The sequence below is a fragment of the Hakea prostrata genome, chromosome 2 (genome assembly GCF_041222555.1).
Source record: "Hakea prostrata isolate BN-2017 chromosome 2, UWA_Hpros_2, whole genome shotgun sequence".
In the NCBI taxonomy this organism is placed as follows: domain Eukaryota; kingdom Viridiplantae; phylum Streptophyta; class Magnoliopsida; order Proteales; family Proteaceae; genus Hakea; species Hakea prostrata.
The window spans coordinates 6,969,648-7,113,826 of NC_142601.1; the positions used below are offsets into that span (position 1 = coordinate 6,969,648).

General features: G+C 37.8%; 7 protein-coding genes and 1 pseudogene across 12 annotated transcripts; 1 reads left to right on the forward strand and 7 right to left on the reverse strand.

Annotated features, from left to right (window-relative positions):
- Positions 1 to 622: 622 nt before the first annotated feature.
- LOC149023517 (uncharacterized) lies at positions 623 to 5,563 on the reverse strand. 2 transcript variants are annotated; one of them, XM_089144063.1, is made up of 4 exons: positions 5,202 to 5,563; positions 4,475 to 4,650; positions 2,981 to 3,319; positions 623 to 2,188 (listed from the first exon to the last, which is right to left on the reverse strand). In XM_089144063.1, the coding sequence occupies exons 3-4, from the start codon at positions 3,293 to 3,295 to the stop codon at positions 1,298 to 1,300; spliced, it is 1,206 nt and encodes a 401-aa protein (XP_089000189.1). In that variant the 5' UTR covers positions 3,296 to 3,319; positions 4,475 to 4,650; positions 5,202 to 5,563; the 3' UTR covers positions 623 to 1,297. The 2 variants fall into 2 exon arrangements, with proteins under 2 accessions (XP_089000189.1, XP_089000188.1); XM_089144062.1 differs by having other exon boundaries at positions 5,041 to 5,563.
- Positions 5,564 to 15,745: 10,182 nt separating this feature from the next.
- TPST (tyrosylprotein sulfotransferase) lies at positions 15,746 to 35,919 on the reverse strand. Of its 4 annotated transcripts, none has more exons than XM_089144064.1 (13): positions 35,538 to 35,919; positions 34,668 to 34,729; positions 34,033 to 34,210; positions 33,865 to 33,936; positions 33,163 to 33,451; positions 24,994 to 25,137; positions 23,876 to 23,980; positions 23,576 to 23,723; positions 21,225 to 21,274; positions 21,040 to 21,108; positions 20,781 to 20,900; positions 17,672 to 17,806; positions 15,746 to 16,457 (listed from the first exon to the last, which is right to left on the reverse strand). In XM_089144064.1, exons 2-13 carry the CDS (start codon positions 34,714 to 34,716, stop codon positions 16,314 to 16,316), a joined length of 1,503 nt encoding a protein of 500 aa, XP_089000190.1. In that variant the 5' UTR covers positions 34,717 to 34,729; positions 35,538 to 35,919; the 3' UTR covers positions 15,746 to 16,313. The 4 variants fall into 4 exon arrangements, with proteins under 4 accessions (XP_089000190.1, XP_089000191.1, XP_089000193.1 ...); XM_089144065.1 differs by lacking the exon at positions 35,538 to 35,919 and adding an exon at positions 35,142 to 35,529; XM_089144066.1 differs by having other exon boundaries at positions 15,748 to 16,462; positions 35,538 to 35,918.
- Positions 35,920 to 39,651: 3,732 nt separating this feature from the next.
- On the reverse strand, positions 39,652 to 65,723 carry LOC149023519 (protein ENHANCED DISEASE RESISTANCE 2-like). Its single transcript, XM_089144068.1, has 21 exons — positions 65,263 to 65,723; positions 64,365 to 64,439; positions 64,196 to 64,254; positions 64,048 to 64,114; positions 63,885 to 63,937; positions 61,391 to 61,518; positions 61,244 to 61,290; positions 61,065 to 61,165; positions 56,317 to 56,412; positions 56,144 to 56,208; positions 55,986 to 56,057; positions 53,759 to 53,905; positions 53,314 to 53,636; positions 52,095 to 52,158; positions 51,796 to 51,971; positions 42,620 to 42,721; positions 42,435 to 42,485; positions 42,167 to 42,310; positions 41,420 to 41,515; positions 41,036 to 41,137; positions 39,652 to 40,394 (listed from the first exon to the last, which is right to left on the reverse strand). The coding sequence occupies exons 1-21, from the start codon at positions 65,413 to 65,415 to the stop codon at positions 40,290 to 40,292; spliced, it is 2,226 nt and encodes a 741-aa protein (XP_089000194.1). The 5' UTR covers positions 65,416 to 65,723; the 3' UTR covers positions 39,652 to 40,289.
- Positions 65,724 to 72,420: 6,697 nt separating this feature from the next.
- On the reverse strand, positions 72,421 to 85,472 carry LOC149023520 (Ribophorin I). Its single transcript, XM_089144069.1, has 9 exons — positions 85,247 to 85,472; positions 84,352 to 84,396; positions 82,205 to 82,836; positions 79,668 to 79,815; positions 78,101 to 78,280; positions 77,878 to 77,946; positions 76,525 to 76,614; positions 73,177 to 73,330; positions 72,421 to 73,084 (listed from the first exon to the last, which is right to left on the reverse strand). Exons 1-8 carry the CDS (start codon positions 85,367 to 85,369, stop codon positions 73,205 to 73,207), a joined length of 1,413 nt encoding a protein of 470 aa, XP_089000195.1. The 5' UTR covers positions 85,370 to 85,472; the 3' UTR covers positions 72,421 to 73,084; positions 73,177 to 73,204.
- Positions 85,473 to 103,154: 17,682 nt separating this feature from the next.
- On the reverse strand, positions 103,155 to 107,803 carry LOC149023521 (UDP-xylose transporter 1-like). Its single transcript, XM_089144070.1, is given in 10 exon segments — positions 103,155 to 103,595; positions 103,680 to 103,952; positions 104,095 to 104,256; positions 104,701 to 104,833; positions 104,954 to 105,021; positions 105,099 to 105,164; positions 105,166 to 105,284; positions 105,859 to 105,990; positions 107,413 to 107,439; positions 107,540 to 107,803. Coding segments are annotated over 8 exon segments (1,047 nt in total). The 5' UTR covers positions 105,980 to 105,990; positions 107,413 to 107,439; positions 107,540 to 107,803; the 3' UTR covers positions 103,155 to 103,490.
- A 1,656-nt stretch (positions 107,804 to 109,459) lies between these two features.
- Positions 109,460 to 124,521, reverse strand: LOC149023522 (uncharacterized). The gene is made up of 15 exons (XM_089144074.1): positions 124,300 to 124,521; positions 123,273 to 123,440; positions 122,970 to 123,081; positions 122,767 to 122,886; positions 118,888 to 118,992; positions 118,549 to 118,632; positions 118,348 to 118,463; positions 118,138 to 118,239; positions 117,920 to 118,033; positions 117,775 to 117,831; positions 115,178 to 115,244; positions 114,992 to 115,045; positions 114,389 to 114,463; positions 110,448 to 110,483; positions 109,460 to 109,865 (listed from the first exon to the last, which is right to left on the reverse strand). The coding sequence occupies exons 2-15, from the start codon at positions 123,290 to 123,292 to the stop codon at positions 109,773 to 109,775; spliced, it is 1,155 nt and encodes a 384-aa protein (XP_089000200.1). The 5' UTR covers positions 123,293 to 123,440; positions 124,300 to 124,521; the 3' UTR covers positions 109,460 to 109,772.
- A 45-nt stretch (positions 124,522 to 124,566) lies between these two features.
- LOC149023523 (uncharacterized) lies at positions 124,567 to 129,906 on the reverse strand. Of its 2 annotated transcripts, none has more exons than XM_089144073.1 (4): positions 129,285 to 129,371; positions 128,032 to 129,164; positions 126,889 to 127,559; positions 124,567 to 126,018 (listed from the first exon to the last, which is right to left on the reverse strand). In XM_089144073.1, the coding sequence occupies exons 2-4, from the start codon at positions 129,132 to 129,134 to the stop codon at positions 124,997 to 124,999; spliced, it is 2,796 nt and encodes a 931-aa protein (XP_089000199.1). In that variant the 5' UTR covers positions 129,135 to 129,164; positions 129,285 to 129,371; the 3' UTR covers positions 124,567 to 124,996. The 2 variants fall into 2 exon arrangements, with proteins under 2 accessions (XP_089000199.1, XP_089000197.1); XM_089144071.1 differs by having other exon boundaries at positions 124,569 to 126,018; positions 129,366 to 129,906.
- Positions 129,907 to 135,372: 5,466 nt separating this feature from the next.
- On the forward strand, positions 135,373 to 136,220 carry LOC149023524 (large ribosomal subunit protein uL11 pseudogene; annotated as a pseudogene).
- The last annotated feature ends 7,959 nt before the right edge of the window (positions 136,221 to 144,179 follow it).

Consider the following 144,179-nt stretch of genomic DNA (forward strand, 5'->3'; position numbering starts at 1 on the left):
ACACCACACTTGGTGAAAATTCTACTTGAAGCAAACTATGCTTTGTTTTGTAACTTTAAATCCCCCACCCTCCTACAAACTCTAGCTACGGACATATATATAGTAATAGTCTAGTATCTATCTCCACAAATCTTGGCTATGTTTCTAACCGGATGCCAAACTGCAACCTCTCAAATTATCCTCAAGTACTGCATTTTTCTTTACGATAAAAAGAACTTGCTTTATGTGATTGGAATGATTAGATGGTGTTGAGCAAGACTAGGCACATCTATGGAATGCTGACTTAACAATCTCTACAAAACCCTCAAAACTAACTGTGAGTATAAATGCCTAAGACGAAGCAATGGTACACACATCAAACCTTTGAAAGGCTCTCATTGCTTACTTGTGATTGTATTTTCCAATGTTGTTCAAACTTTACCATTAGAGGTGGCTAGGATTTTTATCAAGTCCGACCATCCATTTCCCTTTAGATGAAGGACACTTATCCATCAGTCACATCCAAAAGTTGATATAAGATTTAAAAAATAAAAAAATTTTAATTTTAATTAAGTCTGAATTTTTTGATGTAACTGATGGACATGAATCATTCATCAATGTAAAAATAGATGGTCCATTACGGACAGATAAAATTCCCATGGCTTACTCATTATCCTATCAGTGCAAACTGAACATTCTTTGTCATCTTTGCAGACTATAGATTAATTTCAAGTTCAATCCAACCTCAGATCACTGGACTCCAATCAACCCAAGAGTTTGACCAGCAATCCAATCACACCGATCAGAGGGAGAAAGAACAAAGAAACTTGCTAAGTATCAAAAAGTGCAGCGGCATATGGATGAGAAAATTTTTGTGTTCCTAATGGATAAAATCAAATGCCAGAAGACAAAGAATTCCCAAAATAAAAGGGACAAAGTAACACAAATTTCAGTACCGAAGAAGCATATCCCTACACCTAAGTCTCCCTGATCCTAACCCCTATTCTCCCAAACTCTCCCGGGTACTAAGGGCATTGCATTATGCAGCCGCACGGACACACGCCCTGCCCAAACGCTGAGGATCTGCATGCAACTCCCCGTCTGTCTACATCTCTGTCTCTCTGAGTAGTGTCATCTTCCTCATTTCTCCTCCTTCTTCCCTCTTTAACTCTACCAGCTACAAATATGCTCATCTATGTCCTCCTATCCAGTATTTCATTCATCCAACTCCCTTCCCTCCCATTATATATACAAAAAACGAAAGAACAAACAAATGGACACTACTCAACTAGGAAAATTTCTTCTGCTCCTACGTCTCTCAGACGTAGCGAAGCATGGGGTTGTCATTGGGGATCAGTTCTGGCGTAGAGATGAGCGGAGACATTTCATCACTCTGCTTGCTTCTCATTTCCACTACCTTCTTGTGTGAGTTGGAGTGCAATGACGCCACGAAAGTTGGGCTGGCAGCGGGTCTATACTCTGGGAAGAGCCGGCCAGACTTGTATCTCACACCACACGCATTGCAAAGTGTTTTGGGTCCCAAAGGTCCAGCTCTCCACTGTGGAGTTTTAGTAATCTCACAATGCAGGCATTTCCTAACACCCGCTGCTGCTGTTCCTGTTCCTGCTGGTTGACTGAAATGTTGATCCATTGCTGACGATGGTTGGGCTGGCAGCTTCTTTTTCTTCTTCTTCTTCTTCAGCTGCAGCTGCTGTGCATCTGTGGCAGCACTAAGGGATTTAATATGTATCTTCTTTATAGTATGGGAATCCGCATAATTCTCGACTTCGGATGCTGACTCTGTGCTGGAAAATGGATTTGGATCGATGACAGAGGAGGTGGGTGAGACAATTGAGATGTGCGGACGAGGATTAAACGTAGCAGGACGTGGGCGTTTGCTACGAGCACGTCCAGGCACGAATGTCTCAGGACTGAGCGGCATGGTTCTGTATCCACCACCACTACTACTTCCACTTCCACCTGAGCAGGAGCTGCTGCTCTCCAAGACAGACACTGGGCTCGAAGTCTGGAACTGCTGGTGGTGCGTGTCCTTGTTGGTCATCTCCTCCTCTTTCTTGATGTTGCTATTGTTATCATTGACAACGTTCATGTTCCCGCAGCACTCGTTTTCCATGGTGATGATGCTTCCAGATAATGAGTCTTCCACGAAGTTGGACAACCATTCCAGTTGATCAATGTCTTCTTCATGCTGATCATCAACACATTACTACATACAGTCAGAGAAATTCTAAATACCAAAACAAGGTCCATTACATGTTCACCCCTCATTAGTTGCCGTTTATTCACACAGAACACAATGAGTTTTCTAACCCCATTAATTTTGACAGAAAGGGGTGGTGTGGGCTAGAGAGTTGGGCCAACGGGTTAAACAAGTGACCCGGATTCGGATTTTATTTGGAGTGAAAGGCCCACAGACTCACTCATCATTGCTGTGGGCTGCCCAATTACTAAAGTGATTATAACTTTTAAAGACATCAAAAACAAACCTCAAAAATCCATTCCTAGAGACGTGTTTGTATGGGGACTGACGACCATCAATCACGCAACCGGGAGGTCCACAGAGTCATCATGGGAGTAGCCGAGGAAGGCAGGCCCACGGAAAATCCCCTTGTAAGTTGTACCCTTGTAACCATATTTTAATCGTCAAATCAAATGAATGTGATGCCACTCAATATCCTCCAGCTGGTCCAATCTGGACCGTAGGATGAGGAAGACACCTTTACAGACATCGTATACCGTGATGGCAAAAGCTATGATTCACGAATTGCCTCAGTAAAGTCAATTCGGTGTGACCGTTTTCACATTTCACAGGCGGAAAAGCTCTCTTTTCCTTTTTACTTTTTTCCTTCCTCGTTATGCCTTTTGTGTTTAATTAGAGAATGAAATGATCCTCTATCACCCAAATCCGCAAGGAATGTCTAAATTCAAAAAATTACATGAATTCTACTATAATAATTTAAAAAATAAATAAATAACTCACCGGAACGGAAAGCTCCGAAGGAAGCTCCACGGTGGCGGTGTTATCTTCATTTTTCACGGGGAAAGCAGTGGTGCTATCGCCATTCTTGACGGGGCAAGGGAATGCGGTGGAGATAGAACCTGCAAAAGCATCCGTGGGTGGCGGAGGCAGCCAAGCACCTTGGAAAGCATCGCATTCCCCTCCACCACCACCACAACCATCACCATTACCACCCTCGACGTCCTCTATCGGGAAATCCAACAAATCGTCGATTTGGTCAAAGAAACCACCGCATAGATCAATGTCGAGGTCGTCCATGAATCCCGGTCCGATCATCTTTTTTTCTCTTTAATGTAGAAACTATAAGCACAAGATCAAAGAGCTTGTTAGGGCGAAAGAAATATTCGGAATGGCACAAATACAGAATAACCCCCTTCACACAGATTCACAAAAAGGATTGAGTGGACGAAAGTTGTATCTTTCTCAAATCACATCTCCTCCCCAAATTAAAAAAAAAATGGTGGAGCGAATCTTAATTGGACAGCTTACCACGTTAGTTAAAGGAAGGTAAAATTTACGCTTTTTAGCAGACAAACCAGCGCAAAATCCAAAAATCTAACCCAACCACTGGTTAATACCAAATGTGAGACACTAGGACAAAGGTGGACCCACATTCAGAGGGGGCCACCAACCAACCATGCCGCGTCATCGTCCTTCCTCATTAGCGCTAGGTCTGTTTCTTGCTCAGCCAGCAGCCCGCGTGGCTCATGTCAGCAATTATGATTTTCTAGCTGTTAAAGAAACTAATATTTATTTATTTTTCCTTCTTAAAAAAGCTCTTTGGTTTTGAAAATTGAAATCCTATGGCACGGAAAAAGATGCTGCACCAGATTATTCCAAGTATAACAACCTATAAAACTTGTCATACAGATCCCCATAATCTGCCCCGTTGATCAGCATCAAGATAAGGATTTCTTGGTGGATGGTCACTACGGGTTCAATTGGGGCCCAGTGGGTCCAGCGTAGTTAAAGATGTGATAAGAGTAACTAAGTGGGGCCAGGCAAAAGTAAATTGCAAGCAATTACGTGGCCACCGACATAAACCCCAAATCATTGTTGACATAAGTGGGCCAACCCAACCCAAACCAAACCAAACACTGAACCAACCATACATACGATGGAGGACTGGAGAACCACTTATCTTTTCTGTACGATTTAAGCCTTGGGGAAGAACACAAGAAGTCTTTCTAGGGAAGGGAAACACGAAAATTCATTTCTGCAGAAGCAAGGAATTTTTCCAAATTTAATTTTGGCCGACGGATTTGAATTGACCATTAAACCTTGGAAACTGGTGAAAGAATCAAATTCAAACAAAATATTACTGTCTACACACGGCAAGACTGGAAATGGCGTACATAGTCCGGAGAAGAACAGAAATTCGCAAATGAAATTCCAAAAACTGGAAATTAGACATGGAAACTGTGGAATTAATACTGAGTTTCTCAGCAAACAAACCTGAAAAATCAAAATGGTCAACCAAGAAGGATGCTTTCCGGAACGATAGGCTACAACCCCAAACTTCTTCCTGAAAAGCCTTGTGTGAATTTTCGAATTAACCAGTAACTTCTTCCAGACAGTAAAGAAAATTTGAATTACACTAGAACGAACGCCAGTGAAACCTTCTTAAACTCCTGAAAAACAGAGAGAAACGTGTTAATGAGAGACAGAGAAACTCAAAGCACAGATATTTTTATCAACAGATGTTTCACAAGAAATGCATTCAAAGCCCTCCCTCCTAATGCAGCAAACTCAAAAATTAAAAGCACAGATAGGAGCATTAGCAAGGAAAGCCCCTGCTGAGCCGAATTTCACAAGGAAAATTCTTCAAAATGCGAGAAAAAAGGAGAGAGGGTGAGAGAATTAGGCATATATACTTGGACGAACCGGTTTTCTAAACTGCAAACTCCCGCCTAAAACTCCACCAGAAAACCGTAGGAAAAAACTAATATTCAGAAACAACGACCCCCTAATATGAACTCTGCAAAGAAAAAGTAGAGGAGAAAGAAAACCCGAAAACTTACACTCAAACTCCTAAACTTCCTGGCTGCAAAGAACAGTGACCGTACGTTGAAGAAGGAAGACGATGTTTGAAAGAAAAAGGGAAGGGGAGAAACAAACCCTAGAAAAAGGGGGTGGGAAATGTGTGAGAGAAAACGAGAAGGAAGAGAGAAACGATGAATACAGGCTATAGTTCTGGTAGGTGAGCCTCCCTCTTCATTGCTAGCTGTCCTTTACGATCCTTCGTTCACTGTCGTGACGTTGAAGTCTTCAATAGCTTTTCTTTCTTTTCCACCTTCTCTTATGTGACTGTGGCCATACACGGGTCCCACTCTTCACCGCTCCCTTTTATTAAATTTTTTTTCTCCTTTCTTTTTCTTTTCTCTTTTCTTTCTTTTTTTCCCGAGTTTTGCAGGTTTTGAGATTTCAACTTGAAAAGATTTGCACAGAAGCGAAGACGACGACGACGCAGACGAAGAAGCGAGGAACCCAGAGACTCTCTCTCTGTTTTGGATTTGAATCTTCCAACTTCAACTTGAAGGTTTCCTTCTTGGTTCAACGGATTTATAGGCCAAGGATGGTTTCAGGACACATGTTTGACTTTCACTGCCGCTGTTTACGAGGTTTTACTTTTACCGTCCATCAGTTACCACTTACCACCCTCAACTTTCGATGTGAAAAGATTAATAACTTCATCATGTCTTCCACAGTACTTCATTGATCATACCCTTTAGTGGCAGAAAGACCAAAATGCCCATCAATGTGAAATCGTTTTTTTTTTTTTAATTCTTTTCTAATTTAAGTTCAGATTTGGGTTGAAGAATGCCGAACCCACTGGCTGCCGTGGATGGTGCAAGGCTTGATTAATTAGGAGAATTTGGGATTAGTCAAGTCAGTGTGAAATCAATTTGAATTGCTAACAGGTGTTTAATGTAAAATTAGTCTAATTTTAGGCCCCATCCACGTCATACTAAACCTTCCATTGTGTGTATTTTTGTCAAATGTTAGTGGTATCGCTAAAATCCCATACACGGTCGTTGAAAGTCTTGTTCCACGGGATAAAACCAGACCGGACTGAACCGGTAAGATTTTTTTTGGTAGTAAGGTTCAATTTGTCATAGAATACACGGAATTTACTCTTTCGGATTCTATCACGACCTTGCTGTAAAGCACGTGCTTGCGTCAATCATTGCTTGAGGAGAGTTTATGGTCAATAGTCAACTCATTCAGATTCCACTTCGACGACGGAAAATGATTTAATGATAAAATCTTGATAAATCCACATTTACCTTGGAAAATGATAAGCTAAGACACTTTTTTTTCTTTTCCCTAATAAGCATTCTAAGTCATACCCACCCACTGCACATCTGCACATGCGAAGGTGGTGCGCAGTGGATTCTCGCACTAACGAGTGATGACTTGGCAGTGGCTTCCCTTGTAGGTAGTGTTGTTGTTTCTGTAGCCATCAATCGTATTCGGATTACTAGGGGCCCACCACATGAGATACTCTGCAACGCCTCCATCTATGCACCTTTTCTAGGGACACATGTTAAACCATGCGGGCCCAGTAAGGAGCTAGAGATGCTTTTCCTTTTGACCTGGTTGGTCTGTATCACCTGAGCCACTCGTCTTTGGTGTACTATTGTCTTAACGTCAAAGTTAATTATCCCGTGTCTCTCGGAAGGGCAAGCTTTTAAACTCTGAAAAGAAAAAAAAAGACGGTAGTATCGTTTCAGTATCAGGTACTACCCCTCTCCTCGTGGTGTTTTGGTAATTTTAAAATATGTAATATTCTAATTTCTACGGCATTATCATGTGGGTTAGGGATAAGAGTGAATCATGATTACCGGAGACGTGGGTGGGACTTAGATGGTGAGCATTAATATTTTGACCATCACCGTTTACCCAATCGTCCAGTTGCACATAAACCTAACGAACCCCCCTAATAAAAACCTTATCTCATTCTGGTGCTCCACCACTCCCATTTCAAAATCCCAACGGCTTTATTCCAAATGCCATTAAAAATTTCAAAATTACAGATTCCCTTTTTAAGGAGGAAAAAAAAAAAAAAAAAACCTTTTACTGAGGAGAGAGAGAGAGAGAAAATGTTAAAGTGAAGAGACAACGCAAACATCACGACGTTGCTTTGAGTTGGGACTTGGGACCAAATGGGAATTGATGAAAACCACGCACATACCCCAACCCATCCACCTCTCTCTCTCTCTCTCTCTCTAGCCCCAGTTCTTCATTCCCACCATTTTTCTTTTTAGCAAACTTAAGTTACACTCTTGCAGCGATGCCTTCTAACAGATTCTCACTCTCTCTCTCTCTTTCTCTGAAAATATATTTTCTCAGGGTCATTCATTAAGTCCTTCGTTCGTGTTGTTAAGAATTTAAGATTCATGCCTTCTTTTTCTTTTAGTTTACTTGGATTACACTCTTTGCATAAGTTCCTTCAAAAATACTCGATCTTCTCTTTAATTGATAACAAATTGCAGACTTAAAGAAGCTTCACTATGTGTGGTGGTTAAGGGACTTTTGGCCCTCGATTATGTAACAATAAGGTACCCTACTGAGAGGATAAAATAACACTAAATCGGATTCAACAACAGTTGACAAACAGGTTCAACCATCGATCAGTAAGGTAAGGGCAAAGGAACTTTAACGGTTATAAGAAACGTGATTCTATAAAATTCGAGATCTACGATCGGACCACAAAAAGTAACTACCACTAACTTCGAAAGAAAGGTTAAAACCCTAGAATCGAAATGACTACGAAAGAAGGATCATAAGTGAATCCAATGATCAAGAACAAGAGATACACCCTGTATAAACTAAAGGTTCACGCACAACTAAGATATCTGAATTGTTTTCTTCCGTTGTTGTTTTCAATTAAAGCTCTGTAATTAGCTAGCGCTCTGTGATGATCCATTTCTGACTTAGCCTTTGAAGATAGCCACAACATCTCAGATGATTTGGATTAACTAGTTCAAATTTACTTTATTCTTAGTAAAAAAAAAAATGTCCCGTACGAGGTATAATATCATCCATGTCACATTGGCCTTGGTAAAAAGCAAAAAACTAAAAATGTTACTCAATTTTGTCATTTTGTGTGCTCTTTTTCTTATTGGTGTTGAAGCTGAATCTCCAGTATTGTAGGTGATGTGTTTAAAAATGGTTCAACTTTCAGATTTCTGCAAAACAGATGTCAGATGTGACCCGACTGCACAGTCATTAGTGTATGTACTTAGTGAAGTAGAATGCTTCATTATTTGTCACTTGCCAATGCATGTGCTCATTCATGTGATTGGTGACCTCGCAAAAATCCTAACTTATTTCTCCACCTAAAATCAAAGAAAATGAGACATTTATTACCTTGACATTTAACAATATTAAGGTACGATTGTAGAAGACCCAACATACCTTTGAATATATTGCGTTAGGTTGTCATTATTTAATAGAACAAATTCTTATTTGGTAAATAGTGACAAAAAAAAATCTTAATTATTTTTATTATTTGATTCTAGAGATAATTAGTTGGCTATAAAATATCAAGTAGTTGATGCCAAAAATCTTGCTAATATTAATTTATTATGTTATCATCAACACTTCAAATCAAGTAGATTTCGTTAAGATTCCTCTAAAGAAATTTTATAATGATATGTTGAATGGCTATAAACTACTTAATTTGGCTTGATTAATTTTTGAGTTATTAATTTTATCCTTAATTTGCATCTCTACAATGCAATGAAGGGATCAAGAGTCAAGACCCGATCTTTTTTTCGTGCTAATTTAATGCTCTACCACTTTTGAGTCCGAACATTTCACATGGAGTAATGGGTCCCTTATACATTATATAAGAGATACTGGTGTAGACTATGATCTTCAAAAAATGTTGTTTTATAAGTTCTTAAGCTAAAAAATAAGAAGCTAAGTGTCTCTTTGCATCAGCTATGTCGGCTACAAGGGTTGGGTAGTGCACATGACACTGCACCCCTACTAGTAGTCATGTGTGTCATTTAAAATCCTAATTACACATAAATCATTAACATTAACTCTTGTTTAGGTACTAAGCATTAAACAATAAATGGAATAGTATCAATAAGGAGTATCACAGAAGACAGCATGGACTAGATTTTGACTCCCAAATCAGAATTAAGCATGTACATATGCTTTCACAAGAGACAATTAAGGTATTTGAAATTTGATTCCTTAACTTAAATAAAATGGTATTGGGTCAAGCTTCTCATTCAATTAAGCATCTGATTAGTGTAACATATCACATGAACTGGTTGGTGTTTCATTGTCTTTTCCATTTCTTAGTTGTTGTTCATTGTCAGCACCTTACCTGTAGTTTGAGTAGTCTGGAGGTTATTTATCTTTTCTGGGAAAGAAGAAAAAAAGAAGAGGAGTCACGAGGTTGATGAGTGAAAGCCCCATACAACCAACTAGCCTTGTTTTGGGCCACCCAGCTTTCTTCTTTCTTCTTCTTCTCATCAACATTTTATCAATGGTAGTTCTGGATTTGACAATATGACAAACACATGGTGGGCATTCTAGCCTTTTTCAGGTATTCAATCTAAGATAAGCAAATTGAGGATAATTGCATGTGGAGATCGAGTAGAGGAAAATTCCATGTCATCAAATTGCCACGTGGTGTATGGGGAGAAAGGGCGGAGAAGCCTGCGGAGGAGGGGCTTTGTTGGAAATGGCATATATATAAAAATAAAAAAAAAAAAAAAGCCCATAAACGGTTAAAACACGGCGTGAGGGCCATGTTCTTCATGGGCCAGACGCGGCGGGCCCATGGCACGTTGCGATGGATATGTAAGAAAGTTGCAAGCACGTTGCAACACGCGGCAGTCGGTGATTTAAGAGAAAGGAACGCGGCGGAGCCCACGCAGCCAGCTGGCCAGAAACAAAAGCCTTTAAAAGTCTCCATAGTCTGGAGTCAACAAAATCTCATGGCCACGTGACATATAAAATATGTCTTCTCCCCCTCTCACATAAACTTTTGTCCGATTATAGTTTTCATAAAGAAAGAAAGAAAGAATAATTGATTAAATTAAATTAAAAAAAAATTGACTAGTCAATTCTTCCCTTGATATTTTCATTGTATCCATTCTAATGAGGTTTTTGAAATTTTGGATTAAAAGTAAACTTAAACACAAATCATTAATATTTATTTAATTTTAAATTTAATTAGATTTGAACCAACGGTTGAGATTTAGATTAGATGAGACCACTACTTTAACTAACTTCATTTAATGACTTTATAAGGGATGACTTTTCAATGGTTCAATCCTATTTTATTCCATTTGGGCTAATGCTGCATTGGTTCGCTATTGAGAGGTAGTTTATCGATGATGTCATATTTAGTGGAACGTTGGGAGTCATAATAAGTCCAACTAACGTCACTTGAAAATGACCCAATTACCCATCCACCATTCAAGTAATACCCATGAAAATTGTCATAGTGCGGGTGTAGTAAGTATAACACCATAACGGTAAAGTTTCTCCTTAATAGTAGGCATTGAAAATGCAGGAGAAAAATGAAAGCACGTCGAATTATAATTTTGGAAAACAAAAATCTCATTAAAGCTCTGCACGTTAATATTTTGTGCTCTCCCATCTCTCATTCATTCACGAAGCATTGCATAAAGAAGCATTATATATCTTTATGTATTTTTTTTTCTTTTTCTCTTTCCTCTAGTAAACTAAAATAAAATATAAATATTGGCAATTCATGCATTCATATATATACGTAGTAGAATGACCGACATGCACCTCATCTTTATGAAATTCTCTAGGGACACAGCGGTCATTGCGTTTTTTGTCCAGGCATTCCTTCTTTATTCCATAAATAAATAAATAAAAATAAAAATAAAATAAAGAAATGGTTTTGAGGTGTCGGTGCCGACAGTAATGGCACCGACAGCGTTACCGGAGAATGTGAGGATTTCACGGTGCATCGGCATCTTTGAGTCCCACGAACGAAACCCCACCTCCTCGACTGCTCGACATGTGCAGCTAGCTGATGAGTAATGATGAACCCCAGAAGAATGTGCAGCAAATCAACAATCCTATGCCGTTCTACACGATCATCCTCACAAACCGTCGGTGCACGTTCTGTTTCTATTCTCTTCTTCTATTTACTTTTTTTTTTTTTTTGGGTTAATAAAAATTTATATATAAAAAAGAAAAGAAAAAAAAGCAGAATATTGTTATTAAATGGAAACAGGTGGTGGCATGTGACACTAGGTGGTTGGGTGCAGAAGATAAAAATTGTTTTCATTTTTTCTTTTTTTTCTTGTGGTGCATGTTATGGTGATTGCTAGCCACACAGGTGTCACGTGTCCTCGTCATATCAGATTCATACAATCATCCTCTTATGTATTCATAGAAATTCCTTTTTCTTAATAGTAATTATTAGTGTAATTAAAACTAATTAAATAGCCACTAGTACCTTAATCAATATATGTATGGTCGTTTATATATGGAAGAGATCTATATATACATCACGAAAATGAAAATATCTTCCAAGTCGTGACAACCGTCATCGTCGCCGTGAATGCTGAACTGAAAACGAAATTTGCATGTGAATTATTTCGTATTAATATTAACTACCATCGTGTTGGAATGTTGAATTTAGATAGATAGAGAGAGAGAGAGAGAGAGAGAGAGAGATTTTAATGCTTAAAGAGGTACCTTAGGAGTATATCCATCCTTTTTCACAGTCCATCGTCTCTAAAAATATTGAAAAGTCCAAACGATGACTAACACTTTTTGTCTATTTATTTCTTTCTCTCTCTCTCTGTATTGGGTGTGGACTGTGGATGAGATGAGAATATGAATATAATATAATTTCTTCTTACCAAAAAAAAAGAGAGAAAATAATATAATATAAATTAAAGAAGAGAAAAATGAGAATGGGAGTAGTGGTCTGGATCCTATCACGATTTCCTTCTAAGGGTGTTGGATGTGAAGAGTGATTGAGGAGGAGGAGGAGGAGGACTACTCCACTTGTATATTTATTTGTTTGTTTGTTTGTTGAAAAGTATTATGTAGGTACATACAATCGTGATACGTACGGGTTGTGATCACCATGTAATATATATGTTTAAGCTTTTCAACTTTTCTTTAAATTAAAGGCAGCTGCAGCTGGCTACTAAGAGTATATACATACCTATATATGTAGATTATTGGATTATGTATACAGTTGCATATTAAGCTTACCTAACTCTTTTGACCTTGTTGAAAAATGTTTAAAAATAATATATTTTTCGGGCGATGTATAATAAGGACCTATGTAATATATCTTTTGGACTAAGGATCGCGCTTACATAGTATAGTGCAAACCCATGTCCGACACGAAACTAAGCCTAAACCCTAGTGTGACCCAACCATGGTTATGTAGCTATATGTTAATTAAAATTATGGATAATTACTATTGGCCCCCTTTACTTTGATATTATTCTCTACTGTATCCCTTTTACTTTTTAAAATTACTAATCCAACCTTAAACTTTGTCTATAATTACTATTGCCCCCTTACTATTAAGTTCCATTAGTTTACTGATGATGTGGCATCTTTATATTTTCTCAAAAACCCCAAAATACACTTATATTTATCTCTTTACTTATTTACCCTTTTGTCAAGTTACAATAGTACCATTAATTAACTGTGGAGAAAAAGTAATTATAATGCGTTTTATTCTATAAAAAAAATCACCAAATAAAGAAAGAATAATTGAATAAAATTCAACTAGAAACCGAAGAGGAAGAAAAATCAAATTCAACTCAAATTGGAAACTGAATATCACCTAATATATTTTCAAAATAAATAAAGTTTAGTGAAAGTGGGAAACCAAATTGGATTTGGATTTTGTTCATTTCTTTAATTCAAAATAAATGAAGTTTGGTGAAGGTGGGAAACCAAATCGGATTTGGATTTTTCCCATTTCTGTAATTCAAAATAAATGAAGCTTAGTGAAAGCGGGAAACCAAATCGGATTTGGATTTTGCCCATTTCATTAATTCAAAATAAATGAAGTTTAGGGCAAAATAGACATTAAATATTCAAACTTAACAGCTATTTAACACCGTTATAAAGAAGGGGGGCAACAGTAATTTCGTAAGAACAGAGGTTTTATTAGTAATAAAATCAAACTATAGGGGGCAACAGTAATTATCCCTTAAAATTAATATTTCTATATGACTTGGGACTTGATCCAAAAAGCCCACTGCTGGGTGGAAGTGTAGAGATGCCAATAAATAGGCATTTTTCTTTAGGGAGGTCAGCTGAATATGTATTTTCCTGTAGAGAGTTGAGTTGAATAGGTACCCTCAAAAAGGGAGGTGACCTTACCTTTTCACCCACAACCTTACAGATTATTTAGCTCATTTTCTACAATGAATTCTCCCTGTTGTCTTTCTGTTAAGCAGTGCAAACCACTAGATTACATCTAAAATAACCTTTTCGGGGTGCAACCTTAAAGGTTTGAGCTAACTGATCTTGGGGGTGAAGACACATTTGGTACCCGTATTGCACAAATGGGGATTTCTAAATACCTCAAAGAAAGTATCTCGAGTATGTTTTAGCTCTAACCAAGTTCGTGATTACAACAACATTTCAAGTGTTCGTGTAGATTCATCAAGAAATTCTCAATAGACCTTTCTTTTTTTGGGTACATAAACAGTCAAAGACCTAGAGCAAAGAGAAAACTAAATAGAGACAAAGTATGGATGATCCACCTAAAGGATTTTCTCTAACTCAAATGAGGGATCTAGAAAGATTGTGAAGGGGTTCCACATTCCCAATGGTATTTCAACATCCAACTCACGGTCTGAGTTTGCATCTCTAAAGATGTGTGGGATCTCTCTACAACCCTTTGACCTCATCAACGACGATTTGATATTGTAAATAATTCTAGTAGGTCTTCCATGCAACACCCTACCAATGGGGGAGGTATAAGACAACCTCTAGCAAATCAACCTCCACATGTAAAGGTCTAAGGTCCTTTTTCGTCCATCAGCAAACTCCTCATTGATAGCAAGTAATTCTGCTTTGATGATCGAGCAAACATCTATCCTCTATGTAAAACCTCATCTCATACAACCCAAATGGTTCCTAAACACCCCTCCTAACTGTGTGATGTCATTATGTTCATTAACTGCAACATCCACATTGAGCTTTAAGAAACCATCCAGGGAAAATCTCCTAGCAGACGCACCAAGCTTCCTCCTAGGCTAGGCCACCACAGCCATGTATGATACCAAGCTCGACAATGCATTATTAGTATTATTTTTCTTTTAGATAAATACTACTATATCAATTCACATTGATATTGTATTCAATTTTTTTTTGGGTAAACAAATATTATTTTCTATTCAATAACTTGTAATTTTTGGAATACCTTACAAAATATTCAAAATTTTGCTTAAATTTTACACTACTAGTGTCCATATCCTTTGGGTTTATACACTAGAATAAATTTAAATAAAACAAAATAGTATTATAAGTAATGAAAATTTTCAACACATTATATAATCATGTTATAGGGTAATAATACATGGATGCAACTGAGATGTAAGCCATGATCTATAGATATAGAGCTCAAAGAGACCAAACTCATTTTAGACCCAGTTGCTGCAAAGAGATGTAAATGGATCAAGGCACAAATATGGAACCAGACCCATGCAAATAACTCGAATGTCTATGGTTCTAGATTATTCGAATTTGGATCCGGACATGGATATTACCTAAACGGTCACAGTTGCAAATTGAAACCTCCCTAGTAGCAAATTTGTTTTGAACAGAGCCTAGTAGCAATTAATGTCACATGAACATTGACAGAAAGTATTAATGTGAGGTATCAGCACCACTGGCACTAGGATAACAATCTCACAAGAAACGAAGATTATAATAAACAACTGAAATTTTGTGAAATTTCAAATCCAACCTAACATATCTGAATTCTATATGGTGGTTAAAAGCCTAACTGTTCGGTCATTTAATTATTGTACTTGTCAATTGAAAATACCAAACTTGAAAACGTAAGTAAATAAATGCAGAAATCAATTGGTCTATTGGTCTATAGAACTATTTTAGGGTGAACAATTTGACGCCTAATAATGCCTTCTTATTTGGGAATTACAAAATAATGATTTTTTTTTGGGTAAAGATAAAATAATGACTTCTTGATGTTTGTGACTATGCACAAGTCAAGATTTTCAAGATAGTTTGGCAGCCAGCCCTAAGGACTTTTCAACCAAGCAAAGATCTTAAAGCTACAAGGAACAGGTAAGGAACAACAATTATGAGTCATGATTGCACCGGAAGTTATGTAGATCAGAGTTTAAAAAATAAAAATGAAATTTAGGAAACATGTTTTAGCAGCTCAGTACTGTGTTTATTTCGCCAGAAACAGGAATTATGAGTCAAGCTCTACTATTGAGGTGTCTCTCATGGGTGTTCATTGGAAAACTAAGTGGAATTAAAAGAAGAAAACAATTATCAATGAGTTGTGGTTCAAGAAATAATTTCCAAAAATCTCAAAATAAGAGTGATCCACTTTTATGTTTCCAAAGCAGCCATTCATCCATAAAGAGGTAATTGGAGTTAAACCTGTGACAATAAAATAATATTCTGACACCCCCCCCCCCAACCCCCAAAACCAAAAAAAAAAAAAAAACCACAATAAATGTTTAACCATTTCTATATTTTAAAAACATAATATAAATCAAGTTGGGAATTTGAAATGCATCACCAACCCATACTCTACTTTCAGAACACGTAAAACAACTCTGAGGAATAAAAGCCCAGATGCAAGTACTTCAAAGCAAGGTTTAAAGTATCCCACGATACCATATGATACTAGCCGATACGTATCCATATTTGACCCAACCGATACAATACATTTCGATACATCTCTCAATTGAATTACACTTAAATACATTAGCCAGAGTGATACAATACTCTATACAAAACAATACGTTTCTTAAAATCACCTGACCGATAAGATACTCAATACTGATACTTTAAACCTTGCTTCAAAGACCACTTGAAACCTCTTATTTTCAATAACTTTAATTTACTCCAAAAGGCACAAAATTCCACCCGGTAAATTGATATAAACACAACAGGTGACTTGAGATGGTCATATTTACAAGAATTGGTGAAAGTTGATTTGGCCCAGAGTTTTGGGCAAATGGACATGGGCTTCAATACTGGAAAGCAACCAGTCCACATCTCTTGCAAAATTACTTTCTATGTTCCCGCAGAGTTTGTATTTAGATCACATATTCATACTTTGATTTTCAATGTTTTTCTTCTTGAATTTACAAGTAGCAGCAGCCCTAGGAGTAAGAGAACTGTCATGCCTATCGATAAAACCTTCCATAGATCGATCACGTATGAACTGCTGAGAGTGATCAATTGCCTGTCCTGCAAATATTGTTATTTCATATGAATCAAAATTGCCTATCCTGTTCTCTACTGAAAAAAAGAATTGCCTATTTTGCATTGTTTAAATACAAAATAAATCAAAATGTAGGTGGACAAAAGGAGGATAATAATCCACTCTTATTATTATTATTATTATAATCCTTCACAATTCAACTTTGTAAATAGAAATTATCTAAAGCACGGATGGGGTTAATAAGAAAATGAGACTCCCACCCCTCATCTGTGAGATTATTTGGAGGAACAATCGCCATGTATAGTGCAATAAATACCAACTGAATAATGGGATTAGAAATGCCAGTGCATTCTGCGAATTACATGAAGGCCTAGTTTTGTATCCAGACAGCAAAAGAGAACTCTAATAGTTCGAAATTAGAACACAACCTTGTATTTAGAGAAAATCGATTTGATTTCCTTCAGTAATGGACAAGCTCAGAAGACAAATTTAAGATGAAGTTCATGGAGTTCATTTTTGCCGATGGTGTACATTGAATGGAGATGGGCATATTAGCATCAATAACAAGGGAAAATAACAGAAGGAGGAGATATTAAAGAAACTGTTGGCCCTTAAATTGGATAAGGATGAATTAAACAAGAGGTTCAGGATTATTGTCATGATCGATAGAAAACGATGTTGGGATGAATGAAGGACAAAACTAGAAAAGACAGAATATGAACCAAACACATTCAACATAATCTAGGAACGATTCTGATAGGTGATAGATTGGAGAAAAGTTGTTTGAGATGGTTGGGCCATATAAAGAAGACCATTAAGTATAACAGAGAAGAGAAAGATACAGTACAGACTAAAGGAGCCAATAACAAGGGGTAGGCCTAAAAATCACTAATGAATAGTAAGAAAATATACATATGGCTTTGAGTTACCAAACAACTGAGTGCGGAAAACTATGTCGGCATAGCCAATCTTGTTTAGCTGGAATAAAGGTCAGCTTAGTAGATTCACCAGCTGCTACAATAACAAAAGGTATTTCAAAAGGGTAAGGAGAATGAAGAATAAAAATCCATTCTCTCTAGACTAAGTTCACATCTTATAAGAACAATGCCATTTCTTAGGAATTTTAACCATAACTAAATCTACAAATCATAAAGCTGAATAATAAAAGACAAGGACGGGAATCCAAGCAACAACATCCACAAAATATAGTCCTAAAGTAGAAAATGTGAACTAACCACTTTTACAAACTTCTGTGTAACACGCTTCCTTTGTTGGGCAAATATGTCCTGTGCATGATTGTATAGCCTCACATCCAGATTGTTAAGTGACACTATCTGCTGGAGGACCACTTCAGGAATCTGAATGCGTGCCTGTAAGTTTCAAAAAGGGTAAATGCATCAAGAATTCCAGTTCGGCTGAGTTCCCAAAATTTCAATAGAAGTGCATCACACGTCAATCAAAGTTGCATTTGCAATGCGAACAGGTATTTCATCCAGATAAATCAGAGAAAATGGGTCTCTATATAGTAGAGACAAGCTCTGGGTTCTGCTAAAATATTTGTAGGAGGCAAGCATGCAATGTTTATTAGTTAGTTAGATTACAGGGTCTATTTAGGGTTATGTTTCCACTATTAGTGTTTTAATGAAGCTGGGGCTAGATTAGGTTATTATAAATCCAGTCTATTTCAGCTCCTTTATTATCTTCTAGAATCCTCTAATCAGTTGAGGCCACCAACAAAGCTACTGGCTGGAGGAGTTTTAGACTTTGATTCATTTTGAAATTTTACTTTAAGATACGAAAGGACTATGCCCTACCAATGAGTTTGAGAAATATAGAAGCTTTGGTTTTGTCAGTGTGAATTAACACTGGCATCCGCCAGATTCAAGTGTGTTGACTCTTGATGATTTGAGAATGTTTAGACACTTGGAGATTCAATAATGAACCATGGTGGAATTCTGGCACTTTCAAGTGGGTCCCTGATGATATCTTCCTCTCTTTCTGCTCTTCTTTTCCATTTGTTATACTGGTCAAATCTTCCCCATGCATGCATATTTCCTTTTATTTTCAAATTCCTGATTGCTATTATTAAGTATTATTCTGATAGCTGTTATACTGCCTACTTTTTTAGTTTTTGCTCCAGAAATGGTCTGAGGTTCTGGCTTCAAGTTCTGCTTCAAAATTCCTTGTAGTCGAATAGTAAACTTCTCCAAAAAATCAGATTCTTCTTTTCTTCTTTTAAATCTAGTTTCTTATTCTGAGTTCAACTACTGTTAGATTTCTATTATGAATAGTTGGTGTTGTCTTTCTTTTGAATGATTAAGTCCTAACCATTCATTTAGGAAACCCACTTTTAGTCTCCTTTCTAATAATCTAAGTTTCTGAATCCAAGTTGCTACTCGATTTTCTGCAATTGGTTTATTCAACTTTTTAAAGCTCTTAATTGAAGTCTGATTAGAACAACAATTCATCCAGCAATACTGCAGTGCTGGAGTCTCAGTAGGATTCTCTCATAGCATGAGATCTGTCCACTGGATCCAGGACATACTTTACAGATCTGTTCTCCATTTAAACCAAGCAATCAAACTCAGTTTTAGATCCACCTGAATAATTCTATTCCAGTTGTTCTATACTTCTATTCCCTCTTTTTGGATAAACACTTGACTGAGATGCTTTAGTAGTGGATGCTACAAGACTAGTCAAATAATCTGGGTGCAAGATACTGCATAAGAATTTTAACAACTTTTTGCCCTTGATTGTTGCATTTGCAGTCTACTTCCATTCTCACTAGCCAAGGACTCAAGAGAATGGTTTTAGATTCCACAATGTAAAGGGTTTCATCTAATTCTTAAGATTGTTTGGAAATGCAAGGCCTCTTCTCAAGTTTTATATATATATATATATATATATAAAGGAGACACACGGTACCCAGTGCACAAGGCTCCTGCATTAAGCCATTACAGACCCTTAAACCTAGTGAAACTTGGAAACTTGCAACTGCAGATTTCATGTCAATACCTAGTCAGGGTAAGCCCTCCTTATGGAACACAGCCCCTACAGGTCCCTCCACCGGTTCCAAGCTACAGCCCTAGAATCCCCTTCTAGCCCCTTTGACCTAAGATCCCTATTTTTACTCAATGAACCCCTAAAATGTAGGAATCCTAAGAAATACTTGAAACTTACATCAGTGACATAGCTAGGGCCAGCACATCATACCACTTCCCCATCTGAGCCTTAAAAACCAGAAGACAGTCACTACTCTAAGAATCGAATTCCCTTGTGTTTGCTTTTGGTTTTATTAAGATCCTGCAACTTTTGGCCCTTGGTTGAACCTTCAATCAAAGGCTATATCATCAACCTTATGGTGAAGACAAATTTCACCGTGTAAAATGTTCCGAAGCCTGTTTTGGGGCATAAACGAGCCCGGATGGCCATTTTTCGATGGTGGCAATTGTCGGGTAGCAAACCTAGGTGCTTCACCTACCTCGTCCCTGTTCTCCATTTCCCTCCATTTTTTGTTTTAAACAGTTATCTCCATTTCCCTTCTTTTCCATCTGTGATCAAGAACCTTCATATCTCATAAACCAGCCACCCAAATCCACCCAGTCTCCACCATTGATCCCCATTGCAGCCCTATACTACTGGTGGCCCAACCCTAGATACACGCTTTCTTGGATTTAACCCCCTTGTCCATCCAAAACCAAGATTTATCATAACTTCTGTTTTCACCCCATTCCAGTGTCTTTATGTTCTAAAATCCTAATACAAGAACTCTGTTCCATTCCACATCCATAATCCATTACAACCTATCTGTCAGAAGCAGAGGCTTAGTGGTTACTGGTTCAGACCCAATTGGGTCCACAACCCATAGGCCATACAAATATCACCCTAACTTGTTATTTTAGGCCTGGAGTTAAACTTGACCTATAGGCCTTGGCAGCTTGGCCTTCATTTCATGGAAGCTTTCACGTTGGGGTTCAGTGCTTCCCCATTTAGGTTTATAACTCATTGTTTCGTGTAAAGGTTCCATGATTTAAGCTTAAGTTGACAATTTGAGAATTTAAGAGTATATGTTACCTGGCCTGACTCTGTTGTCTGGCAATTCTATCAATGGAAAAAACGATTCAAAGCTGCAAAATGTATGGACTAGATGAAAGGAATCCAGGACCTAAGGTGGGCTGTGAATTCCTAGTATCCCAACTGATGTATGCAATGAAATGCACACATAGGTCCAAAAGTGTGGAATGAGTAAAACAACCAGTATCACCAAGCACAACATTAAACAAAAACACAAGATATATCTTCGACTCCCTCCTAAAAAAGGCTTATATCTGATGTGAGTCTTACCTCCTTTGTGAAGTTTGCCGGAGAAATGTTTTTCAAAGAAATGTTCCGTCTACGAGATTGGGCCTTTCGTAAAGTAGAAATGCACTTTTCATAAGCTTCCATCAGTTTTCCCACTGCCGTCTGATATTGCCAATGCCACAGAATAATTAAGCCGGGGGGGGGGGGGGAAGGCATGTGTAGCCAACCAAGAGAAGATGAGATAAGTCTGAGCTTGAGAAAGATATGAATTTATTTTTCAATACTTTGGAAGTGATCTTACATTTTCGTTTGATGATCCTGCACTTTCAATAATAGAAATATCCACTGCCTTCATGTCCTTGGTGCTATTCTGACATTCAGACAAAATTTGTTGGTGATGTTGGTAGCATAATTTAACATTTCAAGCATTTAATATCTGAATTTTCACAGATTTCATTGTCTTCTCTACAAACAATCAGCACTCACCAGAAGGTAGTTACTGTCGGGCTGGTAATTTTGCAAGGATGCATTCATTTCTGTGGCAAAAGTAGCAAGACTTATGAGTACTCATAGGTTTCTGAATAACGAAATCATCTATTCACTAAGAGAGCAATATGACCACCATCTCTCCAGTTGGTGCATCATTTTGAGCCATCCTTTGCTTCTATTTCACCCTATTCATTCAAAAATGCAACTACAGTGTCCAAAATCATCACACTGTCATCACCACTATGGCCATAACCTTTACCAAATGAGTTAGACAACTTCTCTAGTATATTGTTTCTTACATTTTACTTGCCCCTCGCCCCTTTTTCCCGATAATACCCTTCCCAAAATGAGATTTTCTCTGAATTTATTTTTTGTGCTTATTGTGATAGATAAAATAATTTGAAATGTTAGGATAATTATAATAATTAAGACCTTGATCTAATGCATAGGCTCCATTTGTTTGAATACAAAATTTTGTCAAATCCGTGTTGTACTGCACCCTAATAGACCATATTACTTCAATGATTAGATCTAAAGACCATATATAAGACTTTCATTACAAAAACTGGATTCACTAGTTTTAGAAAGATTAAATAATTCATCTGGTTTTCACTTCAAAAAGACCAATTATTGGTTGATGAATGTTTCCTGCCTTCTAAAAATGGGTACATATTAAATGCTTTTGGTGGCTGGACACCTGGATTTTAGAAAACTGAAAAAGGATAAAAAGATGTGTTTTGGAATTACATAAAAGAAATGTATGTTCAAAAGAAGAAAAAAAAACTCCTTAGTTATCAGCTGTAAGGCCAATGACGGGAACAGAAACCAATTAAGAAGCACCAAAATCTGATGCTTATTAAGAAAAAGAAAGGAAAAATATTAAAATAAAAAGAAGGGTTCATGAACACCTCTGCAGCATAGTAGAAACTAGCTGACAAACTGGGGTATACTTTAAAACCAAACACAACAATTGCTAGACTGCTATAATCAAGGTCCTACAGTTATTTCTTTTTGAATGCCAGAGCCAAAAAACAAGGTTAAGTTTTAGCTCCATGCTCAACTAGAACTAATGAACTATATGCATAATCAACAGTGAGTTTAACCATCTCTACTCTTCCTTCTGATCTCAAACCCCAAGTTTGGAAGCTGTGGGTAGAACAACTTGCTGGCTTCTGGTGTACGAAAAGGAAACCAGGGTCTGAATGTTATAAATGATACCAATGATGTTGTCATCTCTACTCTTTGCATTACTGGAGGACGATCTACTGTTAATGAAGGAGGATGGGTCAAAATAACTTAAAGAGGTTCTCCAGATGAGAACAGATTTAATGCAATTGGGAAGCCAATTTTAAGCTCTTGTTCTTTGTTTGAACTTGAAAACAGCTTGGTTGCTTGGTGTATGAAATGGAGCCAGAGTGCTGAATGTTCTGAATGAGACCAAAGCAATGAATGGAAAATTTTTGGATGAAACTAATAACTGTATTATCAGGGTAGAGAATTTGCTACTCTATAGATTACTGAGAATGTAATCAACTGTAATTCAAAGATGAAGGGTTAAATAATTTTGAATCGAACAAATTTAAGGCCATTGGGACAGCAACATAGGGAAGTGCGTTTTGCTTCTCTTCACATGCAATGTCTGAAAGATGATGATTTAAAATAAGTTTGACCAGCTCTCCAGGTTAGAGCTGATCAAAGCAACTATGAAGGCAACTTCATTGGCTCGTTATTTCATTGGGCAAGCTCAAACATAGAAAGGAAATGGAAAGCATTTAATGAACTTTCCGTACCACATAAGCATTACAGAAGCACGACGTGATCCAATGACGATGATGACTTCCTCAAATAGCAATAGCATTAACTTCTAAATCTGAACTATTTGCTCCCCCTCAGTTACACCTAGAAAGGGCAAACCTGGTGCTGAAGGTTTTCTCCCAAGCAGAGTCCCGGGTTGGAGGGGGGCAATTTTCTTATGCAGCCTTACCCCAGCAATATTTTCTGGGAGGCTGTTTTCCCTCAGTTACACCTATTATGCTTAAATAAATTGGTTAAAGCAGTTGCACTTTTCAAGAGGTGCACATGACAAGAAATTGAGGGTTTGAAAACTTTAGCCGCAAAATCGATGCTTTGCAAACTCTAACCCTTATACAGTTAGATAGAGCTAGCATTCCTCTTTTCAGCTTCTCTTAGCATATGGGTATTCTTTGAACTTAGTGAGGAGGGAATGTTTGAGTGGTGATGATGACAGTGATGATATTCAAACTGACAGAAATATCCCCCCCCCCCCCCCCCCAAAAACAGAAAAAGAAAAAGAGAAATGACAATAAAAGCAGGACCAGTAGCATTACCTGATGTGTTTTTTTCTGCCTGCTCCATACTAGAGCTAAATGCTTGCAATTGGTTAATCACCTGAAGCCCAACCACATTTGCAAACATTGTGGCAGATTCCTTGTGATCCTCAGTAAGTCCAACATATAACATATTGTCCAACCTCTTCTGCAATAATTTATGATAGCTTACCATAATACCCTTTCCAAAGTGGAAGTTTTCAAAAGAACCAACTCATGGCACAACATTATGTATTGCTTACAGAAAAATCACCCCATGGCACAACATTATCTATTTCTTAAACTCCCATTTGACAATACCTTAGCAACTTCAAGCACATATTCGCCAAGCGCCTGATACTTCCTTACACAGTGTCGCACTTCATGTGATTCCAAAAAATAAGAATTGTTTGTAAGTCCCGCAACCTGTTAAAAAATTTGATTTGGGCAATAAAAGAAGAGGTGGAGCCTCAAATTATCAACAGAATCTGAAAAAGAGAAGTAGAGAACCCATAAAGAACGAAAAAAATAAGAGAATCCAACCAGTCATTTAGATCCAAACATGGAGGTACCTAGCTATTTTCTGTAAGTTTAAGGGACATTTTTAACCCATACAGCATGCTCATTTGCTGACTCAAGCTTGACCAAAATGAGATGGCTGAAATGTCAACCAGCAGCTTCTTTGAACTTGCAAAGTTCACCAACCATTGGTGACATTATCAACTCCCTTTTTATGCTTAAAAAAAATCATCAATCATTACATAATAATAAATCGCTAAAAAAGGTTTTGAGTACTTCTAGAATTCTAATACCTACAAATCTATATGTTAAGATTCCAGAACATTCATTCAGTATTTATAAATCATTATATAGGGGTAATCTATAAAAGGATATAAAAATCAATCACTGACTAAGGATCTCACATCCTCACCAGATAAGAATTATATCATTCTATGGTGTCCATTTTCAAGTTTGGCCTTTCTGGGTATCCTACCCTGTAGCAAGGGCATGAAGGCAGTAACAAAAACAAAGGGTCCTTTTCTCACTGCCACCCCAGGTCCCCAGTAATAACTGGTCTAACCACCTAATTTCGTATCTCCTTTTACAAGGAAGTATGTGTCGTCGTCATGCAGTCCCAGTTTTATAAGGGACACTCCCACTTCTCTCAGTGTCTAAACTGAAAGCCAGAACAGATTTCTTACAATAAGAAATGAGTAGCAAGGAAACATTTGCAACAGAATCAGTACTAGTGCATAACCATTCAACCAGAAGGCAGTTAGCCATCAGCTACTTAACCACTATCCAGCTCGTTAGACACTGGCACAAAAAGAGAAAAACTGAGGCACCATTACTAATGAATGAAAATCTAGAGAAAATATCATAAATTAATAATGACATGACTGGTTACATAGTTATCATGAGTGTAGAAGCTAAGATACCTGGTAAGTGGCTCCATTATGAATGATGTCATGAGCTACAGGATCGTTGATGAATTCACGTAGAGGCATAACAACATCTTCCATGTCATATGGATCATTGCTTTCTCCGATAGAACTGAATTCACCACGTTTTCTGGCATCTCTCTGTCCATTGAATGAAATGATAAATACTCTAACAGGCATCACTTGTCAGCAAAATTTCTCACTAAAGTGCAAATTTGAGACAAAAAAAAGTAGACAATCCCATGCAGGCCTTGAATAAGTCTGCAATTGTGGGCTGTAAGAAGTGGAAATACAGACAACAGAGGGAAATCTCACAAACGAAAAACTCAGATTATCTCTATTCAATTTGAAAATTGTATCCTAATATGATCTATTTAAAGGAAATAAAGCGAGATCCTAGTTGAAATATAAAACTCAAAACAAAATCCAAACCAAAGTCTAACTCCTCTTACGTAGGAATAATAAAACAAATAAAAAGACTAAAATTAAAACTGAAAACACAAATAATTAATTAAGTCCAATTCTTGTTGGCCAAACCACATTAGACCGGTTCATTTGGGGTTGAACTGGAACTGATTGAGCAGATTCATCAATACTACATCAACTCTCCCCTCTGAGAAGAACTCGACTCCAGCAAGTTTGGATGAGATCCAAAAATGCCATGTGAGTCAACCCATTGCATGTACCAGCAGTCTCCTAAAGCTTGACAGATGGAAGATCTTCCACATAGAGGAATTTTATCTCAAGTCCACCATGCTGGAAGAAATATGTGTTCTCAAAACCATAAAGTCTGGCTTGCTTGTCATGCAACCATGGGCATCCTAAGTGCTTGATTACTTAATTCCATCGATGCTTACAATGACTTCGATTTCAAATCCATGGAACCAGAATTCAAAAGACCTAGTTCACCAAAGTTAACTATTTGGTTACCTTGATCTATGAACTGATTCATCTTGAAACTTACCATGACTATGATGACTACGTAAGGCCTCTCTTCTTCTTCTTCTTTTTCCCATTTTTCGGGGGTCTATTTGGAGGAATCCATGGATTTAACCTCTAATCATGAAAGCCAACTAGTTCCATTTTTCAGGTAAAAATCATAATTCCATTTGATTCTTGATTCTGATGCAAATCATTTAACCAAAGTAACCAAGCCGTTGTCAAGAATCGGATTCATGATTCAATGGATTGAAATTTGTGGAATCACATAACCACGCGCACTATTAAGAAAAAAGAGCAGACTTTTAAAGGAAAAACATCACACTGCACCTAAGCAATCAGTCGACCAATAAAATACACAAGCAAACACATATCATTCACTTAAAGGTTGGAGTTGTTCACCCATAAAACCTTGTAAGGGTTTGGATGCTGTTTCATCTTCAAGCCCAACTTTCCTACAGTATCTGCAGTGACAGAATTAGTGCAAGTACCTAGGTCGATTGCCATATCACATTGGGTGTCACTGCATCAGACTCTGGATTAGAAAATATTATTCTGACACCAAACTAAATCTTCCTCATCAGGAACATTACATGTAGCCAAGAAGGGCTGAATAACATAGCAGTATCATTGCTTATCATCACTCTCATCATTAACATTATAAGGCTCTGGATCACTTTCAGCCACCAAACTGATTCCTATCAGCGGTTGCTTCTTTGGCACAGAAGGTATCAAGGTTTGAAATCTCAGCTATGAGGCCAGTTTTGGCCAGCCTCAAAACCAAGATATGGCCAAAACTTGGTACTTGTGCCAGAAAATTTCAAGGGCCGATTTCGGCCCTATCTTGATGGGTTTTCTACTTAGAAAAAAAAAAAAAAACAATAGTAGAAAATAGAAGAAGAGGAGGGCCCCCCCCCCAAAAAAACGCGGGCCGAGGGAGGGAGGGGGGAGGAAGGGGGGGGAGGGGGGAAAAAGAGAAAAAAGGGGAGGAAGGGGGGAAAGGAAGCGGGGGGGCGGGCGGGGCGGGAAAAGCCACACCCCATAGAAAAAGGGGGAAAAAGGGGAAAAAGGGGGAAGGGAGGGGGGGGTTGTGTCCCTTTGGTTTGAAATTCGACCAGGAGGAACGGGGGTTTGGAACTTTTTTTCTATTGGTGAATTTCAACTGCATTTTGCAAGGTCCAAAATTTCTGAGAAATTCCACTGAAATTTTGGGAAGATATGAACCATGGAAAGTATGTTGTCATTGTCAATGTATGACACCAGTCGATTAGGGCGCTGAGAACCCTTGTGCCCATACCCTTTACACATGAAGCACTGCATGCAAAAGGGTGTAGGAAACCACGTTGAGTTGGCAAATGTGATCCATTAGGCGTGGTGAGGGTGCTATTGTTGAGCCAGATGCTTGGGATTTGTTGAACAGCCTCCTTTGTGAAGCATGTTATGGCTGATTGTAACCACTACCCCTGGGAGAGGTATCTGAAAAGGTCCTCCAAGTGTATAATCATCTGAGACTCTCTTTGACCTAATATGCAACCTGTATGGCGTCTTCCATTATAAGTAGTCAACTGGAAGCAAGTGCAAACTAATCTGTTATGCAATCTGTTACAAAACTGTGCCAGCAATAGTTTTCATCCCAATCAAAAGCAGACTGAGTAGCATAAAATAGATTTGTCAAACATACTCTTCAATGGTTAGGTTGTCTTGTTTCAACCGTCTGAACTTGAGGTGTGCCTTTTGCTTGTAATCAGTAGGCAAGAACCCTTCTGGTCATAAGCTCATGCATTTCAGCCCAACCAGTTATTAAACCAATGCCTCAGGTTCAATTTTGTTTTTGTTGCTTGATCCACCATACTCGAGCTGTGCCTTTTAATTTAGCTTCTGCAAATAATATTTTCTGCCCTCAGTTAACCCATACCATCTGAAAAAGCTCTCCAAAATATGAATCCAGTCAAGGTGTTGTTCTGAATTATTATCCCCATAAAATTCGGGAACATCCAACCTTGCCACTCTATCAGCTCCACAGCAATCATAACAACCAACTCCTTGGCTGGTGGTGGTGGTGCTAGTGGAAGGGTTGGTGACCAGATGATGCAGGCCTTGAATAGGTTTACAATAATGGACTGTAACGGAAGGCGAATCAGGAGAATAGGAAGGGAAAGAAGGGGAAGTAAAAATAGGGGAGGGAAATCTCACAAACAAATAAAGTCAGCTTTATCTGAAAATTTTATCCTAATACAACCCATTTAAAGGAAATAGAGTTAAATCCTAGTTGAAATATAAAACTCAAAACAGAATTCAAAACAAAGTCCTACGCCTCTTACGTAGGAATACTAAAACAAAGGTTTTACACATGCACTCCCTCCAATTCAAAGCAAAACTCATGAGACCCCTTTCACAAAGAAAACCTTACAAATAGACTCCCAACCTTCACACACTATCAATGACCGTTTACACTTGAACGTTGAAACTCAAGTTAAATTTTAAATATGACCACAATGCCCCTTAAGTTAAGTCCTATTTTCCGACAAACCATACACGTAGAGGTGGGTGAAGGGATTACCCATCACCCATCTTCTTCGTTCCTTCTACCACCAAACAAAAACTCCCCAGCTCTTACAAACACCAGATCCCAAAAATCCTTCCTTCTCTGAATACACCTCCCTTAAATCTCCCTGCAATTCCCGCCGTAATAGTTATCGCGTTCGAAATTGATGAAATTTTTTGCTTTAAGGAAGGAGAATTATTTCTTTGGTCACTCACAGTTCCCTTCCAAAAATTTTCATCAGCTTATGCAACTCATGCAAGAACATAAACTTCAACTTTAACTTCTTTTTATTTCAGTTTTTGACATGGTTGTCAAAGTGTCCGCCTAGGCGGCAAAGCGGTTTTTGAACCGCTTAATTGGCACTCAATCTACAAAGGAACTTCAAGGCCCAAAGTGACATAGAACCTATTTTTTGAATAAGCCCAAAGTGACGTAGAGCGGGTCCCCGTGCCTGTTGGCAACAAAATGTGAAGCATAAGCCATACTCAACATCAAGAATCAATGAATCAATAAATGCCTAAGTGGACGCTTTGACAACCATGGTTTAATGAGATGAACTTATGTTTGTGTTCTTTTTTTTAATAATTTTTCATAGTTATGATTCTTGAATGCTTTTATTATTATTATTATTTTATTTTTTTTTAATGAATGTGACTATTGAATATTTGTTTAGCTTACTATAGAAAGTAATTGTATTGAAAAGTAGTTTAAAAGTAGTTGTATTGAAAATTTTTGACCTAACCAATTTGGTCACCTTATTACCGCCTAGGCGAAGCCCCAATCTTTTTGGTTGCCTTGACAACCATGGTTTCTAATCAGATCTTTGGAAGTTTTAATCTGTAGGTTCTTCTATATTTTGTGATAATTTAAGTGTTTATGATATAAAGGGATATCCAATGATGTACATGAGATTTGGTCGCTGAACATGGAGAGAAAAAACCAAATTCAGAATTCCGAGTTTTGATGCTGAAATCTGCCGGAGATTTGGAGATATCTCGTCATCGCTAGTTTTCTATTACCTCCCCTCTAATCTATCAATATCGAGTTTTTATTTTATTTTTCTTAGTTCTAATCAGGTTCAGTAAAGGAGATACAAGGGGAACAAGACGGGTGCTGCCTCAAAATGACAGGAGGTTCATGGTGGCGGGAGATAGAGCTCACGGCTCCAAGGTTGGTACTCATGACAGTGGTGGGTGGTTAGCGCCTTAGAAGTTACAAGTGATGGAGGTGGAGCGATGGGCTTGTGTGGTACAAAGGAAGCAATTGGATTAGGTTTAGGGTAGAATAGAAAATTCATTAATGTTTTTTTTATTCATTTATTAACTGAGGGTAAAATGGTAATCTTGCTTAAACCATTAAAATGCAACTAACTAAGTAGAGGATGGGGGGCCTATTTGTAAGGTATGCTTGTTGGAGGGAGTCTAACGAGTTTAGGCTGGAATCGGACGAGGTGCATGCAAAAACTTAAAAGACTAAGATAACAACTAAAATAAAATATATAACTAAGTCCAACTCTTGTTGGCCTAAACCCCATCGGACCGATTCCTTTGGGGTTGGACCAAGACCAATTGAATTGGTAAATTGATAATGCATCACAATCTATTAGGAAAACAATATGCACATTTGAAGAAAAGGGCCACACCAAGTGTATAAAGCTCACATGTTTAACCTGAAGCTGTTTGCAAAGTCTATTTTGACTTGGAACTCTTTCCCCCTGTTTCTAGGACTTGAACCCCACAAAGTGATTACATGGCTTTTAGATCAAGAACCTCAGTGGTTCCAACTAATACAAATCAGTCACAGACTAATTGGAATCAAGATTGTATTACCCCATCCACTGATAGATCACAAGAGTACTATGGATCACTCCAATCTAGCCAAAGAATTATATGTCCCCGTATATATTCTTTTACATCAGTTCAATTGAGCAAGTTTCTACATGAATTGCAATTGTTTGATCCTCGAATTTGGTTGACCAATGAAAACAAATTTCTCACAAGCAACCATGAGAGCTTACGAGAATATAACATGATCCTCAGGTGTTTAGTATCACCCCATCATGTGTGCATGATCATGGTTCAAATCTCCCTAAAATTTTGGCAAAATTTTTGCCGAAACTTCAGTATCCTGCAAAATTGAGACAAAATTCACCAATAGAGGAAAGCACCAAATCTTAGCGACTAAGATGGACTATATCAACCATTTCACTCATTCCGGACCATCTTAAGTCTCACTTGTATACCTTGTTTCACGAGATCTGCACTTTTCGTAGATCTTGTCCCAATACTGTCTAGCAGATTTTGACCATTTCGACAAGATTTTCCATTTTTTGGCTTCAAATCCTTATTTCTCCCTCAAATCCCTACACTGCTTTGTCAACATCTTCTCTGGATTCTGGGGACTAAATACACCTTGAAATAGGTATGTGTATTCATCCCAAATTTTTTATTTCTCGATGGTTGATGCATCAAACCATGTTTGTTTCATTTCAAATCAATATATGATTAGTTTTGGAGCATGATCTATGAACAATGTTGTTAAATTTTTTAAGCAGTTCTATTAAAAAAAAAACTAATTTCCATATAATGTGTTTTGAAAAAAATAGTATTTGTACACGATAGCTAACATTGAATCTAATACATGTGAGACACCATCACCTAGCATGTGTATGTTAAGTGGAGATCTTGGATTATCCACACAAATTTCTTTTTGCTTATTTATCTTTTGGTGATCATGTTGTTTAACATTCCATTTGGTTGTATTAAATGTTTACTCCAATTACAATTTAAAAACTCTTTATATTTGTTGGAACAGACACAAATATCTCTCACTTAGTAGAAATCTGAATGAGTACTTTCATTATTTTTTTGCGCAGAATACCTCTTTCATTGTATTGATTATGCTTTAAATAAGATGTATGCAAAAATGCAAGTAAAGAAACCCATCCAAATTAGAGCCGAAGTTGGCCACCAAAACTTCCTGGAGAATAGTATCAGGTTTGGGCCGAGATGGCTGAAATTTTGGCAATATTTCAATTTTGAGGCTGGCCGAGACCAGCCTTAGGACCATGATTTCAAACCTTGTGCATGATTCAACTAGTGTCACTAGCCTCCCACCCCCATAAAGGAGAAGGGTGTTAAGAGAACCTATCCCCAAAACCTGGTGGGTTTGTGGTGATGTAGATCCAGCATTGAATTGCACTATTATCCTTTAAGATTGACTAAGGGTTGATAGATATGGAAGTTAGGTGTTTGTTCCACAGATTTAAGTGGTCATAGGCCTATTCTATGGACCTAAAAGTTAAATGTCCAGGCCAAGTACGAAAATAGTTTACTTAAATGGTATAATTATGTACATCGTCTCTTCTAATTTAAGTTATAAGGGTGGAATAGTCTTCTCGTGTGTTTTTTCAGTTTATAGTGTCCATATCATATAGTCTAGAAGGAGTCCTAGGTCTAACAGGATTTTAAGTTTCCATTTCTCTTAGGAGTTTATTTCCTATTACTATTATGAATTGTGAGGATATTTAGCTCTATTTATAACCCTTAGAGGGAAGAATAAAGACAGTTCAGATTACTTGATAACTTCCTACAAGCCTTAACTGCTTTTATGTGTGCGTTGCTGCTACAACTACTAGTTAAATTCAACTTTGGTCAGAGAATGTCCAAGAGTTGAGTACTTCCTAAGATTCTGGGTGAAATCAAGCCAAGATCCTTCCTGTGCCTGTGGCTTAATTGGCAGCCTCCACAAGACATTCCACTCAATCCACAGCTTGCTCCCCCGTCCGTGCATCTGGCAGCCTAAACCCCAACCCAACTCCCTTCTCTAGTCTTCTTCTTCTTTTTTTTTTTTTTTTTTTTTTTTTTATTTTTTTATTTTTTTTTTTATTTTTTTATTTTAGTACTTTAGGATACAACCAGAAATCAAGTTCAGATCTACAACAATCTAACCATTTTCTGTGCTGAAGTTTACGCGCATTGTCTCCCAACCTTAGTGACCTTAAATCCAAATTTGACTCCACTCTAACCATCCAATTTCAAGATATAATTATTTTCTTGAATTTTCATACTCCATAAACCCCAATATACAATAAATTACTCCACATCTTCCAATTTAGTCATCTAAATCCAACTAAACTTAAGAGGACCATATCCCTATTACGTATACTCCTCTAAGTTTCAGCATGTTAGACACCTGCAAACCGTAGTTGCTGAACTCACAGGACTTATTTCATACCTTCCATGGGCTAAGTATCCTTAAAACCCTTTGAGACCTAACCCTTTTCCCCTAAAACATACCTGACAAACCTAACTACCCCATATGAGATAAATGGGAGTCTTTCACATAGACCAACTATAACCGTTACCTCTAATGTCATACTATTACATCCCATGTCACCAAAAACCCCCCACAGCACTCTTAGAAGATCTTGGTTAACTCACGACTGGCCCTCATTCATACAGGGCAACATCATGTGGTTCCCAACAATTAATCTTTAGAAGATTGAAACCAATTGAAAGGGTGGTCAAGCTAACTTGTCCTAAATTTCTTTCAGCAATGGAAGTTTAATTCCAAGGGCCATTTTTAGAGCATTATGATACAAAAGAAGTGAATTGATGAGCTTTAAGAAATCAGATGACACTTGTAGACCAGCACAAACTAGATTATCAAATGGGACATACCCGGAAAAAGAGGTCCTCCCTCATCCAAGGAACCAAATACTTCCATGGCCATATATCCAACGTGCTTACTTCCTTGCTCTTTGAGCGTATACGTTTTGTCATTTGTGTCGCAGAAGTTAAGTTAGGATGCACCAAAAATCTAGCAGCAACCTCCACTGAAAATTCGTACGTGCTAAAGACACGATCAACAGGATTTCTTAGTATTGTAACTACAGAAGTTCTCTCCTTTGGAAGCTTGGAAACCACACTATAGTCATCATGAGTAACCATCAACCTGCAATTTGGTTGGCTGCATAAAAAGCCAAAGAAACCTTTTACAACAGGTCAGCACCTTACAGAAGCCATATTAAAGGTTCTAAAGCAGTTGATCATTGGAACAGGAAGACTTGAGTTAGAATAAGAAACTGATATATACCACAATAGTCATCAAAATGCTTTTAACCTTTTTCCTGACAACACCAGCGGCTTTGAAATTTTTGCACATGTAGTCATGAAAGCAACATATTACAGCAATACCTCCCATTTTAGATTCTATGTTTGAGAAAACACTATAGTTTTTTTTTATCCATGAGATATGAAATACTTCAAAGAGATTAAATAATAAATAAATAAAATCTAATGGGGAGTACATTTATCTGCCACATCCATTAATATAGAAATCAAACGGTTGTAACGAACAAAGAGATGAATGGGGAGAAATACCTCGGATCAAACCGCAGCTTATCATAAGATCTTGGGCATTCAAGATAACTAGTATATAATTTTTTCAAAAAGCTGTAACACAAAAAGAAGGCCATAAGTGAGGAACACTAATGTCTCGAAATCAAGGAATTAAAAGTTCTCTTAAAAGTAATTTGTATAAGAACATGCCAATGGAAATATGTGCGCCCGCCTGTTCTGGGGATATGTAGAAAAAACAGAAGATCTCGCAATGTATGTCTGTCTTCTTTAAGCTCTGCATCAAGAGAAGACGCCGCCCACTTCTTGACAGTACTTTCACAGTGCCCAAAATCTTTCTCAGTAGAATAGACATTTATTGGTGTATTCACTGGAAAAAGAACAGCAAATCCAGCATTATATTTGCCAAAAAGGCATATGGAATACCAAAAGAGAGAAAGAAAAAGAAATAATTTGCAAGATATTAAACCAATTACAGAGATAAATGACCACAAAAGTCTGCAGGAGTAACTTGTCAGCTAACACAGAAAGATTCCAGGTTCTAGCAAGCAAGTAACAAATGTGCTTGAGTAAGCCAAGGAATGTAAGAAACTTGGTGACAAACAGAACTTGCTTTCATATTGAACAAGTGGCTCAAAAGAAAGTAGGAGAGTGTGGGTTGAATGTAGTAAAATAGAAAATACAAGCAGGGGATGCAACAAATACATCCACAATCAGTGCATAACATATGGCTAAACAAAACAAAATTTTTGGTAGAGCAAGTAAGCATAAAATTACCTATCAATCAATACTGACAAAAGATAAAACGGGGAAAGACATATACATACCCAAGGTAAAAACCATCAAAAGCATCATGAATTTTTTATCAGGAGCCATATCCGCCTGCCTCCTAACCAATCAGTTTCAACCGGAAAAAAAAAGTGAACAGAACCCAAATCAGAGCAAGACAAAGAGGAAGAAGAAATAAATGGAATAAAAGGGTACCCCAGTCATCAGCATGTAGAAGCGAGAACGGGAAAAGGCATAAAATTTACAACCAAATACCTAACAATAATCAAAATCGTCCCAAGTGCAATAGGAAAAATGTGAAACAGTATAGTTCAGACATTGGAAGAAATAATTAACGAACAAAAAGATCAAGTACAATGCCCGGGGAGGGGGAGGGGGAGGGGGGGGGTGGGGGAGGGAAGAAAAGCAAACAGAACTCCTAAAATATGAAAATGGCAGAACTCAATCCACATAGGGGAAGCAAAACCCAACATGTAGCATGAGAACAGGATTCAAATATCAGAAGCACCAACCTGTAACCAAACAAAACAACGAAGGCCAAGAGAAGGGAATGGACTAACAATTATCGTTCCCGGACAGAAAACGTTGTACCAAAATTATATCAGCAGAGCTGATTCTCCAGAGATTAGGAAGTGACAAATATTTTTTCTAGTTTCAAAATCATCGACATTCGAGCGTCAGAAAAGAAGAATGAGTATTTCACCCAAAATCCAAGAAATAAAAAATAAAAACGGAAAAAGAAAAAACAATGAAACGGTGAAAAAAATCACCAGAACTAGAAGAACCCTAAATAAACCCAAGACAAAGTACACAACAGCAGCAGTGAAAATTCAAGCATTTGAACATTGACAAATAGACAAAGCATATAAGCCATGAAAACAACGAAATTCAATAAGGGTCAGCCCTACCTGTCTCGAATTCGGGGATCTCGTGCTCACAAATCAAGAAGCTATGTTGGATTTCTAGCAGACAACCCCACGATCAAGAATGGGTCCGCCAATACAAAATTAGAACCTTCCTTCTACAGGAGCAGCTGAAGTTCTCACACAGAAGAAGGAGAAGAACTAGAACGACACACACTAATTCAATCAAAATTCAAAATTTTCCCATTTTTCTTCTCCCCCTTCTGATCTGCAAAGTGTTCACCTCGCACTTCGTTTGTAGAATCTCCAACTCTCGGTGTCTGGTGTCCGTAGACACCGACCTGACGAGACTCGAAACGTTACAGGAAATCCAAAGTGGCGGAATTTAAGCGATTTATGCTTCTCTTTTCCGGAAAAAGGGGGAAAAACTGTCGAGAGAAAGAGAAAATCAGAAAATTGAAATAAGAGTAAAAGACATGTGAGTCCCCACAGGCCTAGAGTGCAAAAATGTAAATGAACATATAAAAAAGGCCAAGTGGCCAACCAACCTTTACTTTGCGAAATTCGAGATTCCATTCAGTTCATTTTCCAACAGCACGGTTGTCGCGACTGAGGTGAGGGCGTTGAAACCAACTTCGGGAAAGCATTGAATGACTAAAATGTCCTTTTCATACAGTGTAAGCTTTGACTTTAATTTTTTTTTTTTCTTGTACTTTTTATTTTCCTTTGTTTTGGGGGGAGTGAGAGTGAGGGACATCTTCTTTTGTACCTTCTGACGACTGACACCGCGAACATGCCGTATATTATTTTATAAAAAAATAACACCTTTTTAAAATATTTTCGCATTTTCAAAGTGGTGGGCCCCACAAAACATATCTACAGCAGTGGATGAGGAGTCCGGATCCTCATCACGGCGTCCTGACCACACAACCATGTGGGGCCCACATGTAAAAAACACTTTTTGAAAAAAATAAGAAAACATTAAATTTTCACCTGCGGGGCCCAAATGATTGTGTGGTTGAGAAGCCGTCGGGGAGCACTCTGTGCTACCCCGACAGGGTGAGGATCTGGATTCGTGGATGAGTGGCTTTTCTTTTTCTTTTCTGGGTATACCTGTAAAAGATGAGTGGTTCGGATAAACCATTTATGCGCAAAGTAAAGAATAGGGATGTAAACCGACCGGATTCGGATTGGATCGAACAATTTTATCGCACGAATAATAATTGGTAAGAAAGGGGTATATCATTTCCGCATCTTATTAGTAATCGGACAGATTCGGATACCCCTAAAAGGATGCGGATGCAAATTCAGAAATAGATTTTGGTTATCCATTTACACCCGTAGTAAAGAGCAACGAATGAGTGAGGGTAGGCGGGGAACTGTTTCATTCGGGTTCAACCTTTTCAGGAATTCTATTTACATTATGAAATACTTTTTAGTAGAATTTAAATTATGTAATTTGATTTCATATACCTTACACCTGATAGTAGGTCTTACTATAGTACACTAATGTTCTTATTTTGATGCTGGTAGTTTTTATTTCAAGATTTCAAGATTTTTTTGGTAAAATGGGTGCTTTATATAGTATTAGATAATAATTTAGTAAAATTTACAACCTATAATAGTTATGACCATTTTTATCGTTCTATAAAATATCACAGAGATGATTAGGTAAAGCATCAACATGAAAAAACAATTTCAAAATCACTGGAAATATATCCGGCTAAGAAGTCCACAGTAGCATTCACTTCCATCAAATGGTGTATAAAAACACAGCTAGAGAAACCATCCTGAAAGTTCCAAATCTCTTCCAGAAGGTCAAGAACATGCCAAAGGGCTAATCTTGGATGAAGAATTTGTAAGATTGCTTGCGTCGAATCACTCCAAATTTCAACATTTGGGAGGCTGAATTTCAACATTTGGGAAGCCTCGAATAAGAGCGGCATGTAGTCCGGTATGGATTGTTAAAAGCTCCATTTGAATGATATTTGATGATGAACATATGCCCGCCACCGCGAAAAGCACTTTGCCAATGGAGTCACGACCAATGGTGCCATACCCATCACGTTCCCCATTTACAGATCCATCACAATTGACAGCAATCACAGGCTCAAGAGGTCGTAACCAAGAGATAGTCGAATTTCATGAGGGTGGATAAAAATTTCAAGATTTTGGTCAATCATAATGATAAATACCTTTCTTTTTTTCTTTTCTTTTTCACATATAAGATAGATACCCCGGCAAGGAGTAATCTTTGATGAAAATTTTTGTTTAGCCTAATTTTTTATCTCTATTTTAATGAGATACTTTAATGAACATTTATTTTGTTTCAAGATTGATCAATGATAATGATTAGACTTGTAGATGGATATTCAAAATCTACCTATGGATTTGCACTCGTTTTCATTTAAGGGTGTTCGAATCTATAATTTTTCTTATCGAAAGAATATGTGTATCACTTTGGTAATTAATTGGAAAATATGCATGTTTGTTCAATAAATAGCTGGATTTGATTTCATAAAATTCCTTATCAAATTTTATAATATTCAAATAAAAGATAGGTAGGGTAAAGTATTAAACTTTTTTTTTTTCTAAAAAATGATTGATAATTGGATTAAAAAACGAGTAATCAATAACTTGAAAATAAAAAATGAAAAATTATCCAGTTAGAGTAAATTATTAAACATTTTTCCCTCTAAAAATGGCTAATAACTTGATTCAAGATTACTAGCTAGTGATCGATAACCAGAAAAATCATAAATAAAAAAGAATGACAATCAGCAATCAATAATCGGATAGTTCATCGGATTGAATCATTATCGAATATCCGATAAAGTTCTAGATTCGAATTAGGATACTTTTTGTAGATTTTCACCAGATAATAGGATTTGAGTAGTGGTTTTGCTTATTGAATTCGGATTTGGATAGCGGTGTGTTCAAGCCAATTCCGATCCGTTTACAAGTCTAGATATGATAGATAACTTGGCAAGAAGGAGTAATCTTTGATCAAAAAACATTGATTAGCTTAATTTTTATCCCTATTTCAATAAGATGTATTAATGAACATTTATTTCGTTTCAAGATTGGTCAATGATATGATAGATACCTTGGCAAGGAGTAACCTTTGATAGAAAACACTGCTTAGCCTAATGATGGTGGGTAAGTTTCAGCCAGGTGTAGGAAGAAGATGGGTGAAGAAGCAATCTCTTCACCCACCTAAGGATGAAATATAAAGTTAGCTAGAAATTTAACATTGTAAATGTATTTTGGTCATTTCATATTGGAGTTAACCAGCACTAATTGAGACTGTTAAGTTGTGGGTTACACATAATTTTAGACCTCTTAAGGGAGCAACATGAGTTTTGGCCCAACTTAAGTTGGGTACACGTAAAAAACTCTACTCTTTCGTAAGATGTCTATATATATTCTCATAGAAACACCTTTTGTTAAACATTTTCTTAAGGTTTGTCTCATAAGAACCGTTAAAATAGAATGAGTTCAAATCATCAAGATAAATTCAAATGGGTTCAAATGTAGAAATCAAATTTAACCCCTAGATAGCATAGAACAACCATCCATAATATGTGTTCTAAACACATTTTGACTTGCTAATGCTGCACTGTCTCGAGCATCAATTCCTACTGTAGTAGGACACCAAAAACCTATAATGGATTAAGCAATAGCAATGAGAAATTGGATTTGCCAAAGTGTTGACTGATTAATTGCCATATGTATCCATACCTAAACTTACTAACTGTGATCCAATATCTTAAGATGCCTTTCACAAACTCACTTACATGGTTCTACTCTGTTGATACTTCGGCCTTGGCATTTTTCACACTACATCATGGTTCGGCGAAGGATGCATCGTCTGGCAATAGTCAGTGCTTTTGGTGAAACATGGTTAGGACATACTCATTGCTCAGTTGGAAAACCAATGATCTACTGATTCCAGGGTCTAGTGTTCAAATACTTTTGCAGCCAAGAACAATCCACCTCATTTTCTGTGAAATCCTCCTCTCATAACTGTAGTCATCCATGAAGAAATCTCCAAGTTTTGCTGGAAGCTTCATGACAAGTCTCCTTAAGTTGCCAATTCTATTACATTCTACCATTGCCATATCACAACTTGAGGGCAAGACTATGAAACTAATGAATATTTACTGCATCTTATGTCTCTATTTAATCAAAAGACAAGTAACCTCTGAATGCCTTTCATCTGCATCTCACCCTTCGATCATTTTCCGGCGTTCAAACCATATAACTGAAGTATAAAGCATTTTTCCTTGTTTTGTCCATCCTCTTCAGCCATCACAGCCTAAAGAGTTCCTTGTTGCATTTGCTATCAAGTACAATTCAGATATCAAGGGGTAATGAATTAATCATGGCCAGAGCAGTTGAACAATCTCCAAGAATTAAATCTCCAATAAATTCTTGTTATCATAACAACCTTCATTTGCACCCCAAATAGCAAGAAAGTTACTGCCAACACTTAAAAGAGTGAACACAATTTGCCACACCATGTATTGAAGAATGAGCACTAAATAGGAGGCGCATCTATACAAACATTGAGCACTTCAACTAAGAAAAGGATGACAACATACATCTTTGGGCAATTCAGATTTAATTGAATAAAAGAATTATATAAGGAATTGTTTCCAAACATTCACACAGCTGCTTCCAATAGACTCAATTGTGGCCTCAGTGTCTCAACCTTCTAGTCCTTTCATTTCTTCTTGTTATGCCCGGGGCGGGGGTGTTGGGGAGGCATTCGTGATAGGAGCTTGCAATATGGAACTATCTACGGTCAAAATCCGTCACAACAACTGCTTTGGATGCATCCAGATGATTTAAACGACATGTTCCAAGCAAGAATTCTGGCAACTCCTCTTGTGTATTACCCTGCATTGAATAACAAAAGAAGTTAATATGCCAAAAGTCCAAGAGAAAAGCAAACTAAAAAAAAAACATGCATGAATAAAAACAATAGGATGTTCAGATAAACAGTCATATACATCCTTTCAAACACTACTTAATTGTAATGATTTATGAGGCCTGATAACTGGTTGATGCAGAGTGTCTATCTAATAGGCAATTCTTTGGATTGTGCCAGGAAACTTTCTGTGTAACCCCAGCCACAGATTAGAGCTCGTTTTTATTTGTTCACTTGGCAAGAGAAGATATACGGAAACTACCGTTCCATATCACAACTGCTTATGGAGGAATGAGTTGAAAGACAGGGAGAAACTTTGGTTTTCATACGCAAGATTCTTGATCCTTGATAATCCATTGGCAAACAACTTATATTGAAAACTTTAGCCTTCACCATTGATTACCCCTTTTAGGCCTAGATAGTTTTCATATCTGAACTTTAAAAAGCATCCCACAGCTTCATGAAGAAATTCAGACTTGAGCCTTTCTGTGTCCTGGAGGTTTTAGGGTGTGATATTGCTGGTGATTTGGTTAACAACAAGAGAATTTCAATGCATGAAAAATACTAAATTGGATTACCAGATGACAGCATGAAGGCACAGTTGTCTCACCTGTATAAGAAATGCCATTTCAATTACAAGATTGTTTAGGTACCCGAGAACAAGACTAACCACACCTCTCGCAACGGTGGATGAACCGATGTCAATTCCAAGCTGAGAAAATTTGTTCCACGTGCAAAATTAGTATAGAATACTTAGAAGTATAAAATAAAGTATGGTTTTGGCATAACATGCCCAAGATGTGTTGGTGCTCGGGTGAGTACACACACACAGCACCAGCACACACACACATTCCCTCTCTCTCTCTCTTCTTGTCAATAGGCCCAAATTTTAACACCAAAACTATTGAAAATTTGCAAGGCATGTATAACAATAAGTGAAAACTATACCAAAAAAACAGGGCATACACAACTGCAGAGATTGGTGTGATTATACCTCCAAGTAATTCTTCCCCCGAAAGTAGTTTATTTCAAGAGCTTGACCCAAAAGGCATGCTTTCTTACCAACACTCTGCTTTACTATCCACGATCCCTAGGAGATGGGAGAAACCATAATTAGCACAGACAACCTTTGTTGTTTTTGTAAGCTTTGTTTGTCCTATGTAAAGTAGAGAAAATATTATCAAGAATTCACAAATTCAGCAACATATTACATGGGTTTCGTTTTTATAAAATTTTATACAGAATGGAAACTTTATTCAACAAACTCAATAATTTTAACAACTATAAATTTTTTACCTGTTATTAACAAACTCATTTTCAACAAAACGTTTGCAATATTCTACATGAAAACAAATGGAGACAAATGAAATTCTGCCTCCCATTTTATCATCTGGGTTTGTATGTTAGGAAGTGGAAGTACAAATTTTTATCAACCCATGCTAGTATCAGTTAAAATATATTATTAACCAACCTTACAACTCTCTCTACGACAATTCTGTGTGTATGTGCAAATGCATGCAAGCATTTCTCTTACAACATTCCTTTTGTGGGTGTGTGGTTGTGAGGGTGGGGATTGGGAGCAGACTACATAGTGTCTTCTTTCACGTGCCTCTTGAACATATAAAGTGAACATTATTCCAGCAATAAAATGGGAGAAGCATATGTTTTCAGGTAAAAGTAGTTCCATTCAACAATATTTGTTTGTCACAAATTGGGATCCTGAATTACTCCTTGTACTAACCTTGGAAATATATGGTATGAGCTTAAACCTTGAATTCCTATATGAATCATCTCCATTGATAAAGCTCTCAAGTAAGGGACTGTCCTCCACAGGAGTGGTCATCATGTAGTATAATGCAAGACTGTAAGTAGTTGCACCAGGGACCTGGTTCATGGAACTGACAGTGGTAAATATTCCAATAATGCTGAACTTGAAAACCCAAAAAAAAAGGGGGGGGGGGGGGAGGTTTGAAGGAGATAAATATAGAAACAGAATAGGTCAAATTCACCTGTATGTTTATAATGAAGAAGAATTCTGGTCCACCTTTCATGGCATATTTCTACACAGAAACTTCACATGTAAGAGTATATTTTATCTCTTAGTTTGAGTTTGTATGCTCATGCAAATGTTATGTATATGCGCACACAAATGAAATGATTTTCAAAAGAGTATTAGCTCATAAAATAGATCAACCTGCACAATGCCCCCGGGACGGCCACCAAGATCGTCTTCTCGCTTTTCAGATCTGAGCCAATCCGCTGCAACCATTTGCATTAAGGTTCCTGTTGACTTGATCTAGAAAGAAAGAATGAAAATCAATGAAGAGTGAGATCAAACCACAAAGAACAACTATTCACAACAGAAGTCTCACTTATGAAATTGGAATTATTCATTTATGTACTGAGGGTCTTTCTTGTTTATGGCCTATAGAAAAGCCTCATTAAAAAAAAAATCAGTTTTGGTAAAAATAACAATAACAACTGTTAAGTAGCTACTAGGCATAAAAGAACATAGAATGAGAATTGTTTGGCCGCAAGAAATATAGTTTTAAAGTGAATGGATTTTCTTCTTTCCCAATTTCATTTCTCTATCCATCCATTGATCCAAACCCTACCAGATTACTCTGTTAAAACTACTGCTAATATGATATAGCTTTAAGTCAGGAAAGAAGAATGAACATCACAATGCCTTCTGCAACTCTCTCCCCCATCTGTAACTGTTTCTCACATTCCCCTCCTGTCAAAGAGAGGAAATCTTTGTCCCTGAACCTAGTCCTGCTCCTTATTGATGCTCTTCATCCCTCCAGTTCTGGCTTCTCAGCTGAGCAACCCATTCATCGTTACAATTCTTTCTTTAGCAGTGCTATACCACTCCCTGATGGGGATCCATCAACAAACTGGGCTTCTTTCTAAGGATTAATTCTAGAGTCAGGTTCTATCCATGTTGGACCTTTACTGCATGGTTTGAGAATTCCCCCCCCCCCCCCCCCACCAAAAAAATAAACCGAGTTGAGATGGGAAGTGAAACCTGGAAATTCAAATATCTTGACTGAGTTGAGATCATGGTCAAGTCGAGATCTCGGTTCAGCTAGACCGAAATCTTGGTCCGTGGTCTTGCGAGATATCTCGGTTTCTCCAAAAGCTGAGACAAGATGGGAAGTGAAACCTGGAAACCAATATCTCGGCCGAGTTCAGATCTCAGATCGAGATCTTAGTTTGACCAAAATCTTGCCCCAACCCCTGTTCTGAAAACACCAATCCCAGCCAAGTTGAGATATCTCAACTTGATCTTGGCGTTCTTGCTTCCCCCATTTGCTGCCTTGCTGAAAAGTTTTGGTCGTACCACCTCCTAGACTTCATCAACAACCTTCTTAGTTCTTACAACATCTACAACAAAGAATGAAGCGGTTCTCAACCAAATCTTGAGGAAAGGTGAGGTTTCATCCCAAATTAGATTTTTTCTTGGGGGGAAATTTTCAGCGTTATCCCCAAAGTTATCGCCTAAAATTAATGCCACACCCTAAGGTATGCAATTTATCAGTCAGACCCCCTATTACTAACATTGTTAGTCTCATTTAGTTTTTTTTTTTATTCATTTCCAATATTACCCCTACATTCTAAGGGAAGAAGATGGAGAAAGAGAGGAAAAAGAAGAAAAAAAATCGTTGGAGAATAGAAATCATGAGATGCAAAAGAGAAATGGTTGCAAACGGTGGAGGAAGACAAAGATGAGTTGAGCATAATTTTTTTTGTTCAAGGGTATTATTGTGTCTAAAAAAAAATAATAATAAATAAATAAAATAAAAACTAAACTATGCCAGTGTTTGTAGTCCCAAGCCTAGGCAAAGGAGGAAGGTTGGTGCGTCCAAAACAAATCCAGCCAAACCTTTTTCATGGATTCAACCTTATATGATAAATGCTATGCTAGGGCGTTCCTCGACAAAAGAAGCAACGCGCTGCCTGGGTGTAGTGATAAAGTGGGTAAGAGTTATCTAGGGCGTCCCTTGTAGGGGATTAGATTGGCAGGTCTGTCCCCTAGACAAGTATCGGCAAAAAAGCCAGTCTAGAAACGTAGGATTAGATTGGCATCTTGGAATATAAGGTCTTTAACAGGTAATAGCTTAGAATTGATAGATTTACAAGGAAAAGAAGGATTAATATAATTTGCATTCAAGAGACTACATAGAAGGGTAAAAAAGCTAAAGAGTTGGATGATTTTAAACATTGGTATACTTGGAATAAAACTAATAAAAGTGGAGTAGCTATAATAGTGGATAAAGAGTTTAAGAACGATGTGGTCGATGTTAAAAGAGTAGGTCATAGGATTATTGCTATCAACCTTGTAATGGAGAAAGAGATCATAAATATAACTAGTGCATATGCACCTCAAGTAGGATCGGTTTAAAGACTAAAATTAGAATTTTGGGAAAATATGAATGGATTAATGCAAGGAATTCATCAAGGAGAAAAGGTTATCTATCGTTATCGTAGGGGGTGATTTAAATGGACATATTGGGAAATATCAAAGAGGCTATGAGAGTGTACATGGAGGATATCGGTTTGGACACAAGAATGAGGAAGTGATCTCAATTTTAGATTTTGTTGTCGCTTTTGATCTATCTATTGTAAATACTTAATTCAAAAAGAGAGAGTAGCATTTAATTACCTTCAAAAGTGAACATCATAGAAACCAAATAGATTTCTTCTTAACTAGAAGGCATGATAGATTGTCATGCAAGAATTGTAAGGTGATACTAGGGGCAAGCTTGACCGCACAACATAGACTAGTGGTCTTGGCTATGTGTCTAACTCTAAAAACTCATAAAAGGTACAAGGTTAACTACCCTAGGATAAGATGGTGGATCTTTAAAGGAGAGTGGTTGAAATCCTTCGCTAATGAAGTAGTCAAACAATAAAAGTAGGTTTTTGAGGGGAACACTAATGCGATGTGGAATGATGGCTATGTGTATCAAGAAGGTGGCTAAAAATGTCATAGGGGAATCAAAAGGAAAGCTCCATTCTTATAGAGGACTTGGTGCTGGGATAGTGAGGTTCAAGCAGTGATTAATAATAAGAAAACTAGTTTTGAAACATGGCAAAGGGCTAAGGATGTTGTGGATCTTCAAAGGTATTGGATGGCTAGAAATGAAGCTAAGAAAATTGCAGGAAAGCAAGGGAGAAGAAGTATGAAGAGTTATATAATAAGTTGGGCACGAAGGAAAGGGAAAAATCTATTTATAAGATAGCTAAAATAAGGGATTGGAAGAGTCGAGATCTTGACAATGTTAGATGTATTAAAAGTGAAGAAGGTAAAGTATTAGTACATGATGAAGACGTTAAGAAGAAATGGGAAATCTATTTCTCTAGTTTACCAAATGAGCATACTTTAGGCATTTGTAATTCGGACGATTACACTATTCACCAAGGCACCAATTTTCAAACATATATATGGAAAATTTTAACATCCTAAGAAAAGATGAAAACCACTGAGGATGGAAATAGGCAAGACACAAGTTCCTGATGAAATCCCAATAGAAGTATAGAGTAGCTTAGGAATCTATTGGCTGGCTTGGTTGCCTTAAGTTGTTTAATAAGATAATAAGCATAGGGAAAATGCCAAATGAATGGAGAATAAACATCGTAGTACTAGTTATAAAAAATAAAGATGTTTAAAGCTGTAAAAACTATAAAGGCATTAAACTAATGAGTCGCACCATGAAATTATAGGAGAGAGAGTAATTGAAATCTATTTGAGACACTTAACCACAATAACAGAGAATCATTTGGGTTTATATTGGGAAGATCTACAAACGAAGGCTATTTACCTAATTAGGAGACTTATGGAAAGGTATAGAGAGTGTAAGAAAGACCTTCATATGGTATTTATTGACCTACAAAAAACTTATGATAGAGTTCCTAGAGCAATAATTTGGCAAATACTAGAGAAAAGAAGTGTTGCAAGTAAATACGTGAACATAGTTAAGGATATGTATGCTGGTTCAGTGATACGTGTAAGAATAGTGGGGGGGGGCAAAGTAATGAATTTCCAATTACAGTTGGGCTACATCACATATCAGCTTTAAGCCCATATTTATTTGCATTTATAATGGATGAATTAACAAATGACATTCAAGACAAGGCTCCTTGGTGTGTGCTTTTTGCTGATGATATTTTTTTTATGGATGAGACTCAAATAGGGATCAATACCAAATTAGAATCATGGAGAGCAGGTAATGTAATCCCATGCTTGGGGTTAATCTTCTCGGATCTTCTAGAATGGACCAACACTCAACTAGGGTTTCTGGAGGCTTTGGCAAAGGGTTTTAGGGTTTATAAGGCTGTTGGGTTTGGTGAAACAGGTCTGAATTTTTCTGAATTCCAAAATTCAAATCTGAATTTGAATTTAGGGGCAAATTTAGGGTTTCAATTGGGAAGGGGATAGGAGTAATTCAGAATTAGTAATACCACTAGTCTGTAAGTTAAAAACTATTTTAGAGAAAGGGGATTAAGTTTGGAAGGGTTAGGGTTTTCTTGGAAACTTCAAAAATTCTGCAACTCTTCTTCTCAAGGAAGAGGATGAAGTGCAGAAATTCTGAACACCAGAATTAGGGCTGCTTTGGAGGTTTTAAGACTAGGACTAGGTTCTATAGGCTTAGGCGATCCTATAGAAGGTATAAAGGTGCGTTTTGGGGCTGGGGATGAGGGAATCCTAGTGGAGTTAGGACTGAATACGTGGGGAAGAAGAAGAGGGGGAAAGGAACTACTGTGGTTAGGGTTTGGGTTGGGGAATGGCTGCAGCGGTAGGGGATGGGGTGAGGTGTCTTAGCTTACTTGAATTGAGGTAAGCTTGCTGGAATTCTGCAGATGAGCTTGAAGATGACGATGAAGGAATCTCAAAACTTGAAACAAGAGCATTATATCCTAGCCACAGGGTTCCAAGGGAAATTCCACAACTTTCCCAAAGCCAAATTCTCAAACTCAAATCAATTCATTAGTCAACACTGAAGTTTACATTATTGAACTAGGCTATTTATAGCCTCTACAACTGACTTGGACTCAAATAAGGAAAACTTGGTTGCAAAGCAACCCACACTCAATAGACTAACACACTTTCTTAATTTAAAACACCCAAAAATAGAACTCCCTATTAGGAAATAACTCTTTCCTAATTTAGAACAACTCAAAGACTCTTACTAAATAGAAACTTTAAACCAAAAAGGAAACAACACTTTCTTAATCACTAAGACTCCAATTCAGAAAATAAAACCAAAATAAAAAATCAGAAATAATTCTGAACTAGTCCTATTAAATAGACTCGATCCCAGGGGGGAAATGACCATTTCGCCCCTTGGTCAGATTCGGCCCCCTTTGTTTCGGCCCTATTCCGGATGGGCTTGGGCCCCTTCTAGGCTCTTTTGGGGTTGCCTAGGGCTTGGATACATCAGTAGCTTTGGAATCAAAAGGTTTTAAATTAAGTAGAACGAAAACAAAATATTTAGTTTGTAACTTTGGTTATAATCAGACAAACGATGAGGTGGTGAAACTTGATGAAAAGGAGATTTCCTCAGAGCTATTGTTTTAGGTACTTTGGTTCAATCATAAATTAAAAAAGTGTACAGAGGATGATGTTATCCATAGAATTAAAATAGGATGGATGAAGTGGAGAGGTGTGTCCAGGGTCTTGTGTGATCAACGTATTCCTTTAAAAGAAAATTTCTATAGAACCGTCATTCGACCAACAATGATGTATGGTGCAGAGTGTTGGGCTATTAAAAAGTATCATATAAATAAACTCAATGTAATAGAAATGAGGATACTAAAATGGATCAGTGGCAAAACTAGGAAGGATAAGATAAGGAATGATCATATAAGAGTTGGGTTGGGAGTAGCTTTGATAACGAGAAATTTGTTTGAGGTGGCACGACCACATTCAAGGGAGGCTTGTAAATGCTCTTGTATGGAGAAGTGATGGGCAAACCTAAGATAACCTTAAGAGAAGCGGTGAGAAAGGATAAGTATAGCTCATGCCTTGTATATAGTATGGCCTCAAACAGAGCTAACTAAAAGGCACAAATTCATGTAGCCAACCCCATTTAGTTGGGACAAGGCTTTTTGTTGTTGTTATTGTTGGTATTCTTGTCTTTTTTGAAAAGTTTAACTTGCTTACATCAGTGCTTAACCGTGAGTTACTAATGGTAGGGGGTGTCACTGATATATTTTTTCCCTATAAGGGGTCTGATTGATAAATTGGATAACTCAAGGGGTGGCATTAATATTAGGGGGTAACTCAGGGGGTGGCATTAATATTAGGGCGTAATTCTTTCTTCTGCATAGTTAGAAACGATCAAGGCCCCAACCCCAAATTCCAATTGTTAACCCTAAAAGTTCACCTCATTCACTTTTTCAAACTAAAACCTAACAGTTAGTTACTGAAACTTCAAATTTAGCATTATTCCTTCGTTGACAAAAGCTCAAGCCTTCACTAATAGGTCTCCCTATGTTCAATTGACATAGCCCCACCATCAAACCCCAAGTCTAACCTAAACCTAACCTAGTTTTGATTTGTTTAAATCTTCTTCTTCATTGAAGATCTTGTCTATCAAATCCTGGTTGATTAAATATATGTTGAACAACTAGGTCTAATCTACACTTTCATGGAAACAAAATTGTTTTCCTTATAACTACGCCGATCTTGTCATGTGAACATGTTTCATGTAGAATATATCATAATTATTGAGTTTAAACCTTAATATGTGTGTGTGTGTGTTAAGTCATGGTTGTGTACTTCTATGTTTTACAAGTCAGCATCTTCACTTCCTCGTTGTAGCGGTTTCAAACTTTCAGTCAAATTGGAGTTCATATTTACAGTTGTTTTCTCATAAATCTAAGGCCAGCATTGTGTTTAAAAGGCCTAAAATAGGCTGGATACCAAGTTCCAGCCCCCCCCAAAAAAACCCTAAAGCCTACCATGATGGGCCACTGAGCTGGGCCGAGCTGGGAGGAATTTTTCCCCCAACTCGATGAGATCTCAGTTTTTAGGCCCACAGCGATGGTCATTGAGATTGGGGTCTTGAACCTCACTTTGATCCAATGGGTTTTCTATGTAATAGACCAATTTTATAAACCTAAACTATGTAAGTATGTAATTAGGATGCATACGAAATTAGGTATTTTTGTTTCCAACTTTCTGTTTTATATTTTAATAGAACTGCTTAAGCTAGTCTCAACCAGTAGTTCAACTTAATTTTTCCCAATATTCTCTTTTTGGCTAAAGGGAATATTTCCCGTAAGTTACCTAGTAGGTTAAAGATTGGGTTAGGCCTGTCCTTATTAGTGGAGTCCACTTTTAAGTCATGTATATAAGGCTGTAAGCTGGGCAAGTATTGAAAATGAGTTGATGAATAATAGTTTTTATTTTTGAGCATCGCTTAGCCTTATAAGAGCCATTCAGTTGCTCCTTCCCCTTCATCACATATTCATCTCTCCCCAAGCTTCTAATTTCGATCTCCTTTGAGACATTCTTCAAGTTGCTGAGATGTTTGCAAGTACAAGGACATCTTTGAATGCACAACCTGCTGTTCAAGAGATTCTTCAATAAATAGTAAGTTAAATCCCATAAACCACTATTCTTTTTCTAATCCTCAATGAACCCAAACCTAACTTCCCGTTTGTTGCATTTACTTCAACAAGATCTACATTCCCTACAGCCCATTCCGACACCATCAGAATCAACCCAGATTTTAACCATATGTCAAGATTCCCTGCCCATTAGGTGAACTCAGTCACCTTTGCAGCCAATTCCATTCATCAAAACCCAAACAAACCTTGTCTCAGGTTGTCTTGGGAAAACCTAATTTTTACCTAAATCAACAATCATTCTCGCCCCAAATTTGGGTTGATTCTTTCATCCCCGTAGTTAGAAAAATTGATCAAAGCCCCAACCCCGAATTCCAATTGTAAACCCTAAATTTTGCCTCATTCACCTTTTCAAACTAAAACCTAATGGTGAGTTGCTGAAACTTCAAATTTAGCATTGTTCCTTCATTGACGAAACCTTAAGCCTTCACTAATAGGTTCTCTATGTTTAATTGATGTAGCACCACCATCAAACCCCAAGTCTAACCTAACCCTAACCCAGTTTTGGTTTGTTTAAATCTGCTTGTTCATTGAAGATCCTGTCTATCGAATCGTGGTTGATCTCCTTCCAGTCTAAGACTACATCACTCTGTCTCTGGCTAACAGCTGCAATATACCGATGTTTAGCCCATTATCTCCCATACCTGATGATGCAAGATGCAACCCCATACACAACCCCCTGGGCCAAAAAAAGAAAAAAGAACACCTTCCTCTTGCCCACATAATCTCCCTCTACCTCTGTGCCCCCATTGCAGCCTGCCCTCAAATTCCTGCTTTCTGTGTGGACTCTGACTAATTAGTTTGTGTCACTGATAAAGCATACAAAATGGTGGGCAACCAAGCCAATATTGATAAAGCCTGAAGTTCCTACACAACAAAGATAAGAACAGTAAGTTGGAGGATCTCTGGTTTAGGATTCTTGTATCAGTTTCACTGGACTCACTGCAAGGAGAGGACTTAGAAAAATTGCAGCAAAGGAAAAGCAATTCTCTCTTGGGTTCTCACTACAGCAACCAAATAATTTTCATTCTGATCAAAATCTTGAGGTCGAATTTGCCTTATCCGAGTAAAACATAAGGCTTGGAATAACTCCCAGCAGAACCAAATTGTGTGAGGTGGAAACCTAAAAGAGTATTCTACACACCAACAAAAACATGATCAAAATACACAGAAATGGAGATCAAGCTCCAGCCTAGTCCTAGCAGCCTCTTAGGATTAAATGACTCAAGTCACACCAAGAACTGTGAACCCATTTCCTTTCTTCTATGGTATTGAATTGGTCAACAGGATAAAAAAATGGTGGTACGGATTGGGCTTTGTGTAGAGGATGGGAAATAGTTGAGAACAGTGCAAATAGTTATGATGCCATTGAGAGATGAAATGCATCAAAAGAGGGTTGAAATTCCTATAACTAACCAAAAGAGAAATAACATTTTCACCTTCAACTTCTGGATATCTGAGTGTGTACCCAATAAAGTTGTCAGCAAAAATGACCAAAACTTGGTCATAATACATAACAGACTAATCATCTTTGTGGCTTTTTTATTTATTTAAATGAAAACAAGTTATAAAAAATGCTACCAAACAATGCTAAAATAAAAAGATTGCCAGGAGAACAGAATAAATTTGACACCAAAAAGACCCCAAGACTATATTTGTTTACTCTTTTTAAAATAATCCAGTCAAATAAGTCGATGATTATTTCCATTTACAATGACATAGGAAAGAAGGTACCTTGTGGCGGTCTTGTAAATAACTTTCTCCACGAATAAGAAATGTAGAAGGATCAGTTGTTGTCCAACTGCAAGGCATTCTACAACTTGGGTCACTTGGGAGAGTGAATCCATAGCAGCATGGTATACCCTCTTCCCATGGAAAGTCTTGCAAATCTACATAACCCCGCTTCTGAACTGCAGCATATAGAAGCATCAAGTCATTTTATAAATTGTAAAAAGAAATCCAATGAAAAAAAGTAAACACACGCCACCCCTCAATCTCCTAAGTTGACATTGGATAAGCCCATTAAGACTCACTTGCTAGATCATGCAATTTTCTCACAAAACATGTAGCTGCTGATTGTCTGGGAAAGCATAGATCCTGCAAGTCAGGTCCAAAGTCAAAATACCCAGTGTCAAACAAAAGGGCAAAGAAAACAGCATCTCCCAAAGCAATCAATTAGTGGTTTAAAAAAAGAAAGGAACTCAACAATTATGAAGAAACAGAAGGTGAAGACATCTTGGGAAGCAAGTTAAAGCAGTAGAGAAGCAAAACCACCGTCAGCTTTTGCATACAAGATGAATGCATCAGTTGGAATGGACTGTTGGTGAACATGAGGTTGGGATCCATGTTTCAGCATGAAGCAACTGATGACCACAGCCAACAACTTGTACCCTTTTCTAAACCAGTGGTTACACGTAAAGTGAACACCTAAAAGAATGCTCCAAAGAAGCAAGAAAATGGCTTCCACAAATCCTCCCATCTGACTCATCTATAACTTCCACAATCATCAGCCATTCTTGAATAAATTTTTTCTCCATAATATATCTACACTTAGGAATTTATAGTAAGAAATTTATGAGGCTTCAGATCTAAGAATATCAACAATCAAGTCAGGGCCCAATGCAAAATTACCGAAAGCGATTGAATAAATCAATTGAAGCTGCCTTAGATGAGGCAATTTAATCATAGCTGCTCCTTAAGTACACGTTCTGAACTTCCATTACCTTTAGAGAGAAAATGGACTACACAGCCCAAAATTGCAAAAGGCAATTGAATAGATTAAAGTCTTAGATGAGGCAATTTAGTTGTAGTTGCTCCTTAACTACCAATTCTGAATATCCATTACCTTTAGAGAGCAGTGAACCACATTGATTCCAAATTTAAAAATGCCATCAAAGTAACTGGCATGATGCTCTCTCATGGGGACAGCTGTTAGGTAACTTGTAGCTGACTCTGGTGAGAAGGGGCAAACTGAGGGAGGTCAAGCAAGAGGGTTTATGTAAGCACCATGTAAGGGCTTTCAGGATAGTGTTTGGAGTCTTCTCAGTATTCTTCATGTTCAATTAAAGAAGGTCTTAACCAGGCAGCTTCAAAATTTCCAGTCTGTATTTAGCATTACTCTTATCATCCATAAAATCTTGATCTTTATTGATAAAATAAATGGCAGAGTTCAGTCCAGATTTTTAAACCAACAACTTCTACAAATTAAAAGATCAATTTATTAAAGCATCACGGTTTGTGAAAATTAAGCACCTGAGTATGCATTTCTGGGCTTGAGTCAGACGGCCAGCAACTCTCTGATTCATCATTATCAGAGGGCTCAGGAACATCGAAGAACTCATCAGATGTATCGTTCAATCCCAAGAGGCTAGCAGATCTGGAAATCGGATTCTCCACCTCCCTTTCTGAGCCATCATCTTCATCACTCCTTTGATTTTGTGCCTGGTTCTTAACCTCAACCTTAATATCCTCTCTTTCACTTTGGGGTAGCCTAATATCTCTTACGATCTCCCCTGATGAAAAATCAGAGGCTGGGTGGTAATTTCCTATTCGGGCTGTGAACAGTTCTCTTAGTGCTGCAAAAGACATTCGCAATAATATCCAGATAAATAAACAAATTTTCATGCTGAAGAGATTCCGCAAGATGATACAGAGAATAAAATGGACTTGCATACAGTTAGTTAGAGAAGAGATATACCAGCAAGTTTTGCTATCATTCGGATAGTTATAGATCTTGCAGATGATGCACGTACGTAGGACTTCCAGAATTTCCAGTCAATAGCAAGCATGTGTTTTACAACTGATTGTTTTCCTTGGTTAATCGGAGATATTACATACCCTCCACCTAAAATTTAATAAAAGAACATTATGTAAAAACAGTACCCAAACTTTGCAGGTATTTCAAATATCAGAACATCAGTATTGAAGAGGAATGAAAATGTGTGCTGTGACTTGGATAATTTAATGTAAGCTCTTTGTCGAAAATGATATAAAAGACAAATATTTAAGTCAAAGTGGATGGAAGAATCCAATCAATCAGCCTGATGAATGCTAACTCTGCAACTATATGGCACCCATTACTTGATGAACCCTACCTCAGATGGCCAGTGACTAAAACCTAAGAGTCGCCCTTATAGGACAAGTCACAAATAAATATGCACTCTGCTGGACAATATTTTCAAACAGGATTTGCTAATTTCATCACGCAGGTAAAACTTTTAACTAGAAGGTAGCAATGTAGTTCAGGAAAAAAAGAAAGCCAGCAACAAATCAGACCATAGAACTGGATCAAGAATCAATAAATATGTGTAATTTTGATTGTCCAAAGAGTTCTACAGGTCATGGTGCATTTACTTTTGTAAATGGGCCAATTCTACAAAATCCCAACTATTGTAGACTTCAAGTCCTACAGGGAATCAAGCGTCTGTTTCGCTTTTATGCTGCTTAGCCATTATGAATGTTAGCTTTATTCAGTGTCTATTTTGAGATTTATTTTGTTGCTATTTCTGTAAATTTCTCCATCAGCCAAGGGCAAAGGAGAGTTTCGGTTTATTATCAGAAGGCAGCATATAATTCTTGCTATTCCACAGCAAAGTCATCCAAGTGCTGAAGGCAAGCCCTTCACGGCGGAACAGGGACATGGTGTAGAAGTAGTGGAAAAGAGATAGAGGTCAGTAACGGAATCAAACCATACCTCATCTCGCGGAGACGAACGACAGGGGATGAAAGCACTCAATGGGATAGCCCTTGTTCAGTTCGAGACTGACGATAAACGAGGAGGCAGTCCCTAGCCTCACACGATTTTTGCGGTCAATATATATGTGCTTTGAGTATGTGGGAAACCTGTCTTGTGAGAGACAACAAACCCTGGTGAGATGTGGAGATTGTGAGAGAGATCATATTCTAGTTGGCGGGCTCTGCTTCCACTCAATCCTTCAATTCTTATCACTCTTTTCTGAAACTATGTGAGCCTTACTTCTGAAGTTGTGTTCTCTGATCTATTGAAGAGCTTACTGTTTCCAGTTTCTCATCTCTATCTTCTATTGATTCATAACCGATCATTCTGTATGTTGTCTTTGAACAGTCTTCAATACTGATCTGGGCTGGTGCTACAGTTCTTTATATCAACAGTTGCGTTTCCAGCCACCTTGCCAACTAGAAACTTATATTTTCTTTGCTTTCTAATTTGGTTAATGGGATTTCTTTAAATGACTCAAATACTGCTATTACCTTGGTTACCATTGTCAGCAGGTTCTCTGTTTTACGGTTTACCTATGACTTTCTAATTCTGGTTTTGGTAGTTACTAACTACGTCAGTGGCATGACTTCACTCAAACCGGTGGACAGACCATTAGAAATTTCAGCATCTTAGTAGGTAACTTCGATCGGCATTCAGCCCTATCTGAAAAGCCTGACAAGAGTGATAGAACAGTCCTTGTTCCTGGTTTGATTTCGGCCCCACCTTTCTGCTTACTCTAGGCTTTACTCATCACTAGCAATAGGTGATTAGGGTACCATCAGGTTACCTTGGGTAAAACACCAAATTTTAGCATTCCAAACACCACTGAAATATGTTTTGCTACAGTACAGGAGGCAAGATAGCTTCTTCTGATCTTGTGGATCTGTTTTGACTGTTAATCCAAAACAGAATTATATATACTTTTTTAAAATGAAGTTATACAAATTGATATCAACTACCAAGTCTAAAACATAATTACAATGCAGAACATGAGAATGATAGAGATCATATAGCATTCAGCCTGCCCGGAGCTATAGCACATTTAATAAAGCAGGAATCATATGTAAGGTAATTATTCCTAGACAATCTTAAGCTATGAAACACTATAGACAAAAAAAACAGAAAAAGAAAGGGAGCATAAAAGTCAAAGAACATTTGCAATATCCAAACTCAAAGCATACATTACTTTTAAGGCAGGCCCTGACATAGCCTTTCTGGGGTGGACATTTTTTGTGATACACTGAATGATAAAGAATAACTGTCACAGAATACAACAGAAGGATTAGTTTCTCACAGAAGATTACAACAGCAATGAAAATTTATAATTTATGTACAAGCCAGTACCATACGTTCCATCATCCTCCCGTCTCCAGTACCTCTGCAGCAGCAAATCTCTCCTTTCCATCCCCCTGTAATATGATCATGCTCTATTAACAGCGGGACAAATTACAACTGGTTTGTAAATTGCCTTGATATAAAAAGAAAATAATAATTACAAAACTGGGTCTAGAACTGACCAAGGCATCCAGTCACTTTTTAATTGCTTGTGGATAATATCTGTATGACCATCAAGAGGTTCAACCACACTGCCTCGGTGGATGCAAAAGTCCCATCTGCAAGTACGTTGGCAGATTTTATTGGGACAAAAGTACTACATCATCAAGAAAAAAGACAGAGCTGGATGCACACTTGTCCAGGCATAAACAAATTAATAAAATAGTAAATTTCAGCCACTTATTCTTAACATCCAATCTATTGACTTTACAAATGCATGAAACCTGTATGCAAATATATGCTTTCGCAGATTGATATTTTTATCATGTGAGTGTTGAAACCATCTCAAGAGCAAAGGTTTAACTAATTGGTGCCTCAGAATAGTGGACAAGTTCGTATAAGCTTATCTGGATGGACCCCTGTAAATAAAATATTGCTCCATCATAAAAAACTGTGTTAGGATTACGGTTCTTTGCACTCAACATTTAAAACAAAGAATGCAACGAATCATCATAATGATAACGGACTCTCCAACCATAATGGTACACGTTGTTGAGTCATAGTGTTCTTAGAGTATATAAATAATCTTTGAGTTCTTTTACCCTTGGTCGTGATTGATGCACTAGTCAAGTGCTCACTTGCTGAAGTGAATGCTTGGTCATGGGTTCTAGTGTTGGAAACAGCTCCAGTGAAACAGGCATAAGGCTGCATACATTTGATCCTCTCCAGACCCTGCGAAATGCAGGAGCCTAGGGGTTTAGTGTATTGGGTACACCTTTTTCTTTTCACATTCTTTACCAACAAATCACTAACACCCTAATTACCCTCCTTTTTTACATTTTGATTTCCAGGAATGGGAAGCAATGATTCAGAATGTCTTTATTGGCTAGTCATGTTTGAAATTGATAGGCATGGGAATTTAACAGGCCACAACCATAGAAAGGGCATATTCCAGACCTCACCCAAATTCTGAATCAGGCTAGTCTCTGCACTTGTTATGTTCCTAACTTGGTCAGTCAAAATGTCTGATATGGGCCAGGATCTGCCAAGTTGGTAAATGTTTTTCAGTTGAATTGAAGCCAGGTTTCTGGAGGAAGCATATGATTACATCAAAATAACAAGATCTTAGAGAGAAACCAAGATATCTTAGAATTAACTCTAATTCCAGCACGTCCTCATAATCCCAAAAGAAAGAAATACCAAGATTTCAGCAATTTCTTGACCTATGGTCTTACATTACAATGAATAAATATTATTCCAAAGTTTTCTGTTATGATTCTTTGTTTTTTTTAGGGGGAAGGGGGACTAGTTGACAAAATAGATGTGTCATCCTTGGGGTAGTGGTAAGGTCTCCAGCTGTAAACAGCATAGAGCTGGGATTAAGTCCCACCTCATGTGGGAGTTGGATTTGTGGTGGTTTGTTATGGTCCTATGGAGTGGGTAATTATTATCATACCCAACAAAAGCCTGATTGCTATGGTTAACATATTACTATAATAGATCTTGTTATGGGAAAAATATCGGTTTGAACTGGAACTAAGAGATCACAGCCAGATGGCACGTATCCGACAGACATACAAAAGGATTAATACCAACCATCGGATTAGAACAAAAGGATCAAACAGCAACCAAGGGGTTGAAACATAAACAATGACAGGTATAAATAAAAAGAGCGGGAACCAAGGTGAGGGGGATTGATATTTTTTCTGTCACTCTTTCGTCTAGAGAGTGAGAGCTTTTTTTCTGCAACTTCAGATCCACAAACCCTATGAACTAATTTGACCGTCAGAGACAGATCGCCGATCGCAGTGATTGGCTCTGTGTGTAACAACCGTTTCCAGTGATTGCGGGATCTCTATTTCACAGGTTTTCAGTAGATCCAGCTGGTTCACACAACTTCGATTCGAGTCAGATTGATCTGCTCAAGTGTTGGAGTTGAACGGTTTGATAACCTGCTAAATTCTTCACCAACAGATCTCAATATGCACAGAGAAATACACATACATACATATATATATATATATATATATATATATATATATATATATATAAATACGCAGTATAACCCATTTAAAAATATAATAATATGATTTGTTAATACATTGAGCATGGCTCAACCCCAATGAAACACAAGACAGGTTTACTAGGCTGCACTTTGCATACAGAAAATTAGTCAAGGGCCAGTGGATATTTACGTATATTGGGTCACAGTTATTCATGAGATAACCATAAGCTAAACTTGGCTCCTTGACTGGTTCAAATTCTAAGTGCACCTAATGTGCTCTAAATAAGTAGGGTAACCAAAATATTCATACTACCAGCGGCTATCATGTAGTCTTGCAACAAAAAGTTAGATTACATTTTCAAAGTAAAAATATTGAAGAAAGATTTTATCAATGACAAAAAGACATTTGGGGCAGGAAGACTTTGATCAAATCCAATGTTTCTACTTCATAGTTTACCACATATACTTCTTCAAGGTCCTTGACAAAATATGAAAAAAATTCTGAAGAATCCTAATGAAATTTCACCAAAAGCATAGGAATCCTAAAAACACACCTAATAAACTGAGAAGAATTCATGAAATTAAGGAGAGTTAAGGGTTATATCTGGGTTATCCTTTCTTCAAGAAAGGAATGATCCTTTGCTTCAGAAGTGCATGTTTTCCTTAACAAGCATCAGAGCTTATGCTTTATGGTGCCCTTATATAGAATAATAAACACTAAACGGAAAATATGGAGGCACAAAAGGCCAGAATACCATCATGGCCTAAAGGAGAGATGCTTGTAATCCAAACATCATTGGATCTTGATTTGGTAGTCCATCTACGGAAATCTCACTCCATCCATATGTGCAAAATGTAGGCGCCAAGAAGAGTTTCCCTATGGCATCAGCGGTTGAGAAGCCCCAAGAGTGGATGTGAACCAGCAGCACTCTATGTTGAAAGGCTATGGGCATCTTGATCTAGGCCATAGGGAGACTAGGGCTAGAAGCGAGATAGGTCTAGAGAAGGGGCAGGCAAAGAAGAGGTGAGGACGATCTCATTATCGATGCAAAAGATGCAGTAAGGGTTGGTTTTGATGCTGCGGTGGATAAGGAGGGCTTGGATGGGAAGGCAATGGGAAAAGGTTCTCTAGACTGTGAAGGTTTGAAGGGGGTGTGGCCTTTAAACCAAGTGAGCTTAGCCCAACCAACCCAAGGGGGAGGGGGTGTGGATATGGTTTCAAGCAAAAGCGGTGGAGAAAGAGGTGTTTCAGTAGGGAGCCAAAGGCCCAAAGCAGCTGATCCCCCGCCGGGGGGGGGAGGAGAGAGAAGGGGGGGGGGAAGAAGGGGCCAAATGGAATCTAACTCCAGTCCAGAGGGAAAGGGGGAGGTAGGGGTACTGTGGAGAAAGAGGTGTTTATTGGAAGGGAGCCAAAGGAGTCGATCATGATGGGGAAAAGAAGAGAGAAGGGGCCAAATGGAATCTAACTTTGGAGGAAAGGGGGACGAAGGGGTCCTAGATTTGGAATATTAAAAAAAAGTAGGAAAGAGGCTAGAGTTTGGGTTCCCCCAAGGTGTAAACCACCTTGTCTCCAAGCACATCATATAGGATATAGACAGGGTGTAAGGATCATGCCAGAAGGAGGTGCTAAGCTGTCTACTATTCTAAAAGACATAGCAGAGAGAGCAAGGGGGCAAAGGGACATCCAAGAGGAATTTGAGGGGATGGTGGCGAAGCATGAGTCATTCTTGAGGAGGTAAGAATAAACCCAATTAATCAAAATGAATTTATCTTTGGAACAGATTCTCCAATTGAGTTTGAACTTTGAAGAGATAGACAATATTGAAGTCTCTGATTCTGTGGATCCCCATCCCAACTGCAACTTTGGGCTTGCAAGCATTTGACCAACTAATTGGGTGGAGGAATCCAGATATTTCTTGACCTTTTCAAAGAAAGCTGCAGAAGAGGGATTCTTGACCCCTGAGATATATTTTATGATTTTGAAAGTGCTTTTTGGGCATATAAACTAGTTTGCAAGGTATGCCCATTTATCTTATTATTTGTGAATGCCAAGCTATTATTGAACTCTCCTTCCCTCCAGGTTGTTGAGCTCTCGGTACTCCCAGCCCCTCCCCACCCCCACCCCACCCCCCTATTTCTGTTTCTGTTCACTAAAACTCCACCAAACTAAACTTTAAAAGACTTATCCAAGGCCCTCTGACATTTTAGGAATTTCAAAAGCAAGGAATGTGATTCAGTGTGGCAAGTTTGGCCACAGTAGGGACCAAGATGCTTCAATCTAGTCCTATTGAAACCACTCTCACTTGACACACCCCCCCCCCCCCCCCCAAAAAAAAAAAAAAAAAAAGAGAAAAAAAAATAAAAATTGGGTGGAGACTAGTCACAAGGTCATCATCCACTACTGAAAACCTCTCTCTCATGATTTCATCATCCAAAGTGAAGGGGATCAAGATATTTCTCAAAGGCATCTCTCTTCAAGAAACAACTTGCTTGGAGACTTCTCCCACTTGATAAGAAAGCTCACCTTATGGTATCTTAAAATTATATCCCAGTTATTTGGTCACCTAGTTATAGTAACTTCCTCAGAGATTGGTAAGCTAAGCAAAGGCTATGAAGAATATATGTGTTTTAGTCCTTATTAAATGTTCAGTCTGATCATTTCATCATATCACTTTATCATGTTAGCATTTAATATTTCTTTATCAGGTCTTGAAGATAACCCTTTTTCTTTTTTTAATGGAACATTAGTGGAAAAGAAAATCTTACTCTGATCTTGAGGGCCCAAGGGACATAACTGTCTGGAAAATAGCTTCTGAAGTTCCGTCAATCACACCAACTGCCATTATTGCTGGATGGTCGTCCCAATACTGAAGATACAAGAACATTCAGCAACCGAAACAAAATATTATAGTCAATAAAAGGTACATTCAGAATAAAATACCCACAGGCCTATGGAAATCCCTTTCTTTGGCCTCCTTAAATAACCGCAACCCTGCATAATTTATTTAAGAAATTAAAAACTCTTGAGAGATTATAATAAACGGAGGGGGGGGGGGGGGGGAGGAAGTGAGGGACTCTAGTTGAATGCTTGCCATTTTGACAGCCAAAGATTGTCCATGGGGAGGGTGCGATAACATCATGTCTCATTGGATCTTTCCGCAGGGAGGAACAAAGAGTCCAGTCTAGGGAGTTTCTACAGTCTCTTTTGGAACCATTTAAGCTGTCACAGCTCACAATGAAAGACTGTAAGTATAAAAGGCACTATTTAAGTAAATTTTATATTTCTGGAATGCAAGGTTTACAAATAGACATGACACACAATTGAATGGCTGTTCCCTGATGGGGAACAAATAAAGATGAATGGTCACCATCCATCAAGCAGAGTTCAAACTTAAATGTGACAATCTCAATATGTGAGCATGATTTCAAAGAAAATCCACTAATAATCATAAGTACAAGATGTTGGCTGTACAAACAGGGAGCTGATTTCCAGAGAGCAAAAGGCTTTTCTACCATAGGATCCCAATTCAATGTAAAGCCCAATGTGCATAGATTCATAGAACATCATTAGTACCTTCCTTTCTTCAATTGTTATCTGACATGAAGTACCCTACTTGGTCAATTGCATACATGTATGGAGACAGGTGGTGTAATCCCTGCCTTGACCCTAATTCTTAAGTATCCCTTTTCTTGTTTGAAATCTATGGACTTGGTTTGTAGGAGGCCAAGGTGGACCCCCTACATGAGTTATAATCGAACAATTAAATGGGACAATGACACTCATGCCATCGCAATCCATGGACCGCTATTGCAGTCCTGTTTTTATAATTTTTTTTCCTTCCTCTGGAGGGCTTGTTGGTTGTTGATGCCAGAAGTTTGTCAATAAGACACAAGAAATTCTGGATTTTGAGACATGACACACATAAAGAGACAATTTAGAAGTTCTAAGCTGATGGTGTGAGGGTGGAAAGTCAAACACTCCTTGGGATGAGAGATTTAGTTTACCGGTAATTCATAAAATGTTATGTTGCCTCACAGTTGAGGAACTGAAAGTCTGAAAATTTCTACATGAGTTTTGCAGGCAAGGAACTGGCAGCCTTTCTTTCTTTTCTATTTTTATGTTAGTTTTTGTAAAGTTTTCTATAGGAAGAAAATAATTACTTAAGGGCAAATATTTCATTATTCAGTGGATCATGTTAGATTTTCTTGATACCAAAATGAACTGAAACCACACTAATTGGAGCCAACCAACAGTCATGGGTATCCAATGACATCTTTCCTCTGTGGACCATTACAGATGAAAAAAAGGAAGAGACGTACAAACAAACTCGCCGAAGTTATTTTATTTAGAATATATAGGAGGATATCTTTTATTGTCTCTTTTCAATAGTAAGAGTAGTTTTTGAAGCTCATACATGACTAATTGCTAGTTCTATTTGTAATCAAATATTTAATCGACTAGAGTCAGATTTTGTGGCTCAAAAGTCAGAGGTAAAAGAGAGATGAGGTTTAGATGCAATATATGCTTTGGGCTGGAAGAAGTAGTTTTATTTAGCAGACTGCTGATGTTTTGCACTCAATGGTGAGCATGTTTTGCGCAATTCGAAGCACATTCTGTCCACTTGGATGAGCAACTATTTTTCATGCTTCTTGCTTCTTCTAATATTTTGTTAACTACTTGTTGAGCAAGTAAGCAAGAAAATTTGAATTAGATGAATTTTCCATACATCAGGTGAGTGAGGTGTGTCTTTCTCGGTGCTTCTAAGGCAGATTAAATAGAAAATATGTAAGTATAAAAGTTGAACAAAGACGGATTATTTAATGCAAAACTCCCATTATGCTAGGAAGAATAATGAAATGGTTGAGACGGACATTCAACATAGTTATTATAGGTATCCGAGCTCGTTTTTTTTTCAAGGTGACATGGATAGGATGGATGAAGAGGAGAGGGGTATATGAAGTGCTGCGTGAACAACATATTCCTTTAAAACCCAAAATTTTATATGATAGTAATATGACCGACTGTGATGCATGGTCTCCAATATTGGGTGGTAAAAGAGCATCACGTAGATAAACAAAGTATACCAAAGAAGGATGTGTGGAAAAACTAGATAAAGTAAGTAATGATCATATAATAGCTGATATGGGAGTGGCTCTCATACATGATAAGCTATGAGAAAGTTGTCTAAGATGGCATGAGCATGTGCAACCAAGGAGTGATTTGATTTAAATTGAAGGAACTAAAAGAGCCAGTATAGAGCTAAGATGACTCTTGGTGAAGTGTTATTTATGTAAACATGCATAGTTTGGGCCTTATATCAAGTATGACCTCAAATAGAGCTGATTGGAGAATGAGGTTCCATGTGACTAGACTCATTTAAATAGGGCTAAATTGTAGTTGAAAAAGAAAATAAACTAGCATAAATATTACAAATGGAATCACTTGTTTCCCTTCCTATTAGTTCCATATATTTGATCTTCTAAAACAGAATATTCTTACTAAATTGAATTAATACAGCAGGGAAAAATAACATAAATTGCATTATTTTTTATGAAATGAACATGATGGTATACAAAATAAGTCACCTGAAGGCCTCCCACTTTCTCTTGGGACCATTCTCTCCAGGAATGGTACACTCCTACAAACATGTAGAAAACAGTTAGTCCTTAATCTTGAGCAGAAGGAAAACAAAGAATGGGAAAAACATGAAAATGTGAAAAATCCTTAATTAGTGAGAGATGTGGGAACCTGCAGAGCAGCTTCCTGGAATGAGCGAATCCACCTTGCAGCTTCCTCTGGACTGGTTGCTCCGAAGCTGTGAAATGCAATGCACCCATTATTCATAGATGGATAGAAGTAGCAATAAAAACCCTCAGTTTTGTCCATTGAAGTTTACCATACCTTAAGCCGATCGTTGTGATTAGCAGTATTATAAAGGGTAAAAATGAACAACACCTGCAAGTAGCAAAAAACTATCATTCCGTAGCTTTAACAGGAGCTAATGCATTGCTACTACATATTCTCCAAGAAGGAGTCAAGATGTGGCAATGGCAACATGGCCATACCTTCCTATTAATCTTCTCTCTCCCCTCGTCCATGACTCGAATGCAAGAATCTATTGTTGCACTTTTTACAGGATCCTAATAAAAAACAAGGAGTCAGTTTTTTTTAGTTAGATCACCTGGTTAGCCGAGCAACAAAAAACCAGCATAGTAGTATACATTAAATACTCAAACTGAAACGAAAAAATGAGAAATATGAACACAAGCAGCAAAAGTCATCCATCCATACAAAATTATAAAAATTCTTCATATTACGTTGGACTATTAGGTAACAGAAGCCTAGTACAAATAGCAGACCCAACTGAGACGAATGGATTGTGCACATTAACTGCTGCAAATTAATAATTAAAAACATCTTTTGGATTTCGCGTGGATTTTTCTTATAAAAACCTTCACTCAGATCTTTCTTTTCCTTTCCGGCATTACTACACATCAAAACAGACCGTCCCGGAAAAAAAGGGGAGATGAAGGCCAACAGGCAACATTTACTGTTGGAAAACGTTAGTGGTTATCAAATGGATAAATTTGGTGAAAACCTGTTACCCATCCAAGCATCAAATATTTCTTATAATCTTCAGCCCTTCAACCACCGGTGCAATCCCAATACCTCTCTTTCCTTCATATGTAACTAAAATTCAAACTAAAAAAACATAAAGCTCTTCATTAAAAGGGCTTGAAGCAGCCAATACTCTTAAGAGGGTCTAAATTTCACCATCATCATTACACCATCAAACCAATGAAAAACGAGAAAGCAAAAAAAAAAACCAATAGAAATCCTTCTGCGACGGGTGATTTGATATCAGAAAGAACCTAAACAGAGCATCTCTAAAACTTCACAGATTATCATAATGGGAAAAAAGTGGAACTAGAAAAGGATTAACCAAACAAATAAGTTAAGAACCTCATTCTTTGATATTGGCATGGACTTGAAGCTTCTAAGACATTGATCCTGAAGGATGAAATATCGCTTCTGGGCATACTGCAATCCAATCCTCCGGGAACGAATGAGATAAAGCCAACCTTCCATTCTTCCTTCATTCAGTGAGATCCCCATAACCAAAAACCCACAACCCTCCACCCTCTTTATTCCTTTCTTATGTTTCTTCAAAGGAAATTCAAGAAGACAGAAATTTGAATATTCTGCATATTTTGATCAGTAGAAAGCAGCTATGACGTATGCATATATGTACCCATGTTGAATTCAAACCTGACACACAAGATGATCCTCTGATCCCACTTAGGGAATCAGAGAATCATTTCAGACAATATCTCCTGCTAGTAGTTTTTCAGGTAAACCTCTTTTCCCCTCTCCCTTTCTCTCTCCTCTCTCTCTCTATCTTCTCGTCTCTTCTCTCTTTCTCTGCAAACCTCTTTTCTTTTCGTGTTAAAAGTAACTGCCCGTTGCATATAATGAGACAAAGATTGACAGATAAAATTACAACATTACCCTTAAGCCAAATAAGAAATGACATAAAAAAAGTAGATGGAATCTTTTTTTCCCTTTTATAACTCTGAGTTAGAATTCTGTTAAAGAGAATCTCAGGTGTGGAACAACGGGGGGCATTTCTGTAAAAACTAATATTAAATTCTGAAAAGGCCCGTGATAGCAGGAATTCTAAATTATTGAAGCAAAGTATATAAGAATTTTGAAAACTCAATTGGTTTTCCTAATTTTAAAAAGTGTTTTTCTCTTTAAAATAAGAAATACTTTTTATCTTATGTGAGAGGGAGGACGCAAGAAACCATCCTTTGGAAAAGCTGGTCCATGAGGACAAAAGGTCTAATGATTGATGTGGAAAGATAGGTGAAATTGAGTCTGCATGCATGAATGATAAGGGCCTGTTTGTTTGTTCGTGTTTCTCTATTTTTTTGCTTTAAATGGGATTTTCAACTGGTGAAGGCATTGATGGGTGGTTTTCAATCAATCTGGTTTGAAATTTTTGTTGCCCTAATTGTCATGGAGTCTATTCAAACAAGTCACTGCCATGCTGGCTGACTTTCTCAAGCCTCACCTTTACAAAGACTCTTCTCTCCCTCTATCTCCCTCTCTACTTCTCTCCTTAGACTAAGAGATTTCCTCAGGCATAGAGTCACAAATGGCTGCAAGCAGCTGAAGGTGATTAACATCTGGATCTTCAGGATAGAGATCTGTGTTTCTCTTATATTTTCTTCTTCATAAATTAGGAAGAGTGTCCACCTCTAAATTCTGATAAGTAAATCCAAGATAGAATCCCTAACCGACCTTACATGAGTTCTTTCTCAATATGTGATAGAAAAGTATGAAGAAAACACTGAACTCTGTCCTGACAGATAGATGATCCGAACTCTGGTAAACAACTCTCATTACTATCTCTACCATTAATTGATACTCAAAAGTAAGGTGAAAAGATTTATGTATAAATGCATTGCACTTATTATCACATGCATCTTACTTACTGGTTTCCATTGGTGGATTTAATTATCACATGGTTTGAAATTATTGGAAAATTAATGTTGGTGTATCTAATTATCATCATGAAGCTCACTATCAGTTCCATTTCCATTAAGATGTTTCCATGCGATTGATTGCCTTTAAAGTTAGTAATAGTAGCATGCATTTTTCCTTATTATTACCCTCATGATCATATCATTCAAGAAAATTAATTATTTCTTTTCATGTATTTGCTTATTCTCTAAGACTCTAACCCATAATTTGAAAATTTTCATACATTACCAAACATGGTTTTCATTCAAAAAAAGCTGCATAAAATAGAAGTTGGTAGTGCACAAGTCGACTCTATTACAACGACAACATGTTGACGTTCGTGAAGGTTAGTTTTGCCAAGTTAGAGTGTTTTAATCCATTTTAAAACAACAAATACCACCGCCAATAAAGAAAAATTGCTATGTAAATTTAAAGGAAATTTATAGTCTAAAACAAGCTACAAGGAAATGAAACTTGAAATTTGACAAGTTTAATTAAGCAAAATATGAAGGCTGTTGGATGTTAATCTGTCCATTGTGTTTATTTTTAGAAAATTGAAAACTTCAGCGGTAGTCTTTTGTATAATTAAATATAAGGTGGAGCTTCGCCCTTGACTCTGAGAGAATTCAAACTCTTGACCTCATGTTATGAGACACTGATCTATTATTTGTTTTGCAAACAATCCGATTAGAAGCAATGCGAGGTTCTATAAATTTAACCCTCCTTAATCACTCATAGAATGAGTGTGTTATGCACTAAATATAGACTCATTGTTTCTTCACCAAGTTATAAGTATCTTGACTAAATCAACCTAAATCATGATTTTAAATTAAACACATTAGTTTCCAGCTTTTCTCAACTTACATTTCTAAAAGAAAATGAAAAGAGGAATATTCTTTTACAAAAGAATAATAAAAGGTACCTTGATTTGTTCCTTAATTTAAGACATCAGCAGATTCTACTTTTAATTGTTATAATAATTATAATATAAAGGGTGTCTTGTCATTTAATACAAACCCTCAACAGCTATACCTAATTAGTATTGTTAGTTCAATAGTTTGCCCTAAAATTCAAACTTTTCAATCACAAGGCTATATTTCTTAATTAGTTGCTTAGATAAGCTTAACCCTACTTAGTAATAGTAACCCATTTGGATTCATGTTTAGAGTTCTTATTCAAGTTTTTTCAATAGGACCCATTACATAAATACCTACTACATACAGTCCAATGAGAAAGAAACTAATTACTTCTACTCACCTAACCCTACCTAGCTAGTCCCTTATTATATTTCTCATTTTTCCATGCTTCTTCACATGCCTAGGTTTATAATTATCTTAGTTGGTAAACTCATGAAGCAACTTAATTATTAATTAAACATAGGTAATTATGAAACCAATGCAACCTTACCCACCAGAAAGAGACAGAAGGTCCCATATATTATGCACTAAGACACAATCATCTACCTGAAATAATAAATAAAAAAACACTCAATCATGGCATATAAACAAATAGGTGAGTATGAGATGGGCTGTGGCTAAAATTTTAATTTATAATAAAAAGGAGAATTAAATAAGATGGGTTATTTTAGTTTGTTTAATTTGAGTATCACAAAGACCAATTAGGTTATGTATAACATCAGTCAACAGTGCTTTTTATAAGGTCAGCCATGCTAAATTACTAGTAGAAATTGGTCAGGTTGGCCAATTAAAAAAAAATATGGTATGACAAGTGGGTGAAGGTCTAAATGGGGGAATTTGCAAATGTGTATGTATTTATTTATTTGATAAGATTGAATGAATTAATTAAGGAATCTATTTTAAGTAATGTGTGGTTTTCATTAAATTAATGAGACACTTAAGTCACCAATTTAGTAAATCATGTATGCATGAGCACAGCCAATAGCATGTATAGCACCCTCAGCCTTAGCTTTGTTTCTCTTGTTGTGTGGGTATGGCTTCTTATATTCAATTGTTTTCTATTAGTGAGTTTATTTCAAACGTTTTCTTTTAATATTTTATATTTTTTAGAAAAATGAGACTTTCATTATTAGAAGACTTCTTCTAAAAAAGTTACAGGGTCACATTCTGAAATACCAACAACCACACTGCTCCTCTTGAATGAGATTTGCAAGTTAGTCCGGCAAAACTTGAGGATCAAGAAAGACCTTGGAAGCCATAGTTGGCAACCTAGCCAAATAATTTGTAGAGTCTCCTAACCCCATGATAAAATGTACAATCTATAAATTGATTCCTCAACTCAAGAATTTCCCCAATTTCCCCTAGCAAGTTGAGGATCTTCCATGAAACATGGAGGGTACTCAAGATAACACACCAATAGCCACCTGCGAATTAAACTGTACAACAACCTTGTTGCATCCAATGACCCATACCCTTTTCAAACCATAGAGAATAGCATGCATTTCCGTCTGCAAAATGTTAATGCCAAGAGCCCGCCAATACAAGCAAAAATAACATCACCCCGACAGTCCCTAGTAATGGTACCGTAAACACTGTAGTTGTCACGAAAGGACCCATTGCAATTAATCAAAATCCAACCCCAAGGAGGGGGACACCAATGGGGAATTGTCGGCCATTTAACTGAGAAGGAAACATCGATACTCCATGAACTAAAAAATTGTCTGTTCCGAGGAATATCAAGGACAACCTTCTTCAATTGAGAAAAACTAAGCTGAGTGAGATGTGTTATGTATCGAAACACCTCCATAGGCTGCCTGCGTTTATCACCAAAAATCCTACAATTCATTTCCTGCCAAACTTCATATATTGTTAAATTTAAGGAGAACCTGCAGACATCGATAAGAGTGTCATCGCCCTTGAAGTGATCGAGATACCACCCCATAACTTCTTGCCAAGACATCGGGTTAATCCGACTATACCCATGCAGACTAATCACATTACACTAGATCTGGTGAAAGTAAGCACATTCACAGAAGAGGTGTTGAAGAGTTTCCCGTTGCAAACCACATAACGAGCAAATTGGATCAACCACTCTTCCCCAAGAAAGAAGCTTATCTTTTGTAGGCAATCCATGAAGACAAACAAACCAAGCAATAAAAAAATGCCATTTTTGTGCAGCCGAAAACCAAATGAAGCGGTGCCATTCAACTTTTTCAGGGCTCTGCCTGACTACGTTATATGTTTGATTGCATGGTGAACTTGTCCGTTGAAGTGGCTGTCCATATAGGAGTATCAATAGCAAACCGACGGTAAGGAGTGGCTGTAATCTCATCTCAACAACTCAAGAAAATGGGACCAGTGGACCCATCAACCCAACGCCCATCCACATCAAGAAAATCGCTAACCCGAGAGAAGGGATCATTTTTCATTACTGAGGTTTGTCTTAGTTAGTTGATGCCCATTTTGATTATATTCAAAAAAAATAAAAAATAAAAAAATAGTATCAATTTTGCCTTATGGGTAAGGAACCACTTGATTAATCGCTTTAGTTATAATTTAGAAGTCACTGGAACTCTCAAGATTTATCTTGACCCAAAACGTTTTCTTGCCAAACCCATTCCCAACTTCTAAATCTTATCTTTCGTTAGTTTTCTTGCCAAACTCATTGACTTGGGAAGAGAACTTCAAATGTAAATCTGTGGTGGCACTGGTGTGTTTCTCGTGAATATGTCTCTTCTTATAATGACCCTTTGGGCAGAGAACTCACCAAATCCGTCAATCATGGGGTAAGTCAATCCGGCACGTGTTTCTTCCTTGTTTGGTTGTTTCGTGAATATGTCTCTTTCTTATAATGACACTCCAACTGTTAGTCAAGCAAATCGACCAAATCAAGCGTCAACTACATGGTTTACAGAAATTCAATCCCACACGGCAACGTTTTCTTCCTTGTTTTGGTATGTAATTGATTTATTGAAACAACAAAGTCCAGAAAACAATATTACAAAGAGACCGTAATCAACAAGAGGAAATAGACCAAACACGGGGTCCCGCTCCTCGGTGAGACCCGGGAGGCCGCCCGGCGGGGTGACTCAGCCCGAGAGGCCTATGTCACTTTAGCAAATATAGGTGATCAGCAACACCCTATCACAGATTTTTGGGCGTCGCATTTTTCTTGTAAAGTCATCGCGGGGTCGTGTGCTGGGGGCGGGCATATCAGCAACACCCTTTGATCTCCCTTTCCTTGAAAGGGTTGTCTCGATGCCCTAGGATTTAATTGCATAAAATATTCGAATTTGAAGGTTAAGATAAATTCAAATGTTTTAGAATTAAAATACTGCACGTGGCTGAATTCCCACCCATCCGACAACCCATCATTTCTTCATCTGAAAGTTATAACTTTCACTAAATGCAATGGAAAAGCTCACAATTATTTCTCTGCTTTTTCCTGCTTCGCTCATTATACATCTTTTGTCATCTTATGGGTTACTGTAAAATCTGTAAACTGCTAAAACAGAGCACAACCTCTCCTGCTGCAGAGTAACAGAACATACATTTGCGAGTTCAACTTCAGTGCTATGCATTAAAGTGCTACAGAGTACATAATCATGATTGAGCCGAGTGATTGAGGTCCAAATCTCGACCACTCATTTAAATTTGCTATCCGGCCTAACAACTCTCACCTTTTTCAATTAACTTATTCAAATTGAGTACTAAAATATTAATTACTATCTTGTGACACTAATCAGACTCTAACCTAGATTCTAAATTATGTGACAGCTTCCAACCATTTATATCCATATCAACTTCAATTATATTATTGAGATAGCACTTTGTATTAATTATACTTTTGCACCATAGTTTGGTTCTTATCATTGACTTTCTAACCAACATTTCATCAATATTCCTACCCAAAAAAAAAATCATCAATATGAATCAGCTAAACGAATATTGACCTTGCTTCAGTCAGGTGCTTTAAATGCGCAGGACGGTCATGCTTTTCATATCGGCCATCGTATCAAGATTTCGACCAGATCCCGATCCAACGGCCGGTAGTACCTTCTTGTGCCATAATGGCACAGGTCTGAGGCATTTTCGAACGAATATCCTTAAAAGGCGGAGTTTGCTGCCTGGTTATGAGGCTACATCAATCATGAGGTCCAATAAGAAGGGGAATCCAATAGAAAAGGTGAAGTGGTCATTTCTGCACCTTATTTTTGGGGTGCAGCTTTCACATTTCAATTTCCTTAACAGAGTCCTTTTTTAGATTATGTCACCATAGATTCCTTTCTGATGCTTTTGATGAGAATAAGAGCAGAACAGGACATGCCCCAGTGGTTCTTGAAGATGACAGCTTGGACAGAAAGGTCGCTATCCAATCGTGACATTTGCAACTTCACCACCGTGACAGGTTTGTCAGAAGACATTTGCATAAAACCTAACAGAATTTGGGTTTGGTAGAGGCTCCCAGTCCCAAGTGAAGTTCCCCAGAAAATCATCAGGAGATGAAACTTTCTGCTTTAGCACCCGGTGATAAGCTTGCCCAATAGTTAAATTTTCTGGTCATGAATCTTGTCCCAATTAAATGGAGTTGACTTACATCTTGCCTCCAATCAGCTCTATTGTTATGGATGTAATATGCACCAATAAGTCCAGATCCTTTCAAGTGGTTGATAATGAATTGCTCATGCTCCTTAAGAGAGTAACCAGTATTCTTAGGCAGGGTTTTGGTGCACTATATCAGGGTGAACAGTAACTGCTGCTGGTACTGATGCCAACATGAATTGGCCATCCCTGTTTTAATGCTAATACCATATCAGGAAATATCAGCTAATCTTGTCCCCAATACCTAAAACCATAGTTTGGGAATGGAGTGTTTCAATCACAATTTGAATGAAGTTGCTCAGTAAGCATGACAAACAACCAAAAAAATGCATAAAACATGCATATACTGCCTAAAACCTTCCTTTCCTTCTGCTGGAACTAGAACTGAAGTGTCCAATTTTCACTGAGCTTGACCATACGTAATTTCCGCCAGTTTTTAGTAAAGTCAGATCCTCCAGTTTCTTCAAATAAGACAGCTACCACAGATTCACCAACAGGGTGAAAAAAGTGAATGCGGGAGAGTACATATTACTGAAAAAACCGCTGTGTACAACTCAATTTCCATACAAGAAGATGTTGGAACTCAGAAGACAAGTTTTCTTTCTAATGCTAATTAAAGTACTATAGATTCTAGAGCTCTGATCTTAAGAAAAAGTCAATTATGCTCGATGGGAAACTGTCCTAGGTGCAATGCAGGTCACCAACCTAGGCAATGGGTTTCCATGATGCACCAGGTCTATCTACAGGGAAAAAGAAATACATCTGGATTAGGATACAACCATATCATACAAGAATTTCATCAGCAGAATTCCAGCAACTTCCAAAAACAAACCTTTTAACCATCGCAATGGTGTCTGACATCATGATTTACGGATGGAAAGATCAATGTGTAGGTAGGCTACACAAGCTAAGAAAAATAGAAAAAATGCAGACGTCAACATCAGTGGCTCCGCTAGCATGAAAATAGGGTTGAAGTCGTAGTAAACCTGCAAAATGAACCCCAACTAAATTGAAGAAGAGACACTCATAAATGCAAAGATGAATCTGAATGCTTCTGCAAAACACAGGTCTACCTATTGAACTGAAGCCCATACAAGATCATCCAAAAAGAAAAAAAACTCTATTTGTATCCGTATAACATACAGATATATGTACTGAACTGATGCACATGCAAACCATCTTATGTAAATAAATCTAGTGTAGCAGAAAATGCATAATGCTCATGCCAGCATTGCTTACCCTTATAACTGTTTACCTTAATGGAACCGCTGGATTTTTTTTTGGCCAAAACAGAACCGCTGGATTTATTTCTAAACCAAAATGTTACCCTACAGACCAAAAATAGATGTCAATGCAACCAAAGGTGGTGGAGGGACCACTTTATTAGGCCCATAAATAGGGTAAGACCTAGGACTTTGAGATTAGTCAAGTAAAATCAAAGTCATTTTTCAAGTCAGAAGTTGTAATTTTATTTTTTCGCATCAAACTTGAAGAACTATTTAGCCAATGAGACCATAAACCAAGATTATAAGAGACTGCCCCACGAGTAATATATCATAGTAGCCTCACTGGACTGTACATCTTTATAGGTATTTCCAGATGTTAGGTAAGAGCATAAACCAAAACCTTCTGGAGCTACAAAGATGGTGCACTACCTCAGACATATTCAAACTCAATCAGGAACCCAAATGGATATGAACCAGGTCCAATTTTAGTTTTTGGATCCAATAGGATTTTAGGATCTATGTTATTAGGGGAAAAGAGAGCAGGCCTTGGTGCAATGGTAGAAATCGTATGGGTTCAGTATGGAAACAGACTCTCAGTAAAACCGGGTAAGACGGCGTAAATTTTGGCCCTCCCATAGCCTGCAGTGGCAGGAACCCCGTGTACTAGGTACGCCCTTTACACTAATGGGTAAAATAACGTCTTTTTTTTACTTTATTTTTATTTGTTAGTAGTGTAGGATAATTGGTTTCCAGATTCTCAGTTTTCTAATCTGAATGGTGTACTAGTCGCAGAGTTAGCCATATTTTTAGGAGTCTATTTCTCACTACCTATGATGTAATTCCCCAGCACCGAAGATAGATTTGAAGTATGGAATGGTGAAGTGTTTCTGAGTGCCAGTGTGCGAAACTGATTGTGCAATCTCTCTTCCCCCCCCCCCCACTCCATTCACATGCAATTTTCCGTCCCCTACAACTTGGATATCTCCTTATCAGATTTTCCCGTCTCCTAACTGCCCGATCACCTACTTGGTTAAATCCGAAGGATCAGTCTACTCCTCTCTTTCTCATCCCACTCTCCTTCCCTATAATCCCTTCCTATTTGAGTCCATTCTCCTTCCCTATTTTGCCTTCCTATAACAATTCATCCGATACCAGCAAACCAAAGAAAAAATTACTCTATGTATCACCCATCATCTTCACCCTCATCTTGGACCCCCGTGTAATCCCTCTCATGTTACCCCTTTCTCTTAAAGTCCTCTACTAGATGGTTATTCAATTGTCAGCACCAATAGGATTTCTGAACTTTATGATAGATTCTTGAGAAGTCAGGACCTGCTGCCTGAAATCCCGATGGCACTAGGAGTGCTGAAACAACCTATCCTATTACCAAGATCAGTTGAGATTCTGCAGATCAGTTCTACTGGCAGAAACTACCAATTGAGTACAATTTGGGATCATTCTGATTTGTCTTACCTGAAGCAACTAATTTTTATTTATTTTTATTTCAATGTTGATTTGTTTCCCCTGTTCGGTAATCCTGTCAAGTACTAGTCCTTCACTTGAACTTATTGGTCAGGATTAGGTTCAAGAAAAATCTATAGCGAATGAATAGGAACCTGAATAAGGTAGTAAGGTACTTAGTTCCAGCCAATAAAAGGATACAACCTGCTGCTCTGCTGCCCATCATTCAGATGGTCCCATGTGTTCAAAAACACAATCTAACAATCAATGGAAAATTGACCTGCAAACCCATGTGCAAATGATTAATTGTTGGATTTTTTTTTGACACATGGCACCATCTGAACAACAGGCAGCATAGTAGCAGAGGATCAACTGATCAAGATCCTCACTAAATATGCTGCACTACTGTTTGTTTGAACAACTTTGAACAACCCCTTATGTATTTTAAAGACTTCTCTCCTTCACATATCTTCAATTAATTTCAGGAAATTTTCCCACTGACACCAGATACCACACTTCAGAGTCTCTCTCATCCCTGACAACCCCCTACTGGAGAAACAGATTTGACACATGCCCATTAGTGTGGCATGGGAAAATTCCTCCAATTTTATTTATAGAATTTTGCCCCCATGATGCTAGATACCACTTTCAAGAGTCTCTTCCCTCCCTGACAACCCCACTACTGAATACAGATTGACAGCCGCCCATTGATGCAGCATGGGAAACTCTTCCCATTTATTTATATGATTCCTACTAGGTTCTCAAAAGTCAAAACTACACAAAGCTATAAACAACAAAGTTTATGATCAAAAGTTCAGAGTACTGGGGAATGCCCCCAAATATTTTTTTCCAGTGCACACAAAAATTATGTGCTTCAAACACTTTCAAACCCACCCATGAAAAGTCCATGCAACTTCTCTGTGTCTTGGCAATGTATGCCAGAACCACATAAGGAGTAGTAATTATGCAACAGAGACAAGTTAATTTAGATTTTATGTACCTCCATAGTTGTCAAGGTGACCTAGGTGACCACCCTGGCATCCAGGCAACTCAACCACTAACGTTGCCTCGTTGACCTCATCCAGACAATTTAGCTTTTATAATCACTCTTTAATGTTAACAGACCCCAATAAAGGAACATATATTCAAATCTTAACTTAGGATCACCTCTAATTACTGGCTTTCACTTAGTGCCAGATACCCTGAAAGTGGTGTTGAAGAGGAAGTTGCCCTTTAATCATCATTTGCAGGTGAATGGTTTTCAATGCATGCAAACTACCTAGTGCTACTTTAAATGAATTTTATTTAAGTCCATACCAAACTAAGTTCCAAATTAGGTTAGGCATAGAAAAATTGGTGCCAACAGAGGTTTTCAGACTCAATCTTTACTTACCTGGAATTCAGCAATAGCTTAAGCATGTTAGACTGAAAACAAAACATTAATTTTCAAGTATAAGTTTCCAATATTGGCATCTGATGTATTCAAAAGTCACCTGTAAAGGAGAATTGTGCTCAGGAACTACGTTTTCCTTTTCAAGAACCAGCACAGTCCTTCCAACAACATCAAGGTATGAATACATCGTCTGCATAAACCACATTAAAGTTTTAGATAATGACATAGAAGTACGAAAACTGAATGCTTTTCTCATCTATGCAATTTCATAGCCAGAATGATGAAAATATTATCCTTATGGAATCAAATATTTATCAGCATGCAACCAAAAAGGAAAGAACTCAAGGGAAAAGACATAGGCCAAGGCAGATACTCTGTGTCCTCACAATGGATGATTACACTTTTAAAGGGAAACAAATAATAATTTACAAACAATCGCTTTGGGATGGGTTTAAGGTACCCTCCTTCAGACAACCACCTTCATATCTTAATTACAAATATGGAAGCATATGAATATCTACTTAGAAGTAATGCAGATGCTCTCGGCATTTAACCTTCCACTAAAGTACTATTTGGTTGGAGATGGGTTGGGTCATGTACACCAGTCACAAGTGATAACAGTCCACAAGGAGATCACAAACTCTACTTATGGGACAAACCCAAAGCTTAAATCCAATAAAATAAACCATCAAGGTGACAAATCTGCATCAGGGGACACAGTGTGTATTTCGCTAACCCTTAAATAGATCACGTCATAGTTATGCTCAAGGTACAAGTATTAAATCACACTATACATATTATGGAAGATAATCATATAGTGCATAATAAAACCCAAAGCTTGAATCCAATAAAATAAACCATCAAGGTGATAAATCTGCATCAGGGGACACAGTGTGTATTTTGCTAACCCTTAAATAGATCACGTCATAGTTATGCTCAAGGTACAAGTATTAAATCACACTATACATATTATGGAAGATAATCATATAGTGCATAATAACCTTAAGGGAACCATTTTTACTTGGACTAACAAGCAATACCAACAACTCAGCCTTATTCCATGCCAACTAGCATATAAAGCACCCAAATTAATAAATGAGTGTTCATAGATGTATGGCCAGCCTGGCATGGGGTTTTGGCTTCCTTTGCATCAAATCATTGTCCTACTTGATACTTGTCTGTCTTGAAGTTGTTTCAGATAACCCAGTGCCAAAGGCTTCCGCACAAGCAATGTCCTGCACAGATGCCTGGGGGGGGGGGGTTCCTACACAGCCTTACCTAACAGTTTTTGTCAGAAGGCTATTTCGATACCTAGACCTCAGCTACAACTGTAATCAACTAACCATCGTGTCAAGGCCCACCTCTTTTTTCAGAAAATAAATAAGTATATTTCAACCATGCGGTTTAAACTTCAGAGCTATCTCTCATTAAAAAAACTACATATCATTATTACCTCAAAATGTTGCTTCACCAGGAAAGGAACCACAGCATTTGGATTTTTCGACCCCTCTGGAAGCACCACCTGAATCATAACACTCAATTAGCATCTAAAATAAAATGGTTTTTCTATATGCCAGTATCAAGAATAATAAGTCCTAGAAAAGGAACCAAGGCAAGAAATACGTGTAATTGTAAATAGTCATAATAATAATAAGCAACTAAAGTGTTTCACTTACTTTTATGGTTAATTTGTCAACTACAGTCTCAACAAGAGGACATCCAAAACTGAAGTTAAGGTAGCGCTTTCCATCAGATGACTCAAAGAGGAAATCTTGCAGTGGAAGCCCATATCCAAGGACAAAAGTGGCCTTCCAGCCTCCAAACAAAGGATATCGCGGTTCAATTTCAAGTTCAGACTGCAGAAAAAGATCCAAGTCAGCATAGTTATAGAGGAAATGTTCTACTAATGTGCTTATAAAAATATCTAGTGTTAATTTGGCTGTATTCCAGTAGTTCTTCAGGGGGAAATGAGGCCCTAGAAGTTCTAATTTACCTAAACTTATTAGGGTTTAGGTCCATATCATCAATGAACCCACCTTTCCCAAACCCATCAACTTCTTAGGTCCCAAAACATCACCACCAAATATATAAATAAGGATAAAGCTCTCAGAATGGCATAGAGACTAATTAAACCATCGAAGAGAATTTTAGGTAAATATAAGTTGTAAAACTAACAAGTGAAAAAAGGAGTAAGGAAAGAGATAAGGCATCATCCCATACAAGGGGGAGGATACCTTTTCTTTTTGATGAATAACCAAGTAGTTTTGGATAAGATCAAACTAATAATGCTGCCAATAAGGGGAACAAGGCAAACTCCCAAAAAGATTTACACAGCAGCAGCTGGCCGAACAGGTGCAAAACCTAAGCCATTGTTCACATGGTAAGTTTCTATATAGGACAAAAGACACGGCATCAAGGTGCAGCTTTTTTTTTCCTTCTTCCTTTTGTGGTGACGTAGGTGGGGGATGATGTGCTGACAGGTTAATGCTCAGGTTAGGTGAATATTTTTCATGTCAAGTAATTACTTCAAATGATTGCATCTTCTTCCATCACCATGCAGCCATTATTGAGTCACTATCAATGGGTAGTTCTGTAAAACCCAAAAGGATGATTTTCCTTTTGGGTGTGTTTTGACTTCTTTCTATTTGTGAGATATTCCTGTGATATGTGATACTCTGTATTCCTAAACCTTATGAATCTTTGTGGTACCATAATCTTTGTAAACAGGACTGGGTATTGAATTTGCCAGACAAGGTTCACAGTCCATCTGGTTAGACCATCTTTTGGTCTAGCTGACAGGTGCCCATGGTATTTTAACTAGGACAATAATCGGTTGGTTGCTTTGGATCCAGGTCCCATACACAGAAAAGAAAATGAAAGTTCATAGTGAAACATGCTCACACTCCATTACTGTGTTCAGAGGTTAAGTTCAATAGTTAAAAAAATGATTAATATATCCAGCCAAGATTCAATATATGGCCTATGAGTTAAACTAGATAAAGACAACAGTGCTGAACATTAAACCAACTGATAATTTACTGATATTTCTAAGTCAAGAAGGCAAGAAGCTACTTCATATTAATGATAAATTTCCTTCATATATTTCCCAAGATTTTATCTTCTACAGTTATAAATATTACTTTCTACAAATACACTTTCATTACAATACTTAACTTCACCTCAGTACTCCAGTAGTCAACATCTTCCTGTCTAAAAGGAGAAAATGTAGGACCTTATAAGTACCTTCAGTGAACCAGTACGTAGATGTGATGTTGAAATGTTCCCTATTTCATCTCGATAGTAAACAGAGTGCACCCGTGGGGGCAGTCTTGCAAGAAGACGCTTAAATGAATAAACACCACTAATAGATGGTCTTGATTGATATTCTACCCTGCCAAAAGGAAGATTAGAAGATTAGCATGCTGATGAACTTAAAACAAAAACAGAAAAAGAAAAAGGGGGGGAAGCAAACATGGATGAGATCAAATGAATGCAGGAGAGGCGTTCTCCCCCCCCCCCCCCAAAGGTGAAAAGCTCTGTCTTTTTTATTCTCTTTCACAAAGTGTTAATAGTTTTTGTTCGTGAACAATCTGAATCCTGTCCAAAACAGATTTCTTATCCTCTCCTCCCAATAATTTGCTGATATTTCTCCATTTCCTTTGAGTTAAAGTAGAAATGTCCTAAAACACTCATTCTAGGAAAGTGAAACATTCTGGCAGTAAAATAATTTGAGTTATTAACTCCTCACATTGCTTTGGTGGATCTAGCACTAAAGGAATACTTATGTTTCAAGGGTGTGGCATGCAGGATGCAGCACAATTAGCTGTGTTGTCCAAACTTGGGCAAAAGCTAAGAAGATTGTAAGGAAAGGAAAGGAGAAGGAACATGTCAATATCTAAATAATCCAAATTCCAAGTATGGGAAACAAGCTATTTATAAGATAGGCAAACTGAGAGAAATGAAGACCAGAAATTCATACCACATTAGAATTATCAAAAGTGAAGATGGAAGAGTACTAAGAAAGGACGAGGACATTGAACAGAGAGGTGGAAAGATTATTTCTATAGGTTTCTTAATGAAGACTCCATGACTGATAAGGCTGGGAAAGTGACATTTTCATAGGAACACCTGTCGTGTAGACAAATGCACAAAAATAGGATGCCTCGGCATCAAATTATAAGACCCTCTTTTCCTCTTTTCTGCTTTCCTCTAGAGAAAGGCCAAGAGTCTTCCCAATTCTTCCACCCCATTAGTTGGTCGGCTGTCTATGACAAAAAACTGAAGGAGGTCTAGGAATCAACCGTATTCAGGATCACAATGTTGCTAGCCTTTTGAAACTCATCTGGAAGATCGCCTCCAAACATGACTCAATTTGGGTTAACTGGGTGTATTCCTATCTCTTCAAATCTAACTCGATTTGGATGGCTACCCTCCCCTCCAACCCTTCTTGGGTCTAGAGAAAACTCCTCCTCTTAAGACCCCTTGCCCTCTTGTCCATCTTTATCCAAATCTCCTCTAGCTCCTCCATCTCCTTTGGCTAGCGATGTGGCATCCGATGGCCATTCACTACCACCATTTGGGCCCTTGCATTGTTTGAGTTCCGTATCCCCAAATCCACCACCCTCTCCAGTCTCCACTTTCATCTCCAACGGTTCCTGGTCCTCCCTAGTCTCATTTGAGTCTCATAACAGATCTGGACCTCCCCCCCTCTTGATATCCTGCATGAAAAAACCATTTCGCTCCCCTCCTCTTCTAACACCCTTTTCTATCTTCTCTATCTAACACCTCTCATACTCCCTTGGCCAATCAGTCCCTTGTGCTCCTTTGGTGTGGTCACATTCCACGTTATTCTCTCACCCTTTGGGAAGCCCTTAACCTTTGTCCCTCCACTGAGTTTTTTCTCATCCGTCGCCACATTCCCACTAACCATAATTGTATCTTTCATTGAAATGGTCAAAAGGACTTGGACCATCTTTTCCCCCTGCCCCTTTGCCTGCTCCTTTGGGGAAAAGCCACTTCCTCCATTTGGCCTTGCTCTGGATGCTCCATTGGGTTTCTTGAGACTAATCTTGGGTTTTGATATCCTTTTCAGGCTCTTCTATTTGGGACCATGTTGGTAAGGTTTTTGGTGCTACTATCCATCAAAAGTGGTGGGGAGTGTAACATGAGGAGATGGACTTCCAACTCTAGGTCTTTGGACATGATTTGGAAAGCCATCTGCTCAGACGTCTCCTCTAGATTTGAATTATTCCCCCCATTCCCCAATTCTGGATACCCCAAGGAATAGACTAATTGCTCTTACCTAGGGTTTAGGCTCCTTTTTCCAATCTTTCTCTTGAAGGTTGGTTCTCTCTCCCCCCCCCCCCCTCTTTGTTACTCTCTTCTCTTTTTACATTCTTCTTGTTTCCCTTTAGGGTTCAGTAATAGTACTTCATTCATCCCCAAAAAAGAAAGAAAAGCTAACAGACAAGTTATAGTTGTAATGGTTCCAAGTTGGGGGGGGGGGGGGAGAGTTGGGCTATTTTCTAGTTAAGAGGGGAAGTGTTTGGGATTAGTTAACAGAGGAGCAACAATGTCATTTTCTCAAAGAATAATCATGCTGAACTTGTCTTCCCAGATAGAAGATATAACTAATATGATGACATTCACTCCTTTATAACTAAACTTTTGCATATTGTATAAAATACACAGAAGGAAAAATCAATAGAATCCAAGAGTTCAACCAATTTTAAGAAACAGATTGGTTTTAAAACACACACACAACCAGAAGACTAACGAACCTTGAAAAGACCCCTTTATGTTGAGCACCTGCATGAACCAATGTGTAATGCTCTCTAACCTGCAGGCTGCCCCAGTGAGATACCTCGATTTCACGTACAAATTCTCTAACAACCGCAAATGGGTTATTATTCTCCAAATGAACGATTATTGGAGCAACAGAATATGGATGACGGTCATCATACTGCCCATACTTTATTTCTGTAGCCGCACGGTCAGTGGGTTCTACTGTTGTAAAAGATTCAATTTTGGTACTTGGTGTTTTTATATATGTGGTCTGCTGTTTAATAAAATAAGGTGACAATATCACTGCACTATCATAATAGTACACTAACTGAGACTCAGATTGGGAAATCTCTGCAGGAAAAGGCTCTAGAACATGGGTTAACACAAGAAGCACTTCCAGCAATACAGTTTCACCATTTTTTATTGGATTCTGCAAAGAGATTGAGAAGAATTGTGCTCCATTTGGTGCATCAGGTAGCACTCTTGGGCTGACATCAAGGGGTATGTAAGATTTCTTTTTCCGTTTTCCTACAGTTGCTGCTGCTTTGACCAGTGCCAGCTGTTTAACTTGGGTGGGTGGGAAGGCAAGGAGGACTTCTGAAGCCGGAGAAGCCCCAGTATTTTCAACCTGAAATAGATCCATTAACCATGTGTAAATACCAAAACATTACAAACTGTTCAACCTGAAACAGATCCATTAACCATATGTAAATACCAAAACATTACAAACTGTAAGAGGATAACGTAGAACACTTTCCAATATCACCAATTAACATTATAACTTAGGTTGCTACTATAATACTATTATTATTTTGTTTTGCTATTGTGTTTCTAATGGAAATAAACGGTGATGATAAGATAACAGCGATGTCCCAGTCCAAGGAAAATCGTCTGCATAATAGATGTGGCAAAGCAAATAATCTAACGCACTAGGAAGTTACCAGTTTGAGTAAATTCTGAATGGAGAGTACGATTGCAATTATAATTGTATATGGGATTTCTAAATCACAGGTTTGGTCAGATTCTGGCTTCAATCGTCTATTAATTTATTGTCCTTCTTCTACCATAATTATTTTTTAAAAAAAGAAACAACTAAATTTACCACTCTTTGTGGATCCAAACTGTTTTAGGAACCAAATCCTATTTCAAATTGGCATCAGAGCTTGGTTGCCTGGTCAGCTACATCGATACTTCCCTCCAATCAGCATTATTGAAGGTCATACATTCTGCAAGCTATGCAAGCAGCAAGTCTTTCCTCACCACTTCCGCTATTGCCATGGCCCTTTTAGTTTCTTCAACCAGCATTGAATAACTCCTCAATACTCTTGACCAAAAAAAGAAAAAAGAATAGCTCCTCTATATTAGAGCATCCAGAAGCATCCATTGATCATGGCCATGCGATCGAGCAACTTTCTACTATGCATCCAAACACATTGCAGGCGCTTTATTTGCTCGTGTCACCCCGTTGCCTTATTGGTGCCACCTTACTCCCCTCCCTTCAAACACCACTAGATGCCATTACATGTGAGATTTATTTCCTAATATACCCTGTGATCACTATGCTCTAGTTAGATCAGTTTCTTGTGATGGAGATTTGGTAGCAGAGCAGCTTAAGACTTACCTCCCTTTCTGTTGTCTGGCTCCATCCTCCCCTTCTTGTTTTAGTCCGTGTGTATGGTAGTGCCACCCACCCACATGAGAAAGTTAATCTCACTTCCATTGTGAGCAAATCTATCCTAATATCAGTGAACACTCATCAGGTTGGTATTTGAGATGGTGATTGATAGGTACCATTAACAATAAAGATCTTAATAATGACTAGGGTCAGTGATAATTTTTTTGAAGATTAAAGCCTGGGACTAGCACGGTAAAGGTTTTAAAAAGTCTTGTCCCTTTAACTCATTTAAACAAAAGAAAGCTACCTGTTCCTGATTTGGTTGAGTGATAAGTATTTCATTGCCTCCTCTCCTTCTAACACAAACAAAACCCAAAGAGAAATAAATTCCATAAAGTTTTCTCCGACCCAATTTTCCTCCACCCAGTACCTAAAGAATCTTTCTAACTATTGAAATTGTGGTCCAGAGGAAATTCCATTCAAGTAATTCAAACATGGAGGTTTCGAATTTAGGTTAAGAGAAAATACCTTTAAAGTCAAGAAAACCTTCACGATGTGAGACGTTAAATCAATCTGCATCCATAACAATATATCAATGGTAAAGCTCAGATCAATTGAACTAGTGATCTCATTAAAAAAAAACGACTTGAATAAAAATATGAAAAATTCAAAGATACAAAATATATAAGTTATTGGGCGCATGAATCTTTTTTCCCCTAAGATAAATGACATTGCTAGCTAGTCATTCAATGCAGTCGTATAACCATAGAAGGCACAGAGAAACGTGCTGACCAACTCTGGATCCACCAAAGGTGGATCAAGAGACACACGACCTCGGGTTTGAAATGTATCAATCGAATCGTAATGATGGAGAGTCAAGCATCTAAAACATTAACCGGCTGACACCATTTAGAATATGCATCATTCTGAACTTTAGTCGATGCTAATAGTGATGTTCACTGAAACTCCGAACTCTCGGTTCTTTTATACATAATCAATAACAACTTTGAGCTGAAAACCGATAAATTCTCCAAACTTCCAATACACTGCTAAATATGAAGTACCCAGAAGAGAGGGAATATAAGCCATTAAGAATGTTGGAGTGAATAAAATCCAAAATTTTCTCCTCCAAACCCAAGCAACAGAAATGACAACCTTTCCTGCACAAAGATGGTCGATGGATACTAAAGACCAGCAGAAAATTTCGAAATCTAAAACGAAGCAGAAAAAAAGTTCCCAAGGGAACAACTTGAAATGCTTCCTAGTCACAAAGATCCCATCACCCACGAATTGCTTCATTTCATTAATTATAAACCAAGAAGATCACGCATCGAAATGCAACCAAATAAAAATTCAATTTCTGATTTCCACATGCTTTACAGCTTTAGGAAAAAGGAATTCCGACAGAAGTTAGAAAATCTACCCTTCGTTCTGCGTTGACAATCTGAAGATCCTGCGCTGAAACAGATGAAGACGTAGCCGTTAATGACAGAATCGCAAAAAGGAAGAAAACTAGGGCAAATCGAAATGCCAGCAGAGCTCCCATGGCTGGCCTCGTCTCTGTTCCTCGTCTGATTGACCTGAACTCGGGACTTTTGTATAGAAGGAGACGACCACTCCACCCAAATGTCCACAAAGAGTGTGGATTGGCCAGTCCACTATAGATTCCATTCTGGGCCAATCTTGTGCTGGTTACCTCTTCCTGCAACTCTAAATTGGGCCAGATGTGGCCTTCAAATATTGAGATACATTTTTTCTCCTTTCCAAAAACTGAGGCCGGTTACAAAGATTAGAAGCTCATATTGGATGAGGACAGTATAGAGAACGGAGATTTGAAGTCAAAACTTTTTTGGTCTTATTAACTTTTGCATAATCATCACTATACTAGAAACACATCTAGCATATATACTGACCGACACTTGAAAGAATACTAATAATTTTGCAAAAAAAATATATATATATATATATAGAGTGAGAGAGAGAGAGAGAGAAAAATTAGTTTAAAAGCAATTTGTGACTTTGACATCCATTGATAGGGTATACGATGAAAGGATTCAATGTAAAGAACTAGAAATTTTCAACAATATGGACAATAAATAGTGGCAATTTTACGAGGTTAGATGGCTTTCAACATGATGCAGTTGAACATTCTTACCCAAAAATGAAAAAGAAAAAAAAAATTTGATGTTGAAAATGCCCAAAATTTCCATATGTTCGGGTGGTATTTTCGTATATGCTCATGTATTCAAACAATGTGATGTCACACATGTCATAAGTGTGTTTGGTGATTTTTTTTTTTCCTTTTTGGTGAAAATGCGTAGTGAATACCCTTTTTTTTTTTTTTTTTTTTCTAAAAATTTTATTTAACAGAAAGCCTCCATGGAGTAAGTTCAAGTTAAGCATTGGACATGCAAAGCGTATCACTGATTTCATGCTTATCTTTAAAAGGACATTTACATTTTAAGTTTTTTTTTTTTTTTTTTTTGTTGAAATAAATTTCATTAAAGAGATTAACGAGTACAACACCCGGGAGTAAAAGACCCAACAAGGGGGCAAAAAAAGGGGAAGAGAGCGCCCCCCCCCGCCCGCCCCCCCCCCCCCCCCCGGCCCCCCCCAAATACATTAGATGCCCATATGAACAATATCCTTTAGCATTTGGATCACATCCAACGATAGAGATACAATATGATCCTTTAAGTAAGAAACAATTGATTTGTTATTAGAGTGTAATCTAATTTGAGAATACCCACGTGATACTCCATCTTCTTAAGCCATCTTCATGCAAAGGGCTTCACCCACGATTTCAGAGCCAAGGTAGGTAGGAGACGATATTGCTGAAATTAGAAAGTCGTGGTGCGACAAGATGGCAAATCTAATCCACCTCTTCCCCCACTTGGGTCCACACTTGCATCACAATATATTACCATTGGTTCATTAAATTCTCCCCTGTTGTTGTTGAGTTTCTCCTATCATTGCTCTAGTTTCCTCCACTAACGACTGCTAATCCATGAGCAAATGCATAAAATCAGGTGTGCTTCTCTCATCATCCTGTCTTAAATTTTCAAGTGGCAAGTTATGATCTCGCCACCAATTGTTCTTGCCGAATAAAACTAGATAATGGCGTATCCATAGTTTGATGGGGCCGAGAACCTGAGTTCTTGAATTCATTTGCCCTTTTATGTGCCTCACAGATTAGCATCACGTATCCTAATGAGAAAACACCAAGTTGCACCGTGAGAGCCACAAATGCCGAAGTATAAAAGTGAAGTGTCACGACCCCAGTTTTCACAGGCTTGGTGGGGCCCACATCATGTACATTCCACTAGGGCACGTGACAGTTCCTCTTCGTTAACACCTCTTTATAATCAATAAAACAAAATGCTAGACAAAACATTCTCAAAAACAAACAACCTGGTTCACAGATTGACTCATAAACATATCTATGTACACAATCTAAAGTCCTGTTATATTCACATTTGACATTTCAACAGTGTCTAGATCAATACATACAGTCTCAAAGAAATATATACATTCACTGTCCAGTTATACAAACATCAAAAGTAACGAAATGAATGAGATTACATCTTCAACTTTAAAGGCATCGACAGATGGCAACATCTTGCCTTTATCATGAATCTGAGTACCTGTCAAAATTTACAATAATGAGCTTTGCGGCCCAGTAAGCAATAAAGACAACCATGCAAGTAAGTCAAGCAATTCATTATGCATCAATTATCACATCAAAATCATATAACATCATACATTCCAAACTTTCCTTTCATTTTCCTTTTCTTGTATCCTTTTCCTGTTCCTTTTCCCTTTTCTTTTCTCTTTTCCTTTTTCTTTTTTTCATTAAACTAGACCTAAGCGCTACCTGTAAAGAGAGCACCATCAGTCTAAACCACACAAGTGGCATCAGTCTCAACCACACAAGTGGCATCAGTCTAAACCACACAAGTGGCATCAGTCTCAACCACACAAGTGGCATCAGTCTCTTGGCTCAAGGTCGGGTGTTCTCTACGAGAGGCCATCATCGGTCTAGTATATCTTTCCACTTTTCAGTCTCGCTTCATGCCCTCCCATTTGGGTACATAAGTACCAGGACTTACAGAAGCCATTACATTTTCACTTATTTTTCTTTTACTCTTTTCATCTTCAATTCTTCCAATATTGCATTACCATGCTCTGCCCATTTCAATATACATTTTTCATTTCAATCATCATTCAGTCTCATATGAGTAAAGCTGGACACAATTCCATACAATTCAATCATTTAAACATGAGAGCATGATATCATTCAAATTCCTCTGAACACAATTTCCATCATTTACATATGAAAGCATGATAATTTACATTTAACATGCAAAAACATTCTTGCAAATTCATGATTAATAGTTCAAGCACACTATCCACATTCCATTTCAACCAATTCAATCTAGTCATTGAGCTGTCATCCAATTCATGCATTTTGTTCAACACACAAAGGCATATATCGTACACTTTCCATAAATTGCATCACCGAATAAATAACATAGACTTTATGTTGCCATGTGCATGCTACATATCTATTAAAGAAAAACACCAACTTATCATACATAGGTTGGTCAATATTACTTACCTGTTCCGTGTGTGTCCTGACCTTGGTTCCATGATAATCCGCTCTCCCTGCATCTCGATCGATCAACGGCAATTATGAAAACGCAAGAGCCAACAGGGAATTTTCCCCTTTTTATATTATTTTCTCTCTCCTACTTTTTCTCTCCTCCCCACGATTTTCTTCTCTCTTGTCTTCCTCTTCTCTCTCTTCTTCCCCCCACTCCTTCTCTCTTCTCTTCCTTTAATGCCTTTAATGGCTTATTCCATTTCTCTTCTTTTAAACATTCCACTCATTCTCTCTCCTCCTTAACTCTTCTTCTCTATTCTCTCAACTCACCAGTTACCACACGCATACACCACTTTCCACTCCATTTTCTCTTTCTCTCTTACCTTAGGTCTTTAATGGATACTCTTGTCTCTTCTTAACTCATTCTTCACCTCTGTTTCATCTCCACGCATTACCCTTCTCCCAACTCTCTCTCCTCTCTTTAATTGCTTCTTCTCTCTCTCTCTTAATCTTTCTTCTTCTTCTATTTGTCTTCTCTCCCCACGTTCCACTTCTTCTCTCACCTGCTACACTCTTCTCTTCTTAACCTTGCTTTTTCTTTCTTTACTGTTTTGCAAATCTGATTTCTGAAATTCCCAACCCTTCTCTTTTCTCCCCTCTTATCTCCTATCCCATGCACCCATAAGAAGTCTTTATCTTCTGTTTTAAGCCTCCACGTAAGTGGGAGAGGTGTCACCTTCTCCCTCCCTCCTCCTTTTAGTCGGTTAGACTCTCCTTTCCTAAGTCGGTTGATTATATATAATATACATATAATATACATTTAATTAAATGATTAATGGGCTTTGTTATGGGCTTGTGGGCCCGCTGTAATATCTTATGCAGGGCCCACTTTCAGGTGCTAATATTCATACCTCTAGGTCCAGAAATTTACGCTGATCATTTCCTCGTTTTCGGTTCAGTCTAATTCCACTGTTGTGGGACCCACAAACGATGTCTGACCTCGATCACAATGACACGTTCGCCCACAATAATAAAATAATACTAGAAAAAGAAGCGGGGCATTACATGAAGTCAGTGCACAAAGAGTGGTAAATTTGTTTTCCATCACTTTGAAACCTCTTCCAACTCGGAAGGAAATCAATTAAGGAAGGTGACAATCCTGGGGGAGGCGAGAACCCTAGTCCACTGCCATACCAAACAACACGAGCATAACTACACCCCAATAATATGTGTCCCATAGATTTCATCTCCCCACAGCGTAAGCATATCGATTCCACCATGATTCTATGTTGTAGTAATGCCTCCCCAGAAGCCAATCCACCAACACACCCCCTCCACATGAAGCTGCGTATCTTCAACAAGGTTTGACAATTCCATAGAATTCTCCAAAGCTCATCAGGAACAGAAGCATTACCAGAACGGTGAGAAGTTGATGGAGCAACAAATATATGTTGGTCATGCAGTTAACATATGGTAACAATTCTTGATAGTGAATTGACAAGTTTTTGAGATACACCATATCTAACAATCATCCTTCGAAAAGTGATGCAGTTTAATCTGTAGAATGCGGTGCACATCATCTTGGTGAATGAAAACGTGGAGAAGGTCATACCTCCACTCCATCGTGTCTTGATTGATTAGGTCGGCTACAGTAATATCAGGCGCAACTAAGGATAAGGGTGAGCAGGTTCCATGCCTAACGTTGTGGGTAACCATCGGTCCATCCATGGGTTAATCAGTGTCTCTCTTCCAACAACTCATCCCAATCCCTTTAACAAAGCTTCTTTACCCCATTATAAACTTTTCCACCCCCAACTTGGGTTATGACTAGGGGTTGAATCTAGAAAAGATGAATTGGGGTGATAGATGGATTTCAAGAATTTTGCTAAAAGAGAATTCGAATTTGCCCAGATGTTAAAAGTTGCTTTGCATAGAAGAGCTTGGTTTTGCATTGAGGGATTACGAAAGCCCAAACCTCCTTTAGACTTTGAACGACACATACGATCCCAACTTACCCAATGTATTTTAGTCTTATTATTACTGTCACCCCATGAAATTTTGCCAAACACCGTTTAATGTCTTTGTGGATAGAATCTGGTAATTTGAAGTGCATCCCAACATAATTTGGAATAGAGGAAATGATTGATTTAAGTAAAACCTCCTTGCCAGCATGCAACAAATTTTTTGTCTTCCATCCAGTGATTTTCCCATCCACTCGATTGGAGAGATCCCCAAATAACTCTTTTAAGATTACAAAATCTGTAGGTAGGCCTAGATATTTTTGGGGCACAAATTGTAGGGAATATGAAGAACTCTAGAGAACCACCGTTTTAGGTAAGAATGTGTGTTCGGAGAAGAGGTGAGAGAGGATTTGTTGAGTTGTTCAACTGACCTAAAGCATTGCAATAAAGTTTTAAAAGATCTCGAAGCAAATAAATCTGATCCACTGTCACCCTCATCAAGAGAAGAGAGTCATCTACAAAGAGGAGATGAAAAATAGATGGACCTCTATTTCACACATGAACACTTGATAGTTGGCCCACATCTTGTGCTCTTAGTAGTAAGCAACTGAAAGCATGTGAACATAGGGTAAAGAGTGCAGGAGATAGGGGATCTCCCTGTTGAATGCATCTACCAAGAACAACACTCCCACGTGGAGCACCATTAATCATTACTTGATATGAAATTGATTCAAGGCTGTCCATGATAAGAGATGTAAATCGATTGTTAAAACCCATATTCACCAAAAGCCTTTCTAAGAAGATCCAATCAACCCTATCATACACCTTTTGCATATCCAACTTTAATGCCAGAAAGTTTAGATTTGATCTTCTTACAATGTCAATATATATAGTGGAATAACTCATGAGCAATAAAGAAATTATCTGAGATGTTTCGATCCTTATTGAATGTTGATTGGTAGGGACAAATATTCTCCTCCGAACACCCTTGTAATCTACCAGCTATAGTCTTTGTTAATACTTTTACAACCACATCGCACAAGGCAATAGGTCAAAGCTGGTATGTGGTCTCTTTTACCTTCGGAACTAAGCAGATTAGAGTTTCATTCAATTTTGTAGGAATAGTGTCATTGGTAAAAAAATTCACAAACCAGGTAGTAAAGACCTATATGAATCAAATGCTAATATATTTGAAAAAAGGAAGGTGGGAATTCATCTGATCTTGGCGATTTATTAGGACTCATGGAAAATAGAGTACGTTTAGCCTCCTCTAATGTGGGGGCGCAATTAGCATATTATTGATTTCATCTGAAATAACAGGATCCACAGAATCCAATAATAAACCCAATGCATTCTGGTCGACAGGATCTTAAGTAAAAATACCAGTATAATAATTTAATATAGAACCATAGATGGTATTTAAATCTGAAGTCTAATTGCCATCTTCCAATTGGAGAGAGAGAACACGATTCTGCTGCCTTCTTTGTGGGGTGGATAGATGGAAATAATGAGTGTTCTTATCACCATCAAAAAGCCATTGTATATGAGATTTTTTATGCCATAAAATCTCTTCTTGCTTCAATAGATCAGGTGAAACTATGTTAGCAGAATAGGGTTGATTTTTCAAACGTCCCAAAGAATCCACTATTGACTGAATTTTTTGGTGGAGATTCCCAAAGGTATCACGATTCCACTTCCTATAATTTCTCTGGCATAAAGATAATTTATGGTAAATAATAGAAGATGGAGCACCCAAAAAGGAAGTTTCCCAACTTGTAGTAGCAACCTCTTTGCAGGTGTGATGATTGTACCATATATTCTAAAAGCGGAAAGGGCGCCCGCCCACCAAAGACACCACCTATTGTCCCAAATTAGAGGAGAATGATCCGAGCCAATGGGGGATTTAATAAATACAGTTGCATTTCCAAAAGCCCTATTCCATGCTGGATTTGTCAAAACCAAATCCAATCTAATTTGCACATTAGCATCCCCTAGATGCCGATTAGATCAGGTATAAGTTGGCCCATGACTCTTAATATCAATAAGGTTACAACCATGTACAAAATTCCTAAAGGGAGATAGATTTCACACACGAATGATCCATCTGCTTTCTCCCTCCATCTAAATATGAGTTAAAATCTCCAACTAGAACCCAGGTTATAGATTGATTATGACCCAAGTTCATCAACATATCCCACACTATTTGGCACCTCGATCTGTCTATGTCTCCATAAACACAACTAAGATGAAAAGAAGGATAACCTGGGAGTGAGAGGAACGAATCAATAACACGATCATTCATAGTAGAGATAGCCACTTGGACATAACTTTTCCTCAATAACACTAGATCATCAGATGAACCTACATAATCAACACCAATATAATAATCCATTAGCAAACATCGAATCAAATGATTGACCCTAGACACAAGACACTTGGACTTCATAAGGAAAATAACATCAACGTTTTCATTGTGAGAGAGAGTTTGTAGCATTTGAATTGTCAAGGATCCCCCTATCCCCTAACAGTTCCAACTGAGGATTTTCATTTTGGCATGTGGGTCTGAAAGCCAGAACCCACGGGAGTGACATCAGTTAGAGAATAGGGAGTAGAAGAAGAAGTATCATGGTCTATGTCTATCAGTTCAATCCTGCTACGTTTGTGACTTTCAGTAGAAACAAACATGATAGAGAGTAGGCTTCAGAATGGCCTTGTGTAGAAGGATCCATATGTGGGATGTTATGGAGCATAGGATTTGGAGCCATCTCCGAATTAAAAGAGCATTCCTTAAAATTTGGTACCAAGTTATGCAGTTGTAGAAGTGGAATCTAATCCGGATTTGTAAACGACCTGTGTTGGGCCATGAGTGTATTGAGAAATGAGTCCACTTGGGATAGGGTAGGAGTGGGGTGTAGACCCAAGTAACCTTCGTTAGGTGGTTTCCATTGCATTGCATGATCTTGTAGATAATGATTTCCATAGTGGGCTGATGTGGCGTATTGTGTCCTCACCAATGTGGTTGTCCTACCATAACCACCCATGGGTTTTTCAGTTATTGGAACTGCAATTGTAACCATTTCCATAATCGTTTGACCCATTGCCCAAGATGGATGTGCACTACCGTCGCTGACCGATCCAACAGTACATGATTCTGCCAGTGAGGAAGAAGATGAATTTCCTAGAGGTATAAGTTTAGCCGAAGTGAGCATCTTTGCCGATGGAACACCTCCACGTAGTCCAATCAAGCGATAGTAGGGTCTATCCACACACTCATGCTCACGGATATGTGCTTGGTAGAGATCATAGTAGGAAGAGCAATTGAGTACATCATAAGTGAGTAGACCACAATGATAACAATAATTGGGCAAATGTTCATACAACACTAAAATGTGAATACGTTAGCTAGTGAATCTCCGTAAAAATAATACCCTTCATAAGGTTTTTAAAACTTGAAGAGATATTCGGTAGCGATAGAAAACGCAGCGAGCACTGTTCATATTTCCAGTAACCTCATGTAATGCCCCGCATCTTTTTCTAGTATTATTTTATTATTGTGGGCGAACGTGTCATTGTGATCGAGGTCAGACATCGTTTGTGGGTCCCACAACAGTGGAATTAGACTTAACCGAAAGTGAAGAATGATCCTAAATTTCGGACCTAGATGTATGATATTACACGAAGTGGGCCCCGCATAGATATTCGGGCCCACAGCCCCTCAAAGCCCATTAGTTATTTAATTAAATATATTCTATATGTACAATATATATATGTCTTATATATATTATATATATATATATATATATATATATATATATATATATATATATATATATATATATATATATTATATATATATTATTATATATTTATATGATTAACATAGAGACGCTTGATGGATAGCTTTTTGTGTGGAGAGAAAGATGAGGAGGAGAGAGAGGAGGTGAAGCCGTAAGAGGAGGAGAAAAACGTTACGAAGCGGGAGAGGAGGGAGAGAGAAGAAGATCAAAACAGAAGCAGAGGAGTGAAGTCGAGAGAAATAGAAGCCATTAAAGGCCTCAAGAGGAGAACGTGGTGAAGAGGAGAGAGAAGGAGTTAATGCAAAGGAGAGAGAGTCCGGATCTGCGACCCGGACGGGTTACCACCACAAAAACGGGGGCCGGGGTGGTGATGGGAGGGGTTTTTTTTTTTTTTTTTTTTACATTTTCAGTGGTGGGGCCCACCTCTTTTTACATTTTCAGTGGTGCTCCCCGTCGGGGGTGATGATCTAGATTGAAGGAGAGAGAGGAGAGAAATGAAAGAAATAGAGAAAGTGGAGGGAAGCCATTAAAGGGAGAGGAGAGAGAAGAAGTGGGGAGAAGAGGAGAGAGAATGAGTGGAGAGAAAGTGGAATAAAACAAGAGAAGAGAGAGAGGAAAGGAAGAGGAGAGAGAAAATGAAGATGAGAGAAAAATAATATAAAAGGGGAAAAATTCCCTGTTGGCTCCTCTTTCGTAATTGCCTTGATCGATCGAGATGCGAGAGCGATTATGATGGAACCAAGGTCGACACGCACGTAAGTGTAATATTGACCAACCTATGTATGATAAGTTGGTGTTTTTCTTTAATAGATATGTAGCATGCACATGGCAACATAAAGTTTATGTTATTTATTCGATGATGCAATTTATGGAAAGTGTACGATAGATGCCTTTGTGTATTGAACAAAATGCATGGAATTGGATGACAGTTCAATGACTAGATTGAATTGGTTGAAATGGAATGTGGATAGTGTGTTTGAACTGTTAATCATGAATTTGCAAGGATGTTTATGCATGTTAAATGTAAGGGATAATTACTTTTGCCCCCCTGTAGTTTGATTTTATTACTAATAAAACCTTGTTTTTGACGAAATTACTGTTGCCCCCCTTCCTTATAACGGTGTTAAGTTGCCGTTAAGTTTGAATATGTAATGTCTAATCTCCCTTCATTAAAATTAAAAATCAAAAGCATCTACCCCATTTATAAAACCGATTAAATGTCAATTTTACCCCAAATTCATTTATTTTGAATTAATGAAATGGGCAAAATCCAAATCCGATTTGGTTTACCACCTTCACTAAACTTCATTTATTTTGAATTAAAGAAATGAACAAAATCCAAATCCAATTTGGTTTTCCACCCTCACTAAACTTCATTTATTTTGAAAATATTTTAGGTGATATTCGTTTCTAATTTGAATTAAATTCTTTTCCTTCCTCTTCGGTTTCTATTTGGTTTTATTCAATCATTCTTTCTTCTTTTCTTTTTTTTTTTTTATTTTTATTTTTTAAGAATAAAATGGATTATAGTTATTTTTTTGTCCACAGTTAATTAAGGGTACTACGGTAACTTGACAAAAGGGTAAATAAGTAAAGAGATAAGTATAAGGGTAATTTGGGGTTTTTGAGAAAATATAAAGATGCCACATCATCGTTAACTAACGAATTTAACGTAGGGGGCAATAGTAATTATAGACAAAGTTGAAGGTTGGATTAGTAATTTTGAAAAGTACAGGGGATACATTAGTAATAAAATCAAAGTACAGGGGGCCAATAGTAATTATCCCTAAATGTAATTATCATGTTTTCATATGTAAATGATGGAATGTCATGAACTGTGTTCAGATGAGATTGAATGATATCATGCTCTCATGTTTAAATGATTGAATTGTTGGAGTTGTGTCCCTTTACTCATATGATGCTAAATGATGATTGAAATGAAAAATGTATATTGAAATGGGCGAGCATGGTAATGCAATCGATTGAGATGAAAAGAGTAAAAGAAAAAGGAATAAAATGTAATGGCTTCCAGTCTGAAGTCCTGTACTTATGTACCCAAATGGGAAGGCATGAAGCAAGACCGAAAAGTGAAAAGATTGGTCCTGCGTGGCAATCCACGAGGTGTACAGGCCTTGTGCCTGGCCACTTCGTGGTGAGAGCGCCGCTTCGTGGTGAGGCCGAGCCCTTCGTGGTGAAGAGATATGTGCATCCTCCGGTTTGCCTAGGCTCAGACTATAATGTCGATAACCGAAATGCGTAAAGTAAAAGGAAAAAGGAAAAATGGCGGAAAGGATAATGGAAAAGGAAAATGAAAGGAAATTTTGGAATGTATGTGTTATATGATTATTGATGCTGATGCTGCTGCTTACTTCTGGTTGTCTATATTGCTTCCGGCCGCGCTCATTATTGAAAATGTTGCGTCCTCGGCCGCGATAGGGCAGGGTGCGCTTGCCCTTTAGTTGAGATGGGAACATTTTCTTTTGTTGCAACTAATGTTAGTTTGATGCTGAATGTATATATTTCTTTGACCGTGTACTTTACTAAACACGTTGTGGTCAAATGTAGTATACGGGACTTTAGCGTGTCATATGTGTATGAGTCAAATTATCAACGTTGTTTGTTTGGTCTAAGAATGTTTGTCTGGTTTGTAGTTAAAACGTTTATTTTAAGGAATGCTGTTCGTGCCCTAGTTAAATGTCCATAATGAGGGCCCCACCAAGCTCGTGCAAACTGGGGTTGTGACACCTCATGTATAGAATACACTACCCCAAGCTTGCATGCAAGATCATGAATGATCATGTCCTTCCGAAAAGCTAATGGAACACCATGAAGTTGCACCCACATCCGTAAGGAATCAAAAGTATTTCATTCATGGAAATTCCAATTTTTCAATATGAGTGCATTTCTGTTAACAGACCAGGGGCTTGCTGAAAGGACGTTTTGGATGTCCATGGGATGGTCAAAGTGGAACATGAACTTGTCATTCTCCAAAGGAACCACACCCACATTAAAGCGACAGTTCCAAGCACAACGCAAAGCTTCAGTTACAGATTGTTGCCAATATGGGCAAAGAACCCAAGACTTTCCCAACGAGAGTAAGGTGATAATCCACATACAAAACTTCCTCTTTAGTTTCAGTAAGAGCTACAGTGTCATCCTCATCATAAGGCATACGCAGTTGGTACAGAGAGACGGGGAGTAGATCAAGGTTGTTGAAAGCCAAGCCTAGGTAGAGAGGTTGAGTCACTGATGACTATTCCCTTACCTTTCAACATGTTGAGAATGAGTAGAATTAGTAGATTCGAGAATAGATATCTTTAGAGACAACCAAAGCAATGACGGAGAATAAGAAGAGACTATGTTATGTGTTGTAGGAGAGCAGGGGGAGTTTCACGCATGTAGCGGACATGAGCACATAGAAAGCGGACAGCAAGAGACTTGTCAATCATTGCTACTAGAATGACAGTAACCCATAATCTTTTATGAAACTAAAAGCTACAATCAGTGGGGTAAAGAGATGAAAGATGATAGAATAAAAGAGCTTTAAGGTAGTAGAAAACAAGAATAACAATACAATAGATGCAAAGTGATGCGTCTCTTCTATGAATAATCCAAAAAACTGCAAGTACTGAACAAGGAGAACAAGCTAATAAATAGCTAAACATAAGCAAACTAAACTCCTAAAACTCAGAATGTGATAACATGGGATCCCCACTTAACATGGACTACTAAAGATGGTTCCTATAATCATGGGACTTATTCAAACAACCAAGACTTCTTATTATGGGACTTATTCAAACCACCAAGACTTCTTCTCACTAGCCGTTAGTGATTTGAATCACATTCCTAACAACCCCTCTTGACTCTCTCATCTCGAGCTTGCTTCTCAAGTGACTAAACCTGGAGTATGACAATGCCTTTGTGAATATGTTAGCCACCTGATCATCTGAGCTGCAAAACTTGAGGTAGATTTCATCCTTAGCTACTAGCTTCCTTATAAGATGATGCTTAATTTCTATATGCTTAGCTCGACCATGAAAGACTGGGTTTTTGGACATAGCTTTAGCAGAACTACTATTACTTTCAATCTCAGTTGCCCCCTCTTGCTTCATTCCCAGGTCAAGTAAGAGTTTTCATCCAAACAGGCTTCGCATCATGTAGCTTCTCCAGCTACATATTCTACCTTGCATGATGATAAGGCAACCGTAGATTGCTTCTTTGATCTCCAAGTAACCACTATGGATCCAAGAGTAAAGCAAAACCTTGTTGTACTATTTCTATCAACTGATGAGCCTACCCAATCACTATCACAGTAACATTCTAGTTTTAGAGATTTAGTTTGATAATATCAAATCCCCAATTCTAAAGTTCATGCAACATACTTTAATACTCTCTTAGCTGCTCTATAATGGTGTTTTGTTGGTTTTTGCATAAACCTTGATATTAGACTCACTACAAACATAATATCTGGCCTTGTATGTGTAAGATAAATCAAACATCCAACTAAACTTTTGAATTTGTGCACGTCAACAACTTCAAACCCATTATCCTCCTGAAGTTTCTCATTCACATTCATGGGGGTCTCTACAGGTTTGCAACTATTCAGATTGAATTTCATCAGAAGATTATTGTATATTTCCTTTGAGCTATGAAGATCCCCTCCTTACATTGCTTTACCTCCATTTCCAAAAAATAGTGAAGCTTGCCCAAATCTATTATGTTAAACTTCTTCATAATTTGGCTTTTAAATTCTACAACCAAAGAGTTGTTAGTCCCCATATATATCATATCATCAACATACACACATACTAATAAGAAGTCATATATCATCAACATACACACATACTAATAAGAAGTCATACTTCCCACAGCTCTTTGTGTATACTGTTGACTCATTTTCACTTATTTTAAAGCCAAATTGTAGAAAATATGCATCTATTTTCATGTACCATGCCCTGGGAGCTTTAAGCCCATAAAAGGCTTTCTTGAGTTTATAGACCTCATCTGGACTCTCTTGACTAACAAACCCATCAGGATGAGCTACGTAGACTTCCTCACTTAGTTCTCCGTTAAGAATGCAAACTTTACATCAAATTGATAAACACAAAGCTTTAGAAATGCTGCTATTGATAGCACTACTCTAATTGTTTCAAACCTTTCCACAGGAGAAAATGTTTATTCAAAATCTATCCCTTTCCTTTGTGAGTAGCCCTTCACCACCAGCCTTGCCTTATGCTTAAGTGGAGTCCCATCTGGTTTGTATTTAGTTTTGACTACTCATTTCAAACCAATGGTTTTCTTGTCCTTTGGTAGATCAACCAAGCTCTAGGTTTCATTCTTCTTAATTGCTATCATTTCCTCCATTGCTAGTTTCCACACTAACTTCTCTGTTGTTTCTTCATATGAGGAATGTTCAAACACATAGAGAGCAAATGTGCATGACTCATAAATCTCTTTCAGTAACCTTACCTTCCTAGATGGTGTCTCACTCTCATCATCATCATCATTGTTTGTATCTCCAACAGTGGAACCTGCACCATTGTTAGATGAATTTGAGTTGTTGCCCTAGTGAATTGAGGTTGTGGTATTTGATATGTCCACTGTGTTCGAGCTATCTGAACTTGTGACTGAATTTGATCTTGATGTTGTCATACTCCTCATCTCTTTGCTATGTAACTCTTCACCATCTTTGATCTGAATTACAGGTGCCTTTCCCTTGTCTTCCCATTGCCAACTTTCTTTTTCATTAAACACAGTGTTCCTTCTTATAATCACTTTTCCAGTTGCTGGATTATAGACCCTACAAGCCTTAGATTGTGAGTAATAGCCAATGAAAATGCACTTAATTGGTTTTCCTTCTAGCTTATGTCTTTCATGTGCATTAATCAACATATACACTATACAACCAAAAACTTTAAGATGCTCAACAGAAGGCTTTTTACCTGACTAGACCTCATAAGGAGTTTTGTTAAGAACAGCTCTTGTTGATGACAAATTGAACAAAATAAATTGTAGTAGCCATTGCCTCGACCCAAAAACTATTAGGTAGCCCTTTACTCTTTAGCCTACTTCTTGTCATTTCAACAATTGTCTTGTTCTTCCTCTCCGCCACTCCATTTTGCTCTGGAGTGTAGGGTGCAGTCAATTCTCTGTGTATTCCATGCTTCTCACAGTACTGATTGAACTCTTCAGAAGTGAAATCTCCTCCCTTATCAGTGTGCAATGTCTTCAGGTTGCTGCCCTTCTGCTTTTCCACAAGATACTTGAACTTGACGAATTGTTCCAAGGCTTCTGATTTAAATTTGAGGAAGTACACCCAGCTCATTCTACTGTAATCATCAATAAACAATAGAAAGTATTTGTTGCCACCTTTGTTGCCACCTAAAGATTTAGTCCTCATGGGGCCACACAAATCAGCATGTGCAAGCTCCAACGCCTCAGTTGCTCTCTAGGATTGACCAATAGGGAACGACCTCTTGCTATGCTTCTTGTACAAGCATCCCTCACATATTGCCTCAAACATTTCAATTTGTGGAATACCACTCCCCATCTCCTTTTGATTCAGCAACTTTAATCCAGTTGTGTTTAGGTGACTATATCTAAGATGCAATAGTTGAGAGGCATTCTTAGACATAGTGACCATTGCATGACCTTCCAATTTGCTGAAAACTAAGGGAAACATGTGGTTTTCAATCATGTTTACTTTGGCCAAAACATGGTCAATTGCTTTTTCAATAATAGTGCAACATGTTTCATCAAATAATGTAGTAAAGCCACTAAGTAAAAGTTGTCTCACACTCAAGAGGTTGTGGGCCAACTTTGAAGCACATAGATTATTATAAATGTATTTAATTTTTTGAGAAATAGACTTTACCTCAACTAGTCCCTTTCCCTCTACTTGGATTTGCTTGTTGTTCCCCAAACTGATCACCCTTTTTTGAGTTTCATCAAGCTCTCTAAACATCTCCTTCATTCCAGTTATGTAGTTAAAGCAACCACTATCTATGAACCATACAACATTTTCTTTCCTTTCATGTTCCATTAATGCCATGAACAGAAAATCTTCTTCTATTGCTTCAATTTCCTCAGCAAACTCAGCTTGACTGCTCCTACAATTTCTTGAAAGATGTCCTCGTTTACCACAAGTGTAACATCTCCTTTGCTCCACCCAACCTTTGCCTCTACATCTACCTCTTCCTCTTGAACTTCCACATGCCCTTCCTCTACTACTATTGTTGTTTCTTCCTTCATCTTTGGTAAAGTCTTTTACTGCAAATGCTTTTTCTTCATTATTCTCTTGTGATCTGTTCAATCAATCCTTATGAGCTTACAATGACCTCATGAGTTCATCCACAATGAAGATTGACAAATCCTTTGATTCCTCAATTGCTGCAACCACATGATCGAATCTTGGAGTTTCTAAGTATCTTTGCAACAACAGTTCCATCTATGATGTTCTTTCCATAGGACTTCATGTGATTGACAACTGCTTTTGTCCTTGATAGGAAGTCCTGAACTGATTTGTTGGATTGCATTGACAGTGTCTCAAACTCCCTTCTCAATGATTGGAATTTGACAATAACAACTTTGGATTATCCTTGAAATTCAAATTTTAGAATCTCCCACGCCTCCTTTGCACTTTTTGCTGCTGAAATTTGTGAGAAAATACTTTTATGAAGTCCTTGCTGAATGAGGAAGAGAGCTTTTGCATCTTTTTTCCTATTCTCCCTCAACTTTGCTTCATCATCAATCTCATTATAGCCATCGTCAACCACCTCCCAAAGCTCTTGAGACTTGAAAAGTGTTATCATCTTGATCCTCCAGAAATCGAAATTCTCACCCTTGAAAACTGGAATCATAGACTACATTGAATTGATTCCTAAAGAGGCCATTGCTTTTCAAGTCAGAAAGAAGAACCTAGCTTTGATACCAAAATGATAGAATAAAAGAGCTTTAAGGTAGTAGAAAACAAGAATAACAATACAAATAGATGCAAAGTGATGCGTCTCTTCTTTGAATAATCCAAAAAACTACAAGTACTTAACAAGGAAAACAAGCTAATAAATAGGTAAACATAAGCAAACTAAACTCGTAAAACTCAGAACGTGATAACAACTGAAACGTGATGATATAGAACCCCCACTTAACATGGACTACTAAAAGTGGTTCTTATAATCATGGGACTTATTCAAACAACCAAGACTTCTTCTCATGGGACTTATTCAAACCACCAAGACTTCTTCTCACTAGCCGTTAGTGATTTGAATCACATTCCTAACAGAAGTATGTTGAGACATGAAGGAGTCGGAAGTTGCAGGAGCAGAGGAAGGAGAGAGATGATTTTCATTGTGAAGAAAGCTCTTACGGGTTTGTCAAAGGAGATTGATTGTATAAAAATATGTGTATGCATATAGGTCGTTCGAATGACTTGGATTTCCCATCAAGTTATGTGTCTATGATACTTGCGTCAAAGGTACTCTACCTTTGTTGAGTGTGACATAGTGCTTATATATAACTCTTTCAGCTATTTTGGTCAAGTTCTTGGCATATGCTTGGAGGCTACACTTTAATTAGGTGTTGTTGGAACAAAAAAGAAAGAAGAAGAAGGAGGAGGAAATCATCTTGTTGCCTTGTCAAGCATGTTTTGTGCCTGCGAATCCTTCAGCAATGCACACTATAAGAGATTTTTTATTGATATAAAGCATTTCTTGGTTAACTAGAAATTCATGAAATATAGATCTTCATTAAACATGCTACTCAAGGTGGAAGACAGGTTTTAAAACAGCCCTGAGCGGTTTCCTTAGGGAAATCTCAAAAAGCCAGTAGGGGCAACTAGTTGTATTTTTAAAAAAAAAAAGGGGTGGCGGAGGGGGACACGGCCGCCCTGGCCCTAGTGTGCAGGCAACTCCGCCCTGATGCTACGTACTAACGGGAGTTTGATAAGGGTATGATACATTTGTAGGGTTCCACATATGTCAACTTGAGATGATCTGGAAGAATGCATTTCGTTACCATTGAATTTGCCTCAAATTTTACAATAATGACTTCTCAATCGGCTACAACGTCTAACGACTGAGATTTGATCTCTCTGTCTCTCTCTCTCTCTATTATGGCAAAGTATGCTATTACAGATGAGGAATGGTTTACCCCAAAAAAAAGAAAAAGAAGAAAGAAAGAAAGAATTGAACTATGGGGAAAAGAGGAATAGCGAAAGCAAGTGGTGGGTGTTTATTTAAAGAATGGAAACCATTTACACTCCTGGGCAAAATAATGAGATGAAGGCTTAGGCCTTCCTCATAATAATATCTAAACTACAGAGTCCTTGGTTGATTTCTTAACTTCATGTGCTCCTTTGTCTTCAAGACCCGCGTTCTTGCTCACCAAAAGGGGTGTGGTCTCCTTATCTTTGATCTGAAACAACAATTCAATTGAAGCTCTTGAATATCAATATCCTACATGTATATAAGAGAGAGAGAGAGAGAGAGAAAGAGAGACCTGAGACAGTGTAGAGAGATCGATGACTTGTTTCTTCTTATTCTCATGGGAACAGAAGTAGGAATACAAGCCCATCCCAAACATGGCAACCAAGATGCCAATAATATTCCTGCTTGTGAAGGGATCATGTAGTAAGGTATAGCCGAAGGCAAGCACAAGGCATGTCTTTAGATGACCCAGAACTTGGTAAGTCACTGGTGATGTCTTGCCAATCACAAGAAAGGTACTGAAGTTCACAGAGACTGCAATCACGCATGAAAGGATGATGAATGCCTACACAGAGACACATACGTGACCATACCATCTGTTAATCCATGCATGCATGTGTACGTTCTAAAGTAATAATATTGTATCAAATCACAAATTAGAGGAAGCTAGCAGCTAGCAGCTAGGTTACAAGTGTTCAATAATATACCAAGACCACAGGGTTGTAACGGTAGGCAAAGACATTTTGCTTGGTGAGGCACTGATCCACAAACGGACCTGAAACAAATAGTACGGCCGCTTGAAATGGGGCTGACTGGTACAGCAACTGCGTAGATGTTACGTTCAATCTCTTCTGTATTGTGTTTGTCAGCTACATAGTTTGATCCAAATGGTTAAAGATGACCATCTATTCAAATTATTATTACAAGTTAGGGTAAAGATGGACTATAACTTGACCAGCCCTAGGGCTCATCTGTTGAGGTCTCTGAGTTATACTCAGACTTATGTTCTAATAAAGCCTATTAGATTAGTGGCCTAATGGAAGAGTTTGTCTATAAATACTAGCTGGAAGCAACCGTTCGAGTATTTCAAACTGGATACTCAGGTACGTGTAATACTTGCTTAAAACCTAAACCTAACATTATGTTCATGCTCTGGGGCTAGGCCTGTTCTTGCATTAAATGAGCCACCAGAACCCAAATCCAGATGTTGTTTTAGCCAAAGTTTCCCTTCACTCATGGTGAGGAGGGAAACTTTCAATACAACTCAAGGGATCCACTCATACATGAAAAAGCACCCAGAAAAAAAAGGATACAATTTGACCAACACAAGTAGTTGCGATCGCCAAAATAGAGAGAACTGATCCCGTTAAATTGAGTTGGAGATCAGTTATGGATGCAATGCCAACTCCAACGAGTAACAAGAAAAGAGAAAATTTTATCTTCTGGCTGCAAAACACCAAGAAAAAGAAAGAAAAGAAGAGAAGCCAAAGGTTTGGGGCCGGGGCCAAGGCGTTAGTGTGCTGGCTTGCAAGGCATCTATACCTACTCATGAATGAGATACATAACCTGAATTGCTTTTTCAAGAAGAAAGTCTCCAACAACACTGTGAATGGTATGATTGCAAGCTTTGTCATCTGCAGATCAACAACCAAATAAATAAACTTTTACCTAAATAAATAAACAGCAAAGCATGCAGATTAGTAGTACTGACCTGGTAGAAACCAATTGAGTTGAAACCAAGGCTTAGATTGAGCAGCCCTATTGACACCCCATTCAGAAATGCCAAATAGCATCACAGTCTTCATGTCGATGGACTTGTTCTCAAATACATTCAAACGGTGTGCGACGTGAAGGGTACAAAATGTAACCATCAGATGCCAACTTGTCAATGTTGTAGCTGCAATGTGGGAGTAAACAAAACACTACATTAATAAGAAACCCTTCAAAATTTATGATGACAATGGTCCAGAAGAACACAGAAAACCACCATTATATAAAGTTAATGAGGACCAATTCACTACACTGATTATTATGCTTATTTTCTCATTAGAAATCCATGTGTAGAGCTTTATTGTTGCTCCATGCTGCACTTGATTGAGGTTGGTGCATGTATCCCAGCTGGGACCTTGTCTTAAACCATTAATGGTGCAGGTCTGGCCTAGCCATGTTGCTGGAGTGTTAAAGAAGCAGGTGGTTAAGCTGTTACCATATGTTGTGGCCCAACAGGTACCAACACAATAATGATGCGTGCATAGTGCAATTCATATTATAGTTTGGTGCACATAAGGTGTTTTTGATCTTATAGAAGTCTTCTCACCTTCGCTTAGATTTTTCAACAATTCGTTTAACTCCCAAACGGTAACAAATTACAAAGTATCCTTAAGTACTTTATATTCCATGCATGAACAAAGATAATTCAAAACATTAGGTGGGAGTGGGGTAGAAAATTCAGAAATACAAAGGCAAATTACCGAATGGAAAGCCAAGATTGCTCATTAAAGCTTTGTTGCAGATGACAATGGATACTGATGAAGCCACTGAAAGAGCCAAAGCACCAATAACACCCAATTGCATGCCATGGATCTCCCCCATATTTACTCTTCCTTGATTTTGAAGACAAAATAAAAGAAAATTAATCAACTGGGATGAGATACAGTACTACATGATTAATTAATGTGAGGACTCAGACAACTTATTTTCTTTTGGTAGGAATAACTGATCAATTACTTACAAGATATGTAAATTTCGAGAATTAGATTAGAGACAATCAAAAGCAAATTATAACTTCTACTCACTTCGACATTTTGGTGACATCCAGGTATATTCTTTCTTGCGTATTCTTCACTACAGTAGTATGTCGTAATGTGGGATTAAATTCTTTTCTTTAATTTTTAGAACCCTAAATTGCCTCTTTTCACCAAGTCTATGGAGAGATTTTCTGAATTACATGCCAATGCTCCCTATTCCTTTGACATTTGATATTGTTTTTGCTATTGTAATTAAATTACAAAAACTTACTAAGGTATGTCATAACCCTCCAATATGTAACAGTGAAGGTTAAATGTCGTTAGATGTTTGTGATTAAGGAATTTGTTTTCTTCCAGAAGCTAGATTAACTACTCAAGTAGTATAAGTTGCTTAGAGCACAAACATTTAGCCTTAAATAGACTTATTGACAAATCATTAACTTTTGAAGACATTTTATATAGAATTATTCCTTAAAATAGGATTTATCTTAAGTCTGAAAAGTTTGCCTTTAAGAAGTGAAAGGTTAGTTCTTAGTTTATGGTTAATATTACTATTCTCTTAACTTTGAAAGGGGGAAAGCCTCGTTACAATAGTCGCTGCACTAGAGTTGAACTTGAGGTGAAAACAGAAAAATAGTCTTTCACAAAAAATCATTAGAATAAGATTTTATAAGAAAATCGTACACTACTCCCCTTCCCCCCCCCCCTCCCCAACCGCATACATACAAAAAAAAATCCCTCTGCTTGTGCAAAAGTCTTTGGCTCTGATTCACCCTTATTCGACGTAGCTTAAGAAAAGTTCAGTCAGTTTCTTTATTTTTTATTTTTTATTTAAATAATATTTTCATCATGATATCCAAATCCTCCTCTTTCTCATGGCATCCTCATAGTAGTTAGACCTAATTTAGAAGGGAAAAAGTAACTAAAAGGAAGACAGGTAGCTGAAGGTTGGTTGTTTTCATAATTTCATTGAAAGATTGATGTAGATAATCATTTCCTTCTCGCTCCAATGGGAGTCATGACTGTTGAAAATTTGAAACACTATTTTCTTCTTCTAAAAGAAGAAAAAAAATTACGCTATTTCCTTCTTGCTGTAAACAGATAGGAGCCAACGTATTACCCCCCAAAAAATGAAGTTCCCAAGGTTTTAGCTACAGCTATAAAGATATGAACTTGGTACACAGTTAGCACTTAAACTCTATCAATATTTGTGATAATAGTTAAAGTTTTATTCACTCCAGTGATGTAGTTTCGGAAGAATTGAGTTTTTAAAATTACCTTCAATAAAATCTACAATCTTGGACCCTGGAAACGTACAGAAAAGAAATCTCAAGTTAAAACTTCAACCAAGTTGAAACATGAAACTAAACAAAAGTAGAAGAAGGAAAAAGCTTTATAGTAATACCTTAATGGCTGGCAAAGAAGAGAGCACCTAAATGAAAGCTATGTACTCAAGATGAAAATTGCCCACCAAAGAGTTCTTGCTTGAACGAAGAGAGCGGACGTACAGACCCCAATAATATTTGTTAAGTGGGGGGAGAGAGAGTGAATGAAGAGAAGACTATATGAAGAAACACAGAGAAGCTTTAGTCATGAGGCATTGGGAGCTTGGCTTCTTGGCTTCTTGGAGAAAGCAAACTTGCCTTTGATGCCCTTTTATTTTTGAATTGACATAACAAATTGCAATTCCCTGCAAATTAAAAAGACACAATTAGGTACCCACTGGCACTTTGCAGAGACAAACGGGCCTTATCAGAGAAGTTAGGAAGGTGACATGGTCTGCTGAACATTTCCTTAGCTGGTCAGCATTTCCTTCAAGTTGGGGTATCTGGCAAAGCAAGCAAAGTTTGCCACCCGAATGTGTTTGGTAATGAAGAAACTTGAAACTCACTTAAAACCTTCCACACCCCACTTCATGTGAAGACACCGAATCAGAAACAGGTCCTTCTCAAACTCCTCCAGTTTAACTGATTCCATTGACCAGCGCATCCTCTGATTTTACACATATTTTCATCAAGAAAACCTATGGTAATCTTATTGTTTTTCCATAGCCGATAACCTAGCTAGGAGGGCTTTGCCTTTTGGGAGTGCAACTCTGCCTATTTCCACTCCGTGGATAAGGGATCTTTGTAACCTGGACTACTTCACGAGTTCTTCTCCTCAAGAAAATTATTTCTTACCAAAAAGGGACAAACATGTACCTTGCTATACTTATGGTCCTATACTCCTATGGTATCACTTTCCTTGTCTTTTCGAAAATAGAAAATGGTCACATCTCATGTATTAGACCTCATTGCAGCTCCTCCCCAGCAATCTTGCTAGATAATCTGCTATTCAATACGTCTCTTTAAAGCAATGAGAAATTTTCTATTCTATCTATTCTAAATATGGGTATAACTTCCACCATCTCTACAATATGAGCCATGGGATCTCCTTTTTACTATAATGAGTCATTACTGCTGTAGAGTCATTTTCGATCTATAATTTGTTTAACCCAGTATTATGTGCTCAGCATTTTTAATTTTTAATGTTAAAATATAGATATGTTAAAATTAGAAGGAACGAAAGCTTTGATATAGGTAGACCATAATGTATATTAGAGAAAGTAATTTTCAGACGTATACATGACAAGAAAAGGTTCATCAAAAATGTATTAGGAAACAAGAAGACAAAACAAAATGAATTTTTTTTTCTATTTATAGGATTTTCACTAATTTTTTTTTTTAAAATTCATAGAAATTATCATTTAGATTAAAATTTTGAAAACGAAACAATCGAGACATAAGAGATGGAATGAAGAAAAGAGAACCATAAAGGGGTGGGAACCGCACCTGTGGCTTCCCACCCAACCTTAAAAGCCTTGAAACCAAGAAGGTGGAGAAAATTTAATCCACATCAACCCATGGTGAGAGGAGGCCAGGAAGGAATGGATAGTTGTTGTTGTTGTTTTTTTTTTTTTTTTTAATGTTTTAAAATGAATAAAGCTACAAAAAAATGGCCGTGTTCTCTCACTCACCTCTATAATCACTGCCATTTTTCTTTTATGGGTAAGAATAGTCAAGCAGGACTCAATTTTGGTTCTTTTCACTTCATGCTCATTTGAACGACCAGATTAAAATTTACCAACTGACGCAATTCCAGTGCTGGGAAGTACAGGATCATGATTCATTTACAACATTTACAACAGTTGCATTTTATTCTCATGAGGAATGCTACCCTTGCGTCAAGCTAACACAGTAAGTCCATGTTTTAACGTTTCTCCTCCCTCCATTTAGTCTCTTTTATCCATCACCCCTCCCAATAAAAATGAAAGAAAAGGAAAAAACTGCAAGCAAGTGACTAATAAGGGACCTTATAATTGGAACTACATTGAACTCAGTCACACAAAGATTTAGTGTTGTCCAGAAACAAATATTAGCCCGAACTATGATCATATTCCTGATTTACAGACACAGTGAAATTATCTTCCCTTAGTATATGTATATCTCAATAGCTATAGGGAAAGGTTACAGTAAGGAAGAAAACTTCACCTGAAAGAACAAAAAACTAACACCCTCAGAAGGGAAAAATGAGACAATGAACGGCATTCACCAAAAAGGTGCTATACTGGAAAAATACAGAGCAATGGATGCAAGTAATTATCTCGTCCTGATCTGAGGAAAGTATGCTTCGTCAGCATGGACAAGACGATTTTGAAACTCTGCCCATTCACTTCTACATCTCTCTCTTACCTGCGGTTATTAGGAGAAAAAAATACAGGGAAAAAAATGGAAATCAATAACTTACAGTGCTGTAGCAGGGGGGGAGTGAGAGAGAGAGAGAGAGAGAGTCCACCCAAACTCCCAGCACATGCAACATCTATCACAACATTGATTTTAGATCCTCTTCCCAAAGTCCTGATAAGATCTGATTTATGTGCTATGGATATGAAGTAACATATGTAGTTACTCAACCACTCACTAAATCTGGATCACATGTCAGATATGGCTATATATAAATTAATCTTGGGTTAAAAACCAGGTATTAAACATGTTGGATGGATCTAAAACAAGGTCCAAACTTCGTGCCAGAGATAGAGATCAAATCATCCACCACTGTCTAATTTCCAGTTAGTACCCTCCCGTGCACAGAAATTTGATTAGTGTTTTGTCCAAACATATAAAGAAAAGAACACTTCAACACCCCTTCCCAAAAAATGATAATAATGATAAAAAATATAAAACAACATAGTGAAGACAGCATGAATATTGAACATCCCCCCCCCCCCCCCCCCAAAAAAAAAAAAAAAAAAAAGAGAAAAGTCTGGAACGTACCCCTTGCCATGGTGCTTTCCCATTCTCAGCCTGGCCCTACGATTTTGGAAGAAATTTCAGGTAACAAATGAAGACTTAGATCAAAACTAGGTAGATGAATATTGATGATAATAATAAAGGAAACCATTCTGTATTCCTTAACAAGATGATGACAAACAATACACAGACTTTATTGATTACCTAAAACTAATAACCAACAACACAGTTCATCCTAGACAAAGGGCATTTATGAAGTTAACTAATTCAATATTTGTTTCTTTTAGGTGCAACAAACGTGTAAGTAGCAGATCAGGAGGGGGGAAAACATTTTTTGGCACTCTCAGCCAACAAAGCCACAAATAACACAAATCAAGAGATTTTCAAGAGTCTTACAAAACAGAAGATGAGATCTTCTTAGGTTGTTCCTGGCAATATCTGCATACCTAAACCTCTTTCTCAAAAAAGGGTTTGTATGGAACAAGTTCTCTCCCGTTACCATAGTTAGTGATCCACGAGGCCAATCACGAGAAAGAAAGATATCAGTTTTGGCTCCTCTACTTGCATGAGCTCGAGGACATCATAATCACGCACATGGTAGATAGACCGGATGTCACTTTGTTATAAGGGCCTCGCATAGTATCCTAATTGGTAACGCATTAAGCTTAATCACTCCAACAAACCTCCCCCCTCCAACAAACCTCCCACCCCCTCCCTGCCACCCAAATATATATATATACTACACATACTAGGCACTGCCCATCCTCCGGGATCATCTTCAGCCACAAGGTGCAGCACCGTCACTGTCAAAATTGAAGCCACCACCTTCACCACTGCCATCAGTCTCTGATAGCCCCTATTCACAAATCCAGTAGGATTTCCTATTGTGGTGAACGGCCCTAGACAATTTTCCAAGGTTGACGATGGTGGTCTGGTCAATTTTAGTTTTGACCAGACTGTGGTTTGAGTAGTCCCCTAATTTGAACTGGCCCCCAAGTCGATTCTTGGTCCATCTACATTAGTTGGGCTGAGGTTGTTAATGCGCTGGGTTAGATCCATGGAGTTCCTTATGATATTTAATGGCCCAGTTTTCAACTTCTACAGACTGGGCCAAGTCCTTCATCTGGCCCAGTGTAGTAGGCCAAACTATCCTATCAGCCCTTAAGTCATCTTCTAACACAACCCTAATTGCCCTTCTAAACCACCTTTCTTCTCAAGTTCTGTATCCACCACGAGCTTCCCAGACCTCTCACCGTAGGCTGCAGGTGTGCCAATTTGCATCTGCCGAAGCCCTTGAGGTCACCTCAGTGAATGGTCTCCAGCGCGATGAAGGATCCCCTGCACTCTCTTCTCTTCACAGTTCAATGAAGGCTTCGGTGTTCTCATTACCCTCTCCTCTGTCATTTCTGACGCTGATGAATCCACTTCGAGGGCCTTCCCATGCAGCAAGTAAGCTCTAATCTCCTCCCTGAACCCCTAGTTGTGTTTATCCTCCCTTTCCATGTAACACACTTGGGATTCTAGTTTGCAATCCATTGCCGATACCTGACCACGCAACCCATGCATCCATGAATTGATTTCATCGCCATTTGCCTTTTAACCATCCCCTGGATCGTGCACTCTGATACTAGTTGATCAGAACCCTCTGATCGATCAAGCAAAATATGAAAGAAGAAGAAACATATAAAAGATAACTCTGGTTTTGATGGTGCTACTCACCCCCTATAGTATAAGCTGCCCCTCAGCCAAAGGCTGCCCTAGAACTCTCATAAAAAAAGGGATACCTCTCCTCACATTTCAACCCCCCCCCCCTGTTTGGTCCTCCAAGTGGCCTGCTGGGCCTATCATACTTTCATTGGAAACTTCCAAATTCCTTCAACAAGATGTCCAATGGTCAAGTTAAAATGGATTACAACCACATCCTCAGGCTAAAAGAAAAAATTATTATCAATCATGCACTTTAGATATTTGTTGCACTACTAATTACAATTTCAGTATTCCATCATCACCAGTGAAACAGGTCCCAATACCTCCACCAAATGGAAGCCTAAGGCCAAGGAAACCCCTAGCTTGCTGGTCAGCAGCTAGGGTTGCTGCCTGCCCAGCAGCACTATAGTAATCTAATAGCATACCATAGCTTTTATTAAGTTTAAGAAATTTCTGATATGAGCAAGGACAGTTGTAATAATTCCACCCAACTCCTAAGTCAAGGATAGTTTAGTCCTAAAGTCTTCTATTAGTTCAGTCTTCTAATGTGATACATAAGAGCAACCACTGTTGGGAGAGGGTCCTTGTACAGGTCAGATTATAAACCAAGCTTTAATGAAATTAGCACCTCAACTATAACACTATAAATTGTTCCAACCTCCCTCCCTCCTTCTTTTTCTTTCCTTCATTGATGGGAGAGGTTACAACCTGATTAATGAGATCTCTCCCAGCTTTGCTTCAACTCTGAATGTTTCACTAATTAAAGTTCTCAGAATAGTGCCAGCTTTGGTAAGGTACCTCTTAATTCGAGGGTTCTTGTTGAAGATACAGTGAGATCCTATTCTTGGTTGATGGCTTCACCTACAGAGGTACTCCAATACCTTGATAGCAGCCTACAAGGCTCCCCCATCCAACTACCTAGCAGCCAGCACCCCCATCCCCCCTTTCTTTCCCCAGGTACCTACAGGCAAGGTACGAAATTTCAGCAATAAGTCAGGTTTTGATGGTTGCAGAAACCACCGAAACCCCGACATATCGCCAAAGTTTTGGCGACATTTGACTTGGGTTTCAGTGGGATTCCTATACTTAATAATTGATTCAAAAGAGACAAGACAAGGTTGAGAAAATTATACACACTCCTACATCAAGCCACATTTAAAGAAGAAACACCACACATCCTCTCGCTTTCTTCAAACTTTATGGCAGACACTCAAGTGGCTAGTTGGCGGAAAGCTGAGAAAGAACAAGAGAGGGGTGGGTGAGTCGAAGCCTCGAAGGATGCATTTTGTCAGAACTTTCATTTATAATCGGCGAAAAATCGCCAAAATATCGCGAGATTTCAACAAAAAACATTTTTTTGCCCACAATTGGTAAAAGTCGTATCGCTGCCCTTTTGTATTGCCAGCTTCCGAAACGGCAATATTTTGCCGACTTTTCCTACCTTGCCTATAGGGTTACTATTCTTGGTTAGATTGGAATAGATTTGGCTATCAATCTTGGGTGTCCAGGGAAGTCCAAAAATTCACCAATAACAAAGCAATAGTGTGATGCTAATTAGATTGCTTTTAGATGCCTGAAATATTTAATTATATTTTAGGCCATGGATTTTTTTTTTTTTTTTTGGGGGGGGTGTGATGGAGTTTAGATACGGGAAACCCCACCCGGCCGCCACCCCCCCCCCCGCCCCTGCCCCTTCTTGTTTGGTTGTGGGCGGGGGCGGGGGTCCGGCGCCCCTTCTTTCTCCTTCGTCGGCGCGGTTTTGTGGGGTGTTCCGTCCTCCTCTCCCTCCCGTCCCCCCCCCCTTCGTTGCCTCCTCCCCCCTCCCGTGTTGTTGTCGCGGGGTGCTTTGGTGTTCTTCTCGGCCCTCTTTGTCCCCCGTTCCCCTCTTGCCCCCTCGTCGGTGGTGGTTTTGGGCTCGCCGGCTGTGGGCTGCCGGCGGGTGCCCGTCTTGGGTGCGCCCGGTTCGGTTTGTCTCCCCTTGTTGGTCGTGCCTGGGCCGGGGCCTGGTCCCCTTTTGGTTGGTGTTGTCTGTTTTCTTTGTTCTTTCCTTGTTTTCCGCGTTGTCCGCCCCCGGCCGCTTGTTCATGAATTTGATTGTTGCTCCCGGTGTAAATACACATAGGTATTTTGCTTCTTTTAGGTTAGAGTTATCTTACTTTCCCATCCAATCATTATTGGACAAAAACTTCAACCATCTTAAAAAATTTCACAAAGATTTTCAACAAATACATCATGAATTCATTAAGAAGGCGTTTTACCTGGTTCCCTAGGGAAGGTATTACTTGATGAACAATCCATTGTGAATCAACCACACCAATCTTCTCATGTGCAGGCTGTAAAACAACAACAACCAATTGAATGAGTAATGAATTTTAAAAAAGGAACTATTGACTACTGAACCAATATTACAATAAATATGTTGGAAATGTATGATGGAATACAGTAAAACACAGTGGCGGAATAGAGGTTGAGAAGAAAAAAATTGGATTCTTAATATGGAAAAATGAAAAATGGCGCTAATCGATGGACAATGGCATTCAAATCCACCATACAATCCATCAATGCTTATTTGAGTGATTTGGATTCTCATTTGGATCATAAACTAAATCAGATTGATTCCTCAGTGATTTACAAAGCATGCAGTCTCTTAAGTAAGTTGTTTTTATCTTTGTTCATAACACCACAAAAGATTCAACATGTATAACATCTAGATTGTGTCCTTTTCTTTCTTTCTTTCTTTCTTCTTCTTCTTCTTCTTTTTCTCAAATGGGTGAGCGATCGGCAATTTCATAAAATTGCCAATGAAATGAACACATGTATTCAACCAAAAGGGGAAATGGTAAGGAGAAGAGAACTCTGACCTCAACACATCTTCTTAGTGCAAAGTCCAGTCCCCATCCATGTACCAAATCATTCTACAAGTACATATGATGAAATAAAAATTAGTCGGCCCCCATATTGCAAAGCATTCAGTGGAACAATTCATGCAACATAGGCGCCAAAACCTAAGCAGTGATGCATTTGATTCCTAAAGAATTAACTCATACCTGAATCATATGCCACACACAACGCCAAGCTTTCCGTGAAAAAACAGGGGCCATAATTTCCACAAACCTGTTAAAACAAAAAAAAAGTTGTAGACCACAAATGTGAAGAAAACACAAATATTTAAGGGGTTAAGATTGATTTTCTTTTTTCCGGGCAGGGGGTTGAATAGGGACTTAGAGTTTATAATGCAGCAGTTGACTGGTGACCAAGCAGGCCAACAGTAACCACGGCCCTTTTATAATCGAACCAGATCTAATTATTTTCGATCAGCAATGTAGACCTTATTTCGAGTGGTTGAGGGGTCCATTTGAGAGGTGGTTTTAGAGTTAGGATGATATGTGGATAGGAGGAAGACTGATTTGAACTTCAGCCTCAATAGAAGACTACTAAAAAATTGCAGGTTAGTTGAGGGAATTTAGGAGTCTACGGTCAACAGCCTTCTAGGGTCCAGATGGCGCTGAAATTTTATGGGAATAGAGGGAAAATAGGGGCTGTGTTCCCCCTAAAGGAGGACTTAAACCGATCGAGTTTATGTCATGAAATCTGCAGTTGCAAGTTTACTGAAGGTTTAACCTAAATCTGAAACCAAAAATTACAGGAAGGGGTAAAGGAAGGTCCAAGACCTTGGGAAGAATGAAGGATGAAGATTCCCTGCCTAGGCCCCTGACCTACTTGGTGAACCGATAGAACACTGCTTAAAAGCTCTTGTTGAGGTGGTTGACTCCTGCCTAAGTGCCAGACTTGCTTGGCTGTCAATGGAGAGGCTGGCCCAGCAGACCCAAGAAGGATGAAAAGGTCTCTGACCAGTTTCTAATCCCACAATTTACCCTAAATCAGAAATCTTTCAATTAATTTTTCTCTGTCTATTTTATTCTTGCCTCAAGAGGGTATTCATAAAATGGCTAACAGCCTTAAAATAGAGCCCTTTTTGGACTGAAAATAGTAATAAAAGAGTCGTAAACTAAGTCTAAGATAATATCTCACCTAATCTTAACTACCACCCCACCTTCTTTTAAGGAGTTCTAAAACAAATAAATAAGCACAACCGTCCCTTTTTTTAAAGAATTTCTAAATTAACTAAAACTTCTACTTAACTACATAAATTAAATGAAGAAGAAAAAGAAAAAAGAAAGAAAAAAAAACTTTACTACCCTCTCTTAAATTGGACCAATTAATAAACCAAGTATGGAATTTTCGTACTCAACTCATGAACCTATGTTTGAGGTCCGCTATGTTGGCTGATTACAAGGGGCACCCAACCGATGAAGTGCAACCACATACCTATCAACCCTAGGTTGTTTTCTGAGGGGAAAAGCTCTTCTTTGGTGCTGCCGCTCAAGCATAACCACAGGTTTCGAATTATTTAGTCTAGCAGATCAAATGCAGATGATTCTTATTTTAGGGCAGAGGGGCACTTGGAGGAAGTGATGCAGTGGAAGTCTGAAGGGATGGTTCCACAACTTGCAGCCCCTCTGGAGTCTTGAAGGGAGAAGATACTCAGGGCTTTGGCAGCCTAGGGAAAATTCACTAGGAGATAACAAAGAAAATAACAGTAAGACAATGATTCCTACGGTCTTAGATTTGATTTTGACAGGTCACGGTATCTGGGACTATGACATTATGATAACATAATTTAAAACATAAAGAGAAAGTGATTAATTAAGGGCAACAAATGTTACAGGACTGTTTGTTTAAAATGGAAGTGGCACATTCTAAAGGTTGAATATGTCTAACAAAATGAAAAGTACAAGGAAAATGCAACACAGGTTGATGCAGAAGTATCCAGAGAAGAGTTCCTATAGTTTATTTGATAAATGGTGTACTAGTTTTGGATTTTGGGAGCAATGTAATGTATTATCGAAAATTGACTTTCTTTTCAATCTACTTCGGAAGGTCAAAAACTCTTAGTGCAATTTTGGTGCCATTTGATATCCTATCTGACAAGAACAGGATCTTGTGGGAAGATTCCAAATTAAATAAAGTTATAGTCCTTGTTAAAGCGTCAATCATGTGGCCAGGATCATTGTTGTAAACCATCTGAATTGACAGGAGTCTTGTTTTGGTTGTATCTTAAAGAAATGGTTTTAATATGTTTAAGAAACTAGTAAAGAACCTGTCAGAGTCAATGACTGTAAATTTATTTGGAAGTCTACTAAAGACTTCCTATAAAAAAATCATTCTCTTGTAGAGAATTAGCTGTCTGGTTATTGATTATGTGAGGCATTGTAAACAGAATATTTTGTGTGCAAAGGTTAAGCTTTTGGATATGAACAAAGAAATGATTCCCTTTCGAGTTTGATGGTCATACCCAATCTTTGTCAGTGGTTAACAAGCTCCTATCTGTTTCCTCAACTCTATTTCTGGTTCTATCTGGGCCCACTACCCTGCATGTTTTGTGAATCTACTGGCATCACAAATACAGTGAAATTGGGTGTTCAAACTTCAAATCCACAAAAAAGAGGTTGTATTCTACCTTTTCCTACTTCATTTATCCAACTTCCATTTCTTTAAGAACCCCATGAAAGATCCTAAATGAAACTATCTAGATCAATTAATCATGTAGAAATAACAAAAATAATGAGGGGAGAGAGCATACGCTGCACATGGAGGAAGATGTGGGTCAGTACACCAGCCTGGCTTCTCTAATGTTTCCCTGCCATAATTAAGATGTCACAATTGCAAATTGTAGAGAAATACTCCCAAAAGATTGGAAGACACAATATATTAGCTTTAAATCTTACTTGTGAACTTCACTGTCATCCCTTCTCTTAGTCATCTGCCAAGTAAGTCCATTTTTAGGCTCAAGTCCAGGTTGAGAGATCTCTAGACCATGTTTCTTTACCAACTTTAGGTACCTGGTATAGTTGCAATAAGTATAAATATTATGTATGCACGTAGAGATACTATAATTTATCAATTTTCAAGGAGTTTCACTAATAAAGAAACATAAAGCACTCACTTCTCTGCATTGAAGTGCTCAACACCAAGGTCTTCATCCCAGATAAAGATGTAATCATAAGCTGCAACTATATCTGGATGCAAAAATCGTTTTGCATACCACCTAAAAAAGAGGAAATCACTGGTAAATTATTGTGCAAAGTTTGTTGCCCTATGAAAGGTCTGCAATAACAAACACCCCCCCCCTCCATTTTATACTAAAGCTTAGTACCATTTTGTTTGCTTGCTAACACTAACATGAATCGCACGCCGTGACCACTCAAATTGATCCCATTCACTTGTCCGACCATCATAGTGAAAAAGCAGAATAGTAAAATCTTCAGAAAACTACGAAGGAGAGCAAAAACATAAATCTCATTGCATTTTGCAAATAAACACACAAGAAAGACAACAATCTGGAGATCCATATAACCTTCTTAATAGCTGCATTGATGTTATTCCACTGATCAAATCCAACTGTGAATGTGACCAAATACTTTGGCTTACTTTTCAGGTCCTGCAAGTAAAACAGTATAAGACTGCCAATCACAAGAAGACTGCCCTACTAAAGACAAAAATTATGCAACAACAATAAATAGAAGCCTAAACGATAAAACCTTGAAGAGATTGCTTCCAACCATTTTAAAAAAGGGGCAGACAACAGACCCATGTGTGCACATATTTTAAAATAAAGGATAAAAACACAGAGGGATGCTGGGAGAAGGCGATAAGCAACTTAAGAAAAATTGGTCCACTGGAGAAGTAACAATACCTCACTGGGATCTCCCCATAATCTTCGCAAATAGAAATCTGACTCAGACACAACAATCCCAGGAGGTAACAACTTTGCACCACGAGGATTTGATGGAACATATATCTGATAAAAGTCAATATGGCATGAGAATGTTAGCAAACACAAATAAACTATTTACATGTGCTCTTTTTTCTTTATTCCTTTCGAAGTTTTTTTTTTTTTTTTTTGGGGGGGGGGGGGAGGGGGTGGTTTAGGGGGCTTGGGTTGCTGCAACTCTTCGATTGACTACAAACACAAAACAAAGAGGTAGATCCAGGCAGCATTTAGCTGTTCCTGCTTGTTGTACCTTGGTCAATATGGGATGGCATGCTATAGTCTTTCAAAACAACGTTTTATTTTTGATACGTAAAATTATTGAAAGAGGAAGCATACTAGGAAAGGTCATAAGAAATACCTCTAAAAAAAATAAAAATAAAAAGGATATACAATTTTAATGAATAGAGAGAGCTGAAATTCCACCATACATCAACATAACTAGATGCCGGTTGAACCAACTCATTTTTAGTTTTTGTAACAATCTCATCTACAGTTCCCCTGGCATGTCAGAGAACTCTGGCTTCTTTCTTTTCATGTGCTCAAAACTGAAACCAGAATGAACTTCTAGAATATGAAGGCTGCAACCATGAAGTTCACCCTCTTCAAAAAGGCAGCAGTTTTTCAAACAAAAAATGCATTAGCAGCAATGTTAGCTACCCATGATATCGCACGACACCTCTTACCATGTAAGGAAACATGGTTAACAGATTCTATCTCAAGGCACAAAAAGCAACAATATGAAAGGCAGTGACACATTGGGACCAGATTATCTATGGTGTAAAATTCTGTTCATACTGGCTGTCCCCAAAAAAAAAAAAATTTACTTACTTTGAAACCCTTTCACTCAATGATGCACTTGCTCCAGCCAGGACAGACAAACATGGTCCACTTTGGAGGCCTGAACCAAGAAATGGTCCCATTTCCCTTTTTATATAGAAGTTGTAAAAAACAAAAATGGCAGATTAAAGCTAATGTTTTGAGTTCCCATTGCTGCCTGAGTGGTGTTTTTGCATGTGGTTTCTCCTCCCCCCCCCCCCCTCAAGAACAAAAAGCAACAGGGGCCACTGAGATCTCCTCCAAGACTATTTCTTCTCTCAAAGTGGCCATCCATCAACTTCATCAAAGTCACATTCTCCTTCCTTCCCAGTTAACATTTTCTGTCCCAATTTTTTAGGTTTTTTTTTTCTTCCTTACGAGACTGTTTTACCATAGGGATAAAGGTAGTGAATTTTTCCAATTACAATTGGTTGCATCAAGGATCAGACATAAGCCCTTCTGTTTGCCCTTGTCATGGATAACCAAGGCACACAAGATGACTTCCTTGTAGTTTGCCTTTTTGGGGATGATCTTGTTTTGGTGGATCATTGGAGCTATGCAGATTAACCTTGGAATCAATAAGGTCCAATGATAAGTAGAAATAAGATGGATACATGGTATTTAACCTTAGCTACAAAGGACAGATACAAAGTGGCCACATCAAATACCTGGGTTCCAACATAAATAAAGAAGGTGACAAAAGATGATGTACCCCAGCGAGTGCAAGAAGTGGAGAGGTGCATCTAGAGTGTTGTAAGGTTAACATATTTCTTTGAAGTCTAAGGGGAAATTTTATAGGACCTCATGCCACCAGCTATGATGTATAATGGGGGATTTTAGGCAGTTATGAAGTGTCACAATAAACTATGTGTAGTGTAGATAGAGATAAAGAACATTGAGATGGATGTTTGGAAAACCTAGGAAGAGAAAAGAAATGAATGATCGTATTAGAGGTGGTTTCGGAGTAGGTCCTTTCGTTAAGTAGAGAGAGTCGTAGGAGGTGTAGTGATCGTGGGTTTGATACACTCCCATAAGAGACTAATATGGTCGGAAGCAAGTAAGTTACACTTCCTCCGAACTTCCAAAACAGAAACTGTGGGTGAGATACAAAACTGAGAGCAACTGAAGGCCTTGGAAACTTTCTTATCCCTTTGATGTGAATTGGAAAAGATAACATAATATTACCAAAAATAATTGATTCTAGTATCCACCATTTCAACATGTTTTGAGGTTTTAAAGTGGTCAAATCACATACCGAAAGATATTTAGGGGGAAAAAGTGGAAATGTTGCAATATCTTTATTTGCTCTACTTTACTAGATAGGCAAAAGAGGGGTGGGTCTTGATACAACAATAAAGTTGCTACATTATGACCGACGGGTCACAGGTTTTTGTAGAATCTCTGTGAAAGCAGGGGTAAGGCCAATCACCCTGACTCTAAAGTCATAGCAATCCCATGCATTTCTGATCAACCATCTTTGTCTTCAGCATACTTCGATTTCGATCTCCCAAACACAGCATGATATGTCTCAAAATTGATTATCCTCTCAAAATCAGTTATCCATTCTTGATACTTGAATCCTTACCCACACCCACAGAAACAAGATTTTATTGGGCACCTGCTGGGAGAAAAGTGTACATCTGACATGAGATATACATTAACATACAGTTACCTCCATCATAAACAAAAAAGCACCCCTCCCCCCCCCCCCCCCCCCCCCAAAAAATAAAATGTAAACAAAACAATTTCTCCCATCATAAGGCAGAACATCCTCTAGGGAGTCCCAGTTCTCTTGGTTACAGACTGCAGAGTGCTTTGTCTCTTTGAATCAGCTATGCTAGCTTCCTAGGAAAGTCAGAATTTGTTGACACCCATCTAATAACCACAAATAAATCACCTTCAATAATAAGATGAGTCCTGGGGTGTATGGAAAGTATTGAAGGAACCCTCTAGTCTCTACAATAGCTTTGACTTCAGTAGTATCAAAATCCTCCTTTCAAATGGGGCAAAAGAAACTACCAGTACATGCATACACGAGCATGAAGAGATGAGCTGGTATAATTGACATAGACTAATCTGACTGAGAGATTGATCTGGAAGCAGGATTATGAACTCTCTATATTTGCCAATGGCTCCTCTATTGAAGCCATTATCTAGCTTCCAACATCTTGCAAGTAAACATCACCAATATCTTGACCTTGACACTAAGACACAACTACAAGCTATAACAGTATACAGCCATATATGTCATCTGAATCCTTTCCTTTGAAAAATCCCTCCATCATCATCCACAATAGCCGTTTAACAAATGAAACCATTCCTTTCAGTAAGCAGAACTTTTGTACTCTATATATTTGCCAGTATGCTCCAATTGAAGCCATTATCTAGCTTCAACATTCTTGCAAGAAAACGAAACCAAAATCTGACTTTGAGACAGAGATACCACCACAACCTATAATGGTATTCAGCCATCATAACAGTCATCCTTGCTGAATCCTTTCCTTTGAACAATCCCTCTCACAAAAGCCACTTAACAAATGAAACACATTCCTACTATTATTTGACCATAAACTTTATAAACACATCTTCCTTTCTTCTATCATCTGAATCTTGTCTAGATTTCCATTCAGCAAACTTCAACACAATCATAGGACATCCCTATTTGTCCCAAACCAACTAAATAGACCATGTTTGAATATTATCAGCCCATGCAAGAGGAGAAGAGACGTTTATACCACATGAATATGAGTATTACCATAAAGAGTATGAGATTGAAATGACAGCTTTCTTTCCTTCTTAGAGAAAAGATAGCACTAGTTGTATATATAAATTAACATCAGAATTGACCAGCAAACTATGGTTATACCATTTGGTTGAATTCACAGTTATAGTTTGAGTGGATCACTGATATTTTAAAGTGGTCAAAAAAGTAATGCAAAACAACAGAACTTCAGAATATCACCTAAAACCCAGAAAGGCAAGTACCTTTGGAATATAATCTGATCCATTAGTTGCAGAGGATTTGGTCCTATCAAAATCAGTTTTAGGATCTCTGCCAGTTCTACTGCCATCAGTGGATGACAAAAGGCCAGAACGTAGGCTAATCTGCAAGATTTCAAAACTCAGAAACCTCATTCTGATTTTAAAAATAAAATGTGTAAAAATTAAGAGTCGCCATGGGAACGCACCTTAGTAACTGAAACAGATTGGAAGGAAATACCAATAACAAAACCAAATACTATTGCCAGAATAGTTGTCATAGTAGATCTGGCATTGTCATTTGATTTTTTTGGAATTCCGCTGAAAACCAGAAACAAGAACCAGTTCAACAATCTATATGAAAACCCCAAATCAGTATGAGAAGCACATTTTAAGAGTTAGGGCTGGACTATTACAAAATAAAATTAGATGCAGTTAAGCATATCACATGAAAACAGTGGCAGCACTAGCTGTAAATATTCAGATAAAGAACATTTAAATTATACACAAACCTGCGAATGTTAGTTCCCATGTTTGTAATGCCCCTCAACTCAAAAGTCACATGTCCAGTGACAGACACTGGAATGTTGAAACAAGCCCTTAGACAATCTTGGAACCAAATGCACCTGTCTTCAACAATATGTTGCTCCACGTCCTAAAAAGTGTTTTCAATTTTAGCTCTGCAGACAGAAAACAAAAAACCAAATGATAAGGTGTTGTTCTCCATATATCTATAGAAAATGTTCAACTATATTTGTCTGTGCATTGTTTCTTCTGGGCTCATAAAATGGGAATGAGGCTCGGTTCTCTTTCAAATCAATTTTCACACTACCGTTCACAACTAGAAGAGATAAGGGAAAGAAAGACTCAAGAAATATGCTCCAGTTTCTAAAAAGCATTACATAAACTGAGCTTACTTCACAGACAAAACCATTTAATAAAAAGGGGAAGCAAGATTCAATGCCTTAGGACGGTCCAAAGAGAAGAAATACAAACTTACAACAGAGTCAGAAATGCATTAGTCAACATTCAATGAACAAATACAAGGATACTTCTGGTACATTAGTTCCGCAAGTGGGCTCGGGTGATTACGCCAACCCCCTCCCAGATTGAGAGTTTTAAGAGATCAAAGAAGGGAAAGACTCCCTGTTCATTAGTTCGTTAGAAATTTGAATGCTGCCAAGCAACACTGAAGTTAAACTTTCATTGGCATCAAGAAGAGGTCTATAACTTGATTTGTTAATCTGCAACAAGATTTAATAACAAGTAGGGTTTTACAGCTTCAATGGAACTCCGGGAATGTCCAGAGGCATCCTATTTAGCGTTGGATATCGATTACACTATGATAAACAAAACCAGACGCCTTAGATGCTTAGGAAATCATCCACGGAACAAAGATCAAATCAGTCCCATTCACACAAATTATTGATTCAAGAGTCACAGGGTGTCCACAGAATTCAACAACTCAGGATTACAGGACAAATAAAAGCTCATATGAAACTCGTATATGAGTACAAAATTCAAGATAGGAAAGAAAACCTTGGATTCGACGAAACCTGCGGTGAATTGAATTAAAGAAGAGACAAACTTCGTGAATCGTACTGGTGGACCAAGAAAGACAGTTCTGAGCTCGAAAACTGTCACCAACGACGACTCTTCCCTGCCTATTTAAAAGACGACGACGAACTCGCTTTTCCAGTTATCACGAAAAAATTGAAGTTCTGTAAAACTCTGTGCCAAACTGAATCTAAGTGGCCCCAAGAATATAGCATGAAAAATGGACCGGTTTCACAACTGAATTATTCACTTTTTGGGGTAAACCTGTATCGACGGTTGGGGATGTTCATGCTAACAGCTCATATGGGTTCAGCCAAGTCCGGTTCATTAATTGGATTTAATGTGTAATTTGCTCGGATGATCCAGTCCAGTTTTAAACCGAATGAGACTGTTAAACACAGTAAATGCATTGCACATCTATTCATGCATAAATTAGAGAGACTTCTGGCTATACTACTGAGATTGAGATTTGAGAATACATCTTTAAACAAATCCAATGAAGAACAATACATGACAATAAGAAACAGTGGTCATCCTTTGATTCCCAGTGTTTTCCTTTCTTGAACCACTGATCTTTGTATGAACATGGTTCAATTTAGACTGAAAATTTACTTTCAGAGACTGATTTTTTTGGGTTAAGAAAACAAAGAATGATAACTAAATGACAACATTTCAAGAATCAGAATTTTGCACAGTGGCTTGGCAGACCAGTTACATGATCCACACTGACCACCTCTGTAATGTTGTTGCATGCAAGCACATCCTGCCCCAACTTCGCCCCAGCTGCCTTCAACCCTTTCAGGGAAACTGGTTGGTTGAAAAGATTCAGTGATGGCAACTTTGATGCAGAAGGCAACTTTCCCCCTGGCAAGAACACCCTGAAGTCTTCCTTCAACAGTGGAACCTCAAAATCTGCTTTGTTATGTCTAACAACATTGTCCTTAGCACTAATGTGTGCCCCAGGTTCCATATGGTTGGTTGAAAAACTAGCCTGATTGGGGAAGTTAGGATAGAGACTAACATAGCCTCTGAGGTACATCATATCAATTAGGAACTTCTTCCAGGAAGCTTGCCACCCATTAGTTCTAGACTTTGGAATTTGAACTGGGTTTTCCTTTGCATTTTCTGTAAACCTCATGTTCATGTAAACATAGAATTCTCTCCAATGTTTGGGGAAGAAAACTGCTCCCCAACTGCAAGGTAACTGATGGAGGTAAGGAGTGTTTGGATGGATACGCTTGAAAAACTCGGTTGCATTCCATTTAGGTCTCTCTTTCACCACCTCAACAATCTTTGGTGTGTAGAGAGAGATGGAGGAAAGCTCCGGGAGGGAGACTTGCGGATCATAGTGATAAGCTAAGAGGGCATATTTGATCCACAGATAGTAGTATGGGGAGACTTCAATATCATCTTCAAGTAGAAGACCGAAGTCATCATTGGATGATGGATACCAGCTCTCACTGACAGCTCTAATAAGCCCACCTTGAATGATTCTTCTTCTGAGTGTTTTGGGACCATGGGGCCACTCGAATGAGTTCACAAACTTCAGAGTCTCTTCATCCACCTTACTGTCCACGTTAAAGCTCAGAGGGATCTCATCACCACAGTAGTAAGCATCACTCAAAGATTTGAGAAGCCTCCTCAGTGAATTAACTCGGTTTTGGGTTATGAGATTTACCGAGATCCTCATTCGGTTCCAATCTGCATTTACTCAGAAGATAAAATTAAATATCAAAGGAAAAGAAGATATCAAAATTCATTCCAAGGTAGTAAACTAGTACATGCAGAATGACTAACGTAAGTAGGAGCAAGTAATTTGAAAGGAACAGGACCAGTGTTCTGGATCTCTAGAAAAATCAAAGTAAATAAAAAACAAAGTTACCTTGAAAAAGGATATTGATATGTAATGCAGAAGTGGAAGATAAGATTAGGATTAGATTCTCATAATGGTAATGTTAGATCATAGGGATGCATCAAAACTGAATAAAGAAAAGGGAAGAAATCTTATGATTTAAGACCTTTGGATCAAATATCATTACCTAAGAAGATGGAGTTCATCTAGTGTAGAACTTGGAAATAAATGGCTCCCTAATGCTTATCACTAATTGAAGCAACTTATCACATGATCCTCAAACTTGAAGAGCACATCCTATGCTGAGTTTGCATTTGAACTCGGCAAGTTGAAGTTTTGATATTCAACCTTAGTATAAGAAAAGGTTTTTGACGTCTATCAAACATAGCATAGTTCAATTGAATTCAAAGTTAGCCAGGTTGGAAAATGAAGCATTGAGAAGTCCTGAACACCAAAGGGTGCACAGGAATACCCATGGGATGCATGGAATCTGCGGGAACATGTACCTATATGTGGCAGGGTATACTGAATTTGAGTCTGAAACTTGACACACATCCAATCTGGATGTTGCCTGTCTGTCCAAGGAGTTAAATTGCCATATCATCCAACCATGTGGGAGACCTAGCAGGATTGTCATGAAAGGCATCCCTTGCTGGGTTCATATGAGGGCATAATTCATGTACATTCAGGAGGGGTAAAAAAAGACTCATGCTACTTACTTGGTAATGCCGTTGATCGTAGATCAGCCATCCAGAGAACCCTGGGTACGGAAGACCTTGGTAGAAGAATTAGTGTTGAACAGTTTGGATTCGTCTCAGAGGCCATCTTCAGAGCTTTTTTCACATTTGTATCAATGTCGGATAAGGTGATTAACACAGTGGGGTTGTGTATTTTAATCAACCCTTTCATGCTTGAGTACACAGCTTGCAGGACAGGTACTTCTGAATTCGAAGAACCCGAAATAGCTTCAATTCCCAAATCAAAAATCTTGAATCTCCTCTCCCTGCAAACTGATTTTGGCCAATTTAGAGCAGTTGCAGCTTCCTCACATGGGCAGTAACCATCTCCAGATACAGCAATATATGCCTTCTTCCCAACAGTAGACCTAAATTTTGCAACAAGTGGTGCAAGTGCTTTCACTTCTTCAAGTGAGTGAGCATAGAATAGTGCATCTATTTTTTGAGGATGCATTGCAGCCCATTGAGTTTGATAACCTGTAGAGAGGGCTCGCCACCATTGGTCATCACGGACTTGAACAATATCCTTGAATATTACTGTGGTCTCAGACACATAAGCAAGCCTGTGTTCACTATCACCCCAAGTATCCTTATCATTTGGGTCAACAGGAAGCACAAAAGATCCTGCATTTCTGTATTTTTGAAGCTGATAGCTGCATGGTGTACAAAATGAAGAACAATCAGAATTTAGAAATTCAGTATGACCCACAAGTGTCATAATTAGATCATAAGGACAATCAACTCTAGCTATATTAGTACTGATTGGTTGTTGTTAGTCCTATCTAGGTGATTGCCTTGTCCTGCCATGAGTGCTTCTCTTGGACAATAGAAGGAATGATAAGGGCCAGAAAACAGTATTCCTTCTATAACCAAGGGAATTACTAATTCTTATTGTTGTTGCAATTTTAAAAGGCTCTTTGTATGTACCATAAAAAAAGGGCTCTTTGGATGTCAAATGCAGATGGTATTATTTTATACATGCACTTTGCAAACAAAGTTAGACCCACACACTACATGAATCAATTCACTACATCTGATATGGTTTCATGGTACTGCCTAAAAACTTAATCTATGTATTTCTGTATTTAGAAACGCAATGAAAGAAATTTGCCAGATATTGCGTACCTTAGATGCAGATCTTCACCGGTCATGAAGGTGAAGGGTGTCTCAGTGAAAAGTGTCTTAACCAACTCTGCCGACAAGAACCATGAACTAGAGAGAAAATCCACTTGCACAATTCTGTCAACTGTGATATCATAAGCTGGGTCAGGCAAATATAGTCCTGCTTCCTTTGATCGAAACTTTCTATAACTTGGAAATGTATAATCCTTCTGTCTGAAAGGCAGGATTCTCCCTATACTGCCCAACACAGAGTTTCTGTACTTCTCTGTCCCTGCCACATGGGATAATATCTGTAACATCTTCTTACCAGGTATCATGTCATCATCAAGGATGTATACAAGATCAGCTTCTGTTTGCAGCGCCATTTGGAATCTGCCATAATACTTGAAATCGTAGCTTGAACTGATGAAGCTAATCCTCGAATCATTATAGCTATCGACAATCCTTTTTAGGGAGAGCTCATTTGGGCTTCCAAATGACAGCACCCAGACATTGTGGAAGGGCATAGTCTGTTGAAGGAGTAAATCAATCTGTGAGCAGAGTGTTTTTCTTTTGAAATGGTTTAAAATCACTGTGATTCTTGGTTTATTTGGCCCCCTTAAATCCCACTTTGACTTCATTGCCATAAGCTCTGAAAGGGTCTCAGTCCCAAATGAGTTGCGTTGGAATTCCAGCACCTCATCGTAGAGCTCTCTCTTTATCTTGATCATCTGGACATCATTGGATTTCTTCTGCACGAAATCGATCGTTTCATGCTCGCAGACCTCAGATGGTGTTATAGGAGAAAGTTCACCAGCAAGGAAGGAAGAAGATTGTTGGTAGTGTCCAATAATGTGAGGTGGGATAATGAACTGTTTCCACTGTTTAGCAATCCGGGTAGCCCATGAGAAATCTGGTTTTGTCCTTAAATCTATATTAGGACCCATGTAATACAAAAGAAAGGTGGCATAGACTGCAAATACAAATTGAAGGCAGGTGAGCATAGTAACAAGACGGGCAGTAGTACTCCTTTGAACTTTCATTTTGGGTTTACCACCCACATAATCAGTGATCATCCCATCCAAGTAATCCCCACTTCTCATACTGGGTGTCCTTACTAATCCCATTGAAACAAGCTGCAAACAGAGGAAGGTGACCTGATTCATACAATGCAGAGAAGAAAAGAGTTTCAGTTAAAAATAATCCCACACAGATCAAATATAAACAAACTCAAACATAATGGATTAACAAAGAATTCAACTCAGACATCACCACACCTGTCTCCTGACTCTAAGTAACAAACAGAAATTGAGACTTTATCAACCACAAGAAAAGACAGGAGAGGGAGAAGAACAAACCAAGATGAAGTTTGAGATGTGAAGAAGAAGGGAATCAAAGATGGCCCGTTTTGTAGATGACTGCCGTGAATATTTGAAGAACAATGGCTCTTTCAAGGGCTTTATACATGTAGAAAAGTGTAGGTTACTCCATGAAAAATGCATACAAGGTCACATGGGGCATAAATTTAGAACGTGTTTCTTTCACTACTTGTGATGCATTTCCCTCTTCACTGCTATTCAAAAGCCAGTTTTGGTGGCGAAGAAGAGGGCAAGACCTGCGTTCTGGCACTGCTCTATTTTCCTCTTGTTAATCTCTTCCTGAATCCCATTCCTGGAAATGTGAAACTTAAGAAACCCCCAAATCAATATTGCAGAAAATTCCGCAGAAGAGGGTCATTGGGTTTATAAACTTAGGTTTTTTATTGGTTTCCCTTAAAATGAAGAGAAATACACCTTTTTTTCTTTCTTTTTCCAGGAAACGAATCATGCAGAAACAAAATATAGTAACTTTATGAAGATTTTACGGAATAATATCGTAAAATCAAATGCACAAAGCGTTTACTCCTTCACTCAAACTGTAATCTTCCCCCAGCAAAAAAAAAATCGAAGTTCTTAAGAAAAAGGGTGATATTAAATCAACAAAAAAAAAAGTTTACTCTACCTTGAAAAGAAAGAAAGCGAAAACAGAGTATAAACCCCAAGACCTCAACTCAACTCCATCTCCATTACTGGATCTTGTGATGCCACGTTTAGTTCCAGAGAATGAATGAAGTCTTAAAGCCGTTTAAGTAGTAAAGAAATGGTTTGGTTGACTTAGCGCGTGAACTACATGGAAATCTCAGTGATATCCGGTAATGCATTTTGGCCGAACTTCGGCAAGTCGAGCGGAAGAAACCCGTGCCAATGGTGCATGGCTCACGCAATTTGCTTGCATAAGAAAGGATTCAAATTGGTTTGGTTGTTCAATTAAAAAATAAGAAAGCAAGCAAAAAACCTGTTCTACTCTGGCTATAAGTCAAAGTTGCAACTGAAGAATCCGCCATTATAGTTGCAGAAAAGGACCGAAGAAGAGGAACGGTAATAAATTTATATCCATCGTATCAACTCTTTTGCTGGGTTTTTGCTCAATATTTAAAGTGCAACCAATTAGAACTAGAAAATGTTGAAACAGGAGAGCTTCTGGTAATTTAAAATTGGTTGAGGTTCTAGCTTTTTCATTGGTGCTTCATGCGATTAACTGCACGGCTCTCCGTTCAACCTCCATTCGAAAAATAGCGGGTAAAAGCCCGCGAAAAGTGATGACCCCCGGCCAAGTTAACTTTTTTCGCTTTGGCCGGTTTTGTTGGATTCTCATTCATTAAGTGTCTGTTTGGTTACATGAATCCGAGATTTCAAAGTTCTGGCTAAATTCTTGAATGTAAGATTTATACTCGTTTGATTGTAAAAATTCTTGAATTTATGAAATCTAGAGATTCATCATTTTACATTAAAAACGTGAATCTGTAGATTTATGAGTATGGGATGAAATCCAGATATTTCACATCTACTATAAAAGCATTAAACATTTACGCATTTACAAAAATTACGTCAACCAAACAATTTTTCATAATAAAATTTCCACAATTTCAGATTAACCAAACATTTAATTTTATGAATTATGACTCTATAAACTTGGAATCTATAGATTTGAAATCTCTAAATATTTGAAATTTTTCATAATAAAATTTCCACAATTTCAGATTAACCAAACATTTAATTTTATGAATTATGACTCTATAAACTTGGAATCTATAGATTTGAAATCTCTAAATATTTGAAATCTCCAGGCTCATGTAATCAAATAAGCCCTAAATTATTTTTTAAAAAAAAAAAAAGGGGGAAAAAACATAATTTCATTTCAAATGCTGATCTTCTTTATCCTACTACCAGCAGTGGCAACCTCTTATGTAGAAGTGGTAAGACTAAAAAGGTCTCAAATTCAATTGTTTTTTTTTGAGTCTTCTGACACATTTTCCTCCACCCCATCCCCTAAGCTTTTAAGCCCCTATCTCTTTATGCATTATAGAGCTATAGTACTATCAGATTATTATCAAAATGGTCAACATTACAGATTGACCTTAGCCGATGTGTTGAGGACCTTGTTGGACTGTACTAAAAAATTACCTTAGGTTTGCCCAAATCTAGGCTCAAACAGGGGTGCTTGCAAGCTTAAGTATAAAAAAATACTAATATCCACAAGTATGGACTTTTGAAGCAATAACAAGCGTTTAATCTTAAAAGTGATATTAGAGTCAAGAGGTCACTAGTTCAAATCTCAATAGTGAGTCATTTGGGAGATATTTTTGTGAGCCTAGGCTTAACTTGCCTATCCAAGTCAAGGTGATAAAGAGGAGAGAAATGAGCCTAGGTTGAACAGAAATTAACAACTAGGTTTCCATTTTTGTATTGAAAATTTTTATTAAAATAAAACTAACATGCAAGAGTATGATGAAAGTCATTCTCACATTACCCTCCATTTTAGTAAACGAGCACAAGGTTTTCTATCATGCACCCGTGGGCTTATTCGGCTAACCAACCTATCAAATAGCTGGGGAAATCCATTATCTCACTGTTTTTCTGTCTCTATAGTGAACGTTGGTCACATGTTTCTACCAAGAATAAAAAAAGAATATGTTGGGCAAATGTATTTTTTAGTTTTGGTAACAAAATGTATTTTGTAGAATTGTGGTTTATGTAACAAAACTTAGAGGGAGCACGTAATATCTTTTATGTTGATCGCTGTCACTTCATGTAAATACAAATATCTTATTGAACCACATTCATTCTAATCAATTTATGTTTTTCTCAATAGCTTGTAAGAATACTTTAAATATATCACCAAGAAAAAATTGAATTACTCAGTCAATGCAGAATTGGTAGAGTGGTAGAGATCCATACTTCTCAGTGGAGAGGTCATGCCTTCATTCCATATAGACAGCGTCTCCCTCCCTGAGGATGTAAAGCGGGCCCAGATGAACCTAAGCTTAAAAAAACAAAAATTTTGAGAGAGATTTCCAAAGTATAGTGTCTAGTTTTTTTCCATTTGACGCACGTGACGTGAATTCACACGAAACACACTTGAAATTACAAAGAAAGAATCATTAAAGAACCATAATACATGTCTTTTCCCTTTAATTGCAGATCAAGGGTTCCACTTGCACACTTAAGAATCAATAATACTGTAATAATTAAAATCAACACGGTAGAGTCAACTTTACTCTCTGGCAACTATTGACTTCAACAAGATTGGTGGGATTCCCACCATGTGGAAGGAAACCAATAGCTAATAAAAGTTCTTTGACTCTTTAAGCTAAATTGGGAATGAAGTGTGGTTGGTAACAAGGATTTGACCACGCTAGCTAGCTGGATTAGCTAGTTCAGTCACAACGCATTACAGAACCAGCTTTGTTAACAAGAAAAAAGCCTAACCTTTTGAAAAAAATTTGAGCCGTTTTACATGCATGTACGAGTACAACTCATCATTCCCGTTAATCCAAGTTTCCTAATTGCTTTTAAAGAGAGAAGAAATGGGTCTTTGTAATTGGAATATTTTAATAATAATTGTTTGCTTAATTTCCACATTAGTATTAACTAATACATTAATCTCCTACTAATTACTGTATGCATTTCACATGGGAATTGGGAATTAGGACCTAAGAAGAGTATGGTATGGTGAAAGCAGCTGCGATCTTTGCGTATTTCTGTATTTTCAGTATTTGTATTACAAGTATAGGAATTAGGACCACCTTTTACTATTTGACTTCATTTTTTGCGTTACAGCTACATTATCACACAGTTCAGGAACCACCATGTGATAAGTTAATTTGACTCTTATATTATATGAAATTTTTTTTCTCCCTTTTCTGGCAAAAAGGTGCTTTCAAATTATATTGATGGTATAGGTGTAAAATTACATTCCGTAGCAAAAACATGGCCTTCCCAATCCTCACCCAAATAAAAATTCAAAAAAAAAAAAAAAAAAAAAAAAAAAGATCTCTGATGGATACCAGAGGATTTGATTGTATCATGGATGAAACAGACCTTTCTCTAGCCCAACTGATTAATGAACCTACATAGACATCTCCCTTGGACTTGAGATCTCGCTTTTCTTCGTTGGATCATTGAGTTTGTTTTCAGAACGTTATAGCTGATTCTCTTTCAAGAAAGGCTAGGGTTCAGGCATGTGAGATCCATAATTGGCTGGTTTCTACCCTTTGGCTTAAAGAATTATGTAATTGAATTTTAGGTTTGGGACTTGTAATTCCATAGCATTAGCTTTCTCACGCCTTATGGGAGAAGAAAGTTCGATCTTCACCAAAAAAAGGAAAAATTGAGCAACAAACCTAGGGTTTTTGGGTTAAGTTAGATGTCTTGTTTGGGCGTGTAATAAGTAGAGATTCAAGCTTTGGTCTTGATAGCTTGCGTTCATCTTGAACTTGAACAGAGTATGAGTTTAGATATTTTGGTTGTGAGAGAGGTTTAGGGTTAGGAATTCATAGCATTGAATTAGGGTTAGGCCAGCCAAGGTGGAAGCCTAAGACTAAGTCTAGCTAGCCCAACCTAGCCTTGTCTTCCTCTTCACGTTCTTTCTTCTACTTCTTCCCCCACCTCCCTCCTCACGTTCTTTCTACATTTTTTATCTTAAGACTTCCGTCATTTTTCTTTTCTCTTCTCATTCTTCTTAGCCTCACCAACCCATGCATCTTCTTCTCTTTCTATGATATGGGGCAATCAAGTGAGTTTGGATCATCTTCTTGGAGGCTTTTATCTTAAGACTTCCGTCATTTTTCTTTTCTCTTCAAAGCTTCTTAGCCTCACCAACCCAATGCATCTTCTTCTCTTTCTAGAATATTATATGGGGCGGTTGAATCAAGTGAGTTTGGATCATCTTCTTGGAGGCGCTCTCCTATTAAGGCGCTCTCCAAATACCAATCAAGTTTAGCCATGCTAGGAGTGTTGGATTTATTCTAGTTCCTATTAGATTGAATCAGATTTAGTTGAATTACCAAAAAAAAAAAAGAATCAGCTTCACTTAAGTGTTGATCCGTCTCAACTCCCTTCTGCTGCTTCTCACAGGTTCCCTTGATCAACTCAGGTAATAATGGAAAACTGAGTGCCACCTGTTTCTCATCGATTGGTTTGTGAAGACAAAGTTTATGAAAAGAGAAGACGGAGAAGAAGTAGATGGAGATGAAAATACGGCTCAGTCGCTTCTGGTTTGGTTTTCAGCCATGAAGAGAGATAAAGAGAGAAGGAGAGATGGAGAAGAAGAAGTCAAAATGACGTTCAGGTTTTAGCGGGAAACCAAATCAGAAAATGGTAAAAATGGTTTCAAAATAAGAAAAACGATTTTGAGATTTTAAAATCGTACAAAAGCCGTTTACGTTGAAAACGTTAATTAGCTTTTTTTCAGGGACACGTGTTGAGTAGGGAGGTGTCCGGGGAGCACAAACGAGGGTGCTAATCCGGACTCTTCTTCTAATTTGGCACAGTTTCACATAACAAAAGCATGACCAAATGCTGCCCATTTTGTAATCAAGTCCATTTATCGTCATAAATAGACCATCATTTCCCTCTAGATGAATGACACATGTCCATCAATAACATCTAAATGTTAATTGAGCTAATATTTAAAAAATAGAATTTTTTTTATCTTAATTTAATTTTTACCTTTGGATGTGACTCATGGACATGTGTACTACATCCAGAGGAAAATAGATGATCTACTTATTTGTCAGAAATGGACCTGATAAAATTCCTCCAATTTGCGTTGCAAGGTGTAAGTGTTATTGGCTAATACAGAACGGATCGGCCTTTTTATAAATGGGCCAGGCCCAAATGTCATTCGGCCCACTCTATTTGCCTGAAAGCCTGGGATTGTAATATGTGGCCACTTTTTTCTCGAGTGGATCAGAGGCCAAATGGTACCCAGCCCACTGGCTCGTTGCAAAAAACCCTAATTCAGGGTTTATAAGGCGAGTAGGGTTTTCTTTTCGTCTTCTTCTCTCGCTTGCAGAAGCTTTTCTATCGTGCTTGCCTCAGGCGATTGCGACGGAATCCACCCTCTTGTGCAGCCATGCCACCAAAGTTTGATCCGTCGCAGGTCGTTGATGTGTACGTCAGAGTTACAGGGGGTGAGGTCGGTGCGGCGAGTTCACTCGCCCCTAAAATTGGTCCTCTCGGTCTCTCTCCGAAGAAGATCGGAGAAGACATTGCCAAAGAAACTGCGAAAGACTGGAAGGGTCTTCGTGTGACAGTGAAGCTTACCGTCCAGAACAGGCAAGCTAAGGTTTCCGTGGTGCCCTCTGCAGCTGCTTTGGTGATCAAAGCTCTCAAGGAGCCCGAGAGAGATAGAAAGAAGACCAAGAACATCAAACATTCTGGAAACATTTCTCTTGATGATGTGATCGAGATTGCCAAAGTGATGAGACCCAGATCAATGGCCAAGGAGTTGAGCGGTACGGTTAAAGAGATTCTGGGTACCTGCGTCTCCGTTGGATGTACGGTTGATGGGAAGGACCCTAAGGATCTGCAGCAGGAGATTACAGATGGCGACGTTGAGATTCCTCAAGATTGATGACTACAGATGGCGACATTGAGTGAGAAATCATCGCTTTTATTCATTTTCCCGTTTTAGTCTAATCATGTTTGGAGGTTAAGGATTTTGTTCAAAGCATATTTACCAGCTTTAGTTTGTTTTATCAGTACTGTTTTTTCAATGTCTTATTTTGTTTTCCAGATATATGCTTTAATTGTCGGTTTATTATTGAACAATATGGTTCCATTAGTTAAATCAATTTTGATCAAAATGTTTCAATTGGTGATTGCATTTTATCATTATCTTCATAGCCTGGTGATTCTGGGTAGGAATTGTTTTTGGGCGATTCACTTGAAGCTCATACAAGGGCTGGTCTGTTTGTCGTTAGGGAAACGAGTTATAATTGCTTATTAAATTGTATCATTCTTAGGTTTCTGCCTGCGATTATACCTGCCTTTTGTAGTGTTTCTCAACTGTTGTGGAGATTATCGTGCTTAAGAGAAATTGGGATAGTGAGTATTAGCATTCTGTTTTATTTGATTATTAGGAGTGGCAAATGGATGTTCACATGGTTGTAATTGATGTTGCACGGCTGTTAGGCAATGGTGTGATTTTGCAAACCTCTTATCATCCTGGTTTGCTTTTTAAGCTTCTTGTTGCACCATAACTGAATTGTACTTGATGTTTTTACCCTCCAGATACCAACAAGCTGATTAGCAAAGAACAGCTTGATTGTGTACTGATTCTGCCTTGAGCTCTTATTATCTTGGAAATTTCATCCTTTTAATCGGTTCCCCATTGTGTATGGTTTTCTCATCTGTTATTGCAATGGTGAAGAATTAGCCTAATGGGATATTGATTTTTCTGTCAGCCCCCTGGAATTGTCTTTATGGTGGATTTTTGTAACCTAAAAATAGTATTTATGTCCTAATTTCTTCTGATCACCCTAAGGGTGTTCCATGGAGTAGTGACTCTGATGTAGCAGATCTAGTAATGCCTTGCTTTGCACATTGATTTTTTCGGTCCGGTGCGGTGTGACAGTAAAACTGTTAATGTAAACTGTATGGTTCCTTGGCTGGGGTTATTTTGGGTATGATTGATTAGAAACAATTTCAGTCTGTATTGGTATACTGAAGTACACCTTAACACTGGCTTTAATATCGATACTAATATATAGACTAAATCCTATTCTGTAGATAATATCTAGTGACTCTTTACATAAATAGTGTTTTTCTTAATTAAAGAGATGCTTGCACTAAGGTAGTTGACTTATTTATGAAGTTCATCACAGTTTAGCATGTATTTGTAGATTTTCATTCCCTTTTGGTTTTTAATTGTTTTGCCTCCATAAATTTTTTATTGGTTTGGTGTTGCCTATATTTTTGCTTCTTGTTACTTAGTAGTTTGAATATGTGGGAAGATCTTACTGTTGTCATTACAGTTAAATAAACCTGAAATTTTAGCATAAGCGTCTAGCAAATCAGATCGCCGGATTTGAGGTCTGAGATGATTTTATGTTGTGATCTGCACCATAAGTTTGATGCTAGGCAACTCCTTTTCTGTAAGCATTTTTTAGTACTCCTTCCTAGAATCATCCTATTGAATTCTGAGTTGCTTTTTATGAGCACCTACTTTAGACTTCTTTGGATTGCACTTGGTAATTTAGTTCTTTAATTTGGTATACATGACTGCCTAATATTTCTTTAAGATGCAGCACTTTTAATTCTGTTTCATAAGCCTGACTGATCTGGGGTAGGAGGAGCTTTGTATTCTTTGCAGCATCTCTTCTAGGGGTAGCTTTGCATAAATGTATATATTCTCCTATGATGGATAAAAAAGATTTATCTTCCTCCAAAACAGGTTATTCTGCCACACGTTTTGATGTAAATCTTTGTGGAACAAAGAGAAAAGCATCCTGTGAACTCATTTATCTAATTAGGGTCCTTTCGTTATAATTTTACTGGTTGATTTTTGCCTTCTTTCTAGCCGAAACCATTCGTGAAGACCATTTTTAATAAAATATTCTAAAGTTGTCCTGTGACCAATAGCATAATAGATTGTCTACCATGAAATAGGTTTGGTGTCTGCAGATAGGCCTGTGCATGAGGAAGAAGAGTGAAGGAGGAGGCAGATGGATTTTGCTTAGGATTTATTTTAGATAAGTAGGCTGTTGGAGATGTTGACCAGATGGATTTATTTGACTTCATCCTGTCTCTAGCTGTGGTGCCAATAGCATTAGAGAGTTTTGATCTGTGAATTTAACTAGACAACGATCTTGGTTTTATTGTTCTTCCGTTTTAGATTTTAATGATGATATTGAGAGTGAATTTGAAATAGATATAGTGGGTTAAATTTTAGTTATTTGTCTAGGTTGACGATTTTATTCATAGGCTAGTTTTGGGCATTACATATTGAATTGTATAAATCTTCCTTGATAAATACGGCAGATCAAGGGAATTTTAGTTTGAAAGCAATATGGATAGAAATTTTTTTTGGGATTCTTTGAATATTTATCCCTTAGAAAACTCTATGCCTTTTGTAATAGTTATGGATTGTTTGATAGGACCCTCTGTTTGCTGGAATAGAGCCAATGGGTTAAATTTTAGCATGGTGCAATTTTTCACCGATATTTCGGCGAGATTTTTCACTACCTAGTGAACCGGCCAAAAGGGCAAAATCTTGCCAATATTTTGGCGAGATTTTACCTAAATATCGGCATATTTCGCCCCCCCATTTTGGAGGGTATTTTTGGTCATTTTGGGTTGAAATTGGGTGTCTACCCTAATTTGATGCCAATAAACACGGTGGAATGATTGGATTTGCCTAAAGCCTCACCCAAATTGGTGTTCTCGATGGACCCATACCCGATTGTATACGGGTAAAATTGGAATTCTAAAACATTATTTTAAAAAATTAAACCAACATAAATATGCACAATGACAATAGAGTGATAAACATCATTAAAAAAAATTCTACTATGCTAGTATATAAATACAAGTACACAACTAAGGTCTTGTCAATTCTCAATACCAAGTACTATGCCTCGGTGGATCTGTCAGCTTTGTGTTCTATGATAGTGTGGTACAAAGTTCAAAAGCTACAACTTCTAGCTTATACTCCATATATTAATTCCGACTTTGTGAGTTTGTAGATTAGCCTATTGTATTCAACGTATATTAATTTCATACCCATCCAATAACATTATGGTATGCATTTTGAAAAACAAAACAGTTTAGAGAACAATAGTTACCTCTCAGATGAAAAACTCCACAAAACACCAAGATCTGTGTGAAATCTTGCTTGATCTTTGCAAATAATGTTATACCTGTCAATAATAAAGTGAGACATAAGGCTTTATGTCAAAGATCGAACGAAAATATGGCAAAAATGCCAAGAACTAGGAGAGAGAAGTTTTGGGGAGGTTTGGAGAAGAGAGAGAAAATTAGTTGGATAATTTGGTAGAATTTTAGGTTTTATCGCTGAAAATATCGCTATTTTCGGTGACATGTCTCGAGAAATCGCGATAAATAGCGATATATCGCCAGTTCGGCGATAAATAGCGAGATATCGCCGATTTCTCGCTATTTCGTGTTTCAGTGGCTAGATTGCCAGTTTGGTGATAAATAGCGAGATATCGCCGATATCTCGCTATTTCGTGTTTCGGTGGCCATTTCGGTTCGCTCGCCAGCGAAACCGCTGAAATTCAGCGAAAGGATGTACCATGAATTTCAATTTTTTTTTTATAGGTTGACAATTTTACCCATAAGCTGGTTTTGGGCTTTACATTTTGTTGGATCCTTCAAATATTATTCTCTTTAGGTTGCATTTGTTTGCAAATGTGGGGTGGAAGAAAAACAACATGTGGGCCCCATGTGTAGTGGAGTGAAAGAGAAGGAAAGAAAATGAAGGGATTTTGTGAAAAAGTGTTAATTGTGGGTCTCACTTTTTATTTTTTCACATTTTCCCACAAAGTTTCACACATTTTGTGGGGTTTTGAAAAGGCTTGGGGTGAGAAAGTTGGGTTGCCACCTCACCAGACAAGTTTCTTTAATTTAAGGAAACTTGTCGGTAACTTTCCCACCCCAAGCAACCAAACAAACTACACTTTTAGGCTGCCTTTGTTTGCTGGAATAAAGGTGGATACTTTTCCTTTAAAATCCTAAAAGTATAGATTGTTTGGTTGCTTGGAGTAGGAAAGTTAGAGACAAATTTCCTTTAGTTAAGGAAACTTGTCTGGTGAGGTGACAACCCAACTTTTCCACCCCAAGCCTTTTCAAAATCTCACAAAATGTATTGGATTTTGTGAAAAAGTGTGGAAAAGTAAAATGTGGGACCCACAATTAATACTTTTCCATGAAATCCCTTCATTTCCTTCTCTTTCACCCTACTATACATGGGGTCCACATGTTTTTTTCCCACCCCACATTTGCAAACAAATGCACTTTAGGATTTAAAGGAAAAGTTTGTTTTTTTCAAGAATTTTTCCACCCATTTTTTCCCACCCCACCTTTATTCCAACAAACAAACGCAGCTTAGAGATAAGAGAATTGAAAGTAGTTAGAAAACTATACCTTTTGTAACACTTATGGATTGTTTGACATACCATATATTTGCTGGAATAAAATGGGGAATAATATGGGGTAGACGTAAAAGATGGGACAAGTTTTTGGTTCATTGTTCATGGCTTTTAACTTTCCTCACCCTATGGTAAGTTTGTGTGGTTAACATATTTCATGTTTTCCCTTTATAGTTTGTTTGTTTATTTGCAAGATAAAAAGGGTGGGTGGGGGAATAGAAAAGGAAAAGGTCTTGTGAAAAATTGAATTTGTGGATCTCATGATAAATAAATAACATTTTTTTATATATTTCCCACAAAGTCTCACGTGAAAGTATAGGCTTTAAAGAAAAGGAGGGGGTGGGTTTTCATTTTCCAACCGAGTGAATCAAACAAATTATGTTTTGGGATTATATTGGAAATACTCTGTTTTTTCCCATTTTTGAGGTTGGATCACCTCCCTTGATGGGGAGGAGCACATTTCTCCGATGATTTTTGACTACAAAAATAAGGAGGCTGTGGGAAAAAATTATATATTGAATGTGAGACTTACAATGTGTTTCTTGTGGCTTTCCTATTTTTGTGGTCAAAAAGCGTCGGGTTGCTCCCCGTTAAGGGAGGTGATAGAGACTCTAGTCAAACCCATTTTATTCTTTCAAACAATTGCATCCTTAGAGATCGTTTGTTTGAAGAGTTTATACTTGGGTGGAAAAAAGTAAGTTTTTCCTCAAAATCTCAAAATCTCAAAATCTGGGTTTGAGGTTGGATGATGGGGAGACTATCCTCCATGATTTAAGGGTTTGTGTGCTTATGTGGTAACACACTCTTTCCACCTAATTTCTTTTGAAACTTTTACACTTTTAAGTGAGACTTTGTGGGAAAGGTTGAGGAATGAAAAAAATATTTTATTTATTATGGACTCACATTTTCAACTTTGTCAGAAAGCTGTTTCCTTTCTTTTCTTGTTCTCCCATCTTCCATCCCACTATCGTATATCTCCCCTTTTTATCTGTCCCGTTCTTTTTTCTTTTGCAAATGAATGGTTGTTACTTCTCCTTCTTTCCCTTTTCTACTCTCTCATCATACTACTAGTGGGTCCTATTTTTTAATGTTTCCCACTTCTTTTTCTTTTACAAAGAATCAATCTTTGAAAGGAGAAGTGCGTAAAAACATGAAATATGTGGACCAACCATGGTACATCCTTTTGTCAAAATTTGGTGATATTTTGCCATTGCGAATTTTGGTGGTTGCTGAACAGAAATGCGAAATAACGAGAAATCGCAGATATTATCCGCGATATATCCTTATTTATTGCGATTTCTTGAGATATATTGCCGAAAGTATCCCTAGGTTATGAAACCTGGATTTTGCCAAATTTTAGTTGAGTTATCAAATTGATTTTTGAGATTTTCTCTCTCCTCTCCAAACCTCCCCCAAAGCTTCTCTCTCCTAGTTCTTTGCGTTTTTGTCATATTTTTCGTTCGATCTTTGACATAAAACTTTAGGTTTCATTTTATTATTGATGGGTATAGCATTGTTCTTAATGATCAAGTGAGATTTCACATAAATTTGGATGTTTTGTGGAGCTTTTCATCTGAGAGGTAACTATTGTTCTCTAAATTGATTTTTCTTTCAAAATGCATGCCATTATGTTGTTAGATGAGTATGAAATTAATATATGTTGAATACAGTAAGCTGATTTACAAACTCATGGAGTCCGATTTAATATATAGATCGTAAGCTTAAAGTTGTAGCCTTTGGGCCTTGTACAACAACACTATCATAGAGCACAGAGCTGACGGATACCGAGGTATAGTACTTGGTATTGAGCATTGACATGTACTTAGTTGTATAATAATATAGTAGTATTTTTTTTATGATGTTCATCACTCTATTGTTGTTTTGCATATTTAAGTTGGTTTAATTGTTTAAAATAATGTTATAAAATTTCAGGTTTACCTGTATATAGTTAGGTATGTGCTAATTGAAAACACTAATTTGGGTGAGGTTTTAGGCAAAATCAGCAATTTCATTGTGTTTATTTGCATCAAATTAAGGTAGAGACCAAGTTTTAGCCCAAAATGATAAAAATACCCCTGAATTGGGGTGGGGGGGGGTGTGCGAAATTTGCCCATATTTGGGCAAAATATTGGCGAGATTTTGCCCTTTTGGCCGGTTCACTAGGTAGCGAACTGCTGAAACATAGCGAAAAATTGCACCGTGGGGCCAACAAGTTTATTTAAGGTTGCGTTTATTTGTAAAGGTGGGGTGGAAAGAAAAGGAGTGAAAAATAAAACATGTGGGCCCCATGTGTAGTGGGGTGAGGGAGAAGAAAATGAAAGGAAGAGATTTTGTGTAATAGTTGGATTTTATCTTATTTGATTAGATATTTGATGGATACTATCTATATTCGGTTAAAGTTTAATTTTGGAGAATACAATATTTTCATTTTATTAATGGTAAGTAATTATATTAAACTATCAATACACCATTACGTTAATTGGCCCAACACTCAAGAATGAGATGAAGAGTCCAAAATGCTTGGTCTGAAGAGACTTCCAGTTTTATGAGTTTTTGACTCTTCAGCTCTTTTTAGTTTCTACTAGTTTCTTCATTTCTTCCTACCAGACCCCTTTTTTTTAAGTGTTCTATCAATCTGCACTTTTGAGCTTTGAGATCTCCTCTCCTTTTTATAAGGTGCACCTGATTTTATGATATTATTTTCTTTAAAATTTTGTTTTTGATTATCTGAATCTCTTGAATTTAAGTTATTATTTTCCTTCAAATTTACTTTTTGGCTCTCTCTTTCCCTCACGTCTAAAGTGGAGAACGATTTTGTATTTATACAATTATACCATGCATAGATTGCAATCATCATTAGTTTGTTTATTTGATTCATATTTTCTGAATCTTTTTGTCAATTAAGAATTTTTTTTTCTATTCGAATATTTGTTCCTCTAATCGGATATTTTAGCTACATTCGATATTTTTATCCATTTGATTACTTTCAATTCGGATAAGTTATCATCCAAAAATTCGATTAACTAAACAAATTCGAATTTGGTTATAAATTTACACAATCGTCGAATATCGGCGTCAAATTTGAACATGTTTACTCGAGCTGAAATCAAGCCGTCTACGCCCTCTTTTCCATTGAATACCCAAGTTTGGGCTTGTTTGTTTAGTTGGGGTTAAATAATAGAGTGATAACCCTCCACGATTTAAGGGAAATGTCTAGTTACACGGCGATACAACTTTTCTCTCCCCATCTTTTGTAAAAGTCTTACACTTAGGGGTGAGATTTTGAGAGGAATTGAATTTGAGGGGAATGAAAAAGAAATATTCTTTTGCTTTATATGAGATCAACATTTTAAACTTTTCCTTAAAATCCTTTTTCTTCCCGTTCCCACATTGTTCTACTAACGGGTTGTATCTTTCTATTTTCACTCCCCTTTTCTTTTCTTGCAAACTAGGAGAAAATGGGATGAGTAGTTAAAAAGTGGTGGAACCACGTGAAGTGGGTGTGAAAAAATAGAATAGTGAAAAAAAAGTAAAAGTAAAAGAAAAAGAGATTATGTGGGTTTCACAAGTTTCCACTCATAGTGGGATTTTTTTAGGCATAGACTGGGAAAATTGTAGTGCCACGACAACAAACAATTCCTTGATTTAGGGCATGCTTTGTATGAAGTCTCATTCTCAG

Coding starts and splice junctions, on each gene's coding strand:
- LOC149023517 (XM_089144063.1), bottom strand. CDS start 3,295: ATGATCGGACCGGGATTCATGGACGACCTCGACATTGATCTATGCGGT. Junction 2,189..2,980: donor CTTCGGAGCTTTCCGTTCCG/GTGAGTTATTTA, acceptor GTTGATGATCAG/CATGAAGAAGACATTGATCA.
- TPST (XM_089144064.1), bottom strand. CDS start 34,716: ATGGCTCCTGATAAAAAATTCATGATGCTTTTGATGGTTTTTACCTTG. Junction 33,937..34,032: donor GGGCGCACATATTTCCATTG/GCATGTTCTTAT, acceptor TTTGTGTTACAG/CTTTTTGAAAAAATTATATA. Junction 20,901..21,039: donor CAGGATCATCAAACGAAAAT/GTAAGATCACTT, acceptor TGGCAATATCAG/ACGGCAGTGGGAAAACTGAT.
- LOC149023519 (XM_089144068.1), bottom strand. CDS start 65,415: ATGGGGATCTCACTGAATGAAGGAAGAATGGAAGGTTGGCTTTATCTC. Junction 42,311..42,434: donor TCTTCATTATAAACATACAG/GTGAATTTGACC, acceptor TCCATGAACCAG/GTCCCTGGTGCAACTACTTA. Junction 41,138..41,419: donor GGGGGAAGAATTACTTGGAG/GTATAATCACAC, acceptor AAATTTTCTCAG/CTTGGAATTGACATCGGTTC.
- LOC149023520 (XM_089144069.1), bottom strand. CDS start 85,369: ATGGGAGCTCTGCTGGCATTTCGATTTGCCCTAGTTTTCTTCCTTTTT. Junction 78,281..79,667: donor TACGTACTGGTTCACTGAAG/GTACTTATAAGG, acceptor CTTTTTCTGCAG/TCTGAACTTGAAATTGAACC. Junction 76,615..77,877: donor TGGTGAAGCAACATTTTGAG/GTAATAATGATA, acceptor TGGTTTATGCAG/ACGATGTATTCATACCTTGA.
- LOC149023522 (XM_089144074.1), bottom strand. CDS start 123,292: ATGGGAACTAACATTCGCAG. Junction 118,633..118,887: donor TATGGGGAGATCCCAGTGAG/GTATTGTTACTT, acceptor TTTTACTTGCAG/GACCTGAAAAGTAAGCCAAA. Junction 117,832..117,919: donor GATGACAGTGAAGTTCACAA/GTAAGATTTAAA, acceptor TAATTATGGCAG/GGAAACATTAGAGAAGCCAG.
- LOC149023523 (XM_089144071.1), bottom strand. CDS start 129,509: ATGCATTTTTCATGGAGTAACCTACACTTTTCTACATGTATAAAGCCC. Junction 129,165..129,365: donor ACATCTCAAACTTCATCTTG/GTTTGTTCTTCT, acceptor TGTATGAATCAG/GTCACCTTCCTCTGTTTGCA. Junction 127,560..128,031: donor GGTGAAGATCTGCATCTAAG/GTACGCAATATC, acceptor TACACCATGCAG/CTATCAGCTTCAAAAATACA.